Raw genomic sequence first — 144,179 nt, forward strand, 5'->3', positions numbered from 1 at the left:
GGGAGGACGAACTCCTCTGGAAGAATCATGGAATCATGGAATCATAGAATCATAGAATGGTTAGAGTTGGAAGCGACCTCAAAGATCATCTAGTTCCAACCCCCGTGCCATAGGCAGGGAAACCCTCCACTACACCAAGTTGCCCAAAGCCTCATCCAACCTGGCCTTGAAAACTTCCAGGGATGGGGCAGCCACAACTTCTCTGGGCAACCTGTTCCACTGCCTCACCACCCTCTGAGTGAAATATTTCTTCCTTATATCTAATCGAAATCTGCCCTCTTTCAGTTTAAAGCCATTGCCCCTTGTCCTGTCACTACACACCCTTGTAAAAAGTCCCTCTCCAGCTTTCCTGTAGGCCCCCTTTAAGTACTGGAAAGCTGCAATAAGATCACCCCGGAGCCTTCTCTTCTCCAGGCTGAACAGCCCCAACTCTTTCAGCCTGTCTTCATAGCAGAGGTGCTCCAGCCCTCTGATCATCTTCGTGGCCCTCCTCTGGACCCGCTCCAGCAGCAACATGTCCTTCTTGTGCTGGGGACTCCAGAGCTGAATGCAGTATTCCAGGTGGGGTCTGACGAGAGCAGAGTAGAGGGGCAGAATCACCTCCCTCAACCTGCTGGCCACGCTTCTTTGGATGCAGCCCAGGATACGGTTGGCTTTCTGGGCTGCCAGCGCACATTGCCGGCTCATGTTGAGCTTCTCATCCACCAGCACTCCCAAGTCCTTTTCCTCAGGGCTGCTCTCAATCCATTCTCCGCCCAGCCTGTACTTGTGCTTGGGATTGCCCTGACCCATGTGCAGGACCTTGCACTTGGCCTTGTTGAACTTCCTGAGGTTCACACAGGCCCAGAGCGACTAGGGCCAGCGGCAACGGTCCTGACATGCGGGAATGCACACGGCCCTAACGTTATAAAGAACGGCAGCATGCTTTCCCAGCTAAACGCAAGTCATTTGGTGGGCAGCGATCGGGGGCTCGGTCGCACTGGCTGTTCAGGTGTGGTTTTATTGCCATGTGGTGAGGGGCGATCCCGAGAGGGAGGTAAACAACCAGCAGCCACCACCAATGGCTGTGGATGAGCAGAAGTTAGGAAAAACTGAGGGAGAACAGAGAGAAGGGGGAAACAAACATTATTTTAAGAGGGTTTTCTCTGGGTCAGACTATTCAGCATTGCGCTGCTGCCCGTCAACAGCCAGAGCTGGTCTGGAGGGATGTCCCTTGTCCCCGCACCTGTATCCCATGCCGACCTTCCATTTTGACATTGGGAAAATGGCTTAAAAGCTGATTTGCAGCATTTTCTGCCGGTCAGGCAACAGGACGCTTTAATCCACTGACTTCATGTGACATGAACGGTCGGGCAGTTCCCAACTCCGCACCGTGGCGTACGCCGCCATTGCTCTCCACGGCCGGCGCGGAGGACGTTTGGTGTCACTGGGCCCGAGCGCCGTCACAGGGGAGGAGCAAAGCATGTGGTGGGACACAGGGGGACCCCGGGCTCCAGTCGACGGGGCGCACTGGGCGCTGCTTCGGTATTTGTTATTTCCCAGAACAAACAAAATTAAACCGAGGTGAGGTCAGACGCGAGACTGAGCATGGAGCCGCACGTGACTGTTACGACTGCACGTTTCCACTCCTACCCCTCGACGCCCTTCTCCCCCGGGCCGTAACCGCTCAGAATGACCGCAGAACGCATCAGTAAAACCCTTGTCCAAAGTTCACGTTTTCCTCCGTTATCTTCACCCGTCCGGACGCACACCGGACTCGCCAGGAGAGAGCGATTACTACGGTCTGACGTGAAACACAGGCAGGACGCGACGCGCGGCTGCGAGAGGAGCCCAGCAGCCCCGCCCGTCTGAAACCGCGAACCGCAGCCGGCTCGATGGGCCCCACGGGCCGTCCCTCGAGCCACCGTACGCCCCGGCGGACAACAGGGCCGCCCCGGCGGAGACGCCCCTTACACCAGGCCCGACCACACCCGCCCCTCACGGAGGGGGGGAGGGGGGGCATGACGTCAAGCGCCGCCGCGCGCCAGGCGCCCCGCCCACACCGCCCGAGTCCCCGGCCCCTGCGGCGAGAGGCGCACGCGGCGGCCCCGTTCTCCCGCCGCCGGACGCCGCGCCACCGGGAGCGCCCGCCGCGCGTTGCTGAGCGGTGACGTTACGGCTGCGCGCGCCCTCCGCGGCGGCAGCTGCCGGTCCCGGCTCGCGGCGGGAGCTTCGGAACGGGCCGGGTTTCGCGCGCCGGGCTCGCCGCGCGGCGCCGGCAGCCGCCGCTGGTGAGCCGCGCGCTCGGGGACGGCCGCCGCCGGCCGAGGCCCTCCCGCCGCCGCGCGCCGCGCCGCCGGGACGCGGGGGGCGGCTGCGAGCTGCCGCCCCGGCGCGGCGCGCGGCCTCCCGCCTCTCTCGGTGGGGCGGGCGGCTGGGCGGGCTGGTCCGGGCGCGACGCGGAACCGGTCGGTGCTGGGCCCGGGCGGGCGGCGGGGGCGGGCGCCGCGGGCCGCCGTGCCGGCGGGTGGGAGGGAGGGAGGGAGGGTAGGCCGGGGAGAGCGGCTTCAGCTCAGAGCGGGGCAGCGCCTGCTGGGGAAAGGAGCCCCGGAGTTGTAGCGCGGCGGCGGGGAGGGGGGGGAGCGGCTCCTCCTCACCGCGTGGGCTGCAGTTCTAGCTCCTGCGTGTCCGTGGGGGCTGCCCGGTGCGATTCCCGGCGCGGTTCCTGGGCAGCGCAGCGCGGCTTTTACGTTCATGTCATCTGTGCTGGCTTCCGTAGGCTGCCGAGGATAAGGCGGCTCACCTTTCCACTTTTCGTGGCGTCTGGCAGTGGCAAAAGGCTTTCTCAGAGTCAGAAGAAAACTGTTACCTGGTTCCAGGGAACTATTTCCTGGTTTCTCCCTGAAACAGTTTTCAGCCTGGGTAGAGCTGATGGGAAGGCATCACAAGAACATGAGGCATAAAGCTGTCAGAACTTGGTTTTTTTTTTGTAGGAAAAGGCAGGTATGGGGCCTTTGTTAAAAGTGATTATTTTCTTCCTGCAGGTTGAAGAATAGCAGTTGAAGTCTGACTGTAAAGCAAGTTCTTCCCTCGATCAAAGGCAGGGTCAGTGCAGCGACGGTGAGTTATTTCTCCGGTTTGTTGCCTTAGAAGATGACAACAACCCGTGTAAAATGTGAGAACGTGGCCCTAAATACAGTAGTGATACTGCTTCCAGCTGCTGCGTCTGTGTACCTTGCTTCCTGCGTCTCAGACATAAAGCGATGTCTGTGGTGTGTTTGCCGTGGCTTTCAAATTAGCACTCGCAACGGACCAGAACTGTCCCAGTCTTTGCAAATAGCGTGCTCCTTATGGGTTTTGGTTTCTTGAAACTTCGGTTTAACGCTTTCTTTTTTCCCATTGCTCTCTGCTTTTCTTCTCTCGTTCTTTCATTGTACCCTTCTGCAAAAAGGGCATACCATACATATCAGTGACATAATAAAGGTTTTTGTTTCCCAGGCTTTGCATGTAATATTTAAGAACTATATCATCAGAAGCAGGTTTAAATGGTGGTGAAACTGAAATGGTTTAAAGCCGTTTCAGAGCATGAGAACAGACTGAAGCTTGCTTTTCTGTTTCAGCTGTTGCACACTAGTTTGTTGTAGAGTGTTCTGTCGTGTCTTGTGGAAAATCTCTTAAATTGAGATGAGCTGGGAAGAAGTCATAGGAACAAGATTCGTCTTGTGAGATTGGCCATCCTGTAAGTTTACTATTAAATGTTAAAAATATTCTTCTGTTGTCTCTATGTATCCCTTCAGCTTTTTCTGTGTCATCAATACTGAACCCTGTGACAGGGTTTCTTATGGGTTATATCCAGGCAAATCTGTGGAATAATCCCACTATCGTTGTTTTACTGGCTGCTCTTTCTGTTAGGAGTTTTTGGTCAGTTTGGTACTTTCTGTTTAACCTGAAAGGCCATTCTTCTCTTCAGTATTTGTAATATCATCTGACTTACTTCCCTTAATGTAATGGTCACTGTTGCTTACTGGTGTCCTTTATTCCTGTGTTCCTCCTTGGTCTTTGTTCTTTTATCCTTTGTGTCTTTTGCATTCTGTTGTTTTTTTTCAGACCTTGGCTTTAGTTTCCATGTTACGTTTTTGTGAAAGTAAAATTTGTAGAAGTTCTATTCCTCTATTTCTGTCAGTAGCAGTATGGGGGGAAAAAAACCACAAACGTAACTTTCCTACTTAGATATTTCTATTTGTGTACTTTGATTTAAATAGGGCAAAGTGTAGACAGCCTTGTTCATTTACATAAAGAAATAATAATCTATTGTTTTGGAAAAATCTCAGTAATGACTAAGATTAATCATTGTAGTGATTGTATTCGTTAGTGGTTTTAAGTAGTACCTTGAATTGCCAGGATACTGGCTGTTCTTTTGTTTTTTCTGCTCGGTGGGAATACTAACATATGGCATGATTGATACAGGTACTACAGTGTTAGAAAAGAGACTCGCGGGAAAGTTCATAGAAGGCCGGAGAGAAATTGGTGTAATTACACTGTTCCTGAAATTGACACTATCTGTAAAAGCATTGCTAATATGTTGTACTGATACTGCCGTGAATGCTAACATTTGTGTTACTTGCTTCAGAAGGTGACCCATAAGTTGTTCTTGTGGCTTTTTGGAAAGGAAACTTTGTTTTTCATGTTTTCCTTAAAATAAATGTGCTGGAAAAGACAGTCTTTAAGTTTCTGCTTGGACCTCCCAAGCTGCAGTTTGTAGCTTTATAGTTATTTATTAGTTACATAATCTGCTGACAAGAAGTGTTTTTCTCTGTGTTCTCTTTGTAAGAGCCCTTCAGGAAGTTAGTTGTAAGTTCCTACTAAGTCTTCCTTCAGCTTCCGTTTTACTAATCAAGTCCTCAATCTCTCCTCAAAGGTGATTTGCTTTAGACCCCAGACCATCTTAGTAGCTGTGGCCTCTATCCAGTTTCTACACTTCTTTCTTGAACTGGGGAAAGGGAGTACTGTGATGACAAAATTGAAGATGGTGTTCTAAAAGCCGTCTCGGATACTGCCGAGTAAAGGAGGATAACAGCATCCCTAGAGCTGCTTGCCGCGTTCCACTTAAAGTAGCCCATTTTGTATTTGCGTTATCTGTGAGAACACACTGTGTTTTGGGTGATATATTTACCACTTTCTTTCCTTCTGAGTTCAGAGAATCTTAACTGAATGCATTCTTGCGCCTCGTTATAGTGGAAAGGAATTTATTGAAATCTTAACAAAAGATAAGAAAAATGTACAGAATTAGTGGCTTGGATATGAGTGAGGTGTTATTTTGCTTTCTTTGAAGTCCAGAAAAAGTAAAACGTGGAGGTGTTTACTGATGAAATCCTTTGTTTTGTTGCCTTGCAGATGTATGGCAGTCCTTGATTTGTTTTCATAACTGACATGTGATTCTAAAATTCGGATGTGTTTCAGTGTTACGGGAAAAGTACCTGGATACTCTTTTTGCCTCTGGCAAAAGGATCGACTACTGAGGAAAGGCGTTAACCTAGTATGGCAGAACATTTAAGAGACTGGAATGTTCTCTTTAAGTAAACTGTGTATGCAGATGCTCCCTTACAAAGGGAATTAAGGAATGAGTAGGACAGAAGTGAGTTTTGGATTTTTGCAAGCGAAAGAAGATACAGGAGTTGGGGAATGGGAATGTAAGTGCAGGACATTGAATGGTAACGATGAGGAGCTGGTACTGGTACTTGTGGTTTCTGAAGACACTGCCTCGTGGCATTTGATGTGTTGCTTATCTTCTAGGTATAGCTCATGAGTTTTTTCCCTGTCGACTGAGACTTGAGAATAAGCTGTTGTCTCAGTTGTGTGTATGTTTAGTGGGATTTTGGAGAGCAGCTTTTCCTTGTGTGTGATTAGGCTCTTTTGCCTCATACAAGAAGAAATTCTGGCCTGGAAATAAAGCCATGATTGAATTTGCAGCTGACAGCATTCAATGCTTTGTAATTGAAGGGATTTCTTTTCTGTCATCCTCCACCTGATGTGTGCTATGTAGTTATGATAGCAGTGGGTATGAACCGCAGAAAGCAAGAAACATTTCTGAAATTGCTTAATATTTATTGTGAAGACAGTCTGAAATTAGTAAGTAAAGATGGGAAATGCAAACTTTACCCAATGATCAAACTTGGAAATTCTGGCTGTTGTGATTCAAAGTGCAGGCTCTACCTTCCTTCTAGGAAAACGTTGCTTGTAAGGTTGACAAGCTCCACCAGCATTTCTATTCACACCTCATGGCTGTGAAAGTACCCAAAAAGATGGCAGCCGCTTAATACTCACCTCCTCTGTTTCATCTCTAGGACAGTCTTGTAGAACTTGTTCAACAGTGAGTTAAGCTCTAGAAGTACCCAACAGACTGTGGAGAAAATCCTTGTCCCTGTGATGGTAACCGATCTATGGTGTAACCCATGTCCCTCTGCTTTTGCTGTGCAACAGAAAAGCCTGATTTGTGAGAGATGAAAATTGTCTCTATCCCGCAATATTGGAGCTGATACTCATGAGCCTTTGCTGTTCTGTTGGGTTTAAGAGCACCTGCATGTCTTCTGTGTGAATTATGATTTGAAGAGGCCCTGACTCATCACTTTAAAAAAAAAAAAAAAGATAGGGTCACAACATGTTATTATTTGAGAAATCTGAGTTTAAACTCAAGTACAGCTGTGTTATATCTCCAGAAATTGATTTAAAAAGGCATCTGTACACAGCTGAAAGTAAAACTGTGCTTTGGGAGGATCCCATCAACTTGAGATATGAACTGATGCCCTCATTGAGTCAGTCATCTTACAGAGTGTGTGCAGAGGGTAGATTCCCAATACAAATCCTTTTGGTGAGAAGGGAGCATGAGGAGAGACTTCATCAGAATTGAAGTTGCCTGTTAGGAGCTGCACCTGTGTGGTTAGGAGTTGCCTGTTAGGAGCTCAGCCATGTTAGAAGTCATATATTCCTCTTTCCTCCCCTAGCCACTGCTGGTGTCTGTGGAACAGCATGCTCAGATGACTTGACTTTTTTGGCTTGTTTTTTTTCTCTCCCCCCCATCCCCTGCCACTTTTGGTGTTTTGGGCATGATTATTAAGTTGACTCTGTCATAGTATGTAAGTTTGCTTTAAGCTCACTTCACATTTTGATAAGACAGAGAAGCAAAGGATGATTGACATACAGGATTAGATCGCAGGAACTTGTAGTTTTGCTTTGCAGGAATTAGTTTTACTTGAATGTTCTCTAGCCAACAGGTGTGCTGAAGCTATCTTGAAGGCATGGTATTGTTTCATTTTTCTGTATTGAATCTGGTAATTGATGGGTTTTAATTTTTTAAGATTTAAGAAAAATACTGCTTTTTTCCCCTCTGGAGTTAAGATTGATTTTTGTGAGGAAAAGGGAGTTGCTAATACCACAGCACTGCATTTTGCTGCAAAGGGAGATCCTTTGAAGCAAAATGTGCACTGGCAGCCCAGAAAGCAAATCGTATCCTGGGCTGTATCAAAAGAAGTGTGGCCAGCAGGACAAGCAAAGTGATTCAGCCCCTCTAGTCAGCTCTTGTGAGACCCCACCTAGAATACTGTGTTCAGCTCTGGAGTCCCCAGCATAAGAAGGACATGGAGCTACTGGCATGAGTCCAGAGGAGGACCACAAAGATGATTCGAGGGCTGGAGCACCTCTGCTATGAAGACAGGCTGAAAGAGTTGGGGCTGTTCAGCCTGGAGAAGAGAAGGCTCCGGGGTGATCTTATAGCAGCTTTCCAGTACCTAAAGGGGGCCTACAGGAAAGCTGTAGAGGGACTTTTTACAAGGGTGTGTAGTGATAGGACAAGGGGCAATGGATTTAAACTGAAGGAGGGGAGATTTAGATTAAATATAAGGAAGAAATTTTTTTCATTGAGGGTGGTGAGGCAGTGGAACAGGTTGCCCAGAGAAGTTGTAGATGCCCCATCCCTGGAAGTGTTCAAGGCCAGGTTGGATGAGGCTTTGGGCAACCTGGTCTAGTGAAGGATTTCCCTGCCCATGGCAGGGCGGTTGGAACTAGATGATCTTTATGGTCCCTTCCAACCCTAACCATTCTATGATTCTATGATCCCTAAACATGGCTACTCGTTCACTCTTACAGTACTGCAAAGGACACTAATGTAAGGTCATGGATCTCCCAGTAGTAAGTGGGAGAAGTGGCAATACATCTGTGGCACAGCAAAGGAGCTGCTTGCGTCCCTTTTGCCTGCTTTTTTATGCCTAGCACATGGACCTGTTTTAACTGTGTGGCATGGAAATGACTGGGAGCTTGGTCCAAACAAAAACCCTTGCGTTTTCCCCGCTCCCTCCAGCTTCAGATATTTAAGGAGTGCAGGGACAAGCAGAGGGTCGTACTATTTATTTTGGTGACTATACCTCTTTCTGTCAGCTTAACTGATCTGTAGCTAGCTTAAACTGCAAATTCGAGTTTGGTGCAGTGAGTGACTTACAGAAGAAAGCAGAAACTGTTTAGAGGAATTTCTTAAACGTGAAAGCAGTGGGCATCATCTTGTTCTGTTCTGCGTGGGTTCTGATGTTACGTTTGCAATGGACTTTGCAAAATCCCAGCCGTAGTGAAGCATTTGTGCCGTTTGTGCATCTTGCCGTTTGGATTTGTTATACATCTATCAGAAGTCTTTCCAGCTAATTTTTTGCCATCCAAATCATACAGAATATACTGCTTCCTTAAACATTTTATGTTATTTATAAACTTTATCTAAAAGTTGCCCTGTCTTCAGAGAGATTAGTATTTTTATCTTCAATTTTGTTATTTTGCTTAGGACAGCCTCATCCAATGTTATTGTGTGAGGACTGTTTTTTTTATGAGTTCAAAAAGCAGCTGTGCAAATTCGTGGAAGACTAAATCTCTTGAGGGCTATTAAGTTTAAATTTCCTACCTCTTACTAGAAAATCCTTCAACCACAGTTTTCTGAAGGATGGAAGAGCATTCTTCTGAAATATCACTAGAAGGTTATCCTGTTCTGACTTGGGCATCTGCTGTGTTCTTTGACAGACAGAACATTGGGTTAAATGAATTTATGTTCTGACTGACTAAGGTTGGTTTGTTTTTTCTTGTTGATTGTAGGGTTTTTTCTGTTTTGTTTTTTTTTTTTTTTTGAGCAACTATCACTGCTCCAATTTTTAAATAAAAATACAAACCTTTTCAAGAATGAGAAATATTAATAAAAAAGATGCTTTGTGATTATTTCTCTTTGATTTTTTTGTTATTGTCTTTAGATCTGCCAGCTAATTATTTTGAAATAAGGAAAAAAATCTCATGGTTTTTGTGTTCGTACTGTACTAAATTCAATAAGTAAGTCTTCTGATGAGAACTATTCTAGGTGAAGTATAGTAGAATTTTTAGTAGAAGCACTGTTCTGGTGAGGGGGAAAGCCTCCTTTTCTGTGTCAGATTTGAATGTAACTGAGAAATAATTTAATTTAGCTGACCTGATCTTAGTTTTGTAGTGCAAAATCAATTGTTACATGAATGATCCATAGTCAAACGAATGTGTCCTTGCAATGAATCTTAAGCAAATACCTGGGCATGTGCTGCAAATTCACTGTTGCTACACATACAGTTTTCCTGTGGCAACTCATTATTTGAAAAACACTGTTCAGCAGAAGGCCTAAAATCATCTTCTCAGAAGTTATTTGCCATTTTGTTTACATACACGTACTCTGCCAGCTTCCTAACTTTCAGAAGTTCTCTCTTTGGTTTTCATCTGATAATGAAACTGATGGCCTGCCATTTTTTCAGTTGAGTAGGCACTTCAGAATTATACTTTCAGGTCTTGTTCACTCGTGTAAGATAAGACTATATGTCTTTTGAAAGTGTACGACTTTTTGAATGGAAATAAATGAAATCACTTCATAACATGAAGTGTCATTTTGATCATGCAGGAATTGAGCTGTGATTTCCTCCTTAGTGCAAACTCTACACCTACTTCTGTTATGATTTTTCTCATATCTTTCTTTTCCTCTCCCTTTCCTGCATTACTATTTTTAGGTGCTCTAAAATTCTGTTAGCTATGCTAGGTACTTCAATGCTACAGTGTTTATACCAGAAAAATCTGAATATATCTTTTATTGCTGCTTTTCTTGTGTACTCTTATTTTACTCAAGTTCTTTATGTTGTGAATACGGAGTTCATATTGTGAGCCTTACAAGTTAACCCAGTGTTTTCTGGTGTTGTCATTACATTCCTACTTCATGGCCAGTTTTGACTGTGCAGTGATGAAGGCAGACTAATGTACTTAAGATGTCAAAATATCTGAAAAAAAGAAGACGTTTAAAGATATTGAAACTAAAGACCTCTTTTTACTGCCTGTTCTGAGGTCCTTCACACAGGCTACATGTCTTCACGAACTGCCCCAGCATGGACCTTTTCCGCAGGGTGCAGTCCTTCAGGAGCAGACTGCTCTAGTGTGGGTCCCCTACGGGGTCACAAGTCCTGCCAGCAAACCTACTCCAGCATGAGCTTCTCTTTCCACAGGTCCTGCCAGAAACCTTCTCTATTGCAGGCTTCCCATGGGGTTACAGCATCCTTTGGGTGCATCCACCTGCTGTGGCATGGGGTCCTTTACAGGCTGCAGGTGGATCTCTGCTCCACCATGAAATTCCATGGGCTGCAGGGGCACAGCCTGCCTCACCATGATCTTCACCATGAGCTGCAAGGGAATCTCTGCTCCACACTGGGAGCATCTCGTCCCCCTCCTTCACTGACCTTGGTGTTGGCAAAGTTTTTTTCTCTCGCATATTCTCACTCCTTTTTCCTGGCTTTGGTTTCTGCAGCAGTTCTTTTTTTCTGCCTTCTTAAACACATTATCCCAGAGGTGCTACCAGTGTCGCTGATGGTCTTGCCCTCAGCCGTCAGCAGGTCCAGCTTGGAGCTGACTGGCATTGGCTCTGTTGGACATAGGGGAAGCTTCTGGAATCTTCTCACAGAAGCCACTCCTGTAGCCCCCTCACTACCAAAACTTGCAAACCCGATACACAGGACAGTCAAAGCAGAGAAATAAAAAAAAGCATCACATGGGAAGTATAAAGCAGAGGTTGAGTTACTTATTCTGTTCAATTATTGCTGTAAAAGAGATTTAATACTGTATTTTGTAGTCTTGAAAGTACATTTTTTTTTAACCTTAGGACCTTCAACTTTTAGTCTGTTTTTGTTGAGAATGATTGAAGACTTACAGGTTGTGAGTTCTTATATTTTTATGTATACTTTTTATTTTTTAAATTGTGCAAGGCTGTTAGTAGTATAAAAAGTCTTTCATATTGTTGCTAATTTTGTTATTAAGGTGGTGTTTTTTTCAAAATATCAAAACTTTAAGGCTATGCCAGAATAAGGTTTCATATCTCTAGCTTTCTTACCATCACTGTAACAATTTTACACATTTGTTTTGTTTTGTTTTTTTCCTTTCCCTGAAGGCTGGAAAAATAAACTTTTTTAGTGTTAAGCAAGAGCAAATCCTCAAGCCTGTTTGTTGAAGAGAAGCTCTGCTTGGTTATTTACTTAAATAGTTATATACTGAAGTTTTCTAACAGGTATCTAAATCACAAAAAGTTTACAGAGGTTATAAACAGACATTTTAATAAACGGAAAAACAATTTTAATTGTCAGACTTCATAGCTGCTTTTATGTATGTTTCTCTTTAATTTGTTGTAATGCTGTTTCTGCAGTTGTTATAAATGTAATCTCTGTGTCCTCTGGAGAGCAGTGTTTTGTTTTGCCTTTGTAGAGTACAAGGGTGTACTTACGTAGGCAATTAGGCAATTGGCATTCTTAGTTTAGATGATTAGCATTTTTTATGCTAAATAGATAATGAAGTAATACAGATATATTGAGGGAAGTTCAATTTCATTTAGGACTAATTGTGAAACCATAACTCATCCTCTTTTAATCGATATAAAATGTCTAGATCAATTTGAATTTTAAAATTCAACTATCTGAAATGGGTCATTTTCTCTTTTGGGGGAAAAACTATTTGGGAAATACAAAAATGTTAATACTCTGCATCTTTGCCTCTTTCAGACAGGCCCATGGTTTGCTCTGCCTACAGCTGAGGTCATCGCTAGTTGGGGTTTTGCTCTGTTTGCTGTGCTTTGCAGGGGAGGTAACTGGTTTATAATCAAAGTATTTCCTATAATTCCTCTAATCTAGTAAAATGTGCATGTAATCATAGGCTTAATGTTTACTTTTTCTGCTGAGAGATTTCTGAAAACAAAGTATTTTAATCACCATGCCTTAACACTACCTGTGAGTGGGTGTAATGCTATCTTACACAGTGTAGTCTAATGAACATTTGGTGTGGGGTGTTTAGATAATATGAATGGAGAATATCTGTCTTTGCTGTCTTTTTTTCTGAAGTGTTTTTCCTCCTTTTTGAATGTTCTCAGATTTTCATGGATCTCAATAGTGCTAGCACTATTGTTTTGCAAGTCTTGACCCAAGCTACTAGTCAAGATACTGCAGTGTTGAAGCCAGCTGAGGAACAACTGAAGCAGTGGGAGACACAGCCAGGTTTTTATTCAGTCTTGTTGGTAAGATACAGTGGAAAAGTGCTATTAACTAAACTTTGATTCCTATGTGTATGTTTATAATAGTCTTAAAAGCACAGATAAACTGCTTTTCCTACAAATGTTGGCTTCAGTGTATAGGGTGAATGACTCAGAGTTGTGGAGTAACATGTTCTGTTCTAGGCAGACCCTCTGTTTCATTTGTTTGGAAAGTTGAAGGCGAGTCAGGGGATTTAGAGAAAGAGGAGAAAAAAAATCTGACTTTCAAGCTGTCAAATTGTGTTTTAGCCACTGCTTTTGCCATAGTGTTTCTGTGATAGCAAATAATCTTCATAGAAAACAGCAGAAATTGCCACTGACTGGGCATTCTTTATTTTCAGGATGTCTGCTGTGAGAGCTTACAGATCGGGTTGTAGACAGATCAAGCACTCGCAGGTGTAACTGAAATTGATGTGAGTTAGTTTTAAATGTAAGGGCTGAAAATGCAGGGTTTAAAAGGATCAAAGGCTGTAAATTCTGATAATGTGGTTAAGTAGGTTGGTTTGGGGACACATCAGCCTTCTTCAAGCGTGAAATGTAAACAGGAATGTTCCAAACTAAATAGAAGAATAGAATCTGTACTACTTTGTCTAACTTGATTACTACAGGGGGACTGCCTGGGAGAGAAGATAGCTGGCACCTTGGTGGAGCAGAAAAGGGTGGGGGGCAGCAGGTGATTATAAATGGAGAGTTGGTAAGACAATCTCCATGGGATGTGGGAAGTAATATGATTACTTACTGTCAGATATGTTTTTCCCTGGAATGATTGGGATGGAGAAAATTGTAGTGAACCATGAAACATGCGTCTTTGAATCTACAATTTTTAATATGTAGTGGAGTTATTAAAGGTAGTTTCTGTGCCTCTCTCTGAAGAACAGAGCTGAAAAGTCAGCAATAGAGTGACTGTTTTTGAAAAGCAACCTCTGTCCTCTGCCAGTTGTAACAGTTTATGTATTGTTTAGCTTCATTCCCGTTATTTCCAGAATAGCGTTAGTGAGTTACATGAAATACTTTGTTTTGGGAAGTTCACCTACAGATACAGAGTATATAGGGAGGTTTCATTGGTTCTTGTGTAGATACCTTGGCCTTTTTTTGCCTTTCTTGTTCAGGCCCAGTCTAGTTTTATGGTATTTTCATCTAAGGAAGCTTTGTTTCTGATGAATACTTTAGCAAAGAGGGAAATGGTAATTTGAAAGCTTAATGGAAGTTTCAGAACAAGTAGTTTTCTTTTTCCATGTTTCATTTGTTTTGCAATACTTTTCATGGATACGAGGCTAAAGCAGTGTTTGAATTTTCCTCTTTGTATTGTAAAATGCTGAAGTTGTGTTTGGGAAGGGTCAAATCTTCCAGAGATTTAATCGCTCTTCCTAAATGAGCTTCAGGAAGGGAAGACTTACTGGACACAGATTGTTTTCATGTTGTGTGGTGTTTATCAGTGAGCTGAAGCTTTTTGATGTTTTTCTAAAGATTGCTAGTTTTGGAGTCGATACCTTTGTTGCTATGTAAGTCTGTTTGCTTCCTAATGATTGGAGTTTGTGAAGGCTTTTTTTGTGTTGGACATTATATCTGGAAAGCTGTTACTATTATAGAAACAGAGTTTGAGAGAAGGTTAAATTTTGAATTTATAGTGAAAAAGACTGATGAGGTCCCAGGTTTCTATCGTGCTGAGTTCTTTGAAGGGTTTATTTATAGTTCTTCAAACATGGCACCCAAAAGTAGCACGTGCTCTTGACTTGAATACCTGGATTTTTCTTGTCCCTTCATAGTGGCCTTCTAAAATCAATTGATACAAGTGGTATGCTCTCTTTCTACAGTGCACTGTGTAATGAAACCTCTGAGCTCACTCCTGTTTACTCCCTAAAGGAGGGAGTAACATCTCGCCCCCTCAAGAAGAATCCATCTGGTGCACTGGAAAACAGGAGGATAGCTGCTGTTCAGAGTAGTACCTGTATTAAAATTCAATAGCCTGCCATTATTTATCTTTTCCTGGTTGGTTAATTTTACAACATTACTTTATAAAATAATCCCTCTGTGTCTGTCTGTATATACTTGTAGGTACATAAAAGTGTATACAGATAGATACAGATATATCTGTGCATATAGATATATTGCTTTTCAGTAGTAGAAACTAATTTCCTAGAATAAGCGTAGGCAAGTTTGAGAGTTGCTGTCCTACCAGGTCACTGTTTTGTGGTCAACATTGGTAGTCAGGATGGTTCTTGGTACATGTCAACATAATGAAGATGTCACCCGAAAGGTCTCTGAAGCCTGTGACACTGCACAATACAAAATAATTTCTTATTCTAGTCAGAATCCAGCTGTGTCATTAAAGAGTGTGGTAACGGACTGGTGCTAGTAATCAGTATCGTTTTATTTCATGCTCAGCCAGCTGAGATTAGAAATAAATGTGCCCTATATGTTGGGTTTACGTTTTATAGATCAAGTATTAGGGCTAGTGATAAGCATGTTTGTAATCTTTAAAAATTGTTTAACGCATTGTTTCACTTGTGAAACAATTTTCCAGCTGCACAGCCCAAGCCACAGAAGGCAAAGGCAGGGACTGGGAGAATGAAAAAACGCCCACTGTAGGAGAAGATCAGATTCGAGACCATCTAAGGAACTTGGAGGTGGACAAGTCCATGGGACCTGATGAGGTGCATCCATGGGTCCTGAGGGAACTGGCAGATGAAGTTGCTAAGTCACCATCTATCATATTTCAGAAGTCGTGGCAGTCTGGTGAAGTTCCTACTGACTGGAAAAGGGGAAACATAGCCCCCATCTTTAAAAAGGGGAAAAAAGGAAGATCCAGGGAACTACAGGCCAGTCAGTCTCACCTCTGTGCCTGGCAAGATTATGGGGCAGATCCTCCTGGCGACTATGCTAAGGCACGTGGAAAATAAGGAGGTGATTGGTGACAGCCAACATGGCTTCACGAAGGGCAAATCATGTCTGACTAATTTGGTGGCCTTCTACAATGGGGTTACAGTGTTGGTGGATAAGGGAAGAGCAACTGATATCATCTACTTGGACTTGTCGAAAGCATTTGACCCTGTCCCACACGACATCCTTGTCTCTAAACTGGCAAGACATGGTTTTGATGGATGGACCACTCAGTGGATAAGGAATTGGCTGAATGGTTGCTCTCAAAGAGTTGTGGTCAACAGTTCAGTGTCCACGTGGAGGCCAGTGACGAGTGGTGTTCCTCAGGGGTCGGTACTGGGACCAGTGCTATTTAACATCTTTGTTGGTGACCTGGACAGTGGGATCGAGTGCACCCTCAGCAAGTTTGCAGATGACACCAAGTTGTGTGGTGTTGTGGACACGCTGGAGGGAAGGGATGCCACCCAGAGGGACCTTGAGAGGCTGGAGAGATGGGCCTGTGAGAACCTTATGAAGTTCAACAAGGCCAAGTGCAAGGTCCTGCACGTGGGTCAGGGCAATCCCAAGCACAAGTACAGGCTGGGCGGAGAATGGATTGAGAGCAGCCCTGAGGAAAAGGACTTGGGAGTGCTGGTGGATGAGAAGCTCAACATGAGCTGGCAATGTGCGCTGGCAGTTCAAAAAGCCAACCGTGTCCTGGACTGCATCCAAAGAAGTGTGGCCAGCAGGTCAAGGGAGGTGATTCTGCCCCTCTACTCTGCTCTCGTGAGACCCCACCTGGAATACTGTGTTCAGCTCTGTAGTCCCCAGCACAAGAAGGACATGGAGCTGCTGGAACGGGTCCAGAGGAGGGCCACGAAGATTATCTGAGGGCTGAAACACCTCTGCTATGAAGACAGGCTGAGAGAGTCGGGACTGTTCAGCCCAGAGAAGAGAAGGCTCTGGGATGATCTTATAGCAGCTTTCCAGTTCCTAAAGGGGGCCTACAGGAAAGCTGGAGAGGGACTTTTTACAAGGACGTGTAGTGATAGGACAAGGGGCAATGGATTTAAACTGAAAGAGGGCAGATTTCGATTAGATGTAAGGAAGAAATTTTTCACTGTGAGGGTAGCGAGGCAGTGGAACAGGTTGCCCAGAGGACTTGTGGCTGCCCCATCCCTGGAAGTTTTCAAGGCCAGGTTGGATGAGGCTTTGGGCAACTTGGTGTAGTGGAGGGTTTCCCTGCCCATGGCAGGGTGGTTGGAACTAGATGATCTTTGAGGTCCCTTCCAACTCTATCCATTCTATGATTCACTTGTCTGTTGAATGCTGACTAATGCATTTTGTTTATATACACCTGTACATACAGAGGTGTGTGTGTTTATACATATGCCTGTCTATATGTTTATATAATTCTGTCCTGCCTGTGGTGTGTTGAGCAGTTTTTAACTGTTATTTTTTTTTTTTTAAACAGAATATCTTTACGAATCATGCCTTGGATGTGAATGTAAGATGGTTAGCTGTGCTGTACTTCAAAAATGGAATTGATCGCTACTGGAGACGGGTTGCACCACAGTAAGTTCTGATTTTCTTCTGCTTATCTTTCTACAGTAGGTTTTGTAGGTTTTGTTACACTCTCCAAACTGGAAAACAGCAAGTTTCTTGGTTGATGGAAGTTCATGGTGAAACTGATAAAATGTCTCAACACTAGGACTCGCTAATGAACCAGTCTGTTTTGATATTACTTCTTACAACTCTGTTCATGTTTTACTTTTAAAAATTGGGTTAGAAGGCTATTTCATAGATACCAGATTTTGACATGACGGGATAAGCTCTATAAAGCTAACACCTGGACTTTCTGATAGTGGCAGATATGAAAGGTATGAAGTCTCTTGGAGAGACTATTAAGGAGACATTTCATTTGAGCTGACTAATAATTTGTATTGAATATAAACATGAGAAAGAAGAAGCAGCTGTCATGATGACAAGTTCTGGTCTTTGTTGTTTGTTGTTCCCATATGTGAGTTCTGATAATGCATGACAAAAAAATTCTCCAAAGCAGCTAAAAAAAATCTAACCAGCATTCTTGAGCACCAAATAATTCACTTAAAAGTTACAAATAGTGCCATTACAATTTGCAATACCTACAGAACTTCCATGAGGTTTTTTCTTTTTCCTTTAAAATGTAGGTGTAATTTAAAAAGCTTTCAATTTTCCTTCACTCTTTTCAGGAACTAAGACAGACCTGGAAGTGTTAAGTGTATCTCTTAAATGCTAGTAATATAAATAGGTGGGACATCACTGCCAGACTGTGTAGGGTGTAAATTGAAATTCCAGCTTGAGTTTTTATGGATCCTCAATCTAAGGCAGTTCAGAAAGTATGGCATGATTTTCATTATATTCTTTGTTTGAGGTAGTTTAATGTATTTTGCCTTACATCGTAAGTTTTTCTGAAGATCCCCCAAAAGAGGGAAAAGTGATGAAATTCTACGTAGAATCGTAGAGCGGTTTGCATTGGAAGAGACCTTAAAGATCATCTAGTTCCAGCATTACTGCAATGGGCAGAGACACCTGCCACTACACCAAGTTGCCCAAAACCTCATCCAACCTGGCCTTGAACACCTCCAGGGTTAGGGCATCCACAACTGCTCTGGGAAACCTGTTCTGGTGCCTCGCCACCCTCACAGTGAAAAATTTCTTCCTTATATCTAATGAAAATCTCCCTTCTTTCAGTTTAGAGCCATTGCCCCTTGTCTTATCATCATATACCATTGCAAAAAGTCCCTCTCCAACTTTCTTTGTAGGCCCTCTTCAGGTACTGGAAGACTGCTATAAGATCACCCCGGAGCCTTCTCTTCCCCAGGCTGAACAACCCCAAATCTGTCAGCCTGTCTTCATAGGAAAGGTGTTCCAGCCCTTGGATCATCTTTGTGGCCCTCTTCTGGACCTGCTCCAACAAGTCCATGTCCTTCTTGTGCTGCAGGCTCCAGAACTGAATGCAGTACTGCAAGTGGGGTCTGACGAGAGCAGAGTAGAGGGGCAGAATCACCTCCCTTGACCTGCTGGCCACACTTCTTTGGATGCAGTCCAGGACACGGTTGGCTTTCTGGGCTGCCAGCGCACATTGCCGGCTCATGTTGAGCTTCTCTTCAGCCAACACCCCCAAGTCCTTTTCCTCAGGGCTGCTCTCAATCCATTCTCTGCCCAGCCTGTACTTGTGCTTGGGATTGCCCCGACCCACGTGCAGGACCTTGCACTTGGCCTTGTTGAACTTCATGAGGTTATCATAGGCCCATCTCTCCAGCCTCTCAAGGTCCCTCTGGGTGGCATCCCTTCCCTCCAGCATGTCCACAACACCACACAACTTGGTGTCATCTGCAAACTTGCTGAAGGTGCACTCGACCCCACTGTCTGTGTCACTGACAAATGCATTAAACAATACTGACCCTTGAGGAACACCACTCATCACAGCTCTCCGCTCAGACATTGAACCATTGACCACAACTCTTTGAGAGCAACCATCCAGCCAATTCCACTGAGTGATCCATCTGTCAAATCCACGTGTCTCCAGTTTAGAGACAAGGATGTCATGCGGAACAGGGTCAAATGCTTTGGACAAGTCCAGGTAGACGATGTCAGTTGCTCTTCCCTTATCCACCAACACTGTAACCCCATTGTAGAAGGCCACCAAATTAGTCAGACATGATTTGCCCTTCGTGAAGCCATGTTGGCTGTCACCAATCACCTCCTTATTTTCCATATGCCTTAGCATAGTCGCCAGGAGGATCTGCCCCATAATCTTGCCAGGCACAGAGGTGAGACTGACTGGCTTGTAGTTCCCTGGATCTTCCTTTTTTTCCCTTTTTAAAAATGAGGTCTATGTTTCCCCTTTTCAGTTGGTGGGATCTTCACCGAACTGTCACGACTTCTGAAATATGATAGATGGTGGTTTAGCAACTTCATCTGCCAGTTCCCTCAGGACCCATGGATGCACCTCATCAGGTTCCATGGACTTGTCCACCTCCAGGTTCCTTAGATGGTCTTGAACCTGATCTTCTCCTGCAGTGGGAGGAGAAGAATGTTATTCATTCTTCCAGTTCCTGCCTAATTTAATTCTATCAGGGTTTTGCTCTCCCAACCTGATCTCTGGCTGCTTGGACGATTTCTCTGTGTTCTTCCCAGGCTACCTGTCCTTACTTCCACCCTCTGGAGGCTTCCTTTTTGTGTCTGAGTTGGTCCAGGACCTCCTTGTTCATCCATGCAGGCCTCCTGGTGTTCCTACCTGACTTTCTCTTTGTTGGGATGCACTGCTCCTGAGCTTGAAGGAGGTGAACCTTGAATATTAACCAGCTTTCTTGGGCCCTACTTCCCTCCAGGACTTCATCCCATTGTACTCTACCAAGTAGATCCCTGAAGAGGCCACAGTCTGCTCTCCTGAAATCCATGGTAGTGAGCTTGCTGAGCACCCTCCTCACTGCCCTAAGAATCTTGAACTCCACCATTTCATGGTCACTGCAGACAAGGCTGTCCTTGAGCTTTATGTTTCCCACCAGCCCCTCTTTGTTGCTGAGAAAAAGGTCCAGCAAAGCACCTCTCCTCGTTGGTTCCTCTGTCACTTGGAAGTTATCATCCCTGCATTCCAGGAACCTCCTGAATTGCTTATGCCTTGCTGTGTTGTCCCTCCAACAGATATCGGGGTGGTTGAAGTCCCCTATGAGGACAAGAGCTCATGAACGTGAACTCCTATCTGTCTGTAGAGGTCCTCATCCACTTGGTCTTCCTGGTCAGGTGGTCTGTAGCAGACTCCCACTCCCGCTACTATGTCCTCTGTCCCTGCCCTCCCTTTAATCCTGACCCATAAACTCTCAGTCAGGTCCTCATCCATCCTCAGGTGGAGCTCTGGTCATTGACATGGAGAGTGACACCTCTTCCTTGTCTCACCTGCCTGGCCTTCCTAAAGGACAGTCTGGAGGCTTCTGGAGGATGTTTTAAATAGTATAGTACTCCTTCATTGTTATTCAAAGCACTAGAGTCTTTGTATATGTGGATTAGTATACAATTGCAAAACACCTCCAACACCAAGGGCTGGGAGTCTCTTTTATGCGAGAGGTAGAAACGTCAAAGACATGGTGGTTTAAGTGATCAGGTAACGATGCCTTACTGGTACTTAGCAAGCATTGTTTGAAGCAATTAAAATATTTTATTCCAATTTGTTAATATTTTTAGATAGATATTAGTAGCTCTTCTGATGAAAAACACATTGTTTCCTGCAGAAATAGTGACTACAATTTTACTGTATGAACTGAGGTAAAAACTGAGTAAATCTTTCAATTTGCTGTTCCCATTGCAAATTTTAAGAGGGGGAAGCTCAGCAAGCTTGAAACCCTCGATTTCAGAAGAGCCAACTTTTGCCACTTCAGGAACCTCCCTGGTAGTGTGCCATGGGATAAAGCCCTGGAGGGACTGGGAGCCCAAGATTGCTGGTTGACTTTCAAGGATCATCTCCTCCAAGTTCAAAGGCATTGCATCCCTAAAAGGAAGAAATCGGGCAAAAACACCAGGAGACCTATATGGATAAACAAAGAACTCCTGGCTAAAATCAAATACAAAAGGGGAATACACAAAGCATGGAAGCAGGAACTGGTAACCTGGGATGATTACAAGGAAGTTGCTCGTGTACTCAGAGACCAGGTTAGAAAAGCGAAGGCCCTGACAGAGTCAAATCTGGCCAGTGATATTAGAAATAACAGAAAAGGATTTTGTAGGTATGTGAGAGAAAGAAGAACAACAAGAGAGAATGTGGGGCCTCTCCAGAAGGATACGGGTGACCTTGTTACTGAGGACATGGAGAAGGCTGAAATATTCCACAACTTTTTTTGCCTCAGTCTTCACTGGCAACCACTTGAACCACACCACCCAAATCACAGAGGATATTGGCTGGGTCTGGGAAAGTGAAGAACCACCCAGCGTAGGAGCAGATCAAGTCCGGGAAAATCTAGAGAACCTGAAAGTGCACAAGTCCATGAGACCTGATAAGATACATCCATGGGTCCTGAAGGAACTGGCGGCTGAAGTTGCTTGGCCACTAGCCATCATATTTGAGAGGTCCTGGCAGTCTGGTGGGGTTCCTACAGATTGGAAAAGGGCCCAGCATAACCCCCATCTTTAAAAAAGGGACCAAGGACAACCCGGGAAACTACAGACCAGTCAGCCTTGCTTCTGTGCCAGGTAAAATCATGGAACAGATTCTCCCGGTAGCTGTACTAAGGCACATAAAAAGTAACCAAGTGGTTGGTGACAGGCAACATGGCTTCACTAGGGGCAAGTCATGCCTGACTAATTTAGTGGCCTTCTACGACAAAGCTACAGCGCTGGTTGACATGAGTAAAGCAACGGATGTCATTTTCCTGGACTTGTGCAAGGTGTTTGACACTGTCCCACATGACATCCTTGTCTCTAAAATGAAGAGACACGGATTTGCCAGATGGACCACTCGATGGATAAAGAACTGGCTGGATGGTCGCACTCAAAGAGTTGTAGTCAATGGTGTGATGTCTACACGGAGACCAGTGTCAAGCGGTGTTCCTCAGGGGTCTGTTCTGGGTCCAGTGCTGTTCAACATCTTTGTCAGCGACATGGATGACGGCATTGAGTGCACCCTCCGTAAGTTTGCCAATGATACCAAGCTGTGTCGTGCCGTGGACTCTCTTGAGGGAAGAGATGCCATCCAGAGGGACCTGGATAGGCTTGAGAATTGGGCCAGTGCAAACTGCATGAGCTTCAACAAGTCAAAATGCAAGGTCCTTCACCTGGGTCGGGCCAATCCTAGGCACAAATACAAACTGGGCACAGAGTGGGTTGAGAGTAGCCCTGAAGAGAAGGATTTGGGAGTGTTTATAGATGAGAAGCTCAACTTGAGCCGGCAGTGCGCTCATGCGGCCCAGAAGGCCAATCGCATCCTGGGACGTATCAAGAGAAGCGTGGTCAGCAGGTCAAGAGAGGTGATTCTCCCCCTCTACTCTGCTCTTGTGAGACCCCACCTTGAATACTGCGTCCAGTTCTGGTGTTGCCACCATAAAAGAGACATAGATCTGTTGGAGTGTGTTCAGAGGAGGGCCACTAAGATGATCCAGGGGCTGGAGCACCTCTGCTACAAGGACAGGTTGCGGGAGCTGGGATTGTTCAGCCTTGAAAAGAGAAGACTTTGGGGGGACCTAATAGCTGCCGTCCGATACCTGAAGGGAACCTACAGGAAAGCTGGGGAGGGACTTTTTACAAGAGTGTCCACTGATAGGACAAGGGGAAATGGGTTTAAGTTGAAGGAGAAAAGATTTGGATTAGATCTTAGGAAGAAATTCTTCAGTATGAGGGTGGTGAGACTTTGGAATAGATTGCCCAGAGAGGTTGTGGCTGCCCCCTCTCTGGAGGTGTTCAAGGCCAGGCTGGACGGAGCCTTGAGTAGCCTGATCTAGTTGAGAGGTGTCCCTGCCCATGACATGGAGTTTGGATTAGATGATCTCTGAGGTCCCTTCCAGCCTATGCCATTCTATGATTCTATGATTAAAGATTCTGTGAGGTAAATCTTAAATGAAAATTAAATTTCCAGTACAAGTCAAATTTTTCCCCATTTTTAATTTTCCATTTGAAATTTAACACAATTGATGTATAAAATAACTTCTAAAAATTGTTTATTGCTTTTAAAAATTCCATGGGGTAAATATGTATCAAATTTGCACTCTATATCCATCTTTTTCTCCATTTCTAATTTTCTTTCTCAGTTTCTGAATGCGGCGTCTTGCCCGTATTTTGCACTTACCCAGATCACTTTTCTCTTAGCAGAATGCGTTGAGGGCAGTTTGAGTAGTGCTGCTTTTAAGCTATAATTTTTCTTTTGATTGTTTTGTAATTAGTTGTACAACTAACTTACAATGAGGGTTTCATTGTAGGCTGTATTTTTTTTGTCCTTGCAAAATCCTTGACTTTGATCTTGTCTCTCGCATCAGCAGTTGTCCCACATCCATCCATGGTAGTTCCTCAAAGCTTGTTTTGGTCTACCCAGCTTGTTTGATAAAGCAGATGTTGGATTTGGAGGTGACTGGTTTCTGCTGCTCCTCGAAGAAAAGGACTGATTTTATACCTGTGTTTTTTCTCAGGGGGATGCTAACTCAGGTCTTTCTGCTTTACTTAGCTGTTGATTTTCACAAAATCCGAGGAAAAAAATCATACCATTGACATATCTGCTCTTTGCCAAATGTAGTTGAAATTTGCCTGGTAGTTGGAAGAATTACAAGAGTTGGAGGAGAGCTCTTACAGACGGATAGTGTGTTCATAAAGCCGTAATTCCTTAGTAAATCAGTGCTGAAGATGGTTTCTTTTAGAACAATTTGTCTTGAAAGTTCTGCACAAGTACGTAAACTTTCAGTCTCCAAGAATTTTCTCAGTAAGTGAAATGCCTCTGTTGTTGTACAAGTGTGCTGAAGTTAGTTCCAGTTGAATCGAGCAGGACTAGCTTTACCTTTCTTCTGCTGAGCATTCATGGTTTCTCAGCTGCTTCTACTATAAAGCAGGAAGGTGGTGAGATCGTAAATTCTTTGGACAGTACAGTAGTTGAGTGTTTAATTCTGCTGATATATATAGCTACAGAACAGTGAATACAAACATCTTTTTTTTTCTTTCAAGAAAAAGTGAGCTTTCTGAAATATTTAGGTTTTTGCACACATTGACTGATGCTATCTGCCCTGTTCATGCTACTTATTCTCCATGTGCCTTGGACTTAAAGCACCGTTTTCCAGTGAGAGTGATTTTTAGAGATGAGCGTATGAACTTTCTCCCTCTTGCTTTCTCAGGCAACCTTCCAGATTGCTGTGGAGAAGAGCCTAGGATTGTCATAGACTCTTTTCAGGCACAGTTTGACCTTTTTTTTTTATTCTGAAAAGGTGGTCTCACTTTAAGATTTTGCACATGGCTTTGGTTTCTTCAGAAATGGCTTTTCTTTAATTCAAGTGTTATCCAGAGTTCCTTTTCTTGAACATGTTTTTGATTTTACGGAAAATTACTTTTAAATTTTGTCTTTTGTGGACTTTATTTTCTGATTTGATTACCATGTTGGCAACTTCAGTAGTACTTCCCAAATATGTGGTTTTAGTTGTTTTAATTATAATTGTAAATAACTCTTCAGGTTTGGATTTCTGGTTTTATGAAACCAATAGACTTATTCAGAAGAACTGTTTAAATATTTGGATATGTTTTTTCCCATATCACAAACTCCAAAAAATATAGTAAACTTTGAAATTGCAGATTGTGAAAGGCTACAACATAAATACTTAGAAGTTCATCTCTAGAAGAACTCGGTTTAAGTTTTGATTTCGTGTAATTCGGTGCTGGAGGGAAATTACTTGTTGAATGACACATGTTCTTCCTAACTTTTAGCCTGTCTATAATTTTTGTATGGAGTTGTGGACCTTTCTTGCAATATATTAAAGGAGGATAATGATCACCGCTGTCTGTGGCAGTCTCTGACTGCTGCAGGGGTGAGGGTGTCGCTGGGGATCCGGTCTCCAGCAGATGCCACTGTCGTATTATCTGAACGGAAAATTCCTCCATCCACTCTCTGGTGAACCGTTAGAGATTCTTCAATTTCTGTCACATCATGCAGTACACCACTTGCATCTGCGTTGGTTTCTTAGATTATTTCTTTTTTTCTTTACTCTTTGTCCATTTTGCTTATCATAAGCTTCTGCATTTGAGGTGTTCATCCACACGGGTCTATATCTTTTCCTTCTTTGGTTTGATTTGCAATGGCAAATGCTTAATGACTGCATTTTTATTTATTGTAAGTAACAAATTGAATGGTTGATGCTCTTAGAATATGTGTATGTTATGATTCATTAAAATTATGAAAAAACAATTAAGGCAAGGAGCCTCATGAGCTCACAAAGTAAATGAAATAAAACAGTGCAGCAGTTTCTTTTTTTCTTTACTAACCATTTTTCTTAGGTGCTTTCTGTTATCATTAAAGGTGAGCTGTTGTGCCAGTTACATTTAATGGAGATTAAATTTTTTAATTGTATTAGTGGTAGCTTGCAAGTTTTAGAAAAGCACTTAGAGTATGCCTGTATGTGTGGAAATTAGAGAATGCATTTCTGTGTTTTAAAGACAACAAAAAGAAAGGACTATAGAAATTTATTTTCCCAAAATGTCATCTAGTAACTTTGGGTTAATAACTGAAATAGTTTCTTGCACAAAACTTTTACTATTGCGAAATTGCTTTGTAAACTTTACCCAAATGCTTTCAGGCATAATCTGGTTTTATGTGAAAGTATCTTAAAGCCTAAGTCTGGATGAAAAGTCATTTGAATGTGGTTCCTGAGTGCTGTAAATTATCTTTGAAAATAAGATTTGGTGTGCAGTTCTGAGTCACCATTGAAGCAATAAATTGCCCTCCTTGTATGCTATACTTAGAATTATAGGTCTTTGATTTAGGAAATAGTGAGTATTTGTGGTACGTACAGAGGGGAAACAAAGTGAAAACTTTTGACTTATCGCAAATGTTTGATCCTAGGGTAAATCCTGCTTGTTATTATTTTGAGATGAAAATTTAGTAATTGTCTAGATTAACGTGAAAGCTGTGTTTTAGGGAGCTTTAGACATCATTTTCAATCTCACTATAGAAAATTAATAGGTTAGTGTCATGCCTGAGGTCACACAGCAGGAAGTGGTTGTGTTGATGTTTAATCTTCTTAATTTCTAGCCACTAGACTTCATTGAGATGTGATGATGGCATGCATGCTTCTAAACTATTGCAATGTTAGGTGAAAGTTTCATCTAAACAACCTTGAGTGGCAACATGAGTCTTCGTGTACAAGAAACAACCTTCTAGGTGCTATCAGTAAATGAAAGTGGATTCTTCTCTTCTAATTGTATAGTCTATAGATACCAACAAAGGATTTTTAAAAGCAGTTTGTTATATTTCTTGCTTAGAACTTCAAAGAAGATTAAATGGGTCATATAAAGCCTGAAGTAGTACAGGAGTGATATGATACTGTAACTTGTAGTGTTAAACTGATAGAGATCACTTAAAAGGAAGTATAAAGATAGCATAAAGCTTCACTTGAATGAAAATTAACTTTTGTGGCTTAGAATTTATTCCTACTAGTTTTCTTTGCAGTTTTGAAGACTATATCAATCTATTTTTCACTCAAAGGTGTAATTTTCAAAAGATCCATATTTTTACATGTAGCTATGTGACTTGCTTGTTAGTAAGTAGAGAAAGATTATTGCTTTTGCAAAAGAGCTGTCGTATGTTACCGTGATTGCCTTATACTGGGCACCTTTTTGTCATGATCCATTAGTATACATGACCAAAGTCAAGCTCAAGTCATCATTCATCACGGTAATAACTGTCTAATAACAATCAGTTTATAGTTTGTACAGTTTTCCCTTATTTTTCTAATGTCTCTGGGCACCTTACTCTGTGAACTTTATATTTTACCATTTGCATTTACAAAGGTCACATCAAAACCTGAGGTTACAAGGCCTCGGAAATATTTCTTTCTCTCTTCCTTCTGTTTTTAAATATCTTTGAAATAGTGGAAAAACAAGAGATATTCTCGTGATAGTTTATCAAACTGAAATGCATTAGTTTCAAGAAAATGGCGTATAAAAGTAATCTTTGTCCAGTCAAACACAGGTGCACAAATGGAAATGATCATTTAACTTATATGTCTAGTAATGGTGAGAAAATAATTGTAAATATGAATGATGTAGTTGGTTTTTATTGAAAACTAAATAATATTCAAATATATTCTGACAGTGCTCTCTCTGAAGAAGAAAAAACAACGTTGCGTGCTGGACTTATCACCAACTTTAATGAGCCAGTGAATCAGGTTAGTGATGAAAGATTAATTATTATTGTCCAAATGCTCGTATTGGTATAATTTGGTTTCTCTCTTTACAAAGTGTTTAGTAATAATGATACTAAAGTTGACAAGTTGGAATGTGCATGTTGCCTTTCAGACAGATCTTTTGTTGAAGTAAGATCTTTTTCCACAGACCATTATTCAATGCAGTTTGTCTCTCTGGTTTGTTTTGTATTGAAGTGGTGGTTAATGTTGTCCCTCACTGGTTATGCAACTGTTTGGTGAAATGGTTCAGGGAATGGATGTATCTCAAAAATAACCTTCTCTCCCTGCGTGATTTTTCTATTTTCAGCTGTGTCTGTTCTCTGATTCGACTCCCAGTATAGCCATACAAGGAAGTGTGGTGGTGGTGTAGCAGGAATGAGCTCTTGAGAATGCTGCTGCACAAACCCACCTAAGCAGTATTGCTGTCACATGTCTCGTTAACAGTGTTAATGAATTCAAATAGGCACAATAAAGCTTCAATATGATGTTGAACAAATATATGTCTTGTCTTACATAAAGTGACTAATTTTAAGCTACTGTTTTGATTAAGGACTTATTGTTAAATTGAGTGTAGACCTGATGTTAAGGGCTCAGGGTATGCATATGCTAGATGAATCAGTCTTCCTTCTGCCAACTTACTCTTGCTCATCTAAGTATGAGTTTCTGCAAGGAAGTATTTACTAATATTTTAAGATAGGTCTTAAAGAAGTTTTTGAAGAAAATGTAGAAATTGTTTATGTAAGGTAAAGCTTAAAAAGAACACGTACAGCAAACAAACTTCCACTCTGCAGAGAGTTCTGTTTCAACTTTTCAAGAATCCTTGATGGAATTAATGTTATTTTTAGGATTAGAGCAATGTAACAAAATCAGGGTAATTTAGTCTTTGTAGAAGATTTCTGTGCAATGACAATTTTGACTAGAATTTAAAGATTTTTATTTCAAATGCAATTTTTTAAAATGCAGGTGGACATGGGAAATATATCTAATTTGTAGCGCAGACATAGTCGCAGTGTAAAAAGTAGGGCTAAATATTACTTGTTTCAACCAAAAAGAACTGTGAAGTGTGTTATATTGGATCATAAAATGTGTGCCATTTATGCTACTACTCGGTAGTATAAAGTTTATCAAATACTTAATTTTGAAGTGATTGCATGATACTCACATTTCTAGAAAGTTAGTGTTAATGGCATTGTGCGTAAAACAAGTCAAAGTTTTTAGCAATAATTTTCCATACCTCTGTTAGGATTTAATCAGTTTGCTTGTTAAGACAATAGTATGGTATATTTTATAGTTATGAACTCCACTGCTGATGAGCAGTTCTACAGTTCTGAGACTATAGTTGCAGTCTGAGATGGAACCTTTTTAATTGACACTTTAAAGAATTAGTGGCTTTATGTATTTTGCTGTCTGTCCTTAGATATTTTTGGGATATAGTTTTTCAAGGTATGGAGGATTTTGTTTTGTTTTATGCCAGCAGCCTGCTACTAAATGATTGCCCAAACAATTGTTGTGATACTGAATTATGTTAGAGTCCATCTCCCCTTCTTTCTTCCCTTTTCTGCACTCACTGTTGTAGGTATATTTTTTCCTTTCAGAGGCACCTTTCATTTAGTCCCCAGTCTGCTTGTTACGCCTGAATTTTGATAGCTTGTGTTCCTGATTAGTGCTCTTTTCCAGTTGCAATACTTTGTAACACAGTTGCTATCTATTTTTGCTTTCTGTAGAAAAATTATGATCCTTGCATATACAAAAAGGAAAAAAAAAAAAAAAACAAACCAAAAATGTGAGAATTAAACATAGTATTGAGATGTAATGATACAAGCTGACTTCCAGGGGAGGGGGAGAAGAAAAACAGAACGTTCCGTATGTTGGGAGCATAATTTCAATGCCCTCTGAAGATATTTACCAAATGGAGGGAACAGAGGAAAAAAATGCTCCTTGAAATGTATGACAACAGATTTTTTTTCACTTAAAAAGACACTCCTCAAGGAAGAAGTACTCTTAGCATCCCTGGAGAGGCTGCTTCTTGTATCACATGTGGAGAAGAGTTTATTTGCTCCCTCCTGCCAATCAATATCTCTTGATCTGAAAATACATATTTCCAGTTCTTCCTTGTGAACCTTGATGTCAATTTTCTGAGGCGATTGTTCTTCCTAAGCAAGTGGGTAGGAATGAATGTTTTAGCAAGTTTTGTGGAGTGGTCAGATGTCAGATGAAACAACTAAGGAAGCAGTAAAAGGAGGCATGGCTATTCCCTCTTATGCCTGTAAGTTGCTTGGATTCCTTTTGATAGCATAAGAAGGCGACTTCTTCCCTAGGGTGGAAGTGTGGTGGTAGTTTTAAGAGTATGTTGAAGGTGAGAGCATTGGCTTTATTAAGGTTGTCCAATCAAGGACCTTTTCAATGCAAATGGAATAAGAACGGAGAAGCAAGAACATGAAGTTTTTGGAAGTTTTTGTGGGACTATACAAAGTTTATTAAGGAAAGTTTAGAGGAAGGGAGCTGAGGAGCAGCAAGTGGGAATAGACAGAAGGAGGGTATAAAAAGAGCCAGTCATGCGTAAACATGGCCGGTCCTGATCAGTACCGTCTCTGAACAAACCCTGTGCCTGATCACCATTAGTATGTCATGTTTTCTGACTGAATCCCTCCGCCGTCTTTCCATGTAATCTCACTGTTTGTCATGTGTGCGTGCTTCCAGGACGAGGTGCTGGCTGCTGGCAGTCTGGCTGTGCTGGGCCAACGTGGTGGGGTTTGGCAGCACGGGGAGGGGCTGTGGAAACGGCCCCGTAAGGGGCTTTGTCAGCTCCAAACCCAGTCAGACCGCCTCTGGCCGGGTCAGATCCTCTCCATCCCCTCCGGCCGGGGCTGAGCCAGTCAGCACCTCTGCTAAAGCCATGTTTAAGTCGGGGACAAAGGAGCCTGAACTGAGGCAGGACCTGCACTGAAGAGAGGAGGCAGGCGGGGGGCTTGTCCCAGAGTGCCGGGCGGGCGGCTGCCCACGCTGGGCTGCTGCTGCCCAGCTGGAGATGGCCGCAGCGGCGTGGCTGGGAGAGCTGCGAAGCGCCCCACTCCCGGGGTGCTGCTGGGTGGAGTTTGTCCTGCTGGGACTGCAGAGGTTCGTCGGACCCAGCACGGCTGCGGTGGAGAGAGGACTGAGATCTGAGAAACGGCCACACCGACACCAGGTCAGTGTAGGCGAAGCGGGAGTTGGTGCACTGGAGCCGGAATTGCCATGCAGCCCATGGTGAGGCAGCTGCGGCCCGCTGCAGCCAGGACAGACTCGGTGGGGCAGAGACCTGCTCGCAGCCCGTGGAGAGACGCATCCCAGAGCAGAGATGTCTGTGCCTGAAGGAAGGAGGTTATAGAGAATGGTCTCCATGAGTGGCTGGAGACTGACAACAAGGCGGAGAGGCATCTGCAGCCCATGGAGGACCCCATGCCAGAGCGGGTGGCAGCTCCCTAAGAAGCTGTGACTCTGTGGGGAAGCAGCCTGGACTGGAGCAATCTGATGGATAAGGATTGCATCCTCCGAGAAGGACTCACTATTAATAGAGAAGTCTGTGGACTGTCCCATGAGGAGGGGATCCACTGGAACAGGGGAAAAGAGTATAAGGAGACCACCACCTTTAAGAAAGGAGTGGCAGAAACAAAGTGTGATGAACTGACCTGCAAGTCCCCTGTTCTTTGTCCTCCTAGGCCTCTGGGGGAAGAAGTAGAGCTGGGAAGGAAGGTGGGGGTGGAGTGACGGCGTTTTTGAGATCTGGCTTTGTTTCTTGTTATCCTCTCTGAAGTAACTGTTAACTAATTAAATTGATTTGTCCCCAAGCTGTTTTGCCTGGGGCTGTGGTTGATGGGTGAGCCCTCACCTTTCTTATTCCAACCCTCAGTCCTTTTGTTACATTTTTCTTCTCTCCACCCCACCGAGGGGGACGAGTGAGCGAGCTGCTGTGTGGTAAATTAACTGCTGGCTAGACTAAACCAGGACACTGACATGAGTGGGATTTGATGCCTGAAACCAAAGTCAGATGGTGGGGGTGGTGCAGGTGCCTCTGGCCCATGGTGTGGGGATCTGGAGCAAGTCAGCCACTGGGATGGGACTGCGGCTTACAGGCACATATGCCTATGGGGAGGGATCGTCTCTGTGTAAAGTTTAAAACTCAGATATAGCAGAAAAAAGGCTAATATGTATGCAGCAGTCTATGTTTGTTTATGGAAAGCAATAGAAAAGATCACTTAGAGTAAAAAGTGGTTCCTAAATGTTTGTTTCTTCATTTGTGTAATTTCTAGAACAAATAAATTCAGTAGTCTTTATGTAAAATTTAAACATGGTAGCCAGCTTAGCATTTCATGTAGATGTTTACTATAAACATGAAATAGGAGGCATTTTTTTTCTCCATGTTTATTTGAATTCAGCAAACTTCAAAATAGTTTGAGAAAAACCACACAAGTCTAGCAATCCATACTAGTCTTTTTGAATTTCAGTTTTATTTGGCTGTTAATTTCTGCATTGTACATTTTATAAATGGTCTTTAAGTTTGTGGCATCTGTGTTTTGTTTTGTTTTGTTTTGCAGATAGCAACTCAGATCTCTGTACTCATTGCTAAAGTTGCCAGGGTGGACTGCCCAAGGCAATGGCCAGAACTTATACCAACTCTTCTAGAATCTGTGAAAGTCCAGGATGACCTGCGACAACACAGAGCACTACTTACCTTTTATCATGTTACAAAGACCCTGGCATCGAAACGACTTGCTGCGGATAGGAAACTTTTTTATGATGTAAGTAATGCGATGCAATATTGTAGAGGATGCAAACCATGTATTTCACGTGCTCGCCGCTACTTGTGGTTAGGTGATAGTGCATTAATGGCTGATGTGTTGACTTTAATGTCTGCCTTTGAAACAGAAATGCCCTTACTTTGGTGGGTATTTGTGCAGTATGAAATAACTGGAAGTCAGTTTCCAGGTGAAATGTTTTTGAAATCTTTATTAATTTTGCATGCAGGTTGAGTGTTGCTATGATAACTTGTATTAAGAAGCAGAGGAGCTTCATCTACAGAACAATACCTTCATATCAGCTTTGTGTTATTATGCCATACGGCAGATCTTGTTCTATATGAATTTGCAGTGTTTTTGGAAGTGTGCTCTGGATTCATTATTCAATATAGTCTTTAAAAAACCTACTTGTTTTTAGGTTTCCATACCACAGTATTTTTGGGTTTTCTCGTCAGTGGGAATGTGTTTGAGGTTTTTCCAGATGAACTTCTTTCTTCAGGTCAATTAAAAGGCAAGATGTGAATGCAAATGCCTAATCCTATCTCATGCAGTTTACATTCTCCATTGTAAGAATCCACTGATTAGAAGAGAGATTTTCCTTTGGCTGTAGACTATTGCATCTCCAATCCATCATTGCCAATAGAGTTAGGCGATGATGTAGTACAGTTAACTGAATTTAATGAGTTAAACATCTTTTCTGAACAGGTTGCTTTTGAATTTTCAAAATTTGATTTTATTACTTCATTTTAAAGGAAGGATTATAGCACAGATAATGAAGACTTAATGTTTCTTAAACTTTACTTATTCATCTATGTAGACAAACTTTCTTGATGCTTTCAGGTAACTAGTTATAATTTCAATACGTTTTTTTTTAGTACAGGTTTGGAAACACTTGATAAATTTTTCACGTGTTGCAATACTTGAAGATTACAAGGTCATGCTTACAGATAAAAGTCCCTCTCCAGCTTCTTTGTAGGCCCCCATTAGGTACTGGAAGGCTGGTAGAAGATCACCATGGAGCCTTGTCTTCTCTGGGCTGAATAACCCAAGCTCTTTCAGCCTGTCTTCATAGGAGAGGTGCTCAGCCCTCTCATCATCTTTGTGGGCCTCTTCTGGGCATGACCAAGAGCTCCATGTCCTTCTTGTGTTGGGGGCCCCAGAGCTGAACGCAGTATTCCAGGTGGGGTCTGACAAGAGCAGAGCAGAGGGGCAGAATCACCTCCCTCGACCTGCTGGCCACGCTTCTTTGGATGCAGCCCAGGACACGGTTGGCTTTCTGGGCTGCAAGCGCACGTTACCAGCTCATATTGAGCTTCTCATCCACCAGCACTCCCAAGTCCTTTTCCTCAGGGCTGCTCTCAATCTGTTCTCCACCCAGCCTGTACTTGTGCTTGGGATTGCCCAGACCCACGTGCAGGACCTTGCACTTGGCCTTGTTGAACTTCATGAGGTTGATACAGGCACTGCAAAATCAGTGAAAATATCGGTTACAGGTTTTTTCCCTAATTTATTTGACATTAAGCTTTTGAGTCTTCCTGTTGCTTCTTCATTCTGGTTCTGAAAGAATGCTGTTCTGTTTTTAAAGTTTATCCACATAATGTCTTTTTCCTGAAACTGTGAAGTTCTGCACAACTTCTATCTTAAACTAGAACTGCTCTTCTTTGCAGAAAGAAAAAGTTTCCAAGTTTTTTTTACCATGAAGTGCAAGAAGGTACTTGGGTGCCTTCTCTGCTAATGGATACACACCATTCAGTTTAGTGTCTTTGTTGAACTTCAGTGAGTGTTTTCATGATTGTTCTGATTTCCTTCCTGCTTTTGGAGATTGCTGAATCTTTGAAATATAGTCATAAATAGGAATCCTGAACAGGAATCCTGATGATTGTTGATAGCCTATGAAATCCGACATTGAAATATGTCTGCTGTCTTTGCTTTTACTGTTACTGTTCATCATGAAGAGCTTTCATTTTTGAAGGTGTTTCATATTTATTCTTTAGTTTGAGTATCTTTTTACCACCACAAACACGTATTGCCTGTTTTACTGACTAGAGGAACTTAAGGCAGCCTAGCCCCACTTGTATTAAAGACTTAGTCTTTAATACAAATCGTAATTGCTAGTTCAAATAATTGAAATGTAAGACTATGGTGGGTCCTCTTAATAGATAGTACGTTTATTTACAGGCTGAAAGAGTTGGGGCTGTTCAGCCTGGAGAAGAGGAGGCTCCGGGGTGACCTTATAGCGGTCTTCCAGTACCTCAAGGGGGCCTACAAGAAAGATGGGGAGAGGCTGTTCAGGAGGGCCTGTTGTGATAGGACAAGGGGTAATGGTTTTAAAATAGAGGGAGGTAGATTCAGGTTGGATATTAGGAAAAAATTTTTTTACCATGAGAGTTGTAGAACACTGGAACAGGTTGCCCAGAGAGGTGGTGGATGCTCCATCCCTGGAGACGTTCAAGGCCAGGTTGGACGAGGCCCTGAGCAACCTGATCTAGTTGGAGATATCCTTGTTTGTTGCAGGGGGGTTGGACTAGATGACCTTTGAAGGTCCCTTCCAGCCCTAACGATTCTATGATTCTATTTGTGGTTCTGTTCCCCCAATTTTTAATAAAGCCATTATTGTTTTTAAATTTTTTAGCATGAAGGTACAGTGATCTGATGACAAACAAATGGGTTTATCCAGAGTATATTCTACTGTTAGGACTATTATTGCTGCTTTGAATTGTTCAGGTTTTTTGTTTTTGTGTTGTTTTTTTCTTTTAATCCTCATCTGAGTTGTTACTCTTTACTATTATGGTTAGTGTATTCTATTTAAAAGGAATACTGCCTTCAATACCCAAAGTCAGCCCCTAAAACGTGAGTAGGTTGAAAAAGTTGATATTTATTCAATGATGTGTTTTTGCAACTCCGTGAACACATCATGGAATAATTATCAAGGGTTTCCACTGTCTCACCTTTAGTCAGTCGAAGGAACCAGGTAAACAGGTTGTATGTGCTTCAGATTCCATTGATATTATGTGTAGCGGACTTAGGGCACTTTCTTCCTTAGCTGTGTAGCTGTCAAGTACTGCCACAACTGAATGAGAAATTCTTTATCTTCTGTTTATACTTTAGCTATCTTTCATCAGGTACTGTTTGGAAACTGTAATGTGAACTAAGTGAGATTTGTTAAGTGCTAGCTGATTAGAAACTATTTGTCATTCAATATGTTAAATAATTTGAGGAAAAAAGTCAGTTTGCAGCTATCAAGAAAATAAAGTTTCAGTGTAGGTGTTGTTCAATACTATTTTTATTAGAGATAGGCGTGTAACTGCTGACTGTGTCCTAGAGTAAGCTGATTCAGATACTAACTATGCCGTAAGACAAGCAGTTTGTTTTGTGGGAGAGGAGGTGGTGAGGAGAGATGGTAGGTTTTTGAAGCCTCTTGCTGCGTTATAAACCTGTGGCTGTATTTAATGAAAATCAAGTAAGAAAGGAGGCCTGCATAGTTGTCTTTAAAGTGGTAGAGTTGTAGACCAAGTAGTCAGGGAAGCAAGTGAGTATATTATAGCATCTTCAAATCGAGACAACATATTTTTCTGAAAAACATCTTTGGATCAGTACAACTTGGTACAACAAAGAAGCAAGTGAAACATTGTGACCTATGACAGACCGGAAGATGGACTAAATAACTGAACATTCTGAACTGGTCTTTAAAGTACAGGAATTTATTATGCTATAGCTAAATGCAGGAAAACAAATACATTGTTGGTATTTCTTCGTTTTTGCAGCTTGCGTCAGGTATTTATAGCTTTGCCTGTTCCTTGTGGAATCATCATACCGATACGTTCCTGCAGCAAATTTATACGGGAGATGAAGCTGCTGCTGCGAATTCATTAGAAAGAACCTTGTTGTCATTGAAAGGTAATAATGTAGAATCATGTTAAATACAAGGAATTAAATAAGTTTCTTCACAGTGAATCATTAAGGCTTCTCTGGTCAAGAGTTAGCATTCACTAACAAAGCCATGTCCACTGAGAAAACCAGTAATGTTGGTTTATTTTACCTGTACCTTTAGCAACGCAGAAGGAGGATTGTTCAAATGGAAGGGAGACAAGGTGTGCTAGTTTCTCCGTATGTACTATTCTGATATGCATGTTGTAAGAACTCAAAGTGTAGGAGGTAGGCAAGTGGAGGGCATAACAGGATGCTTTATGTGTATTGTAATTTAGACTTGCATCTGTCTGTCTTTAGGCACTTAACTGAGGAAGCCAAGCCATGAATTTTGTTACGTTAAGTCCATCTCATGCTCAGCAAAGAGGTGGCCTTAGTAATCAATTTAGATTTTAGGCTGATGCTCAAGTACGTATCGGTGGGATGAATACATATCATTACTGTACTTTGCCACTTTGAAGAATCAAGATGTTTGTGTGTGGTGTTTGCAATGTAGATGATACCAGTTCTTGACTTGTTTGAGAAGGTGCAGTATGTGGCTTCTCTGGGTTATTGGCAGTGGTAAACCTGAGAAAATTCATAAGATGGCTTATGGGCCCTAGTTGACTGTACTTGGCCCTTTTCCTGCTGCAGAACCTTTCAGAGATGGAATACTTACAGGTTTTGCAGAATTTTTGTTGATAATTCAGTGATTCTTGGTGTTCTCTTCATCACTTTACACAAATTTTAAAGTAATTTCAACAAGATGAGATTCATGTTAGGTATGGTTGAAGCATCCAAAGGCCTAAAATTAAATGTATTTTTTGATAAGGAGAATTGGAAGAAAGGCACAGCAACTGTAATTGTAATTATGTTCTGAAATCTGTTGAAACAAGGGCTGAGAAATACACAAGTACCTTTTTTTCCTCTAGTGCTTCGTAAGTTGACAGTCCATGGGTTTGTTGAACCGCATTGGAGTGTAGAGGTGATGGTAAGTGACATATCTGTTTCTAGTTCTAGCTTAGAAATCTTTTGTGATGACTTCAGGTGTTGTTATAGCTATGTTTAATAATCGTTGAACAGCAAAGGTTTGTGTTATGTAAGGGAAGATCAAGTGACATGCTCTGAAAGTTGTCCTCCCATCAGGTGAGAACTGGATAGATCCTAAACATTGTGACGCCAGTGGCATAATGGTTTTTAAAAAAAAAGTACCCCTTCCAGTTTACATGTCACATGATAGTGATACTCCCGTTGCCTACTGGAAGATGTCTTATATATACTCTCGCCCATCATTTGAACAGGATGTTTTCATTTAGTTATGAATGTAATCGCATATTTGTCCTATCAAATTCTGTTGATAGAATTTGTCTGATTGAGGTGAAAGCCTGTGGTACGCAGCCCATCTGCTGAGGAATGGGAGAGAAAAAGAGAAGAAAGAAACCCAAGCATCACCCTTAACCCCATGCACTGCCTGCTTTGCTGGAGGAATTGGGTTCTTATGACCTACATCTTAAACTAGAAAGCTGGGAGTAGGAAAGAACTGGATAAGCAGATTGTAAAGCATATGTCTATATTTACCTATACTTCCTTCTGTTAGAGATGCCATGCTGTTTGTGTGGTACTAATGAAGTTGGTTTGGATCATCTGTGCAGTCTGCTAATCAGATAATTATTTGTTTCATGAGGAAAGTACTTGTGCAAGATCATCAACTAGTTCAGTTAAAAATGATAAGGTAATGTCTGAGCTAGTAACACATCTGAACTGACTTCAATTTGACTCAACTTTCTTCTCATAATACAAAATAAGCTTCATTCTTAAAAGATACATACTTTTATATTTTTCAGAGTTTTCTGAATGCAGCGTTTGAACGGCTAAAACAGTTTCTGGAGTGTAGTAAGTATCTGAATATTTTTTTTTATTATTATCGGTTGTTAAATATTAAAAGCTGGATGAAAACATAATACTGTTTAGTGCATCATCATTAATCATTTAGGTGTGAGGTATTTTTTTATAAATGCAAAGCTATTAATGTAAATGCTGCTGAAACTGTCTGAAAAGACTTTAGTAAAAACTTCCTTTTATATCAAGAGACTAAAATCACACGAAGTGATACTTGATATGATAATACCAATTAAAAAAATAATAATTGTAAGACATGGATTGACAAAATATCTGTATTCAAATATGTAGATGCTGCTAAAACCCAGATCATCTTGAGTTTTCTTGTTTGGGAGGGTTTCACGTTTTTCTTGGAGTTTACCCTGCGTTTTGATAGGTGTCAAATAGGAAATAAAGACCACATTTGGCTATATGTATTTTATAACTGGCAGAGTAGTAGTCTGAGACAGGCAACTACAGGTTAACACAGTCAACGGAAATGTAGGCGTAGTTGGCAGGTGTTAGTGCTTTTACAGGGAAGTTACCTGACACGAGATCTTTGGCAGTGTTGTGTCTGAACTCACTCCTCTTTTTTTTTTCTTCTGTGAAGCAAAGTTTGTACTAGACCTGGTGTAAGCCGTTCAGTCATTAGAAGCCTGTCAGGTCGTCCTTTTAGGATTCAGTAACACTTTTTCTGACGATAGATAGCTAAACTGAGTAGAAAGAATTTTTTTTAAGTAATTGAAGGTACTTACTTGACTAGGAGCCTGTGCTTAGATGAGAGAGGCTGATCTGATCAAGAAGAGAAGGCTCCGAGGTGATCTTATAGCAGCCTTCCAGTACTTAAAGGGGGCCTACAGGAAAGCTGGAGAGGCACTTTTTACAAGGGCATGTAGTGATAGGACAAGGGGCAATGGATTTAAACTGAAAGAGGGCAGATTTTGATTTGATATAAGGAAGAAATTTTTCACTGTGAGGATGGTGAGGCAATGGAACAGGTTGCCCAGAGAAGTTGTGGATGCCCCATCCCTGGAAGTGTTCAAGGCCAGGTTGGATGAGACTTTGGGCAACTTGGTGTAGTGGAGGGTTTCCCTGCCCGTGGAGGGTTTCCCTGCCCATGGCAGGGTGGTTGGAACTAGATGATCTTTGAGGTCCCTTCCAACCCTAACCATTCTATGATTCTATGATCTCTGAGCCTTGTTTCTGGGAAAGATGGAAACTACCACTATGTTCAATGCCAAAATAAAATACCTTTTTTTTCCTCTTCTAAAATGCAGGCTTCTTTACATGCAACTGTTTTCCCCTTCTACTATACTATAGTCATGCTCTTTTTGGCCCGTCTTCCATTTTTGGCAAGATAGTTTCGTAGGTTTTACAGACTGAATTGAAAACCATCTCTTCCCAAAGCTTGGTCATTGTCGTAGTCCTCTAGAATATGAGGACTGTGGGGTTTGAATGTCCTAAGATAAAAACTGAGCTGAATCTTCCCATTTCCACTTTTCTAATCAGTAAGTTGTTTCGTAAAAGCAGGCACGACTACCTTACAAGATTAGTATTTACATTTATATCATGATTTTCTGCCTATATGCCTTCATTATGGCTCTTTTTCCTTATGTCTTTTGTTATAAAAAAGGCTCTGTCTAGCTTTTGTAAATTCAGAATGTTTTCCAGTGTCCATAATCAATTATTTTTTAAGGTGGAGTTTCTAGAAAAGCATATACTATTATGCAGTAAGGATATACCATAGTTTTAATAAAAGGGCATTGTCATCTTTTCAGTGCTTTTTTTACTTCTTGTCTGTGCTAGCATTTGCTTCCATTATTTTAACTATCTTTTATCATTGAGTTGTCTGTAATGATGTCCTGATTATTCTGTTCTAATCAGTTACAGTGAATTTCACTGCAGCTGAGAGAAACGTTAAAGAATTTTTTTCCCCCCAGTACTCATTACTTTGAATTTAACTTCAAATTTATTCTGCCATAGAACCTTTTTCTGGCTTCCATAATCCCTGAACTACAGATAAACGAAATTGTTCTCCAGTGTTCATTTTTGAAAATTTAGCTATCCAGAATGAAAAGGAAAGTCTGAAAAAATGATAGTTGTTAAATATCTAATTTACCAGGTAGAAGTATAAGACCAGAAAGCATATGCAGAGATCGCCTAGAAAAGACTATTATTCTGTTCACTAAAGTGGTAAGTAAATTCTCCATTCAGTTACTGAATAGTTTACTGTTCTGGAGGAGCAGTCCCTGTTCAGGTATGTGTGTTCCTTAAAGCCAATAGGTTTCAGATCTTACAAAGAAATGGAGGCCACTGCAACTTAAAACTTCTTCGTTATGAAATATCTTTTTGAATTTTTTTAAAGAAAAGGGTGTATGTTTACTCATGCTGACATAAGTTGCCATGAAGAATACGTTTCCTTAGCGCAAACAAAATTAAATGCTTTCAATAAATAAATTATTTAGCTAGAATTTTGCTCAAAAAAGAATTCTGGAAGATTTGCTAAAACATTGGTATTAGCATTGATGGATAAAGATGATACAAACTTTTCATCCTGTCGTTTATATTATTTAGATTGCTATTTCTAAGAGCCTATTAGTTCTGTTGAATAAATGGCCACTTTTAGTTTATTGAAGGAAAATTTACAAAACGCTCTTACCTTCTGTGACTTGTGTTGTATAATACATTTGGAGTTGCCATCTAATTCTATACAACCATTAATTGCATATATTGTCAGAAGGTAATTTTTGCCTTGTCACTTGCTCCATTTTTAAAAAATATAAAACCTACAGAGTTCCCATTGTTTTCAGATTCTATTTTGGAGCCATGGATCTTATTTAAATATTCAGCTGAATTATCCGAACTAAGGGCCACCTGCCAGCTTCACAAGAATTGAACTGAAGGTGCTCTGACCCAACATTCTTAATCTTTGTCGTAGTAGTTCTTACTTGGAACTAACAAGCGAAGTATGTGAAGCATGTGCATCTATTTTCATAGACCTGAAGAGAAAATACACTTTATTAATAGATAACATATACCACCTGTGGAAATTCAGATGCGTTTTTCCAGTAGCAGAGGGATTAAAGGAATTGACCAGTGCGTTTTAGACCACTAGTTTGAAAAGCTAAGCTGAGGAAGGAAGTGCTTGTACTGCAGTGGAAGAGGAGAAAAAAAGAATAAAAAGTTATTTCCCCCATGCCTCTTTTACTTACCATAATTCTAATAGGGATCGGTTATCTGCTAAAATGTTTGGGGTTTTAAGTGTGGCTAATACGTTTTATGTGCTGTGTTACTAGCAAGCTGATCTAGTTGAAAATGGGTATTGTTCCTTAAAAAAAGGTAATTTTGAACATGACTCAAGAATTTCAGGACAAAATAATACTACTTTAACCATTGATACTGATCTCTTTCTGGTTTCCTGTATGTGTTCAGTTTTCTTTTCTATAATTTTGTATAAATAGACACTTGTTTTTGATAACAAGGTTATGAAAGTGTTTAATAAGACTTGCACAAGGAGTCATTTGATTTCTTTCTTGCTCTTCTGCTTCCTTTATTTTTAGCTTTTGGACTTCCTGGATCAACATCCTTTTTCATTCACCCCTTTGATTCAGAGGTCATTGGAGTTTGCTGTAAGCTACGTTTTCACAGAGGCCGGTGAAGGAATTGTATTTGAGCGGTTTATTGTACAGTGCATGAATCTCATTAAGATGATTGTAAAAAATTATGCTTACAAGCCATCCAAGAATATTGAAGGTACTGCTGCTATTTACTAAAAGCATTTTTTTTATATCTTGAGAAAATTTTGCTAGTTTTTCCCGACAGTAAAACATTCTTTTGGAAGATTTAAGACGTTCTTTTGAAAGACTTAATGCTTTAATAGTTAGTAGTATATGCTTCTGATTCTATATTGATAATTATTATTTTATTGGTTAAAATATTTTTTTATATATAGATAGACATTGACTTGCTAAAGTAATTTTAAATCCCCAAGGAGCATGAATATCTTTGTTGATTGTTTTAGGTTTTATTTAACTGATTTTAAAAAGAATTGAGGTATGGAATTTTGGTTTATTTTCATCAAATGGTTTGATGCATCTTTCCCTTGAGGAATGTTTGATAAAATGGGGTGTTTACTGTAATTAAATAATACCAGTGCTCTGTTTTGTTTTTTTTTAAATTTTCTCTGAGGATAAGAATTTCTTATCTAACTATTTTTTCTAGTTTTACTAGACTACTATTTGATCATTAAGCCACTTCACTGCAATTTGGAATTTGCTGTGTTTTATTTCAGATAGCAGTCCTGAAACTCTTGAAGCACATAAGATAAAGACAGCCTTTTTCACATATCCGACACTAATGGAAATATGTAGGAGATTAGTCACTCACTATTTCCTGCTGACAAAGGAAGAATTAACAATGTGGGAAGAGGACCCAGAAGGCTTCAGTAAGAGACATGTTGTATAGTTGGTTGCAGTTTATTTAGATATTGGTATAGGAGTTTCATATCCACATCACCTCTACAAATTGCGTACTGCTATATTGGCAGGGTATTTTTTTTTGCTGTCTTGTCACCTGGATAAATGTTCCTTCTAGGGGTTGTTTTTCTGACAAGAGATTTCTCAGTAGTCTATGGTATTCAGTTATCTAAATACTAAACTTTATTTGAACCGTAGTTGAAATGATTATTTTTCCTTTTTTTATGTGAAATAATAGCTGTAGAAGAGACAGGAGGAGATTCTTGGAAGTACAGTCTCAGAGTAAGTGTTTCAATTTGAAAGAAAACCATTCAGCATTTCTGGATGCATTTCTTGATAGTCTTGTAACCAAGAGAGATGATATTTGCTAGAAGATAAGCTCATGCTTTTCAAAAAAATCTTTAGTTAAAGAAATTTTATTACAATTAGTATTACTTACCTTTGTTCATTTATCAATGTTCAAACATGCTGAAGTAACACTGGAAAGTGTGTACTTCATGTTCTAGGAGGGAGGTAAAAGGAGTTTGCTACAGCATTTGTATTGTGTAGTATCTGATGGTTATTAAACCCAGCAGAAGTCATCTCTTCTTTAAACTGGTAACTGATATTATCACTTATGACTTTGTTAGTAGACATGATGAGTGAAGAAAGCTTCAGGTACATTTATATTAATGTTTCTGTTCTGATCAAAAATATGCTGTTGTTGTGAAGCTCCCAATGATTGGTGCTGTGATTTGCTTTGTAGAGAGATCTCAAAACTGAGTTACTTTCATTTTAAAACTGAAAAACCTGGCTCCATGTATCTAGTGTGTTCCAAGTGCAAATAGGTATGCAGTTCAGATGACTTGATGAGAGATAATCCAAAAAAAACCCCGTGACATACCTACAGGGTGGTCGCTGGCTCCTCTACACCAGCTGTTTCATCTCACAGATCCATTGTTCTACTGCAGAAACAGCTGATACAGACACAGCCATCAAAATCTTGCTGGAGTTAAGCATACTAAAGAGTGATATTTCATATAGTACTAGTTTCGCTACAGTGTATTACATTTTAAATGACCTTTGGTATGAGCTATTCAGCACTTAAAAATTTTAGCATAAAATGTACTTTGCCTATATTTCAATAGTTTCTAAACCAGATCCTTTTAATTTTTTCAGCCATGCACAGAAGTTCTTTTTATTGATATTTTCCATGAATATAATCAGACTCTTACCCCTGTGCTTTTAGAAATGGTTCACAGTCTACAAGGTAAGTTCTTTAAAAAATAAAGGAACTGTGAAACGTAGAATTCTTTATATTTGTTTTTGTCAACTGTTAAACAATTTACCTTGCGGTATCCAATTTTTATATAGTGCATTCACTCTATATTTTTGAAAGAACCTGTTAATATTTTAAAATTATTTCTAAACCTACCATAAGGAAAATACAATGTGTATATAGGAGGAGGAAATCCTAAGGATTCTTTCCTTTTCATCATAACTATTTTAGATGACTGACAAAGATTAGTGAATTTCTACTTTCATGAGGTTTAAGGCTTTCTTGTGAATGGCTGACAATAAATTAATAAAATTAATAAAATTAATAAAATTAATAAAATTAATAAAATTAATAAATTCTGTGGGTTTTTGTGATGTAATGCCCCTTGCGTCCTCCTTCTCTTCACTGCAGGTCTAACCTGGTTTGAGCGTCTTTGTCCCCTTCTTAAGTATGGCATTTGCAGAGATGCCAATTGGCTCATCCCTGGCTAGAGGGCAGAGGGGTCTGACCTGACCAGAGACAGGTCTGACTGGTTTTGGAGCCAGGGAAGCTTCTCGCAGCTCCTTACAGGGGCTATCTCTGCAGCCCTTCCCATGCTACCAAAACCCCACCACATAAACCCGGCACAGTTGTGTTTTACTGGGAGCTTCCTGCTCAAATGTTGAAAGGCAGTTTATGTTAATTCTGCCATGTCTCTGCAAAAATCTTGGGGAAAAAAACTTCGAAAGAAAAGTTCAGATTGTGCTGTTGTTTTGTAGAGTATAGAGGACTTTCCGAATCTGAAGAATCTGCTTTAAAAATTTAATGTTTTTTCTGTGTGAAGACCGAAGTCTTCAGAGATTGAGGAATGATTCGGGTTTTTTTTGCCCCCAGACAGAGTTTCATAGTGGCCTTAACAATTATGAATAGTAGCTGCCACTTTATTTTCCCTGTCATTTCAGCTTAGGTTGTTTCCCCAGATTGTATCTCCCCTGACTTACAACATTTTATGTTTGAACTTAACAGAATGGATCAGTGCATTCTATTAAATAGAAATAAATACTTATTTTCTGAGGATGGTTACTGACTTCACATGCAGAATCTCTTCATAAAATGCTTTGCGTATGTAAGTTTCAGGATGGCTTGCTGTGCTATGATACTGGGAATGGTAAAAGATTCCTTACAACAGAGTTGACAGTTATTTTGTTTCCAAGAATTATGGAAGTTAATACTTCCGTGCTAAAAGGTACATACACACAGTTTGTTTGCTTCTGAAGCCCCTAGTAACCATTTCTGGATATTTTCAATTTGAGAGTTACTGTTGAGTTACTAGATGATATTAAGAATTCATTAATTCTCAAGATTTTGGAAAATTTTTATTTACACATTATACGTACATGTGCACATGTATATCAAGTATATAGGAACTAGGTCAAGGATTCTGTTGTAAATAGTACCATGTGGTCAACAGTCTTCAGCAATTTGCAGATTTTGAGTCTGTTCATTTGAAGTACATGCTTCTGACTTATTTGCATGTTGCTATTAAAAGTGTTCGTCTCAGAAGTCAGTCAAAAATAAAATATGAAAGCAGAGATTTAATATGTTAGTATATTATTTTGTAGTATATTCCTGTATATAGTATATAGGATTTTAGTATATTCACTGAAGAAAGTATCGAAACTGAAAAAATGAACTTCTGAATAGAACAAAAATAGCAAAGCAGTCTTGATTCACAGCATACTTATTTAAAGGGTAAAAGTGCAAAATTGCTTGTGTTTGTTATGCTTTTTATTTCAACTTTTTGTCTTGTAGGATCAACCAACATGGAAGACACCAGTGCTATATTGATTAAAGATGCTGGTAAATCAAATTTTGCTCTAATTTTGAAGTAAAAGAGCTGCTTTTGTGTATGTGCTTGACTTCTTAAAAATTATGTGAAGAATTTGCCAGGTTTATTTTTAAGACATTTGGAAAGTAGATCCTTAATCTTATTTTTCCTTGTACTCGATGTCAGTCTTCACTTTTAGAACTGCTTATGTAAAAAGACTGTGCTTTTTCAGCTTTCCTGTGGAACAAGCATGTATACAATCTCCCTTACTGTCCTGTTCTTTCCTTTCTGCAAATAAATGTTACAGTGCTTCCATGGAGATACTTTGTCCATTTTGCAAGTAATGAGATTTTTATGGCAAAAGAAAAGAATTGTCTAAGATCTCTGATGGTTCCTTCATCTTGATGTTAGAGTAGGACCTTAACTGTTCTTGTGACTTTTAACTATCTTCAAGAGTCTTGAGTTTTTTTCTGTAATAATTTTTTTTTAACTAAAATTTCCTCCAGAGTTCTTTTCACCATGGTCTGACAGTAACTTTCACCAGTAAGATATGTGTTAGTTTTGGTTTAGTTTGTTCAGGTGTTAAAGAATATATTTTTTTTTACCTTAAATTAGTCTGATTATTTAGTATTAAAAATTAAACGTTGAGGCAAGCAATAAGCATAACTCTGTTGTCTTTCCCCAGTGTATAATGCGGTTGGACTGGCTGCTTATGAACTATTTGATAGTGTGGATTTTGATCAGTGGTTTAAAAATCAACTGTTAGCGGAACTACAGGTTTCTCATAGCAGGTAAACACCTTGATTTGTTATGGCTTCGTTATTTAAATATGAACTGTTGATACAAATCTGGTAAGCTATAATGTCTAATAATTGCAGACTTGAAAAGTACTCAATACTTAAACATATCCACTAAAGGGGCAGAGGTATGAGATACATATAGACAACTGATATAGTCATGGAAGTGGCAGTCTTCCTTACAGTTTCTGTTTGTGCTTAAATTACTGTGTGGGGTTCTGTAAAAATACTGCTTGTCCTCTTGCATATGTTTGTTGACCATACTTTCTCAGGACAACTACCTTTAGATGAATAAAGAACAATACTTAGGCCTCCGGAGACTTCAGAGCCCTTCAGGCAGGAAAGTCTGACAGAAGTCTGTGGAAACAATCTCTGTAAAACTGCAGCTCAGCCAAAATAGTGATACGTTCTACTCCACTAGTTTGAATATAGAATCATAGAATGGTTTGAGTTGGAAGGGACCTCAAAGATCATCTAGTTCTAACGCCCCTGCAGGGACACCTTCCACTAGATCAGATTGCTCAAAGCCTCATCCAACCTGGCCTTGAACACTTCCGGGGATGGGGCATCCACAGCTCCTCTGGGCAACCTGTTCCAGTGTTTCACCACCCTCATTGTAAAAAATTTCTTCCTTATCTCTAATCTATCTCTCCCCTCTTTCAGTTTCATCGCCCCTTGTCCTATCACTACACACCCTTGTAAAAAGTCCCTCTCCAGTTTTCCTGTAGGCCCTGGAAGACTGCTATAAGATCACCCTGGAGCCTTCTCTTCTCCAGGCTGAACAACCCCAACTCTGTTAATCTGTCTTCATAGCAGAGGTGCTCCAGCCCTGGGATCATCTTTGTAGCCCTTCTCTGGACTTGTTCCAACAACTCCATGTCCTTCTTATGTTGGGGGCTCCAGAGCTGAATGTGGTACTCCAGGTGTGGTCTGGTCTCACAAGAGCAGAATAGAGGGGCAGAGTCATCTCCCTTGACCTGCTGGTCACAATGTGGCCAGAATATGTCCTAATTTAGCCTAGCTGGCACCTAAGCTACCAAGCGGCTCTTCACTCACTCCTCTGCCCTGGTGTGGTGGAGAGGAGAAAATAGGTAATGAAAGGCCTGAGGGTCAAGATGAGAACAGGGAAGAATCACCCACTGACCAGGACCACGGCCTTGGGCAAAACAGACTCACCTTGGGGACAAAACAATTTAATTTGAGTTCATTCGGAGAGGATAATGAGAAACAAAGCCCGATCTTAAAAACACCTTCCCCCCACCCCCTCCCTTTTTCCTGCCTCTACTTTCTCTCTCCAACAGCACAGTGGGACAGGGAATGAAGGTTGCAGGTCAGTTCGTCTCACTCTGTTTCTGCTGCTCCTTCCTTACAAGAGGGACAACTCCTTATACTCTTCCCCTGCTCTGCTGTGGGGTCCCTTCCTTCAGGAGACAGCTCTCCGTGAACTTCTCCAACATGAGTCCTTCCTACAGGATACAGTCCTTACCCATCAGATTGCTTCAGCAATTTCAGCTTTTAGCATGGAGTCACGGCTTCTTAAGGTGCAGCCACCTGCCCCGGCGTGGAGTCCTCCATGGACTGCAGATGCATCTCTGCTCCACTGTCAGTCTCCAGCAGTGTGTATGGTATTTCCTATGGAGATAGTCCTCTACAAACTCCTTTGCCGCAGGCATCTCTGCTCCAGCATGGGGGTCTTCTCCCACGGGCTGCACGTGGATCTCTGCTCCACTATTTCTCTCATGGGCTGCAGGAGGACAGCCTACTGTCTCACCACAGGCTGCAGGGTGATCTGAGCTCTGGCACACCTCTTCCCGCTACCAAAAAGCCCACCACATAAACCCAGCACAGAATACAAGCCCTCTGCAGCATTCTTCAGTTAATTTTAATTGCCAGCAATAAAATGTCAAGGTAAGGATTTGGGTTGTTTTGTAAAGTGTTAAGGATTACATGCTGGTTCTACATAAGGTTATCGTATAGCCCAGCTGCTGTGGGTTCTCATTCTCACCAAGCTCCCCTTCAGCTCGGATAACCCTCACTTGAGTACCTCTGTTTCGTTCAGCGGATGTCATAGGGTGTTTTGAAGGATTGGTTTTGGCATCTCAGTACAGACCGAACTGTCCATATCTACAACTGACGAGAAGACACTGTTCCTCCCTGTTCCTCAAACTGTTGCTCTTCCCTTAGGGGAAGAACTTTACTATTTTTTTCTTCTACATTTCAAATTCATCTTATCAGACTTAATTTTTACCTGAAACATAAACTAATTTTTCTCTAATACTTTTAGGAGCGACTGTAAATTGTAAATGGTTTTCTATAATGAGTTGCTAGCAGGCTTTTTTATTTCCAGATGCCAGTTACAAACATTTTCATTACAACTACACTTCAATTTCATGTAGACTGGAAGATCCTGCTAAACTTACAAATATTAAAATCCTTTTTTTTTTTACAATATAAATATTTTAAAAATGAATTATTTACTTTTGAATGTATAACTTTTCTTCAAAGTCACAGAATAATTGCCACAGTTGTTTACCTGGCATGTCCTAATGTTTTTATTATTTTTATCTTTAGTCTTTTTTTTCCCCCCACATGATCTCAACTTCACTTGCTGTCTACCAGTGGCCAAGCACTCTAATGGCTAAATGTCAGAGGAGGAGGAAAAAATAAGATATCTGATACATATGATGGATCATTTGTTGTTATGCTGCACCAGCACTAATCTCTGAATAAAACTGCCTTGGTATTTGTAGCACATGCTGACTTTGCAATTTTTATGCTATCCACTCGTATAGCAAAAGGAAAACTGACAAAAGTCTTCTACAGTTGATATAGTTTTATTTGAGTGGAGAAGACACCTAATTTAACCGTTTAGCTGCCATTTGTTATATCCCAGGGTGAACTCCCTGGGGAGACAGAAGCTTGCAGTAGAAGTCATCCAGAAGTTGAAAACCTTGTTTGCTTGAACTGCTTCTACTGCCAGCATCATTGGAGACCACCATGGCAATAACAGAGACAGTATTAGTAGTTTGCTTTAATGACAGCTTCAGGCAGTTCAGATATGGAGGATATGATCTGCTGTGCTACAGAATCTGCTTATGCTTAGTGTGAGCTCTTAGCATAAGAACTAATGATGTTCTAAGAGGTGAGCTTTTTGGAGAAGTAGTGAATGTGGACAACGTAGGACCTAAAAAATGAGCACCTATGAGAAGAAGAATTTCTAGGAACTGAAGTCCTTTTAAAGCAAACAACAACAACAAAAAAACCCCACAAAAACCAAACACCTCCACCCCCTCCGAAGAAAGGGGGGTGAAAACTCCCAACAGCATGCCATGTTTTCTCTACCAAGGGGAGACAGAGAGAGAAAGAATATAAAGGTGAAGGTAGGAAGTATGGATTGTACAACAGATACCACCAGAGCTGAAAATTCTTGCAGTCAGCTGACGTTTATGTACTTAAGTCATGTCATTATGATAGTAGTTTGAATACCATACAACACCAGTCTCAAGAAAAACCTCATTTTTTTTTAAGATTCTGATTTTTACAAGGTTGTATATCAGGCACAAGCATTGTAGGAATAGAAGAAGTTGCATCATCAGAGAACTGAATTATTCGCAGAATCATATTATTCTTGAATAAACAGAAGGATATGTTTAGTAGGGCAGTGTCTTGTGTAAGTCGTGCTTCACTGCTGCTCAGTAAATCTCAGGCAACACTGATGTTATTCCTAATTAGCATTGTATTCCAGTCTAATGACTTACTGTATAACACACTACTTTCACAACTTTCATGTTCTCTGAAGGTGGGCTTTGTTATCTCATGGTTATAAGAATGTTTAATAAATCACATTTATTAAATGTAAAGAAGGCTTAATAACATCAGTTTAAATTGCTATCTTGATGGTTTACAAGACGGAAGTTCATGAAATGAAAAATACATTTAGGATAATGAGGCAAAATAATTTGTTACTTAAAATTCTGTGAATAGGGTTCAACTTGCCTAACTTTATGTGTCTGCAAGCTAAACATTCAAATCTGAACTATTCTGCCTGATTAGCTTTTATAACCAGTGGAGAAAAATAGCAGCTCTACAGAATGCTTTTCTCAATCATTATGTTAGGGAATTCAGCTTATTGTTGTTCTGGTTCTTCTTTCCTCCCATTGACTCTCAAGCTGTTTGTTTCGTGCCCTTGTTGCACAGTGGTGCAAGATCAGGTAATGTCAGATCTTTCTGAGAATAGTTTTAGACTGATGACATGAAGTACTCTGGCAGTTGCTGTAATGTAGTGCTTAACTTTGCGTTTTTCTTTGCTCTGAGGGTGATGGGGCACTGGAACAGGTTGCCCAGAGAAGTTGTGGATGCCCCATCCATGGAAGCGTTCAAGGCCAGGTTGGATGAGGCTTTGAGCAACCTGATCTAGTGGCAGGTGTCTCTGCCCATGGCAGGGGAGTTGGAACTAGATGATCTTTAAGGTCCCTTCCAGCGCAAACCATTTTGTGATTCTATGATTTTTAAACTGTATCTGACCTAAAATTTTGAACGTAAAAGGAATGTCAAGGAAATTGCTGGAAAGTATAGTGAAAACAGTATATGCCATGATGGCAGTAATGAATGTAAGACTTATTTTTAGTTTCTTTTATTGGTGTGCTATATGCAGAATAGACTGTATCTCCAGTGAGAGTTTCAAGATTTCTGTCATTTAGGCTGACAGTTATTTTTTTCAGATGAAGTTGGTGTTTCCAGAGCCTTCTAGTGACAAATTTTGTTGAAAAAGATTTCTGCATTGAAGTTCTGAAGTTGTTCTTGAGAAACTAAATGTTTTAATAATTATTTTGGGGAGAAATATTTTCGTAGTGATTCTTAGATTTCTTTTTCATCAAAGCATTCTAGAACAGCAAGTATGAGTTAATGAGTACATATTTCTTTTCCCCACCTGTAAAGATATAAACCAATACGCCGACGAGTAATTTGGCTGATTGGACAGTGGATTTCTGTAAAATTCAAATCAGACTTGAGGCCTATGTTATACGAGGCAATTCGTAACTTGCTTCAAGACCAGGACTTAGTGGTAAGTATAAATAAGTAATGGTTTTGGCTTACGCATTTGTTCTGTAAACAGTAGTTACAGTGGTGAAACGTACATACTGTACCTTTTGTAAACTTAATTGAGAACTTCATAACATTACACCTTAAAGTCTGTTGTGTCTTGCAAAAGATAATCTGTCGGGAGGTTGTGGGGGTGTTTAATTGTGGAGATGTTGAACAGTAAGGTGAAATACATGAAGTGAGCCCTTAAGGTGTTCATGAGTGATGGCTTTAGTGAGAAAACGAATGGCAACAGCAACAATCTGTTTTTTGTAAGAAAGAAGTTGTGAAGTGTCTCGATAAATAACTTACAACACTTTGCATAGATAAAACAGGGTTAATCTGTTACTAGTCCCTGCAGTATACAGTATTATTTGAGCATCAACATAGTTATCTGCTAGCAGAATCTGATAAATGGTATTAGTTGCTAGGCTTGTTGAGTGCAATTCTGGTTTTAAGCTATGATTTCAGTTTACCAGCAGGTGAGGTTGAGTCAAGAAGCTGAGTTTATTTGATTCTGTGCTTTTTTGGTGACAGCAAGATGTGAGATAATCTCAGGTTAAAGTCGTCCTCTCTTGGAAGATTTTTTTTTTGTCACAGGCTAGATATCTTATTAAATTCTTTCTTGACCTTCATGAAGTATTTGCCTGAGTAGTTTCTCCTGGTGATACTACTTTAACAATGCCAAATAAACTGTCAAGGATACTACAGTGAAAGGAAATAAAAATGTTTGGATTGAACTAAGTACGTTTCTTAGGATGACAGAACATGTAGAAGCATTCAGTTGCCAAACAGCAACTGGTTTGATGTTGTCAGGTACTATGTTGCTATTCAAAATGTTTAATGGACATATGCATGATGCTTCTTGACTTTTGTCTTTCAGGTCCGTATCGAGACAGCGACGACACTGAAGTTAAATATCCTTTTGTTGCAAAGATGTTCAATTAGTTTTTAATTCAGAGTTGCTGGAAAATAAATAATTTTAAACTGACACAAAATTATAATGTGAAGAATGTGGTAGTATCTGTGGAATATTTGCTTATCTGAGTCTTGTATCCATCTGCAATCTGTATTACTTTTCCTTAATGGTTGTTTACCTGTAGATGACTTCGAGTTCAGAACTGAACAGTTCTTACCAGTAAGAGCGTTTATATGAACATACTCTGTTGAGCGGATAAATCCATAGAGGAAAGCAGGAAAAAAATAATTTCTAATTTCATTTTAAACTGTGCTGTTTAGTAATCAGTGTGTGTGTGCGTGTGTATTTTTTATTTTTTTAGTTTTTGTAGGCGAAAACATGTAGAGACTCATACTGCTGCTTCTAAGGTTGCTAATGTGCAATATACAGACAGACAATTCAAAACCTTTTAGTATTACGACTGTTGCAACTTCCTAGCATTGCATTTAGTACTACATATCCTATGTGCTACCATATGTTAAGTTTCTTCACACTATGACTATACGAATACTTGTCTTTAACAAGTAAGTCTCCTCACCAATATGACTTTCCAGTATGCCTGTTTCACGCAGTGCTTTCCAACCTGCTGTTTCACACAAATCTTAAATTTGTTAGAATATGGTTAAATATGTTAAAATATGGTTAAAATAGCTCCTCAAAAACATGGTTTCCTGGTTTGCCTATATTTGTGTTCTTTAGAGTGGTTATTACTGTTGTCATTAGGTAAACAATTAAATGTTAGCTATAAATGCAAAAAGATTTATTTTGATCACTCAGATTTAGCAGGTGCTTTTTCTTCTTGTTTGATTATGACTTCCATGTTAATTGCTGCTCTCTTGGGAACAAACACAACCAAAATGCAGAGTGGATCTACACTGTAAATACTGGAATTGTTTAAGCTGTCTTTTTCAGTTCAATATCTAAATTATATCTGCTGACCCAAAAGCTGGAAGACTGTACCTTTGTTTTGACCCTAACAAAGGGCTCCTTGTGGAGAGATAGCCTTCAACTTTATAGTATTTTATCTGTGCAGTCACGTTTATACTTACCAAAGCATGAAAACTATCTGTACTCAAATTGATCACATTTGAACTATTACGTAAGAGTGTATCTGAATTTTTTAAATCTTGTTTAGGCAGTGATTGAGTGGGCATTTTTCCGAATGAGAGAGTAACGTTTACATTGTTTTTCAAAGTTTGTAGATGTCTTGGAGTTGAGAGTGTATGCAGAAATCACGAATACATGTCGCCAATTGTGTTTTTGATGGTCTAATCCGTAGTTGTTTGTTTTTTCTTTTAGTATCTGGAATCCATGTTTACACTGCTCTTTCAGCTACTTCAGGAAGTGACACAATGTGACACCAAAATGCATGTTCTTCACGTACTGTCTTGTGTGATTGAAAGAGTCAATATGCAGGTATTTTTTTGTAGGCTTCAGTGTTAGCTTTGTACTAAGAATACAAAGGAGGACTTGATATTTTTAGAAATAGTAGAAAAATATCATCGATTAATAGGCTGCTTATTGTTATGGTAGATGCCTGCATTATTTGCATTAATTGGTTCTCTTGTCACTTTTCATTTCTCATTTATCTTTTGTGTAAAATGTTCTTGCTCAGTTACTACTACTTTTCTTTATTTACTATATATTTTTCGTGTTGACTCATCTGTTAAGACTCACTGCTTATCTTAATGCATTTCTTACATTTTTTTTTTGTAATCTTGATTCTAATTGTGTCATCTTTATATCTGAACTGGTATTTTACTAAATCCTACGTACTAAAAGAGGCATTCTGGGAGTCAAAATGCTTCATGCTCCTTGAGACTGTGCAGTTAAATTTGTAATCTCTTATTGGGAGTGATACAGATTGCGATTGCCTATATTGCAGTCTCCTTAACGGCATGAAGAGTTTCAAGTTCATATTTTGAATTTTCAGTACTTCCTTCTTCGTGCTAAGGTATATTCTTCAGCTTAAAGAAATTGAGGATACTTTTGCAGAATTAAAAGATGATTTATTTACTGGTTTTGTCTCAGAGTTTTTTTCAGTATTACTTTATTAAGGCCAGCGATGATGCATAGCTTTGAGCTTATATCCTCTTTCTACAAGTAATCCTGCCTGAGAGCCAAATGTAGCTTTCCTAATTGTCCCTTGTCAGAAAAGTCAACATGACGGCAGATTTCCCTGCATTTTAGATCTGCTAGAGAAGCAGCAGAAAGAGCAAGTTGAGACAGAACCTTTGCATCCATTTACGTTAATTCGTAATTAAATACTTTAGAAGACAAATAAATCAACCTTTTAGTATTGTAAAGCATCAAAGAAAAAATATAGATTGGAACAAACCTCTGGAGGTTGTGCAGTGCAACCCTTGCTCAAAGCATGGGTAACTTCAGTGGTTATTCAGCATTGGGACTGTTTCTGTTCTTAAAGGATACTGCTGTTTAGCAATCCTGTCTAAGTGAAGAACGTATCAATATGAAAATATCTCTGACTATCAAGTTAAGTATTGTTTGTGTTCTGTTTTCTACTTAAGCCTGATTGCCATGCACAAGGGTTACCATAGGTAATATGTTCTTTTCAAACTACTGTGCAGTCAGAAGTGACTTCAGTCACAGGGTATGGAATGTGGTATTTTAGGAAAAGAAAAGAGAAGTAAATTAAAGTAAACTCTATTTTTATTGTGACAAAACCAGGTCTTAAATATTTCAGAAATTATGCTTGTGATAAATTAATGGCCTTGGTTCATACATTAATAAACAAATTTGTGTTCTGAACTTCAGATACGACCATATGTAGAATGTTTGGTTCAGTATTTGCCACTCCTTTGGAAGCAGAGTGAGGAGCACAATATGCTACGATGTGCCATTCTAACCACTCTAATCCATCTTGTCCAGGTAAGGGATCAGAATGACATAAATGCTGTCAATATCTCCTATGGTTCTTTCTCAGACATGCCTACGTGTTCTCTGTGTGTGTGTGTGTGTATATGTAGAGAGAGAGGTAAAATTAAGGTACGCTGAGTGTGCACTTGATCCCCATGTCCAGATCGTTGATAAAGATACTAAACAGAACTGGCCCCAATACTGACCTGTGAGGAACACCACTTGTGACTGGCCGCCAGCTGGATTTAACTCCATTCACCACAACTCTTTGGAGTCCAGCCAGTTTTTTTTTACCCAGAGAACAGTGTGCCTATCCAAGCCTTGAGCAGACAGTTTCTCCAGGAGAATGCTGTGGCAAACGGTGTCAAAGGCTTAAGGAAAGTCCAGGTGAAAAACATCCACAGCCTTTCCCTCATCCACTAAGTGGGCCACCATGTCGTAGAAGGAGACCAGGTTAGTCAAGGAGGCCTGCCTTTCAGAAACCCATGCTGTCTGGGTCTGATCACCTGTTTGTCTTTTATGTGCTGTGTGATGGCACTTGAGATGATCTGCTTAGATAGTTTTGATTCTTGATGGTAATCTGCCTCTCTTCCTGTTTTTTCTATACATGAAATGATAAATTCCCTAATTCCTCCTAATTCCTGTAATACCTTGGCAGAGAATTTTGAAAGTCTATAGGTAAAGTATCTGCTTGCTTTATCCAGAGATAATAGTTAAAATTAAGTGAATTTCTTATCAGTGAAAGAATAGATCTTGGTATAACTAAACAATCCTTAAACTTTAAACATCTAGAAATATCTGTGCTGTTGGCAGTAAAAATGCGAATAAAATGTAGTACATTCCTGAGAAAAGATTGATAAATAAAACTATACATGGTTATACTGCTTGCAGAATCTATGCTATTCAGCACTTCTTTAATATGGACTGTATGCCGCCCCAACTTCTCCAACCCTTACAACATCTCAAAAAAGATGTAGTAAGACTAGCAAAGATCAAGAGAAGTGCTCCTAGGATGTAGAGCAATGTCCATGTAGGAACAGGCTGAACATGTGGGTGATCTTGAACTTGCGGAAAGTTATGGCTAAGGGGATAAGGGGATAAGAAAGAGGTTAACACTAGAGACAAAGTGGAAGTGGAATGATTGCACATTACAACTAAAGGAAAACAGGTTTCTTTTAAAAGTGGAGTTAGTTCAGACAAAGAGAAAATATACTGTTACAACAAAATAATTGTGGAACTTCTTGTTACTGGCCCCTGTGGAGGCCGAAGGTACAGGTGGATACAAAGTGATTAGACAAATTTATGAAAGATTCTTTTTTTAAGACAAGTTTGTTTAAATAAATAATTCCACAAAGAAGCCTTAACTGAGAAACATGAAACAATTTTAAATTTAACAGTTTCTAAATGTAATAGTTGTGCAAAAGCAGCATTCAACTAGCCTCAGTTCTCTTAAGTAGCAATGTTACAAAATACCCAGTAGTTTCCAATTTAAGAATTCTGTTCTTTTTAGGATTAGTTTTAGTTTATGAATAGTTTTGACAATAGTTATCTTAACCCAATTTTTAAAAATAAGCTGCTGTTCTTAAATGATTGTTGAAAAAATTTTTTACTCTACATTCTTGGGAAGACATCTTCACGTACGACTCATGGATCACTTAGAAAATAAATCACTGTTATCAGTTTGTGAATCTTTGTGTAGCAATGAAAACAAACCCTTCTCCTGATTCTTAGAATACATCAAAATATTTAGTATGTCGTAAGGTCCGAAGAGTAATTCTTTTCTTGAGCTTTAAAACATTTTATTCAGCATTTGGTTATTTACTATTTCTTAGAGCTGTGACTTCCCATGAAAAAGAATGACCAGTGAATGTTTTTAGGAATGTGCATTGTTTGTAACTTTTTCTTGCAAAACATTAATAAGCTGCTTGTTTTCGAAAAACTTAGACAATTTTCTTAATATATGTTGAGAGAAAGCTCAGGAGTATCAGACTAAGTATTTTGTTGTATGAAATGCATGCAAGTTCAACCTTTGATTTCTTGAATGCATGTTTGCAGTATGTGAATAGAACAGCATTATAGATCTTTTTCACTCTTGAAATGCTTGATTTGAGATTTTTCAAGCATTTTGTATTTTTTATTTACTTTTATAGGGACTGGGAGCAGACAGCAAAAATCTCTATCCTTTTCTGCTTCCAGTTATTCAGCTAAGTACGGATGTTTCTCAGCCTCCACATGTCTATCTTCTGGAAGATGGTTTAGAGTTATGGTAAGAATGTTCTTTATCAGTTTCTAATTTTTAAAATTTTATTCTTGTATCCCCAGAAGAAAAAAAAAATAGATGATTCAACAAAAGCTTTGACTGTATTAAGAATTTATATGTTCTTGTTATCTTACCTTGACATCATCTGTATCATATCTTTTCTCAGAAGAGGTGAGGTTAGGAGGTTCATAAAAGAAACACAATTAAAAATAACTGAGTAGGTAATCCATTTTCAGGCAGTGATAGTGAGATGCAGTTTTGTTGTGATATTGAACAGCAAGACAGAAAATCTAGGCTCACTATAATGTGCATTCTAAATTAACAATTTGACATGCTTGTCTTTGAGAACAAAATAACTCAGGGATTCTCAAAGCTGGTTGCTGGAAAAGATGGCAAGTTTATGAGGATAAAGGTATAGAAGGTATCTGCCTTCTATATGGTATCTGCAGCTATTTGGTGATTGAACATAAAACAAGGAATGGCACTGTGATCAGTTTGCAATGAGGCTAATTTGTTTGTTCCTGATGCAGCTGACACTCTAGGAGGAGGAAACTGTTACCACGACCAAATTCAGCACATCTTTCCTGCAAAATAGGAATATATTGAGTTTGTCTTGAAATAGTGAGGGTTTCCTTTGATCTAAATTGTAGATGGCCGTTAGAATTGCAGATACTTAACCTACAAATAATCTGTTCTATGTGCAGCAAAACTAGATTAGTTTGTTGGTTTTGTTTGTTTTTTTTTTTTTAATCAGGAGAATTCTCAAGGAAAATGGTTTATAACTTAGATGTAGTTTTGAGTCATTTTTAAAAATATCTTACACCATGTTGTTAATGCCATTTCAAACTACTGCTTTGTAAGGGCATAAACTAGGAATGAATTTGTAAGGAGGAGAAATATATGGGTGAATAATACTTTTTTGCTCTATTTTATCTTTGCTTTACATTGATTCTTAGCACCTCATTTTCAAAAAGCCGGGACTGTTGCAGCTGCCACTGACAACTGCTTATCTAATTGGCCATGCAATCGAATTGCATGCAATTTAACTTTTCTAATCTAAAATCTAGTCAAAATACAAGATCTTCACAAAATTCAAGACGGGCCATTTTAACGTATCGGTTAATAACTTTCATATCTTCTTCATAATACTGGTCTTGAGGTTGTTATTCTGATGCCTGTGCAGAAGAAGATATATATGATATTTTAAGATGTTCTAGAGCATCAGAGGAATCTAGAAGGAGCTGGCAGACGGTTGGGACCCTAAAAGCTTCCTGAACCAAGAGCAGAACAGCTGAGATACTTTACGTAATCAGAAATGTTATTTAAATACCGTAATCCCACATGTAAGATCTAGGAACAAACTGGAATGTGTTGCTGTGGCTTTAAGTGTGAACTTAATTTGTAACTACTGTTTTCAAACCTCAGGAATTTTAAGTTGATACAAACAATGCTGAGCATATAGGTAGGCTTTTAGGTATGGCAATCAATGCATTGTTTACAGTCCTTAAAAAAAAAAAAAAAAGGAAAAAAGTTTGAACTGGTTGCCACTACAGCTGCTCCTTTGAGGTGGGTGTACAGCACTACGCACATTGTCCTTAAACCATGAATATTCCTCTCTTCCCACCTTCTTTAAGTTCCCAAGTTGGATACTTAGACATTCTCCCTGCTGCATTTGGGAGGTTATATTGTCTTTAAAAAAAGACAGTAGTATGGTTTTCTTTCTTTTTCTACCTTAGCAAAACCCATGCCTATACTGATGGATGTGTTATAAAGACTAATGCTGCACTTGGAGTATGTTATGTAAAGGTCATATAGGTGTTTACTAGAAGTTACATACGATATTTTACGTTTGTCAGAATGATTGCTCAATGTTAATCATAGATCATCTAAAATATTTTGCTTAATCTATTCTTAGGTTAGTGACATTGGAGAATAGTCCATGTCTTACACCTGAGCTCCTGAGAATATTTCAGAACATGTCTGCCCTTCTTGGTAAGTCTGTCACTAATAAAATTTCTGGTGTTTTTTTTCTACTACTTGTGTGGTTCATGCATTAAGTAATGCTGCTGTGACTGAAAGAACTAAGGAGGCTTAATCACACGTGGTTGTGATTTTCATAGTTGTATCACACTGATCTGCTTGAGTTAAACTCAGAAATGTTCTGTATTTGTGGCTTGCTTATGTTTGCTACTGCTATTTCCTCTCTACCTTGTCTTCCTTAGTCCGCATGCAATGCTTACCAGGGTAGTGATGAGTATGAATGGAAACCTTGGCATACTCTTCTAAGAAAAGTTGGAGGTATTGAAGAATATTTTACACTTGTAAAAATTTTCTTATTTTATGAATGAATGCTGGAGACTAGTAATACTCTTCTTTGGAAAAATATATCCTCAAGAGAACGTTCCTTTTCTGAAAAATGAAAACAGTTGTATGATGCTGATATAGCAAGTAGTGCAGTTAAGGTAGGTAGATTTTCCTTAAGGTGAGGCTTCAAACATGCTTACATTAAATTTATTTTTTTATCAAGGATGGGGGCAAGTTTCAAGAACACAGCAGCTGATATGTAATCATAGACTGAATTCCTCGTACAGACTTCTGATACTACTTTACACCTTGAGTATTTTTCTGAGAAACTTTTCTTTTCTGAGTGTCATGTCAGTCAAAGATTTTGATTGCTATGAGTCAAAATGGTGCACATTTTCCCAGAAAGTAGAAACCATTCTGGTATGCTCTTGGCCTGCAATTCTCTTCTGTTTGCATCAGGAGACTGTGGCTGGACAGCATCTACACAACATAGCCCTGGCACTGTGATGCTGAAATTGTGCTTAAGTCTTGGATTAGTGCTAACCTGGTCTTAAAACTTAGTAGTTACGAAAACAGTACCAATACTGCCATCCACTACCCCTTAGGCAGCTGCTTCATTCATACTTGACTGGCTGGAGAGGTGGGCCTGTACGAACCACATGAAGCTCAACAAGGTCAAGTGCAAGGTCCTGTGTGTGGGTTGGGGCAATCCCAAGCACAAGTACAGGCTGGATGGAGAAGGAATTGAGACCAGCCCTGCAGAGAAGGACTTGGGGGTGCTGGTTGATGAGAAGCCAACATGAGCCAACAGTGTGCACTGGCAGCCCAGAAAGCCAACCTTATCCTGGGCTGCATCAAAAGAAGCATGGCCAGCAGGTTGAAGGAAGTGATTCTGCCCCTCTGCTCTGCTCTCATGAGACCACACCTGGAGTACTGCTTTCAGCTCTGGAGTGCTCAACACAAGAAGGACATGGAGCTGTTGAAACAAGTCCAGAGGGCCACAAAGATGATCTGAGGGCTGGAGCATCTCTCCTGTGAAGACAAGCTGAGAGAGTTGAGGTTGTTCAGCTCAGAGAAGAGACAGTACTAAGGAGACCTTCTAGCAGCCTTCCAATACCTAAAGGGGGCCTTTAAAGGAAAGGTGGAGAGAGACTTTTTACAAGAGTGTGTAGTGATAGAACAAGGGGCAATGGCTTTAAACTGAAAGGGCAGATGTAGATTGGATATAAGGAAGAATTTCTTCAGTCTGAGGGTGGTGAGGCAGTCTGAGCTGGGGCTGCCCCATCCCTGGAGGTATTCAGGGCCAGGTAGTATGGGACTTTGAGCAACGTGATCTAGTGGAAGGTGTCCTTGCCCAAAGCAGGGGGTTGGAACTAGATGATCTTTAAGGTCCTTTCCAACCCAAACCATTCTATGATTCTGTGATTCATTCAGTACGTTTGAAGGGGTACTGCACTAAAATCCAGTGCAAAAGCACGGTTTAAGCTGCAGCCCCTTGCAGAAGAAAATGTATTGATCAACTGTGCAAGCTAATTAACTGTTCAGTCTTAGTTCTATAGTACAGTTTCTCCAGTATAAAAGTGGCAGTATTCATGTGAAACTTCCAACACTTAAGAGCAAACACTTCTATCCTCCACACCACAGTGACATAGCTCTCAGGACAAGGAGTTTTAATTAGGACGTCTGCTGTTTCCAGTTGGACAAATGCAGAAATCCATTCAAATTTAGAGATCCTTGAATTCAATGTTTCAAAACTGCAAAGTCTTACATGACTTAACTATCGGAGATAAGGCAAACTAGAAAATCTCCCTGAGACTGGTTCTCAATTCAGTCCTAAGTTATCAAAGGGAAAGCCAAAGGGCAGATCTGGTGAAGTTCTGAGCAGATGATTGCCTTGCTTATATCCTTCAGAGCAGTGTGGAGAACTAGCAACAAGGCGCTGCAAGATGTGATTTTATTGAAAATGCAGTGTAAGAAATATGAACCTCCTGACCATTAGTTTCTGAATTTGTTCTTAGTGAACCGAATAACTGTAATGTACAGGTAATATAACTATTTTCTGTTGTGTTTAACTGCTCCATCAGCATTTAAGTCCTTCAGAAAAGTGTCCCATTAGAGGTCAGTGTCATTGAACTAGAAGAGCTAGAAGGGAGCGAGAGAAGCTCATTCATGAGATTTTTGGACATTAGAGCTGTATAGCAGACCTTGTCCTGCTGAAGAGGAGGAAATAGATGTTGCAAGAAGTCATCAAACTGCAGCAGAAAAGAAGATATTTTGTATTCTTCCTGGCCAGATTGTAGCATTTTTAAGTCTTTCGTAAATGATACTTCTTAGATGTATTCATATGCAATAATAGGGGACAAACTTCTATGGGAATTGGATTTGGGAGTTCAGCTTAACCATCAAAGTACAAAACTTGATTTAATATTTCTGTGTTATAACAGTATGTTTTCCTCAGATAAGTGATGTAAAACTGAATGAGATATGCTGTGTGCAAATTATGTCTGCTAGTTTTTGAAGTGTGCTATGGATATCACTTAATAGAAAGGTGTTGCTGTGGGGTTTTTTTCCTGTTGATGAATGCGTGTTTAGAAGACTGCAAATTAATACATCATCTGCTGCCCAATTTAATTTAAGTGCTCTTGAGGTGCTTGCCAACGCTACGTACTGCACAAGCACTTGCTTGTCTGTCATCGCTTCCTGGCCAGCCAATGATACCTTAGAAACCTCAACTTTGAAGGCCTCTGTGCTGCCTCCTCTCGTGCTCTCTCCACTGGAGCCTATTGTCTTACTGACAAGAATAAACCTTCAGCATTCTTTGACTTTCATTCTTAACTTCAGTTTACAGCCTAGGGAAGTAATTGCTTGCCACTGCTTCTCCTGCATCTTTTAGGAGATTATTTTAAAACACGCTTATCTGTTGGCAAGTGATTTCAAAGTATGATGCTTAAAGAAATTGTTTTGAGATTTAGTTAATGATTTTTATTTTTTGTGTAGTTATTCGTTCATACACGCTGTGGTTTTCATTATCTTGACCATACCTTTGTCATGGCCATGTAACAAGCCTGTGGCGTATATCACCATAGGTATATGTCAGTGCAGTGACATCTCTTCAATTTTTAACAGTCAACTGAAAGGGTAAAAATACAGAAATGCTTTTGATTTTTGTCTTTTAACTAGTCCGAATGTAATATATAGTTGTTCCTTTCCAGATATATTTGTTTTCCTGAAAAGTTTTCCATACCCATTTCAGGGTATTGCTACTGTTGGAACTGAATGTCAAAGGAGTTGTACAAATCAGATTTGCTTACTGAAATAATCAATGCTATCCTTAAATCTTAAAGATACAGGAGTAGAATGTTGCATTTGATATGATGGCTTGATTTCACTTACATAATTGACCTTCCTTCAAAGATTGTGTTGCTATCACTGATGTACAGTAATAGTTCACAGCGTAATTGTCATACTTGGTTTTCGTGTCAGCACTGCTAATGTTTAAATTCTGTTGAAACATAATTGCCCTATAACAGGGCTTGCAGAGGTACTTTAATCCCTATCTTGGTGCAGCAGATTCTATAATGTGGAATGGAGGAGTTCACTAATTCTCTATGGATGGATACATTTCTGCACTGAGAATGCTTAAAATGACAGCTGAATTGGATACAGTTGCAGATTGGGAATGTGGTCAAAGTCAAGACATACCTGTTTCAAGAAGCTTCAGGTTTAATATGCCTGTGCTGTACTTTTAAAAGTAATGGCGAAAAGCAGCTTACTGGAACTGGAATAATTCCTCTGATCCCCAACAAAAGCTAGAGGAGAACATTAAGTAATTCAGAAAAAGATATGTTTGATTTAGGAAAACCTGACAAGAGAATTGATGTGTAATTGTTTTTTAACTATAATCAATTGAAGGTAATATCTTTCTAGAAACATGCTTTTACTAAACATTGAGCTTCATGCATAGATGGGTGACTGAAATTCTGTTGGTTTTGTGACATCTGTCTTACCTATTTTTTCTTTCTGGCCTGAAATAGCTAACTTCCTGCAATTTTGCTATTCATACTTTATTACCTTTGTATCAGTTGTCACAGACTCACAGATTGGAAAGTAATTGAAAGCTTAGTAGCACTTCATTTGTATATGGCCATTTATTTCCAATTTGTCTCCTGCATTAGTGACTGAAACTTAAAATCTGTTTGCGTTCAGTAAGAAAAAAAACCTGCAGACCTCTAAGGAGAATGCAGTAACTTCAAGAAATGTGTAACACTAGTAATATGCTACTAAGGCTAGCTTAAAAATGTATTGGAACATGTTTATAAGGATGTTGGACAAATAGGTGAAAATTCATCTGTTTGCAAGCCAAGATATGTAAATATTCAAAATAAGTGATAACAAGATATGACCTGTCCAAGCACTGAGATAGGGATTAGTCATACATTCAAAGCTGTACAATGGCCGTGTCAGGTAACAGAAGCAACAATGCTCCTTCTAATGAGAGGGAGAAGAAAAACTGCTAAATCTGCCCAGAACTTTTCAGATACTATAATGGAAAAACAGCTATAGTTTCTGTCATGGGATACTTTTTGTGAAAGTTTTTCTGTATCAGCATCACTAAGTGTAAGCCAGACTTTCATACAGACTGTGTTCATAGAAGCCATGGAAGACATACCGGGTCTTAGCCAGCTGCTGGTGTTTGTTTAGTCTGGTAAGGAATTTTATTTAAAACTTAAACAAAAAATATTTTCCCATTGGCTCTCCATGGTGATCATATTGGAATATTAATTAAAGATGGTGGAGCAGAAGTCCACTTACTTAGCAAAAATAGTCTCTTCCAAAATGGTTTTAAGAAGGTTACAGCAAACCATTTGAGGTTTTTTGGTCTTCTGTTTTGTTTTTGCACAATGAGAGCTGTTGGCTTTCTGCACTAGTATGAACCTCCATGTGAAACTTTGAAACATATTGTATTGTATAGATGTTTTGGCATGAAGGGATGCCATCCAGAGGGACCTTGAGAGGCTGGAGAGGTAGGCCTGCGAGAACCTCATGAAGTTCAACAAGGCCAAGTGCAAGGTCCTGCATGTGGGTTGGGGCAATCCCAAGCACAAGTACAGGCTGGGCGGAGAATGGATTGAGAGCATCCTGAGGACAAGGACTTGAGGGTGTTGGTTGATGAGAAGCTCAACATGAGCCAGCAATGTGCACTGGCAGCCCAGAAAGCCAACTCTATCCTGGGCTGCATCAAAAGAAGCGTGACCAGCAGGTTGAGGGAGGTGATTTCTGCCCCTCTACTCTGCTCTCATGACACCCCACCTGGAATACGGCTTTCAGCTGTGGAGTCCCCAACACAAGAAGGACATGGAGCTGCTGGAGAGAGTCCAGAGGAGGGCCACAAAGATGATTCGAGGGCTGGAACACCTCTGCTATGAAGACAGGCTGACAGAGTTGGGTTTATTCAGCCTGGAGAAGAGAAGGCTTCAGGATGATCTTATAGCAGCTTTCCAGTACTTAAAGGGGGCCTACAAGAAAGCTAGAAAGGGACTTTTTACAAGAGCGTGCAGTGATAGGACAAGGGGCAATGGATTTAAGCTGAAAGAGGGCAGATTTCGATTAGATATAAGCAAGAAATTTTTTACATTGAGGGTGGTGAAACACTGGAACAGGTTGCCCAGAGGAGTTGTGGATACCCCATCCCTGGAAGTGTTCAAGGCCAGGTTGGATGAGGCTTTGAGCAACCTGGTGTAGTGGTTGGGCATGGGCAGGGGATGTGTAACTAGATGATCTTTGAGGTCCCTTCCAACATTAACCATTCTATGATTGTATGATTTATTTTTTTTTTTTAAAAGCAGCCTTTGATGTAGTACCTGAGGACATGTATTTTTTCTTTCTTCAAACTGCTGCTGTATACCATCTCTTGTGTGTGTCTGTCTCTTAAATGGGCGTGCATTCCTTACTGAAATATTCAAGGTGTGGCCTAAAGCTCAGAGCATTTCATTCCAAAAGGTCAATGCCATTTCATATGGCACCTGGATCAGGGTAGCAGAACTGCAATCTTTACTTCATTCTTTCTACTCAGTGTTTAGTGACTCAAATGCGAGAAAGACCTTTTATCAGTAATTGCAAATCTCTTAAGTGTGTTTTTCATTTATTTTGTTTTTAATATCTTCTTAGACCACTGTCACATCCAAAACTTTGCGCTTTTTTTGTTGTTGTTTAACATTGACTTTTGAGGTCATAGGATTTCTTGTCCTTCCATTTGAGAGCTGTTGTCATCCCTCCTTTGTTAATGTCTCTGGCAGGGAGGCAGAACCTGATTGGTACTGAATCTAAGGTAACTTTTTTCTATTTGTAGGCACCTAGCACTTAAAACCTGTGTGAGGAAAAAGACTTTAGAAGTGAATAACTTTAGTTGTACTTCAGTTTGGTGATGAGGTTCTGAATTGTGATTTCTTTTTTTTTCTAGAGCTGAGTTCAGAAAACGTCAAAAATTGCTTCAAGATCATCAATGCTTATATTTTCTTATCATCATCTGAATTTTTACAGGTATGTTACTACATAAAGATTCATGTTAGCACCTTAGTTTCCTACTGGCAAGCTATTTTTTTCCTCACATTTGAAAATATCATACACACATTTATACTCTTATTCATTTTTGTGTATACAAGCATTTTGTTCTAATGTCAGCTCTTTATGGCACATGGTGGACAGTCAGTCAAATCAGATTTGAGAAATATTTTTATTTAGAATTAATGTTTTGCATATTTATTTACTATTTTGCTACCTGAAAAGATCTTATGCAGGGTAGTAATAGTTACTCTAGTTATCCTACCAGATTAAAATTATGATCATAAATTCTAGAAAGAAATTAACTAGAGATATTATGCCTTGTTTTCAATTTTCTTCATTAGAAAATTCATTGAGATTGATTGTTTAAAAAAACCTGCAATGTTAAAAAAAATAACAAAATGTTTAGATTAGATTTTAATTAGTCAAGAAAGACAAGCATTTTAGCAAATGTGATCTTTGAAGAGAAGCTGGCTCTTTAGACAACATGTAATCTTTAATGTGTTGAGTTTTGAAGTATATACATAGATATAAAACATGCTTGCATAAAACCTTCTTTTTAATTTAATTTCAGATGTATGCTTCTGACTTATGCCGGTCGTTTTGTGAACTTTTGAAGGACATAACTACTGAAGGTCAAGTTCAAGTTTTAAAGGTAGAGTGTAACAAAAGTAATACCCAGGTATTCAGCTCAACCGTTATTCTCTCTAGCTTTTTGTCAAGTTAGAGTAATGTTTTGAAGTATGATGAATGTAGAACATGTAGAACAAACCAGCTTATTGAGCACACATTGGCATTGGAGTCAGTGGTGTTTTAAACTACATATTTAAAGTGTGTGTGTCTTGAGAGTGCGTATACACACATGTATTTTTAAAAAATACTGCTGTTCCCAAAGGAAGGTTAGTACAGCCCTAATTAGAGCACCCTGAAAGATAATCCCCTAACACACTGTTCCTATACCCTCTCTGCAATGCTTTTGTTAACTCAAGTGATTCCAAAGAATTGTCCTTAGGTAAATGAGTTTTAGCTAGTTTGAGTCCTCTTTGTATAGATGGATTTAGTTTAAGAATCCCTCATATTTTATCCATCTGATTTTCTAGATTACTAAAGAAAGGAGGTTAGTGAGGGCTTGGATCCTTATGAAACTATTTTGTTCTACAGCCTGGCAACAGCACACTTAAGCAGCCAGGTGACTAATCACTGCACTGCAAAGGTAATGCTATATATAGAAAATCTTGAGAGCATTGAGTTGCATAGGATTTTATTTGGGTCAAAGAAACTTGATTTACTCTTTGGCTATCGTTGGACTCATGAAGGTTGTAGAAAGCTAATCAATGTTTATTTCTAATTGAATTTTAGAATGGAGAAGAGTACCGCAGTATAGCACAAAAGATACTTCTAATTAAGAAATAAAAGAGCAAAATCAATCTGATTAATGAGTTTTAAGAGTTGTCCTAATTCAGTGTTTGGCTTAGTTCAGAATTCAGAAAAAATATCTTTCATTATTGACATGAAAATGCAGCACTAAGAAATAATTCAACCCTAAAGTCAAAATCATACTTGTTTGTTAATAATCTAGGTTTATTTTGAGTGTTTCTAATCAAAATGTGTGAAGATAATGATGTAATTGCTTTATCTAGACCTCTGAGTTTTGTCTGTACCCACCAACTCTTGTTGATCTCTTTGGTAATACAAGCAACAATATTAGATCTAATATTTTTTTAAAATACTAGTTTTCATTTTCATTATTCAGTACCAATAAGAAAAATCATCATACAGTTTAATTTTTATAACTGCATATCTGAAAAACTGGGATGACAAAGGTTAAGTAATAAGTCTGCATAGATATGTGTATTATAAAAACTTTTTAGGTGATTTTTATGGTTGAATAAACACCACCTAACTGGTCTAGAGCCAATCTTTTCCAATATTCATTGAATGTTGGATGTACGTGCTCTCTATCACATTCGTTTGTGTAGCATGCTTGCATTTGAACCATGACATAGTGTTCAGACAGTCTTTGCTTTTGATATAAGTTGCTATTGTAATGGCAACAACAGCTTAAATAGAGTTGCTAGAGGTTTTTCAGAGTACTAAAAAAACCTATTTTCACACAAACTTCAAATGGTAGTATGAAAGAAATGCTATGAATCATAAGCTTTAAAATATTTGAATTATGAAGCATGATACTTTGAATAGGCCTTTTGAAGAATTTCAGGAAATAGAGTATGCACTGAAAAATAATTAAGTAGTAACTGTAGTGTATTACTACTTACGTTTCAGTGGCTCCACTAACTGAGAATTCTGCGTTGCCTCTAAACACTTGGACTTGAATTCAGTTCATTATCAATACAATGGAGGCAAAAAATTAGATCCCGCCTACCTCTTTGGCAGGTTGCAGAATTCCAGGACAGGAAGACAGCAGTCCTCCCCATTTGTAGTTCTTGCTGTGAGGAGCTTAAGGACTCTAGTTCTGGAGTTTAAAATGTCAGTTCCTCTCTATCAATACTATTCTTTACAGTCTATATTTGGACAAATATTGATGCAGCAGCTTTTAACCAAATCTCTAAAATGAAATGATGCTACTAATATAGCATCTGTTTATCCACTCGGCTTGCAATGTAGCCTTGCGTTAGGCTTGTCCAGTATACTTCGAACACCTTCCTAGTATGCCTACTTGTTTCCAGAAGGATAACTGAGATACAATCAGTGTAAGTATTTTTACAAAAGAGAAAGTGTTTTATCAGGTGTTATTATGCTGACTTGTTTAAAAAACCAAAACAAAACAAGATAAATATTTGGAAAGAAACACCCAGGAGTGTGCTCTGAAATATTTTCCTGTGAACAGCTTTGGCTGGATTGAAAATAGACTTTAGAACAGTAAATGAACAGATAAAGTTGAAAAGCAGTAGTTTGAACTGATAAGGCTGTTTATTGCGAGATTGCTGAGGCTTGATGTGACTCGATTTTCTAATTATCTGAGACAGATAATAAAAGATTTGAAAAGACTGTGCACAAGGAAGAATGACTTAGCGAAAACTTCCAGTACCTGGAAAAGATGAGTGGGAGAAAAGTTATGTTCATCTCCATATAGCAGTATATAAAAGGTCTACAAAATTAAGAGGCATTGAAAAGGGTCAACTGCTTAACATCTCTCTCAAGGCAAGAAACAGCAGGCATTAAATGAAGCTAGTAGGAACAAGGTTCAAAAAGAAAAAAAAGATTTAGGAGAGACTGAATAAGAGCACAGAAGAGTAGTTCCTTGAGGAAGTCCCTCTGAGCTGAAAGTAGGTGGAGACTGAGAAGAATGTCTAAGGGAGGTACTTTTACAGTACCTTTATATGCTTTATACAGATCAGAGTAAAGATGTGTGGTCTCTGTCTTTACTTAGCCATGGGATTGAATGGATATCAGCCTATTGTTCTCACAGTCTCTTCCTCTCTCTGTTTTGGTACAAGAGGAGAGCCAAAACAGCTGGAGAGAAGAAAGCCTGAAGAACACAGGAAAAATGAGCTGAAAAGCAAAGGGTAGAGAATGTAAAATCTGAGAACCAGAGTAGAATACCAAGAATAGCACATCTGAGAGCCCTTATGATTACTTGATCACTTGCAAAGAGATGGTAGGTCCTAATCAATGGTTCTTCGAATAAGTGACAAGACAGAAGTACGGAAATAAATCTTAAACTGCTGGCATTCCTCCCTGCCAACCCACCTCATCAAGCCGCTTTTCTTGGAGCCTTATCAAGGTCCTTCCTTCCTGCCCACCTCATCAGCTTTGCCAGGGCCAGGAGGAGGCTGAGGAGGAGGTGCTTGGCTAGGTGAGTTTCACTTGGCATGTCAATTTTCATCAAGTCTGTTATGCAGATCAGATTTACAGAGTACTTCACTAGAATATACGTTCAGCAGCCCTGAGGTTTGCTGGTATTTCATGGTAAGCACCCTACTAGAACTGTATATGGTGGAACTATGCTCTGCCCTCCCTGAGACAGGAAAAAAAACACCCACCATAAGAAAACAAAGATCAAGGGGATTCTGTATCCTCCCCGACCAAGCTGAAGGCAGTAGCTTAAAGGAAAGGGCTCAATAGAGGCAAGTCCACACTTAGGACGGCAGGAAAACCCCCTGCTTGCCCACCCCTCCTTCCCAGGTGCTTCTGTACAAGTATGAGGCTCTGGGTGTGGAAGGCCAGTCAACAGATGATGTGTATGACGATCCATCTATACCAGAGGTGTTGGCAGGGTCAGAAAGGCCTATCCCCCGTATCACGACCACCTCCATGAGGAAGAAAAGACAGGTTACAGTTATAGACGACTCCCTTCTGAGGGGACTTAGAGGGTCCAATATGCTGGACAGACCCTCCTCTTCAGGAAGTCTGCTGTCTCCCTGGGGCCCAGGGCATGATTCTGCCCTTCTACTCAACTCTCATGAGACCCCACTTCGAGTACTATGTTTAGCTCTGGGGCGTCCAACATAAGCAGGACGTGGAGCTGCTAGAGCGAGTCCAGAGGAGGGCCATGAAGATGATCAGAGGGCTGGAACACCTCTCCCCTGAAGACAGGCTGAGAGAGTTGGGGCTGTTCAGCCTGGAGAAGAGAAGGCTCCGGGGTGATCTTATTTCAGTCTTCCAGTACTTCAAGGGGGCCTACAGGAAGGCTGTAGAGGGACTTTTTACAAGGGCATGTAGTGATAGGACAACGGGAAATTACTTTAAACTGAAAGAGGGGAGGTTTCGATTAGATATAAGCAAGAAATTTTTTACATGTAGGGTGGTGAAACACTGGAACAGGTTGCCCAGAGGAGTTGTGGCTGCCCCATCCCTGGAAGTGTTCAAGGCCAGGTTGGATGAGGCTTTGGGCGACCTGATATAGTGGAAGGTATCCTTGCCCATGGCAGGGGCCTTGGAACTAGATGATCTTGAAGGTTTTTTTCAACCCAAACTGTTCAATGATTCTATATATAGACCAGTATATGTAGTTTTAAATCTTCAGTTAAGATTTTTTAAATGTACTTTACTAATTGTCTAATCTGCTTTTGTTCTTAAGGTCGTGGAAAATATCCTAAAAGTTAACCCTGTTTTGGGTCCTCAAATGTTTCAACCCCTTCTGCCATCAATATTCAGGGGGATTATAGATGGTGAGGTAAGAGTTACTCTAACTACTCTCTACTTATCTTTTTCAACAGGAAAGTACCTTTTTTTATCTGGCCCAGTTTTCTCATAATGATATTATACTTTCTCTTGTTTTAAGAGCATCTGACAGACCTTTGAAAGCTATTTTATGTCTGTAAATAGGAGCGCAAGAGTTAAAGCAACATATCCATCACTTATTTTGTTGTCTAGTGTTTATTTTAATAAAATAACAAATTTTGTTCTACTGTTCATCACTATTAACACTGGAACATTGGCATTTTCGTTGGTTTGTGTTTTTGGAGACATTTACACTACTCCTTTTTAAGTTGGCCTGCAGCAGAGAAACTGGACAAGAAGATTGACTTGACCTTCTTTTTCTAATTGACGTATCTGATATAAAGGGGTGAATGATGTGAGAATGCTTTGTGTGAGATAGAAGAGGCTTTAAGATTTTGCTTTCTTATATGTCTTGAGTTCTCCTTTTTCTGTCTTTGCCTTCAACAAATTTCCATGTTGGATAAAAAGGAGTAAAATCCAATATGCTGTGTTAAAACTTGCAGTATTAGCAGGAGAAAAATATTTTAATGAGCAGAATCAGTGTGTGAATTCTCTGTGCTTTTCACTTTCAATCAAAACCTCTGCTTTTTTCAGAGTTGAAGACTTTTGGATATCAATATTTGGCTCTCATTATTACTGAGTTAACTAAGATATTTCCAAGATTAATCCAAGTAATATTACTTAGTAATATACTTTTTGCTGTACAGAACACAAAAGACAGTTTGTTTGAACAGTTTGCATTTTAAGAAGACACGAAACTGGAGGGTGGATTATTAAAATGTCTTCTGATTTAAGACTAATAAATTCATTGCTCCCTATTCAAAAAGGTGTTAATCTGGGTTAACATTTTCAGGTAAACATTGGCATTTTGTTTTTCAAGTAGGCAATTCTAAAAAATACTTACTGTTACATTACTAGATGCTGGATCTAATACAAATACTTCTGTAGCTTCTTTCAAAATTAAACATAATAACAAAAGCTAATAAACTAGTAAGGTTATTACTGTATCCAGTTAATTTTGAGACACTTGCAAATTTACTTACTGGTAAATGTATTATAGTATCTCTCAGTGAAATTGGTAACAACAACTTCAGAAATACTAAGCACTTCATAATGTTACTAAAACTATGAACAGTAATTTTGAACCGTAATAAGCTCTGGAAGTAATTTTTTAAGAGCACAATATACTGTTTATTCCTTGGCAGGTTTTTAAAGTTAAAGCGAAATCACCTTACAAGTTGTCTTGGCTGTTTGGGAGAAACTGACTTTGAGATTGCCATAGTTTTCCTATTGTAAGAATCAAGAAACTCTAGTAATGATTACTCAGTCTTGTGTTCTTAGAGGCTTTTAAACTATGATTTATAATTTTTAATTTAACAAAATATGTAAAGAATGCATGCAAGTATTTTCCATGTATTTCATCTCTATATGTTGAGTATTTTTTTTCTTGATTAAACTAAGCCCCCTTTGCTTTGGTTTACTTCTGTTTCAGAGATACCCAGTGGTGATGTCTACTTATCTGGGGATCATGGGTAGAGTCCTACTACAAAATGCAAGTTTTTTTTCTTTACTTTTGAGCCAGATGGCGTGTGAATTGGGTCAGGAGGTAAGAATTTTTGTCTTGCTATTTCAGCTGGATTGCATGTGGACGTCTCGCATTCTTTTGACCTGAAAGAACTTTTCCATGCTTGTTTTTCATGCTAGTTCCTCTCCAGTCCGCCTTGAAAAGAGGCCCTATATCCTCTCCCTTGGTCCTTCCCCTGAACATCCTGTAACAAGTTTTACATATTTCCACAATTACCTTAACACAGCTCATAGAAAGATTTATACAATCTCTAAATTCTCTTCCCAGAATAAATCATATAAACCTCTTTAGTTTACATGGTATTGCACGATAAGAGTTGCTTTCCTTGTGCCATCTTGATGAGTCTTGCACCAGGGATAATGGTCTAATCATTCTCTGGTGAGAACTCTCACAGTTTCTAGAGTATTGGGATCAGGGTGCTCTGGTTTCACTGATGAGGTTACTGAGGATCTTTTGTGACAAGTGTTCTACTATGTTTTTAAGTGAAATTTAGTAATTCTTATCCCTAGATATGATACAGTTTTCAAATAAGTAAAGATAAATCTTTTTTTTTTTTTTATTTGTCACCAGTGAAGGTAAAACAGGTTCACATGCTTCATATGTACTAGATTGTTATAGGAAAACTGTTCTGAGTAATTCCATGTTCTGAATCAGTGCTCTGTCCATGAATTAAATGCATTTCTAATTTCTTGGTTATAATTAATGGTGAGAGGAGCTCAGGACCAGGAAGCACTGTCACAGAAAGTTTAAAATACCTGTTGCTCACTACTACTATCAGGTATTCATAACTCTATGGTGTCTTTCCCAGATTGAATAACGTATTTGATTGGTAGAAAAATTAAAATAAATTATTTTCTAAATATGCTGAAGTACTCATAAATGAAAAGGAGCATTCTGTTTCCCGTTGCAGTTGGACCAAATTCTTGGTAACATGATTGAAATGTGGGTTGATCGGATGGATAACATCACTCAGCCAGAAAGAAGAAAACTTTCTGCTTTGGCATTGCTTTCACTTCTGCCATCATTGAATAGGTGAGCAAACGTACATTACCTTAGATAAAAATGCTTCAAAGGCCCTTAAGATGGTTTTTAAGGTATTTCACAACTCTACAGATAAATCTTCCAGTATAAGTAGTGTTATTGCCTCTTTTTTTCCCAAGAGACACTTAAAAAGGTAGAGTTTTCATGCTACATTATATTAACTTTTTATTTGGCTGAATAGCAAATAGTAACCTGTCTTCTATTTCATGGAAAATGTCATTTATTTAAAATGAGGAAACAGCACTGTGTGTTTTAATGTCCATTCTCGTCTTAATATTGAAGTAGCTACTTCTCTCATCTGTGATTAAGTAGTTGCTTTAGTTGGCTTGTTAGTATTTTGATGTCTCTTCTAGGAACAATGTTTGTTCCTTTTTCTTTCATGTTACGGATAGATCTGAACTTTCATCCTGGTTTTACCCTTTATGGCACTAAATGGAATAGTTGCTGTGAAAGGCTGTGTAAAACTGGTTTTGCACTGTAGATTTCTGCAGCAAGCAGCATTTACTATTGTCCTTTCTCTAGCCATCACCATTGCTGAATAAACATACAAACTAAAAGTTTTTAGTGAAAATGGTGAGGAGTATTACACTGACTTCTAAATTGTCGCTACTAGAATTCATGTATAACCCATGTTTAGGTGAGAGTTTAGTCCATACTTACCTTCAGGTTATTCTTGTCTGTGTGAAAGTCAGGAAGAGGAGATTGCGTGAGTTTACATTTAGTCTGACGGATTTCCTGAGAAGTCTTGAGTGTTGTCTAATGGGAATTCAGATGTTGCTTACAAATCCTAAAGCTATGTTTGTATCTGTAAACCTGTAGAATATGTAGTCACTACCTGAAAAATCAGGGAATTCTTACATGTAAAACTTTATTGCTTTTAATGTGCACAGAAGCTTTCCTCTTTTGTCCCAGCTCAACAGGACAAACATTTAGCCAAAGATGAACCAATCACCTGATGTATGAGAAAGTATTTTGGTTTTGTTTTTTCGTTTGGTTATTTTCTTTCCTCCAGTAAATGTAAGGATGTTTTGTTACTTATGAGTATATTTGAAGTGTTCTTAAAGAGGTGTAGTTCAGCAACTTAAATTTTAGATAACATGTCTACCTTCCTATGAAGTTTTACCTTGTAGAGAGGAAGGAAAAAAAGACATTGCTTTAGATAACTGTGTTATTTTGAACTACATTCAGCTGCTCCAAATTTCCTGCTGTAAAAGCCAATTATTTCTGGCAGTCCTTAACATAATAAAACCTTCTGCAAATGACACCGTTATTTTTCAGATACTCAAATCATTTAAGAAACCTGCTTCTCAAATAAAAAGCATCTTTTTAGTGGACATATTTATGTCAAAGCTATGAAAATTTTACTGTAAAACTGATAGACTGCCAGGTCCAAATATACCTTCAGACAGAACGTGTGAAATTGATTCTGTCAAGTAATTGTTCCGTCTACTACTGAACAGTGTGAGTCACTCTGGTTTTACCATTTCATAGTGATTATATTACACATGCTTGCTGCATCTCACATCTGGAACGCATGTTAAAAATACAGTTTTTCAAAAGCAGACTTCTTGTGCAAGTCAATTTCCAAAGTTTAAGCAAAAATGTTTTAAATATAATACAGTAAACAAAATATTTTGATTACAGTGGTACCAGTAGCAAGCTCAGATTTTCAAGATTCTGCTAGAGGGAAAACAGGCATCTGCACTGTATATAGCAGTTCCTGAGGCTTTTGCTCTCTTTGCCGGTTGCTGCAGCTGGAGCTCTTCCAAGAGCATCAAGTTGTTTTGGAGAGGAAAGGGAGGGGATAGACAAAAGTACTGGGGGGAAAATGAAGATAATGTCTATTCTCCTTCTTCCCTCAGAGTTGCTTTATGGCTAAAAGGTTGGGGAAAATATTAAGGAGTGGCCTTTTTGTTCTCCCTCTAAACTGTAAAGGATTACTTCGTTGCTTTTTAGGTACTTTTCTAGTTAGTGGTCATGTTTATCACTGTACATATGTGGACTTGGGACTTTCTGCTTTTTAGGGGAAGCTAAGGCTTCCATCATTATTCATTTAAAACCCGTATGGCAAAAATAATTTCCTACTTCAAATATAGCACCTTTGACAGCGTCACGAGTGAAGGATTTTAGTGCGGAAAAGATGGGAATTGCTGCAGAGCAATTGTAGTTCACAGTGGTTCTTGGGCCAGTTAGTTGGACTAAGCTTTCTTGTCTGGGCAATATCATCCAGAGATCCATGCAACGACATGTCTTTAGTACCAGCAGTGTCATTGTATATTTGTCATGTATGCATATAATCCTTCGATCCTGCATCCTGTTTACCTTCCTACACACAGCTGCACATTGTGTTAGCCTTTAGAATTTCGTATTAAAATAAGAACAATAACTGCTTCTTTCCTGATTAGTGTGTTGCAGCACCTATTCCCTTAGCAGTAGTTTCCTGGTATTACTTGAAGTTTTTGCATAAACTAAATACCAGGTAATTATCTGCATTTGCTATCTGAGTCTGACCATTCAGTGTTAGCATTTTTTGTGTCTGACTGATGCATGCATCCATATTACTTTCCACATTATGTACTCTTACTGCCTGTTTGCCAGTCACATCTGTCCATGTGCATTTTCATTCATTTATTGAAAGCTGTCAGTACTTGAGATAAATTAAAGACCTTTGCCTTTGAATTGGTGTATGTAACAGTAGGGTCCAATAACAAGATTTAGGCAGTAAGGAGTAATGATGTCTCCATGCTCAGCACATGAGGGAAATGTACATAGACACACAATAGCTAGTACAGTGAGAGTTTTTTGAAAAACACAAAAGGACTTGAACGTTGGTAGAGGAGAATCATATCTGAGCTAGGTTGTGAGACATGAATGGTGCTACCAACCTGAATGAGTACCTTCACAAATGTCAGAATTTCCTGCTCTAGTTCAGTCGTGTTGCAGTTCGTCTACAATCCCAGTGACTTGTTTGTGAACCTACAGCTTTAAGAGTAGGCTTCTAGTGTAGTACAGTAGATGTAGTTGGGTTTTATTTTATGTGCCTTTGGTCCACAAAATAGCGCCTGGTCAACATGGTCAGGAGCAGGAGCCTAACTTTTCTTTAGGCCATTGTAGAAAGGATGGGGGGGGGGGGGGGGGGGGGGGGGCACCACTGTCTCAGGTGCTATATTTTGAGATATACATCTTCAGCATTCATTGTATTTCTTAAGACCAAAGTGGCTGAAATTGTACTACCTCTTCCCCTTCTCTTACCTGTTTATATCTGGGTTCTCTTACCTGTTTATATCTGGGTTCTCTTACCTGTTTATATCTGGGTTCTCTTACCTGTTTATATCTGGGAATAATCAGCTGGCTGCTGGGCTTTTGTCACTTGGTATAATGTCACCATTACAGTGTTTTGGAATGTCCTTATTTTGGGATATTGAAAGCTTTTAATGATTTGTTTAGCAAAGTAGATTTCTTTTTCATTTCTCCAGTTATTATTTGTGTATCTTGGTAGAACACAAACAATACTTAAAGGTGCTGCAGAGCAATAGGAATATTTTAGTTTCTAATATGAAATGTAAACAGAATTTGGAAAGATATTGTGTCAATGATTAACTTAGCTTGGTGTGGTACCTAACTGTAAGCACAAGTAGCATTTGACACTACGTTTAAAACCAAGCACTCCCCTTTTGCTGGTAGATATTATTAATGTTATGCCTATTATTCTTGAATGGGAGGTTGCCAAGTTTGCTGTTACTCAAAGTCATTGTTTTCTGAAACAGTTCACTAATTTTGGTGCTGGAGGATATGTTTATTCTTGGTGGACCTACCAGTGTAGAGTGGTACCACTCCAAAGTAGAGGAGGCTCTACTTTACTGAGCTTGAAATACAAAGCATTTTAATTGATATTGTCTTTTTCCTTTTTAATTTGTGGTACATGAGTAGTATTTCCAGATTTCATAGATTTCATAGATTTCTAGGTTGGAAAAGACCTTAGAGATCATCGAGTCCAACCATCCCTAATCCCCATTAAACCATATCCTCAAGTAGCTCATCCACCCTATTCTTAAACACATCCAGGGATGGGGACTCAACCACCTCCCTGGGCAGCTTATTCCAGTGGCTGACAACCCTTTCAGAGAAGAAATACTTCCTAACATCCAACCTGAATCTCCCCTGACTAAGCTTATGCCCATTTCCTCTTGTTCTATCACCCATCACTAATGTAAAGAGCCCCTCCCCTACCTCCCCACCATCTTTTCTCAAGTATTTATAGGCCGTAATCAGGTCTCCCCTCAGCCTCCTCTTCTCCAGGCTAAACAGCCCCAACTCCCTCAGCCGCTCCTCATAAGTTTTATTTTCCAGCCCCTTGACCAGTTTAGTTGCCCTTCTTTGGACCCGCTCCAGGAGCTCAATATCTCTCTTAAAGCGAGGGGCCCAAAACTGGACACAATATTCCAGGTGCGGCCTCACCAGTGCCGAGTACAGGGGCAGGATCACTTCCCTGCTCCTGCTGGTCACACTATTCTTGATACACGCCAGTATCCCATTGGCCTTTTTGGCCACCTGGGCACACTGCTGGCTCATATCAAGCCGGTAGTCAACCAACACCCCCAGGTCCTTCTCCGCCAGGCAGCTCTCCAGCCACTCCTCCCCGAGCCTATAGCGATGCTTGGGGTTTTTATACCCCAAGTGAAGGACCCTGCACTTGGCCTTATTAAAGCTCATGCCATTGGCCTCAGCCCAACGATCCAGTCTGTTCAAATCCCTCTGAAGGGCCTCCCTACCCTCGAGCAGATCGACACAGCCTCCCAGCTTGGTGTCGTCCGCAAATTTACTGAGGGTACATTCAATCCCCTCATCCAGGTCATTGATAAAGATGTTAAACAGAACTGGACCCAGCACTGAGCCCTGGGGAACCCCACTGGTGACCGGCCTCCAGCCGGATTTAGCCCCATTTACCACCACTCTTTGGGCCCGGCCATCCAGCCAGTTTTTAACCCAAAGGAGGGTGTGCCTATCCAGGCCAGCAGTTATCAGTTTCTCAACCAGAACACTATGAGAAACTGTATCAAAGGCTTTACTGAGGTCCAGGAAAACTACATCCACAGCCCTTCCCTCGTCAACCAGGCGGGTCACCCTGTCATAGAAGGTGATCAGGTTTGATTGGCAAGACCTGCCTTTCATAAACCCATGTTGACTGGGCCTGATCACCCGGTTAACCTGTATGTGCTCATTAATAGCACTCAAGATAACCTGTTCCATGACTTTGCCCGTCACCGAGGTCAGACTGACAGGCCTGTAGTTCCCCGGATCCTCCTTCCGCCCTTTTTTGTAAATGGGGGTAACATCCGCCAGCCTCCAGTCCAGCGGAACTTCCCCAGTGAGCCAAGACTGCCCAAAGATAATGGACAGGGGTTTGGCAATGACATCCGCCAGCTCTCTTAGGACTCTCGGGTGGATACCATCAGGCCCCATAGACTTGTGGGCATCCAGCCGAAGGAGCAGATCCTTGACCCGTTCCTCTTGGATCACAGGAGCTTCGATCTGCTCTCCCTCCCTGCTCTCAGACACCGAAGTCCAGCTCACCTGGGAACTGCTGACCTTATTATTAAAGACTGAGGCAAAGAAGGCATTAAGGACCTCAGCCTTGTCTTCATCCCTAGTGACTAACGTACCCCCTGAGTCCAGTAGGGGCTGGAGGTGATCTTTAGCCCTCCTTTTGTTATTAATATATTTATAGAAAGACTTTTTGTTGTCCCTTACGGAGCTGGCTAGTCTAAGTTCCAATTGGGCTTTTGCCTCCCTGATTATCTCCCTACATGCCCTAACTTCCTCCCTGTATTGATTCCTGGATGCCTGCCCATTCTTCCAAGACTTGTAGACATCCCTTTTTCTTTTGAGATGTTCCCAAATCTCCTTTGTTATCCAAGCTGGTTTTCTACCCCGGCGGCTCGACTTCCGGCACACAGGGACAGCTCGCTCCTGTGCCTCCAGAATTTCCTTTTTGAATAGTAACCATCCCTCCTGCGCCCCCTTACCCTTGAGAGCTGTCTCCCATTGGACTTTGTTAACCAGACTTCTAAACAGCCCAAAGTCAGCTCTCCCAAAGTCCAGCTTGGCCGTTTTAGTGTTCCCCCTCCTAACTTCCCCTAGAATTGAGAATTCTATTATCTCGTGGTCACTAAGCCCCAGGCGTCCTCCAACCTTCACATCTCCCACAAGACCTTCTCTGTTCACAAACAGCAGGTCTAGGGGAGCTCCTTCTCTAGTCGGTTCACTAACCAGTTGTGAGAGGAAGTTGTCCTCCACACTCTGCAGGAACCGCCTAGACTGTTTCCTGACTGCCATATTATACTTCCAACAGACATCAGGCAGGTTAAAGTCACCCATAAGGACAAGGGCTAGTGAGCGCGAGACTTCCCCCAGTTGTTTAAGAATAGCTCATCAGTCTCACTGTCCTGATAGGGTGGCCTGTAGCAGATACCCACTACAATATCCGCCTTCGTAGGCCCCTCTTTGATTTTCACCCACAGACATTCTACTAGGTCATCCCCAACATTTAACTCTAAACAGTTTAGATCTTCCCTTACATACAGGGCAACCCCACCACCCCTTCTACCTCTTCTATCCCTCCTGAAGAGCTTGTAGCCATCCATGGTAGCACTCCAGTTATACGAGTCATCCCACCATGTTTCAGTGATGGCAACTATGTCGTAGTTTCCCCGGATAGCAAGAGCTTCCAGTTCCTCTTGTTTATTGCCCATACTGCGTGCGTTCGTATAGAAGCACGTAAGTTGGGGTTTCGACCCCACAGCACCCCTAGGGGGGGATGTTTTATTACCTGAGCTGTTATTTTTGGGATTCTCTTTAACCTCTAGGCAACTTGTGTGTTGCTCTTGACTACACATATCACCCCCTACTATCACTGAGGCAGCAGGCCGAAGGCACCTGCCTACACTCCTTTCTTCAGACAATGGAGGGCCGTCCTCGGCTGTTAGTCCTCTAAGTCTGACAATACCCCCCACCCCCTTCACATCTAGTTTAAAGCCCTGTTGATGATCCCAGCTAGTTCTGTAGCGAGCAGCCTTTTCCCCCATGGAGACAAACCCGCCCCGTCCCTAGATAGAAGATCTGGCATTAAGGTCAGCCCGTGGTTAAAGAAGCCTAGGTTGTTTTCCTCACACCACTTTTGTAGCCAGTTATTTAAATCCTCGATCTTTGTTTTCCATCCTGTGTCATGTCCTGGAGTCGGTATGATAGAAGAGAATATTACTTGGGCCCCTGATCCCTTCAACATTCTTCCCAAAACCCTGAGATCTTTCTTAATAGTCCGGATGTTTCTTTTCCTAATGTCATCCCTACCAACTTGGAAAATAAGAAGAGGGTAGTAATCAGTGGGCCTGACTATAGATGGGAGTTTTTTTATTACATCCCTAATTGTTGCCCCAGGAAGGGAGCAGACCTCCCTGTGTAAAGGGTCAGGTCTACAAATCTGGCCCTCCACACCCCTCAAAAGGGAGTCTCCTAAAACAATCACCCGCCTTTCCTTCTTAACTGAGGCTGTCTTGATGATACGTGTGGTCCTAGGGAATTTCCAGATGCTGGTGTTAATTTTTCCCCCTTGATTCAAATGTATTTGTCTGGAAAATCTATTGTGAGAAAAGGTTAAGTAAGAGCCTAAGAGGTTCTCCAGGTTGCTCTGCTCATTTCTAATCATTATGTAAACGAATATCTGCTTTTTCTCACTGTATATCAAATCTGATATGTCAGCCAGTATGAGTTCTGCCAATTAGATAATTGGCATTCTGTGAATTTAAGTACTTAAAGTATGCAATTATAAATCTTAATTAGGTTATTACAGTTTTTCCTCTGTCATTTGTTAAAGTTACTTTGTTAGAAGTTTAATTTTTCTTTCAAGATGTTGTCTATATGCAATGTTAGGCAATGGCAAGAAAATGCCTAATAAAATGTCATATTCTCCTTCAGGGTAGTTATGTCCTCATTTATAAAGTCAGAATTTGTTTCTTAACTAACTTGTACATCCTCCTTTCTTTGTAGCAATGATATGCTGGCACTATTTCCCTATATTCCCCTCCTTTTCTTTTATTCCTCTAGTCAAAGGTGTGTTCACCCGTGCATCTAATAGACTATTAGTATTTAAAAGAGCTCTTTAAATTATGATTTTACCGTTGTCATCCGTGTTTGGCCTTGGATTTCTTTAGTTTGCCTGCCAGGTAGCAGTGCAATTTTAATTATATGAGTGCAGCTGGTTTTGTATCCGTTTCTAGAAGGTGAATTAGTTATTCTGGTGGAAATTTGGGAAATTACTTGGCTTTGAGTTCTTTAAACCTTCTGGTTTGAATTGCATTCATATTGAGTAAATTTCTTATTGCTTTTATAGTTTGAACAGAGTTTATTAAATATTGCAATGAATAGTAAAAACTAAAGCTATAAATATAGTTGTTCTCAGCATGTTACATCTGTGGATGTCATTAGTGGCCAACCTTTTTTGTTACTGTTTGTTCACAGACTTACTGATCACCCCGTAGAAGACTCTATTTTTTTTGTCAGTTTGCATGGCAAATGCAGTCTGTTTGTGCAATAACTATTTACTACTAGGTGAGAAATTTACTCTAACAATTTCTCAAAGTAAGCTAGTTTCATAAGAGCTTTCTGTCATATTGTTTTACTAGAGTAGGAAACATTTCTTTACTGAGGATGGTCAAACACTGGAACAGGATTCCTGGAAAGGTGGTCAATGCCCCAAGCCTGTCAGTGTTTAACAGGCATTTGGGCAATGCTCTTGTCATGGTTTAGTCCAGTCAGCAGCTATAAGCTACCATGCGGCTTCTTTCTCACTCCTCCCCACGCCCCCTACCTCCAGTACGATGGAGAAAACTGTAATGAAAGGTCTGAGGGTGGAGATAAGAACAGGGCGGGATCACCCACTGACCATGCCCGTAGGAAAAACAGACTCAGCTTGGGGACAAATCAACTTTAATTTGTTAACAGTTACTTCAGAGAAGATAACAAGAAACAAAACCAGATATTAAACATCTTCCTCCCCACCCCTCCCTTCTTGCTCGCTCTGCCTCCTCACCCAGGCAGTGCAGGAGGACAGGGAATGGGGTTTGCAGGTCAGTTCATCACACACTGTTTCTGCTTCTCTTTCCTCAAGAGGGAGGACTCCTTACACTCTCACTACTCCATGGGGACCTTCCCACAGGAGACAAATCTCCACAAACTTCTCCAACATGAGTCCTTCCTGCAGGATACAATCCTTACCTATCAGATGGCTCCAGTGTGGGCTTTTCTCATGGAGCCACAGCTTCTTAGGGCACAGTCACCTGCGCCAGCATGGAGTCCCCTCCCACACACTACAGATGCTCCACTCTCAGTCTCCAGTATCATGGGGTCCTTTCAGTCCTCTATGAACTTCAGGCACAGGCATCTCTGCAGCATGAGGTTTTCCAAAGGCTGTGGGTGGATCTCTGCTCCACTGTTAATCTCCATAGGCTTCAGGGGAACAGCCTGCTGTCTCACCACAGGCTGCAGGGGAATCTCAGCTCCAGCACACCTCCTCCCACTCCATCTTTGCTGACCTGGTGCCTGTGTAGCCATTTTTCTTGCATCTCAGTCCTCTCTCTGCTGCAGCCATGCCGGGCCCGACTGGCCTGATGAACCTCAGTGGTCCTGGCAGGATGAGCTATGCCCAGCAGGCGCCCTGGGAGAAGAGCACTTCGGAGCTCTCTCAGACACACTGCCATAGCCATCTCCAGTTGAGTGGTGATGGCCCAGCGTGGGCAGCTGCTTGCCCTGGAGGTGGGGGCGAGGCCCCCCGCCTCCACCCTCTCTTCACTGCGAGTCCCACCTGGTTCAGGTTCCTTTATCCCCTTCTTAAATATGGCATTTGCAGAGATGCTGATTGGCGTGGCCCTGGCCAGAGGCCAGTCCGACTGGTTTTGGACCAGGGAAGCTTCTCACTTCTCCTTACTGGGGCTGTCTGCAGCCCATCTCCTGCTACGAAAATCCCACCACATAAACTCAGCACAGCCCTTAACAACATCACTTAACTTGGTCAGCCCTGAATTGGTCAGGCAGTTGGACTAGATGGTTGTTGTAGGTCCCTTCCATCTGAAATAGTCTACTCTGTTCTAGCCTATGGGAAAATAAAAGCAGAAGGAAGGAAGACCTACAAGAGGAGCTACTTGTTCAATACACCATGAGAGGGCAACAGATAGTTTCACTCTTATAAGCTCAAGAGAGTAATTGCAGTGCTAAAAATGGGGGTTCTTCTGTTTTTTGAACTTTAAATTTTGTAGTGATTATGAGAATGAAAGTCCTCTTCAAAAATTGGCTTTAATTCACTTTAGAGATGGGTAGAACCTGTTTTTGAACTTTTTGCACGTTTTTCAGCTATACATAAATTAGAGTTGGATGACTCTTTTGTGCTAGCTAATAATTCATAATCTGAATTATATGGGCTTTAATGTAACATGAATCAGTGAGAAAATAGTGGTGGTTTGGAAAGGCTGCACTTGGTGCAGTGCTTCTAGATTCTTTCTATTATTTTGACCTGTCGTTCATAGTTTGACAAATGGCTGTTGTTCAGACTTCGTGCTTGTATTGAGAAGGAGTCGTTGTTGAGCTAGACTTTAATGTATTAAAAAGCAGTGGCATTAGTAACTTTATTACTATTAGCATATTAAGACAAAATTCACTTCAAGATTGAAAAATAATTTTCTCTGTTGCCATATGAAGCTGTATTCACATATAAACCTGGTGTTTCTATCATGGGGAAAAACAAAATCTGCAGTGGAAAAAATATACCACCGTTGAAGCTGCCTAAGCTTTCATTTCTTTGAAAGAAATGTTTGGGCGTTTCCTGTTTAAATGTTTTCCTTACAGTTTCAACCACTAATGAATTTTATTGTGTAAGTAAAAGCCCGTTTGAGAAATGCTGATCCAAGTTATATGTGTATCCCAGTCTTTTCTGTGTGTTTTCCTAAAATCATATCAGTTATGTGGCATGTTATTTTGCCTCTCATTCTTAACAGATGTTGCTTTCAGGTACTTTAACAGTGTGTACTATTAATGAAGCAATACCTGGAAATTACAGTCCAGTCGGATCGGGAGGCCTCCAGGTGCCATATTTACAAAGCGCGAGACAGGACTTTCTCCAGGTTTCCTACTGCAAATTGAAAGGAGCCGTGACCCGAATTAAGATTTTTCTTCCTCATTTTGTACATGGGATCTGAGAATCAGAAAGGTCAGCGATGCACTCAGAACCACAGTGACAGCCAGGGTTTGAGCAACATTTTTATTAATATTGATAAGATACCCTTAGTGCAAGACCACAGAGGCATTCAGCAACTTACTAGGCATCAGCTTTCATTTATCTGGCCGCTACTCTTATTGATTTCTCTAAATTTCCATGCTATCTCATATCCCATGGAGCTCCAGCAATTCCTTCAGTCTTTCTAAATATGTTAGTTCTGGCATTTTGCAAAAAGGGAGGTCTATTAACATTTTTCTTTTAAACCTGTTTTTAGATTGTGGATTGGTTCTCATAGCCCTGTGGGGTTGTTTCACACAGCACATCTTGGAAGAAATACTTTTACAGACTTTTTTTAGACAAGTAAATATCAGCATAGGCTATAGGTAGGGAAGTTTAGGTGGGACATAATTTCCTGTTTGAAGTAATTTTTAATATTTGGTCAATCTCTGTTCTTCCCTCACCTGACTATATTTGACCTGGATAATCTTTCTTAATTACTCTTACTGTATCCCCTGTATCCAGAATACTTCCTTAATCATCCTGGCAATGTTCAAAACTGTGCAGTGTTTTCCCTTTAAGGAAGTGATGTGCCATTTTATTTTACTTTCCTTGATATCAAATTATGTTAAATACTGTGAAAAATTAAAATGTTAAAATAGGTAAATCTAGAGAGCAATGAGTTTTCATATGGGTTGAATGGTTTTGAAAAAGAACCAAATGCATTTCAAATTCTGGGTTGCAGCTGATACAGGCTTTGTCTGAAGTAGCCCATGGACCAAATTTACTGGTCCCGCTGATTTCTTACTTTAGACTAGATATTGTAAGAGATACTGACTCTGATAGAATTGAAGGTCATTAATATTTGTCTTTTTTTTTAAACATTCCTCTCCATCAAGGTAATTTTACCCAGCTGAAGTTGAAAAACTGAAGGAAAATTTCTCTTGTTATTGAGTGTTTTACAGAAGGTCAAAAACATTATTTTAAAACAAAAAACGTGTCCGAAATGTAAGTTTCTTTTAGCAGAATTTAGAAGAAAGCATCTTCAGAAGTGTGTCATTGTCTATTCTGCTTCCTTTACTCACATGCTTCCTGCATTTCAGCTTGGATTATTATACAAAGATATTTGGGTGATGTTTCTCTCCGTACGTGAACTTGTGCTTCCTGTGTGAGACCATTGTGGCCAAAGTGACTTGATTCTTCTGCTGTCATATCTCTTCCTTGGCTATGGCTACTGATGGGCTTTGTTGTCTTCATTTTGCTGAGCGGAAGGTCTCATTACAGTATGAATAGTGATTTTATAGTTACATTGCTATTTGTGGGCTTATTGTCTAATTTACCATCTCATTTTGTGGTTCCCTCGTTCCCCCTTTGATGTGACTGGACTTTGCAGCTTTTCAGTCCGTGTGATGGATAAACTGAGGATGAAATCTCTGGTACTTAAGGGAGGGGGATATTTATAGCACACATGTTTGCACTAAGTGTTTGTTTGCACAAGGGACACTGCAGGAAACGAAAGCCTTGTACCAAAGGTGCAGCTGTCAGAATATCCATAGTCCTCTGGGGGTACGTTGTCTTTTTAAAAACATTGCCTAAAGTGAGACTTAAAGCACCCGGATCAAGTCTGCAATACAACAGATATGCAGCAGTTTAGTACCACGTCGTGCAGTTCTCACCGCCAAGATTTCCCGGGATTCCTGGGCGTGCCATCAGGATGTGCCTTGCAGGAGGCACCGGGGCTCCACCCCCCGACCTCCGCCTTCTCCCTCTCTTCTGGGCCATTGGAGTGTGTGCAGGGGTGGGGTGATGGCAGCAGTTTGGCTCAGCAGACAGAGATAGAACAGTGTAAGTGTTGCTGTTGATACAATAGAACGTTTTAGGTTCCAAGTGGAAGATAAAGGATTTGCAGATAATGCAATAGTACCGTGACAAGTAGGTATGCTTTATTCTGAAAGTTGTACCTCACTTAGATAAATCTCTTTGGAGCTCTGCCGGTTAAAAGCAGCAAAACCGCAACAGTTACAAACTAAGATAGTTCTTGGTTTTCTAGAAACGAATCACTGAAATTTCCTTTCCAACAATACTTCTGAAGCACAGATAAAATGGCTTCCTGTCCCAGGGTTTCCTGTATCCATGGCAACCTGACTTTAGCCACCTCTTTCTTAGTTTCCTGAGCGAACAGTTGCAATCCTGGGGCAAAGTGTGAGAGCTCTAGTATGCGGCAAGACTACCTTTACAAAGACTTCACAGATGAGTATAGTCAGTCAGCTTCTGACTTTGTCCAGTGAACTGCAAAATGGCAAAATAACAGAAATAATGAACTTCAGATTTGGGGTAAGGAATTGTTTTTATTTATTTCGAATGTAACTCAGATTTATAAAACTAAAAGTCAAATTATAAGTGAGCTGCCAGTGAAAGGAGACTTGTCTCCAGTTGACATTTCTGCTTCAATGCTATTGAAACATTTCCTCGTTACTTTTAACTGTAAAAAATAGTTAATAAGCAGTATTTTGAATTTATTAGAAGCTGTTATTTTGGCAGCTTACTTGCTTTTATGCTGCAACCAATTAAATATTCTCTGGCTAGGTTGGCAGTACATTTGTTTCATTGTTCATTTACTCTAAAAATTTTTTAGTGTAGTTCAAACTTGTTTTTACTAAGTTTTATTTTTAAACTGCTGATTTGGCATCAAAGGAGAATACATAAAATACCAATCTTGAAAGCAATGCTTATATTTTAAAAACTGTAAACATACAATCTGTAAACTTTCAGATTAATAATATTTATTTATAAACTTCTTTTTATCTCTACTAGCAAAGTCAGAGATGATTGAGAAGGCCAAAGACAGGGATATGTGTGGTCCACAAAGTTCTCCAGCCTCTCCGGGAGCATTCCGGTATATCCTTAACTGTTTTATTTTGTTGCTACTCCAGAAGGAGGCTCTTGGCTGTCCAGCTGCTTGCCAGCTCTGCACAGGGAAACAAGTTAGTTGTCGTAATTTAGGGCTTTCAAGCATCCCATGGAACTTTCCGAAAGCAAAAATGCTTGTGTACCTCAGTGGGAATAACATATCGCATGTCGCTCCAAATGAACTAAGAGGCCTTCAGAAGCTTGTTGCACTCTACATGGATAACTCCAGCATTTCATATGTACACCCAAAAGCTTTTGTGGAACTCTCCAAACTGTGCTACTTGCATCTAAATAACAATAATATTAAACGCCTGGATCCAGGAATCTTTGAAGGCCTTTCCAAACTTCGTTGTTTATACCTTCAGAATAACCAAATAGCTTTTGTTCCCAGGGGATTATTTAGTGATCTCCTTTCTGTTAGATATTTAACACTTCAAAGAAATCGTCTCAGTGTCCTTGGAAGTGGGACTTTCTTGGGAATGATAAATCTCCAAACACTTAACCTAGCCAATAATAAGATTTCACGGATATCAAATTCAGCATTTCATCATCTTGAAAACCTTGCGTATTTGTTCCTTGAAGGTAACAACCTAACACTTGTGCCATCAAATGCTATTGGAAAGCTCAGAAATCTTGAAAGACTTTCTTTATCTCACAACCCCATTGGATCAATACAGCCTTTTGCATTTAAAGGACTTAACAAGCTTAGATATCTGTCTTTAAAAAGCGTAAAGCTAAAATGTATTGCCATAAATGGATTTTTTGGATTAAACAACCTTAGCCAGTTAATCTTAAGTTATAATGATTTAGAATATATAAATTCCAGCACTTTTGCTTCATTGAACAATTTAATGTATCTGCAGCTAGACAGAAACAAAATAACAAGTATTGGTGATGATACCTTTGAAAAAATGGGACGGTCACTTAAAATACTCAGTTTAGCGTTCAATAATATTACAGAGTTGCAACCTGAAGTGCTCAAGCCCTTAGTATCTTTAACTCATCTACAGGTAAATTATAATCCTTGGAACTGCAGCTGCAAAATGCTTGGATTACTTAATTGGCTAGCATCGTCTCCTATTTCTGTAAAAATTCATTGCCAGCATCCACTGAGTATGCGTGGTAGACCTTTGCACTACATTAAGTGGGCTCAGTTTGCAAACTGCAGTAGCCCTACTGCCAGCCCGGAAACAACCTGGAGCCTAGGGTCCGCAGGTGTCCATCACAGCGCTACCACGCTGCTGATGGCGTGGCATAAGGGACACAGGCACAACACATTTGAACAGCTGGACCAGTTTGTTGATGAAGAAACCAAGTATGTTGCTTTTTGGGAAGGAGCTACAGCTACTTCTGCTAACCTGTTGCCTTATGAGGAAAATGCTGCTGAAAGTCCATCACGGGCAAACTACACTGTTATCAACACTACCACTGCAAATACCAGCAGAGATATACCTGTTAACAGAATGGTAGAGAAAGAAGATTTATTCCAACAAGTGCTACTCCTGTATCATTAAAAACGTCCTTACTTTGTACACAACAGGTTGAAAAGCTGAATCAGGCTTTTGATGTTTTACTAGCCTTTTTCATTCTGGCTTGTGGTGTGATCCTGTTCTTAACTTGTAAAATTATTCAGTTTAGGCAGAAACTAAAGGTGCTGGAAAACTCAGGGGAAAAGAGAATAGAATATTATGGGTTTTATCAGCCTGGCAGATATAACATAACTGACCCAGTGCAGTCTGTAACTCGGAATTCAGTGGGGCATTCAGAACTGGACCAAATTAGGCTGCTCAAGCGAACAGCATCTGAAAGTCAGGCACAGGTCATATTGTTTGAACATTCATCGTTGTAGTTTGATTTGATGTTAACTTTACTGTGATCTGAAATGTCAAGAAATCAAGAACTCCATTTTCTAAAAATACTTTCACTGATTAAAATCAGCTGGTTGATAGAATTGTGGAAAATGGTATCATTTGGGTTCTGCTGCATCGTTTGCTTCCTGCATGTTTTGAAGTTTATTGATTTTTATTAGATGTCATTTAGATCTGACATTGATAGGTATATTAACCTCAGTCTCTGTTATAGGAATCTTTCACCTACAACTCAAGTATACATGCAGTATAAAGTACACATATATTTGTTTTTATTTTGCTATACTTAATGGTGTAAGTTTCTATAGCAATTCCGTAGTTAAATTGAAGCTTGAAGCAAGCAGAATATCAGTTTTCAGTAGGATCATGAAGCCAGGAAATCTGGGGGAATAAGAAAAAGAGCAATGCTTCATTTATTTATTGTAATTCAGTTTCTACTCCGCCTCTATTAATCATCTCAGTGAGAAAAAAGTGAACCTAGTTATATCCAGCGTGTTCAGACTATCGAGGAAAAGAAAAATTTACTACAAGGATAAAAACTTATTCATACCTATGACATGTTTTAATATACAAAGTTGTGTATTCAGTCTGTATAACAAATGTATTAAAGGAAATTTTTTGTTAGTGTGTATCTGTATCATTTTATGATGATACCTGAAACTGGAGTTAGTAGGGAAACTAAATTTCTATTGGATCGAAAACTTGACCAAGTTTATTATGTCTGAGGTAATAGAGCTGGTTAATTACGGTCAATAAAGATATTTTGTCATATAGTAATAGTTTGAATGAATTTTTGGCTAGATAAGACGTATAAACTGAAGAAGTATACTCCACTTTAACTACATAGTTCTAGATTAATTGCTGAAGATATTATATACTTGTGGTGGATATTTTACTATATAGTTTGCATTTCTTTTCACTTTTCATTTCTGTTTGAATATTTGTGTTCTGTTTACATCATTGTCAGGTTATGTCTAGTGTGTTGTAGCTTTATTTTAACTTGAATTTCTGTGATTTCTTTTTTCTTGTTGTTATTCCAGTAATGCAACCTTTATTCAGGAAAAAGTCATAAAAATATGTTCCAAGTAGTCCAATCTTGTAAAATTAGTTAGGTGATTTGTAGGTACTGTTTGTCATCTACACACCATGCCCTAGAGTTTTCAACCACTGGTTTATAAGCAGCACAGTTTACAGTTAGATCACTTTGCAAGGAAGAATGGAGATCAGTGTTTTGGTGGTCTGTCCTCCATGGGGTCGATTTTAAATTGTGTAGAAGTATCTTGCGTTCCAGGAGACTGGGACATCCTCTAGATGAACCAGAACTGCCCTCAAGGTTCTTGTTCTAGCCTGCCTGCTTTTTGCTGATGTAACTCGCTTGTGGCCATGTTGAGCTGCTTCCTATTGTGCTGTTTTTCCATCTCCAGTTCATTTCCAGGAATGACACATATTATCTCCTACCAGTACATATGTAGACCTTGACTGCACTGTGAGGGTGTGAATGTGCAACTGTGCCTCTGTTGTTGCTTGTTACGTGTCTTTATTGAATGTAATGAAATATCAGTTTACTATATCATAATACTATATTTCACTGGAATTCACTGTGTCATAGATAAAATACTTCGTTTTATGGAACACAATTCAGCTACTTGGGCAAAACCTTGAACTGCTTTAGTAGAAGCTATTTATAATTTTCTACTTTATACCATGTTAAATGTGATGGGTTGATTCTAATTCATGCTTAATTGTTTTTTTAGGTGGCTAATCCATTATGGTCCCTTCCTCTTTAACCCATTTTGATACTTTCTGCCTCTCTTACGTAGTTCTTTTTGATAAGCGTTAAATTTTTGTCATTTAATAACAGCGACACATCAGTGGACTGCACAGTAGTAATAGGTTCTGTAGTTTATATGCTATATTTCAAAATTTCAATTTTGTATGGATGTCTTCAGAAATAATGGACATAAAATTCAGTGGAGATAGTGAACTAAGTTTGCATTGCTAAAAATGCTACCGTGCCTATTAGAGACGAGTTTGGGAGTAGGCAAAGGTTGAGACTGAACAAACCATAGTTCTCGAAGAAATCTGACGGGGGACAGCTCTTGTGTTAGTCTCCAGTTTCCACAGCTGCTCTCTACAGAAGAGCACAAGAGGTTCCCCCTGAAGGTGCGTCCTTTCCACTGACAACCTGCTGTAGGAGTTGTGTGCCAAGTAGGAGTCTCACCATCCGTAGTGATAGAGCAGGAGAGGAAATCAATGCAGTCAGCACTGTGCAAGCAAAGAGTTGGGGCATTTGGAAGCCATCCTTTGGAGTGGAGTCATCCTCTAATATCCATCTTGCCAACAAGTTGGATTAGACTTAACAAGGAATTGAGAGATTCTTTATGCAGTAGGGGAAGTGCCTTTCTTTTGCAATTAGTAGCTTTTTTATAAATGTTCACATGGGAAACAGATCCTTTCGTACATGTGTACTTACTATGTCTATTAAAATCATTAGACAATTCATTAGGTGAGACCACCTCATGCAGAAAAGTCTTGTTTATGGTCAGCCATAGGACTCACCAGGAGTCAGCAGGTCTCATGGGAGATGTGACAAGGCTGGGCATTGCCAGAGCAATCGTGGCAACCACACACCTACAAAAAGCAGCCTGGGGAGCGCCAGCGACCAGGAGCGCTGCCAACAAAGCAGGCAAACAGGGCATGGTGCATCAGCCAAGGCATGGTGCCGCACTTTGCGCGGCAGAGCGTGCAGGATGGGTGCAGTCACCCTGCCAGCTCAAGAGGAAGTGTAGTTGGCAGCCATCACGTCTCAAAAGTTACTTAGCTATGGCATCCACCTGGCAGAAAGTTATGTACTCTGCATCGGCAGAATGGATGTGGCAACCCAGACAGAGCTCCTGCAAAAACACGCAGCTGTCCAAGCTCAGGCTGCAGGGAGTGCCAGAGCCATTCACTGGTAAGGGACAGCAGTGATGAGAACAGCTGTGTGAGGTGACCAGGTGAAAGATCTGCTCGCATTGTGACTGAGCTGTGAGAGGAAGTAGAAAGGTTAAGAAGCATCAGGGGGTCTGAGAAAGACCTGACTGGTGGTGTCGTGCTCTGCCCAACCTGAGACAGGAACAGCCACCAGAAAAAAATAAAAGATAAAGGGGATTCTGGCAGTAGCTTAAAGGAGACGAGTGAATGGAGGCAAGTCCACACTTAGGACAGCAGGTGAACCCCCTGCTCTTGCCCACCTCCCCTTCCCAGGTGCTTCTGTTCAACAGGTATGAGGCTCTGGATGTGGAATGCCAGTCAATAGATGAGTGGATGACGGTCCATCTATACCAGAGATGTTGGCAGGGTCAGAAAGGCCTATCCCCTGTATCATGACCACTTCCACAAGGAAGAAAAGACAGGTTACAGTTTGTAGGTGACTCCCTTCCGAGGGGAACAGAGGGTCTGATATGCTGGACAGACCCCCTCTTAGGGAAGTCTGCTGTCTCCTGCCCCGGGTGAAGGACATCGCTGAGGAAACTTCCAAGCCTGGTACGGCCTTCAGACTATTACCCGTTACTGCTGTCTGTATGGGTGGTGATGAAGGCACAACACAAAGTCCAAGAGTGGTCAAAAGAGACTTCAGGGCCTTGGGACGGTTAGTAAGGGAATCTGGAGAACAGGTTACCTTTTCTCTCCCCTTCCAGTTGCAGGCAGCGACATTGGAAGAAATATGTGTGCCAGGCTTAATCGTGGCCCCCACCACAATTTTGGATTTTTCGATAATGGGATGGCCTACAGAGCACCAGGCTTGCCGGCACAGATGGATTTCACCTTTCTCAAAGGAGGACTAGGGTCCTTGCGCAACAGTAGCAGGGCTCGTTGACAGGGCTTTAAACTAGATTTGAAGCCTGACAGGCTGGAGAAGTGGGCCCGTGCGAAACCTCATGAAGTTCAACAAGGCCAAGTGCAAGGTCCTGCACATGGGTCAGGGCAATCCAAGGACAAGTATGAGTGGGCAGAGAATGGATTGAGAGCAGCCCTGAGGAAAAGGAGGACTGAGGGTGCTGGTGGATGAGAAGCTCAACGTGAGCCAGCAATGTGCACTGGCAGCCAGAAAGCCAAACCGTATCTGGGCTGCATCCAAAATGTGGCCAGCAGGTCAAGGGAGGTGATCTGCCCCTCTGCTCAGCTCTCATGAGACCCCACCTGGGAATACTATGTTCAAACTCTGGGGCCTCCAACATAAGGACATGAAGCTGTTGGTCCAGAGTGCCATGAAGATGATCCAAGGGCTGGAGCATGTCTTGTATGAAGACAGGCTGAGAGAGTTGGGGCTGTTCAATCTAGAGAAGGCACCAGGGAGACCTTCTAGTAGCCCCCAGTACTTAAGGGGGCCTACAGAAAGCTGGAGAGGGACTTTTTACAAGGGCATGTAGTGATAGGACAAGGGGCAAGGCTTTAACTGAAGAGGGCAGATTTAGATTAGAGATAAGAAGAAAATTCTTCCTGTGAGGGTGGTGAGGCACTGGAACATGTTGTCCAGAGAAGCTGTGGATCCCTGGAAGTTTAAGTCAGGGTTGGATGAGGCTTGAACAACATGATCTAGTGGAAGGTGTCCCTGCCCATGGCAGGGGCGTTGGAACTAGATGATTTTTAAGGTCCTTTCCAACCCAAACCATCTATGATTCAACGACTCCCCTGGAAATGTTAGCTGCTACATTACTGTTTCAGGATCTCCATTAGCAGGGTGCCACTCCTAAGGCAGGACATGTGTGGGAATGGTCATTTACATTTTTCAAAGTAGGTACAAAGTAATCTTCTTTTGTCCCACTCCACCTCTTTCCTGGCTAATAAGATAAGAACACGAGTAAAGATTAAGCTTTCCCTTTTTGATGTTACTACTTCAATCTGTAAGTGTAGAAAAGCAGAAAACATTTTCTCCTCTCCTCTTAATCTCTGAAAGGTGTATTTCTGAAAAGGTGTCCACTCCCCCCCCCCCCCACCCCCCCCCCCCCCCCCCCACCCCCCCCCCCCCCCCCCCCCCCCCCCCCCCCCCCCCCCCCCCCCCCCCCCCCGAATTAAATAAGTAATTAAATAAGTATCTCTAAAATTATGATTTATGTTTTACTAAGTTGATGATACAGCTTTATTTAGAGTGGCTATCTATGTAATTAAAATCCAAGTCTGAATTTTTGCATAAAACCTCAGGATAATAAAAATGGGTGGAGGGTGTCCCGCCATGGCAGGGGGCTTGGAACTAGATAATCTCTGAGGTCCCTTCCAACCCTAACTATTCTGATTCTAAAATGTTAAATAGCTATCTGAGTGTATTAGAAGGCATAAAATCAGAAAAAAAAAAAGAATTTTTTTTTCAGAACAGATTCGGTCTTTTTTTCCTTTGCAAAGTTTTCATTCTTTTATCTGACAAATTATGCAAACTTAAAATCAAAAGTTTAACATCATTCATGTACAAGCTGTCCTAAATGTTTGCTATATTTCGTTTTCATTATAGGCAAGGTGAATGTTATTTTCAGCAGCATGAAAGATCCTTCTGTATTTTATAAATAACGTTAATATAGTTAATTGCATTTTGAAAATGGGTTCTGGAGTGTTTTAGATCTAACAAGTTTATAGAAATTATAATCCTCTAATTCTGGTCCTGCCTTTTGATAATTTTGCTGCATACCAAGTGAGGTTTTGTCCCATCAATTTGGGGAAACTGGGTAGTTATAAAACCAGTTACAGCTTGATGCTGGTTGTTTGTTCCATTGCTGATCTGGATTGCATGCAATTCCAGGGGGGAACTGCAAATGATGCTTTCTCCAGAGTTAAGATTTTAGTATGGAGAGTATTAACTTTTCTCTTTTGAAAGTTCATTTAAACACAGTGTCCTGTCTTTTCGATATACTTGTATGACTTTCTAATGTATTCATTGAAACAAGCAGGCTAATTTTAGTTTCTTAAAATGATACTATGTGGATTTGCATGCTTTTTCTTTTCTATGAAAACAAGGCCTGTTGCGTTTTATGTTGCCATTGAACTGTGATGGAGGCTTCTTTTTTCCAAAGCACAATGAGCCTGTGCTGTCTTTATTTTTCACCAGCGTATCTCTTTGTATTCTAAAATAGTTGCATTGTTTAATCATTACATATTGGTAAACATTTCAGTGAGTCTTTGGTAGGAAGAAACTTCATGTCCCATTAAAGGGGAAAAAAAAGGGGGAGAAAAGAAGTTTTATCTTTACTGAAAGCTGCAGGCAACAGTTACCCCATTTTGAAAGATATTCTATATCTTTAGCTTTGCTTTCTACAAAAAAAAAAAAAAGAAAAATTACCATGAATTTTCTGTCTTTCACTGAAGAAAGAAGTAAAATGTCATTCTCCCTTACATCAAAAAAGTAAAAATATCCTCTCCAGGTAAAGAAATTAATGATTTCTCTATGTGCTTTGGAGCTAAGTATCAAGAACAGTATTTTGGATCTTCAACCCCTATCCTAACTTCTGGAAGTATGACAGATCCTGGAAACACAAGTTACTGAAATGGGCCTCCACATATGCTCCTCCTATCCATCCGCAAGCTTGGAAAAAAAACCCATAAAGTTAATGAGGACTATGCCTGTGGATTTATTTACATTAGTTAATTAAAGTAACCCCTGAATAGATTGACCTCCATAATCAGCCCTGCAGCTGCTGAAAAGGCTATGCCTTCGTTGCATCAAACACTTTCTCTTCTCTCCAGTTGTCCTGGTTTTAGCTGGGACAGAGTTAGCTCTCTTTTAGCAGCTGGAAGAGCTTCGTGTTTTGGTTTTACTCAGAAGTCGCTCTGAGAAGAACGTTGATAGCAAGCTGATGTTTGTGCTTAAACGTGAGACTCCAAAGATTTTCAGTGTGCCGTGTTCTGTCTGGAGTGCAGAAGCCCAGCGGGATAAGGGGGGAGCATAGCCGGGACAAGAGGGCCACGATTCCCTTTGTGATTTGTGGTGGAACTAAGATTGAGGGCCAAACTGGCCGATTAGTATTCCATATCATGCAGCGTCATGCGCAGTATAAAGATGAGGGTCAGACGGGAAGAAGGGCTTTTTGCGCTTTGGCTCTCTTGCCGCTTTTGCTCCTTTGCGCTTCTGCGCTTTTGTTCTATTGCATTTCCGCTTCCCCACCCCCCCCCAGTACTCCCACTCTCGGAGTACTCTCCTCTCTCTCTATTCGGGGCCTGCGTTCATCCGGGATTGCAGCTTCAGGACGAGACAAGCTTCGGATAAGAGGGGGTGGTGAGCATCTACACTGTGTAGTACTTCTCTGTATTAAATTGTTCTTATCTCAACCCACGGGTTTCACGTTTCTCCTTTAATTCTCTCCTTCATCCCTGGGGCTGGGGGTAGGGTTGAGTGAGCAACTGTGTAGGGTTTGGTTGCCGGAGCGGCCTAACCCATGACACCATTATAAATTTCTGTGGCAGTTAGGGGTTTTTTGTGCAGCTTGGAAGGAAGAAACATAACTACCAGATAATGGATAGCAACCTGGACGCGTTCTTGTGTGATCTGATCTAGGTGGTCCTGCTCCGACAGGTGAATGGAACTAGATGATCCTTTGAGGTCCTTTCCAATCCCTAACATTCTGTGATTCCGTGATTCTGTGAAATAACCGCATACATACTACATAACTTAGAGGGCAGAGTTTACTTCTCTAGGGTGCAAAGTGTTCTTGCTTGTTCTCAGCTGAATGCCCCTTGTACTCTGTTGACTATGAATCTGAGGACAGCCATTCCTTTCTCGTGTTGGGAAGGTCTTGACCTCATAACGACAATTTTCCTAGAGATGTGTTTCAAAAAAAAGTATGAGGCAGAAGGGCTTTAACGGGAGGTGTGCTAGGTAGGAGTCTTTGGCTGGAGTAAAGAAACCTGCTCCGTCTCCAAGGACTTGTTCTGCAGGCTGCTGAGTAGGCCGTGCTCGCTTTTCTCAGCAGTGCTTTGTGGTTGGGAGGCTGTTTGCTGTCTGCAGAACCCCACAGAGATCATTCTCACAACACGTAATGCTTTGCTGTTCTGGATGAGATGGGGAAGCTTTTTGGCAATGGAGGAAAGTTCTCTTTTAAAATAACATACTTGACAATGATAATAAGAATAAGCCAGGACGAATGAAAATTGTGTCCAGTTTTCATTTTGTGGAATTTAGGCATTTCAAGTTTTATTATACAAAATATATAATGTTCAGATCCTGGCACTCGACAGTATCTGAGTTAAAAAAGGAACAAAAATAATCCTTTGGAAACAAAATGAGCGTGAGTTGAATCACAATCTTATCAAAACAAATTTAAAACGAAATCTTTTGTATGCTCAGTATTCTAACTTGATAGGCATTTTTTTCCAAAGCATCCATTTTTATATAAAGTCTGTTTACTATACATGTAAAACTTTGTATATGTGTCTGACGAGTTTTTCAAATTCAGTAACTCATGTACAAGTAGCTACTGTTTATCCAGTTTTTCAGCTTTCATCCTAAATAAGAAAAGGAAATGAAAGAATATTAAGAAATAGATTTGTCTGCATTAAATGATAAAGAATTAAACTGCAGCACATGAACACCAGTATTCAGTATCTTTTAAACAAACATGGAATAGTGTTTTTCTGCCTTTTGGGGAAAATTAAGCCTGAAATTCAAATAGGGAGTAATAAAGCACTCTGGTTAATGGCAGTCCCAGGAAGAGGGTTGTAGTTACCATCACCACTTAGGCTATTTCTGTTTCTTTGCTGCTTGTAGCTGGAACTTTTGCAGTCTTTCCCGAGATGAACATCTTTTCACTTGCAGCATGTCTTCACACTTTTGTAGTTCCCAGAGTAGGAGTGTGTGCACCAAAATCCCACTCTAGCGCATCTCTGGCCCACAGTAGCAAGAAATTCAGCAGAAACAGAAGTCACAGCTGCTTTCTGTTAACTAGGAGCTGGTGACAAGTACTTATCCATCCTGATGGAGCATATTTCTGGGCCCTTCCCTACAGGCACATCAGTTCACAAGGTATGGGCCCGTGTCTAAACATAAGGTTTTGGTGTCGTTTGGGCCATTGTGGGGATATCCAGTCTGGCTTTCAGCTCATGCTGGGAAAGATGTTCCTCTCAATGTCCTGAGTGATACCCACCAGCCCTTCCTTTGCAGTTGTCTTAAATAGCCTAGTGTTTTCAAATGGCAGGAGGTGTCTGAGTTTAAGCAGAGAAATCCTATCTCATCTTTCTCTCTGTAGTCAGAGAAGTGGCGTTCATGCAGGACCGGGTACATATCGTTTTTCACCCTCTAAGGGGAGTCATTCAGCTGCCTACGAGGGTGAAGAAATACTCGTAAGGCTGGACAGAGAAAACACTAGGGGAGTGTACCGTCTGTACAAGCTGCCCTTTCTTTGCTCAAGGTGTTGTGTGTAGATTTTTGTGTTGAATAGTGACAGGAGAAAATACGGAAATGTGGTAGGAATACGAAGCCAGTACTCTGACCTCCCTGCTAGCAGGAGCGTGCTTTCTCCACTCAGTTATTGAGTCCTGTGCTAATATATATTTTCTCTTTTATTCCTTTCACAGTTATTACTAGGTTTTCAACAGTGGCACATGAGGTTTTATTCTATTTAAGAATAATGTTCTTGCATATTTTTGAAGCCTTTGTGTAACTAAAAAAATACTGAATTAGCTGCTTGACGGTATGAAAGTACTGCTAGCAAATGTGCTCTACAGTTATTGAGCAAATTTCCTGTTTAGTTCCTTTAGTAAGTCACTTTCCTGTTCTTTTCCAATGTTATCCAAGATAAATTTTGTTCTTTTCCCAGTGTTATCAAGATAAATTTGTGGTATCATCAACATTTCAGTGGAAGGGCTGCATGCTGTTATGACTGAAGATTCTTGAAACAGGAACATACCAAGAGTAAGTGGAAAATCTAATGCATTTTTGTGGGTTAACAGTAGTAGTTACTGATTTATGTGTAGTGTTTTGATTGGAAAAATTTGTAGGCAGTTAAGACATGCTCGTAAGAGTTCTGTTTCACCAAGAGCGAATGTTTTAGTAAGATAGGAAATTTTTGGTCTTGAGAAAAAATATTTGTAATGGAGGGACAGAGCTTAAAATGACAGTAGATAAAATTTTATATTGTTCACATAAGTATCTACTAAATGACATCTTAAAATGTTCATACGCTTAGATTTGGTTTTTTGCTTACTTTACGATTGTATCTAAAATTACAATCCAGCAAGCTTGTTTGTTGATAGAGTGGTGGCTTAGAGCTTCGAGTGTGACATCTAAAGTTTAAGCAAGATCTCTCCCTAAATGCCTTAGCCTCGTGGACGTGGACATAGTGTACAATACTTCACAGCCTGGAGAACTTGAAAACCTATCCCATCAGGACAGTTTCCCCCTTCAGTTGTTCCATTTAACACACCCGTTGCTACTGGGCATACCTAAAAAGGACAGTTTCCAGAGCCAGGAGCAAGAGTTTGTTTTATGACAGGGAAAGGAGTGTCCGGGGTGCTCAAGAGTGCACTGCCACCCCGCACTCATTCATCATCTGCTGACTCCCAGGTTACTGGTGGTATTTCATCAAAGCTGGAAAATTAAAAAAAAAAAAAAACACACTGAATAATAAGGATTTTTTTTTAGGACAGAGATCTTAGTGTTGTTTTTTCTCTCTAATGCTTACATAGTTTTGAATGATGGCGAGTTGTAAGACAGTAAGAACAGGTGTCTGCAAGATGTCCCTACAGACAGTATATTCCTAATAACAGTATTACCAGATGCTAAGAAGCAACATTTTCTAACTTTCAGGTAATTACCTGGTGATGGAACAGACTATCTGAACTAATAATTAATTGCTTAAGGTGAGTTTGCTGGCACTGAAGGCAGCTGGCACAGAACTGCCTGCATGTGATCTATAAGTTTTTCCTCCACTTAAAACAGGTGGTATGCTCACAAGTGTGCACTGAGAATGGTCCACATTCATGCTGAGCTGAACTGTGCCCAAGAATTGCTTGCAAAAGTACTTTTTTTCTGTTCACAGTGGGAGACAACGCTACAGAGTTCCCTTCTATTTCTGACATGTTGCTTTGCCAGTGGTTGTTGATAGAGTTCTCATAGAGGAATAAATAAAACTTTGCCCTAGATCATTTCATATTTTTAAGCTTGAAGGGCTGTAGAACTTGTCACTGTACTTTTCCAAACTCTGGACATGGATTTTTGCTGTGTAAAATATGAGAACACTGACCAAGGGCATATCTCTATTATATTGAATGGGCTGTTGAAAGATTGTGACATTTGTTGTTACACATTTTGAAATCATCTGAAGTAAATAAAGTGAGAGCGCTCATCTGTAATCATGTGCACTATTCGGAACCTCCAAGTGGCAAGAATGATTTAAGCCTGAACTGGTTCAGAAAAATAATTGTGTACTTCACCATCATAATACATAAGTACTGTTGTGCAGAGAGTAAAACAACAATGCATCTTCAGTGCACGAAAATCAAGGCTGAAGAAATACAGAACTGCAGCCACTCAAGCGTGAAGAGTGGGTAAACATGCACAGGAAAAAACTGTACGAGTTAAATGGCGGTGTTGGCTTAAGTATAAGCTGACCATGAATGCATTTTAACTGGAAATTGAAAAACTGTTGTAGTTAAAGGATTGAGATTTTATAGAATCATAGAATGGTTAGGGTTGGAAGGGACCTCAAAGATCATCTAGTTCCAACCCCCCTGCCATGGGCAGGGAAACCTCCACTACACCAGGTTGCCCAAAGCCTCATCCAACCTGGCCTTGAACACTTCCAGGGATGGGGCATCCACAACTCCTCTGAGCAACCTGTTCCATTTTGGAAGAGCCTTTCCAAATACAAATGCAGTGATAAGGTCTTACCAGTTTTTTAGATGGAATTTTGATCAGGTTGTGAAAATGATTACACAGTACCCTGGCTTACAGTACTAAGGGTTTACACTCAGCCAGGTTTCTTAGGCATTTATGTTTGCCTCACAGTGATAATTACAAGAAATTTTTACAGACCTCAGATTTTTCGGAAAGGGGAGCGTTCCATTGCTCTAGTCTTGTCTCACCAATATTCACATTTTCCCAATTTTATAATCATCTACCTTTTTTTTATTCCCTTTTCTCCAGGTTTTTTCAATATTCTTTGTGGTACCTAGAATTTATCAAGGTCTGGAAAAATTAATTCCATCTTGTATGTTTTGGCAATTGACGTGTTTTTGTCCCTTTTTCTTTAATAAACTAAGTTGCAAGAAATGCCGTTTATGAAGAGAGGAAACATGAGATTTTGTATTATTTTGAAATAAACTAATCCCTTCGTTGGAAACGGCTTCTGTGTAGCATTTGACCTTTCTGCCATGCTGCTTAGCCAGTGTTTCATACATCTCTAAACACATGTTAATAGAAAACTGCATATATACAACAGAGTAAGTCTGAACATTTTCACATAAAATCACAACTTTTTTTTTATTTTTAATAAATTTAAAGTAAATTATTCAGCTTAACTGCAAGAAGAGTTCACCTGCTAGTGGAATGCAGCAATTAAAAATGTACAGTAGTACAGTTCTTAAAATGAGCAATTAATGTGCTTCTGTCTTGGTACTTCGTAATATGAAGATTGTGTCTTTCCTGCCATAAAACATACCTAATACACAGTGGACAAGTTGTTGTCACTTGAGTGATTTTTTTAAATCCTTTTGATATTTAAAGCACACTTTCTAGGAAAAATTTGGTAAAGTGGTGGAATATTTGTGTGCACTTTCAACATAGAGAATGTAAAGAGAAAGAAAAGCATGTTTCCAGTAGGATAGCTTTCACCAATGTCTTTATAAAGTCCATTCAGACTCTTCAAGAGACATAAAAACCTCTGCATTTAAAACTGTTGGGTTTTTTTTCCTTTTCATATTTTTCTTATTTATATTTACTGCAAAAGTAATAGTTAAAATATGGCTGTTACTTGTGCGTATTGGTACCTACCAGTAAGGGTGGAGCAAACAAAAAATGAGGAGTTTAAAAGCTTTACTTTACCTGCCTAGAAAAGGACTGTTGACATAAATGACTTACAGAAGTGAAACCACTTCTGTCCATTTAAAACATTACTGTTCAGTTGTCTTACGAATTTTAGTGTCTAGAACCATAGGCAGTGACCATATTAGTTTTCAGGTCCTCTTGTTAAAGATCTCACAGGAAAACCTATATGCAAGGAGAAATCTTGCTAGTTTGCATCTGTGCCACTTTGATTTCACGTTGATGGGATATAGTGTGCTTGTATACTACTTCCTTGGAAAGATGAGGCATTCTAGTTTGGAACAGTAGGTTTTTCTGTATTAATTTTTATTTTTTAAACCCCAGTCTGTTTTCTATATGCAAAAAATGCAATTTTTTAAGCCAGAACTTGGGCTAAAATGTGGAGGATAACTGAGATTGTTACATGAGATTAGCTGACACAGAGCATGCATTCAGGCTTTCTTTAGGTTCACTGTTCTCAGAGAAAAATGACCTGCTAGCAGAGATTGCCTGACTTTCATCAAACTCCCTCATATCTGACCTGTGTTATTAAAAGTGCTTTAAAGTAATTTTTAATGATAGTGTATGTTAAAACTATTCTTATTCCCATTCCTTAGCTGCATGTTGATGTCTCATTTTGAAGAGCCCAAAATTACCGAAGATGAGGAACCTCCCACAGAACAAGACAAAAGGAAAAAAATGGTTAAGTTTTAGATCTGGTTTGAAATTATAGACCTGATTATGTGAATCACTTGTGTTAGACTAAATTATTTGCCTTTGAATTTGGTTCATCTATTGTTCCTGGAAAATTCATCACTTGAATCAAAAAAGGAAAATGCTTTGATGACAAACTTTGCAGCTACAACACTTATGCTTCTGCCTTCCTTTTGAATCTTGGAAAATGTTTGCCAGAATAAACATCATCTGTTCAGAAAATCTGGACAGTATAATACTAGGACACTATAAAAAGAATTTACTGAAAAACACAGGGAGCTAAAGCTTACTGAAATGTCATGGCAGGCCAAATTTCCCACATTTAAAACGATCTTATTACATTACGTGTTTTACTTGAACAGCTATTGACCCGTATGCTTGCATAGAACCTTTTCCTAGTGTAAAGAACTCTTAGTAAGGAACATTGATTTAGATGAAGATATCTGGATTAGCTACCATGCAAATGTGCTATTTTTGTCCAACTTAATCTGTGAATGTTCATAATTTAACTTATTTTTGTAAGAGTTCAGGGAAAGTGGTTCTTCACAGAAAACTGCAGTGTACAAATGCTTTGGAACAAATAGAGTATGAACTTCTTGTCATTGAATAACTGCAAAACGTGGAATTGTGTGATTGAGTACATTTGTGTAGCCCTGTCATGCATTTGCCTTTAACTGGCCTACATGTATCTAAAAGACTACTTGTAGACAGTCGTTTAGTACTTCATTTCTTCTTGTAGGAGCAGAAAAGAGTTTGGATGGCTTTTGATAGTCTAATTGGCGGGTGGGTTTTTTTAGGGCACTGGATGCTTTTTGGTTTGTTAGGAAGATTTTTTTTAAAAAGAAAAAATTACACAAAAAATCTTCCATATTCTTTTGCTATTAATAATGCCTTAAGAGAAATTTCTAGGGTCTTGCAATTCAGATTTAAACGGAACACAGAAATATTATTTTCTGATGTCCTTAAAAACATATTGGAGAGTTCTGTAATTCAGTTACTCTTAAAGCATCTGTAGACTCTGTTACATTTGGTTGGATTTTCTTCCAGCTTGCAGGCTTAAATTAAATTCTAGGTGTTTGTTGCAGAATGGTAATATTTATTCGTAGTGGTTTTGGATAATCTCTTGACATATATGGATAGATACGTACATATCTATCAATAGGGATCAAAATTCCAGTACTTAAAGGGGGCCTACAGGAAAACTGGAGAGGAACTTTTTACAAGGGCATGTATGATAGGACGAGGGGCAATGGATTTAAACTGAAAGAGGGGAGATTTAGATTGGATATAAAGAAGAAATTTTCACTCTGAGGGTGGTGAGGCAGTGGAACAGGTTGCCCAGAGAAGTTGTAGATGCCCCATCCCTGGAGGTGTTCAAGGCCAGGTTGGATGAGGCTTTGGGCAACCTGGTGTAGTGGAGCTAGGTCCTTGCACTTGGCCTTGTTGAACTTCATGAGGTTCTCACAGGCCCACCTCTCCAGCCTGTCAAGGTCCCTCGGATGGCATCCCTTCCCTCCAGCGTGTCCACAACACCACACACACTTGGTGTCATCTCGAAACTTGCTGAGGGTGCACTTGATCCCACTGGTCAATGTCGCCAACAAAGATGTTTAACAGCACTGGCCCCAGTACTGATCCTGAGAAACACCACTCATAAGTCATGCAGTTAACTAAATATGTAGATTAACTGGTTTATGAGTTAAAAGGCTGCTAAACAATGGCTTTTTGGCAGTACTTTCCAAGATGTCTTTGTAACCTGTCATTCATCTAGCTGATGCTGTGTCAGGGTCTCAAGGATGAGAAGACTTGTCTACAATAATTTTAATACCTGTTTTTTGATGCAGAATTCCTACAGTAATTTAATACTTACTGTTTAGAGCTATGAACTTAGTCCAGCTAACTATTTAGAAATGTGTTAAATGTCCCAAATTACAATTGTTGGTTAACAAATGCAAATTGTGAGAAACTGGTAAATTCTTCGCTTGGCAAGAGAGTTTTTGTTTTTTTTACCCTGTAGATTGTGCTAACACAGTTACAAAGTATGTCACTTACCTTGACAAATCTTGATTAGAGTATCCATGGTTTAGAAATTTTGTTAGAAAAGTCTGTTTATATTCTGGAGACCAGGTTGCACTTACGAAGAATTACAAATAATTATTACAGAATAGTAAACTATTATTGCAATTACTCCACTTTTCAAATGAGTGTGTGTTAGGAATAAGTAATGAAAAGATCGTATCTTACCTTTGAAATGTAGAATAGCTGGATAGTAGAACATGGTGAAGAATCAAAGTGCTAAAAGCCAATATTAGGAATACTGAAGGATGTTATGTTTAAGAGATTACAATATCAAAGGTGAGGTGACTATAATAAGAAAGAAGAACTTGCAAACACTGATGGAAGAGACTAAACAGCAGCCTGCTTTTGCACTGGAGTTGTTCATAAGAAATTAAGACTAACTTCTCTTTTGTGGTAATTACAATGGTTTTGGCGCTGGTTTACTCTTTCTCATATTTATGTGGCTGTATCAATCTATTTCCCCCTGTTTTAGGTATATTGTTTAATAAATAAGTAAATAATCTCAAGGTTAATTTCTTCCACTCCATATGAAGATTCAAGTATTCTTTTTTTTGTATCATGCCAAAAGACCAGTTGTGCAAGTTTGATATGCCTCATTTCTTTGGAAATAGCAGTAGAGCAGGGTACTATGAGCTCAGAAGTCTCCTGATTCAGTGGGCTTTGAGATCTAGCATATATTTGTTTCCTGAGCTTCCAGCATAAATGGTAGAGTTGTTTGGTTATGATACTAGGATGGACAGATCACAGGTCTGCAGCAATTGCCTGTTTATTTTGACAACTGAGCTCCAGGTGTCCCCCACCTCCCTTCCGTTTTCATCCAGCCTAGTGGACTGAGGGACAAATGCTGCCTAACTATCCATGCCTTTAGCCTGCCCACACCGGATACTAGTTACATAATTTCTGATACTGAAATTAAGAATAGGTTCTCTGTCAATGTAGCCCCTTCATTTACTGCTTTTCACTTTTATTAAGAAGCAGTCAACGTGTGGAAAATAGTGACAAATACTCTGTTTCTCCCTGCCCCAAAAAAATTGCATATTCCAGCTGGACTGATGAGGTTGTATAGGTACTACTACTGAAGAAGCCCGTCTATTCTTTACACACATGGACAGTTTATTTCCAGCTATTGTTGTCATATATTCTAAACTAGTTCAACCTTTTCAGTGTTTTGTTTCCTCACTAATGAAATGTAACTGACCATAGTTCATGCCACCTGTAAAGCACTTACCATGGTAACATCTGATGTGTTTTTAGGAGTTACAAGAAACTCATTTGGCAGTAATAACAAAGCAGCTTTGAAACTGTTTTATCTCGTGAAAGTGTGAAACCTTAGAGAAGAATGGAGCAGTAATTTGAGACTGTTTCAGATAGTTTAAAACTGATACTTGTTTTTTATAATTAATTTGATCTTACAGTATTTCCTCATGTTCCGCAATTAAGGACAAAGAAAAGCAGATTTCTTCTTGGGCTGAGGTTATAAAAGAGACGAGTAAGTCACAAGTGTGTTTTAGTGCATTATTATATATTTTTCTCTTACGTGTTTTCCACAGCTTGCACTGAAGGACCCTGTACACACTGTGTCATTGCAGCAGTTCATCTATGAGAAGCTAAAGGCACAGCAGGAATTACTGGGAGAACAAGGTTTTCAGGCACTTATGGAAACCGTGGATACAGAAGTAGTTGCACAGCTACAGGAATTTTTACAAGGCTTCTAAATAAGCAGAAACAAGATTTTGTATGTCCCCATTTCCCTTTCAAAAATATATGAAAGAACTCTAGCCCTCCATCTTGTATGGAAGAGCCTACTGAAAGCCGAAATAACTTGTGTTAAAAAATAAAAATAAGTTTCTGTGGTTGCTGTTAAAACTAACTTTGGTAATGCTTTATGTTATTTTTTTAACAATGTACTTAGGGTTTTATCATCAAAGTAAACACTTCCATGATTTCTAATGTGGTATGTGCTGTCCTAGATAGTACCATTTCTTTGGTACCGTTTTGGTTCACAAAGCTATGTCATGAACCGAGAGTTCTGAAGGAACTTACTAATGTGTATTAATGAGAAGCGTCTATTAATCCAGCAGTATAATTCAGTATCAGGAGCTGCTTGTTTTGGTATTGTATACCTATAACTTTCTTCCCTTCCTGTTACCACGTCTTGACTGTGCATTCAGCCATACAAGCAAAAAGAGTTAGGGAAACAGTAAGACTGAACAGAAGTATTCCTTCAGGAGAAAAAGATAATTCCAATTTGAATTGTCTCAGAGATAAAGAAACTTAGCTTGTAACGCTTGAATTGTATTTGAAGAGGTGTTAGGTAATATCAATTAATATCTCCATCCAAAGATGTGGGCTTTCATTCTTATCACCTATTCCTTTATTTCTATTATGAAAAATTTCTTGCTTTCTTGAGTTCCTTCTATCTTACTTTTAGCTGTCATAACACAGAGAAACTCACCGGAGGTAGATGAGTAATTAATTCCAGTTAATTCTTGACTGTACCTGAAACTGCTTGAAATTACTCTTCTTGAGTAATTCTCAGTTCTTTGCCTTTTTTCATCAAAGACATATGTTGTGGTTCAGCCCAGCGGCAGCTCAGTCACTCACCCCTCTCCCTCAGTGAGGTGGAGAGGAGAAAAATGTAACAGAAGGACTGAGGGTCAAGACAAGAACAGAGGGATCACCCACCGACCATAGGCCCTGGGTAAAACAGACTTGGCTCGGGACAAATCAATTCAGTTTATTAACAGTTACTTAAGAGGATAAAGAGAAACACCTCCCTGCTTCCTGCCTTTCCTCTCTTCCACTCTACCTCCTCCCCCAGTGGCGAAGGGGGACGGGGGATGAGGGGTCCCAGGTCAGGTCCTCACATGTTGTTACCGCCACTCCTTTTCTTAAAGGAGGTGGAGTCCTTACACCCTTTTTCCCTGCTGCAGTGGATCCCTTAGGGAGTCGCCATTCGCTCCGGCGTGGATAGTCCCACGGACTTTAGATGCGCCTCTATTTTGTCGTATGTCCCATTCTCCATGACCTTCCTCCAGCTCAAGCATCTCTGCTCCAGCATGGGCTTGTCCACGGTCTGCGAGCGGGTCTCTGCCCCACCGAGTCTGTCACAGCTGCAGGGGGCCGCCGTCGCCTCACCGTGGGCTGCAGGGCAATCCCCACTCCGTCTGCACTGACCCGGTGTCGGTGTGGCCGTTTCTCTTGGATCTCAGCCCTCTCTGGATGCACTCGGCTCCGAGGCACCCCGGGAGCGGGGCACTTCCCAGCTCTCCAAGCAGTGCCACCGCAGCCGTCTCCAGCTGGTGGCGCCGGCCCGCCCAGAGGCTGCGGAGGGGCAGCCCCCGCCTCCCCCCTGTCCTCACTGCAGGTCCAAAACCACATTTCGGACTCCTTTGTCCCGACCTTAAATAGGGCAGATGCACTGGTTGGCTCAACCCCGGCCCGAGGGGGATGGGAGTCCAATCTGGTGGCCAGAGCCAGGGCTGACCCATTTCTAAAACCCGGGATGTCACAGGGGGTGAATCCCCCTCTTCCACCACCAGAACCCCTCCACACAAACCCAGCACAACGTATCATCAGGATACTTGTGTAGTGGAGGGTTTCCCTGCCCATGGCAGGGGGGGTTGGAACTAGATGATCTTTGAGGTCCCTTCCAACCCTAACCATTCTATGATTCTACTTCATAATTGTTACTGAAAAGTTTGAGCCCAGAGGTCACAATTGAAATAGTTATTTGCAAACATGAGACTCACTTTGAATTTTAATTATTTGTTAGTTACCTGGACAGCTGCAGGAACAACAGGGTAAAGCTGCTCCCTTCTATGTGCCTTTGTCTTTTGTACCTTGCAGGTGGGAGGAGGAAAAGAAGGCTCTTTCCCTTTTGAGATTTTCCTTTTAAGTTCTGATCTTCCACCTTCAAAGTCGAAGTGAACGTTGTTTGCTTCACTAAGGGATGATTAATAAGACAGATTTTTTTTCTTTTTTCCCAGAGGAGAATAGCTGTTTAAAGATACATACATGCATTTGATAGTCTTACTAGATAACCAGATGCTTTTAAAAATCTGAGCCTTTTTCTTTACTAATCCTTTGGGGACAAATCATTTTGAAACCTTCCATTTGCCAGAGGAAGCCTGACCGTTCCCTTCTCCTTTGACTTTGGTGGCAGAGGCTGCTGCAGTTCTTGCACCTCTGAATGCAAAACGTCCCCTGTACGCAGCTGCCAGCATCTGTCTGCGGAACTTTTAAGAGTTTTGGCTGGTTATGCAAAGGAAAGGACTCAGTGTGCTAATGGTCCCTTTCAGTCGTGAACTACAGTTACCACAACTGTGGCAGCATTTGACTGAAATTGCATTTGTTGCATAGTTAATATCTGGAGACCCTCAGCTTTTGGCTCAGTGTAAAACTAGCACAGATCTGGTTGCCCTCATTAGCTTTGACCCTGCGTGGCATGACTGCACAGCGTACAGAAAAACCTCAGGTCTGGATGCAATCCTTTTCCATCACTGCTCAGTAAAATCGCTTGAGCAGTGTCAAATGGTGCTCCCTGATGCTTCAGAGGGTGGGAGGTCCTACCTACTCTAGTCCAGCCCTGCCCAAAAGGCTGCTCTCTGCATGTCTGCCATGTGGGTGGGCCTCCCAGCTCCCTGTCCAACATCTTGTGTTCAGGTCAAACTCGTCAGCATGGCTGCATGCAGCTGAGCCAAACCTGCCTGTCTGCATCCTCCTCTGAGATATTCAAGCCCCCGTTTCTTCACGTGGTGGAGCATTAACCGCTGTTTTATTTTAGAGCACAGTAACTAATGTTGGTACAGACTCTGTCAGGAATGATGGACATACACTTTCGGCTAATGATGGCACGGTAACATTGTGATTAACTTTCTGAGTAATGTCTCTGAATAAGTGCACATACTCATATATATTAGGGAACAAGTTAAATTTGTCGCTTGTTAGTGTTTAGGTGTTTAGCTTTTCGTCTTGTAAGATTTTTCTCCAAGGGCTCCAAATGAAAGCAATCGTCATCACCATAACTGCTTATATGACAAGCACTGTCAGCACACTGCTGTGCTCAGCAGTGGCCTAGTACTGAGAAAGGGGAGAAATTGCAGCTTGAAACAGCAGAAAAACTTATAATATCTTTATATATTAAATCCTTATCTATAGGATTAAATTTTCACTGGAAGGTTGTGGATTAGGACTGCAGGAAGCTTTAGCCCTTTTTGTTGTTGTTGAAATTTCCGACTTTAGCCTCTTGGGGAAGAAGGGAAACTGAATATAACAAATTGCCTGACACCAAAGCAGTGAAATATAGTTTCCGAAATCATCATGAGGAAAGATCTTTGATCCTGTTCCTCGTTGAGCTTTGTTTTTCATGGCAAAAAATATTTTAAATCCGGATTTTTTTTTTCTACAGCACAATTTAAACTCCTGAGGCTTACAAATTTATCACTTTACCTTTAAGAAGAGGCAATGACTCTGAGTTGAAGACAAACTTTCTGATAAGAGTTAAATGTCTTTGAAGGTGTGTGCTAAAAGAAATTGAAAGGACTAATTCTGCTGCTTCCATCCTCAAAAAATTAATCTTAGTGTATCAAGGTGTCGTGGGTTAGGCCGATCCGGCAACTAAACCCCACGCAGCTCTCCCAACCCAGTAAAATGGAGAGGAGAAAAATGTAATAAAAGAGCTGAGGATCGAGACAGGAACAGAGGAGCACCCACCAACCACGTTCCCAGGCAAAAGAGGCTGTTTTCTTAATGCAAAACTATTTATTAACAGCTACCTACAAAGAGAAAAGCAAACAAAAACGGTTACTTAAGAGAATAACAAGAAGACAAGGCCAGGTCTCAAAAACAACACCACTCCCCCCTTTTGTCTCTTCTTCCCGGCTCTACCTCCTCCGCCCAGCGGCGCCCGGGGGCAGGGAATGGGGGAGTGCAGGTCAGTTCATTCCAAGTTGTTACTGTCGCTTCTCTTAAAGGAAAAGGAGTCCTTACACCATTGTCCATTGCTCCACTGGATCCCCTACTCACGGCGAAAGCATGAATACTACCCGCTGGGGGGCAAATCCTTACCCTATCAGATTTGCCCACGTGCGGGCTTTACCAGTCCTGGACTTTTAAGGAGCCGTAGCCACTCGCGCTGGCGTGGGTCATCATACAGACTTGAAATGCGCTCCGGCGTGGGTCGTCATATCGACCCTAAATGCGCCTCCGTACAGGCTTAGATGCGTAAATGCACCTCGACCTGTGCCCGTGATTCACAATCGTCTCAGGCTCAGGCATCTCCTTTAACGAAGCACCTCCCCATCGGCGGGGGTCGTCCCACGGACTCTAGATGCGTACTGTACTCTGGCTCTGGCATCTCTTCTCAACGTGGGTCCACCACGGGCTGCGAGTGGGTCTCTGCTTGCTCCACCGAGGACTGGTTGCAAGGGGCCGCTCGCAAGGGGGACTCAGCCGCGGCACACGTTGTTCCGTTCCATCTTCACTGACCTCTTATCTGTGTCGCCGTTTCTTAGATTTCAGTCCTTTCTGGGTGAACTCGGCCCGGTGGACACCCCGGGAGCGGGGCTCTCCCCGAGTTCCCCAAGCGGCTGCGCCGCCGCCATCCTCGACAGGGCGGGCATCGGCACGGAGCGGGCACCAGCCCGGCCCAGCCCAGGCCGCCGGCCCGGCCGGGAGCGGGGGGCCGTGCCCCCCTTCCGTCTCCTTGCTCCTGGGCAAAGGCACACACCTTTCCGGTTCCTTTGTCTGTAAATAGGGCAATTCGCAGAGGCGACGATTGGCTCAAGCCCCGAGGGGGATGGGAGTCCGGTGTGATGGGCAGCTTCTGCCACCCGGACCTCCCCCCCCACTTCAAACCATAACACAATGAAATGACCGTTTTTAGGACTTTGGCCTAACTGAATTGTTAATAACCTGTCTAATCTCATTGCATTTTGTTGATTTTTTTTTTCCAGATTCTAAAGATAGTTTTATTCACGCTATAATTGAATACTATTAGATAGTCCAGGTGTTTGTCTCATACAAACAATTACTGGAATAATTTTACTTTTACGGGTGCTTCAGGTTAGATAACCATGAGTATGATAGATAAGTATGTCAAGTAAGCTCTAGATTTAAAAAGTAAAAAAAAAAAAATAATCGTGAAGGTACACGTCTAAAATACACATGTAGATGGACGTTTACCGTGTATATGTGGGACCAGGAGGTAACCGGCACTCGTGTTTCACCCTGACCGCCCTGTCCCAGTGGGACCAGTTGCACTGCCGCCCCGGCGGCCACCATCATGGCAGCGCTCCCTCAGACATCCCTGCTCGTGGCCCTCAACACTCCCGCCCATGCTAGAAGCAGGCAGGAAAAGCGGTCTCGTGCTGCCTCGGCATTCCCTGCCTTGCCACGAGAGAGGCTGCGGCCTCCTGCCTTGGCTTTAGTGAAGGAATGGAGGGTTTTCGCGTCGTTTGTGAGCAAGTTCAAGGGCCGGGCCGTTCCCCCATAACTCTGCCTGGTGGCACGGCGGGTTCCTGTAGGTGCTGCAACACAGTACACCATCCCAGAAGTCCTGCTGGGCAAAGCCATTGGAGAAAACTCGACTTCTTGTTGGGTAAGCGAGTGCCGGCAGCATCCCTGACGGATGGCGGGAGGTGTTCTGCTGACCATGCCTCGATTGGAAAGGGGTTTGGTGGTTCCAGAGAAGCCCTGGAGGGTTTGCAGGAGGGGAGCCCAGCTCTTCCAGTGCTCGAGTGCCTCACTGAGAAAGAGCTGTTGCAGTTGCTCTGCAGCTTGCGTTATTTAAGCAAATACCGCCCTGAAGAAAAGGATGTTAAAATGCTAAGATTTCATCCTTCCTCTCGTGAAGTTGTCTGTTTTCCAAAGTTTGAACCACAATTTTTGTTTGAAAGGGACCACTGTTTAGTGTGGTACCCCTTAGCAAATCTGCTCATGAAGATTCTCCTTGTTTTCTTGTTGGTCCCAACAAGATGTGTTCAGACATCTCTCATGCTACCAGCAGTGATGGCCAAAGTCTTAAACAGTCACAGCTCGTAACTGCAAATTGTAATGGATGGGCTCGTTTCTCTGATGGTTCAGCAATGATAAAATCACTTATATAGATCATATTAACACAGACACGCTATCACATTTATAGCCAATATTACTCAGTAATGTTTAGTATGCTTGACTTTTTTTTTTTTTATTTAGTTCCAAACTCTTGTGATGCTCCGAAATTGCAGTTCATGGTGTTCTTTGTACTGCTGAACATGCCACATCTTGGCAAAAGCAGCACCTTTGTAATTAAGGTACACATTTTGAAGCCTTTCCAGACTCATTTACTTGTCTTGCTTCAATGCTGCTGCTTCAGAAAATAAATTATTAATTACTAATTTTAAAAGGCTCACAATTTCCATCTCACTGCTAGCTATGATTAATAATGTTGACTAATTCATAGATTTCTAGGTTGGAAAAGACCTTAGAGATCATCGAGTCCAACCATCCCTAATCCCCATTAAACCATATCCTCAAGTAGCTCATCCACCCTATTCTTAAACACATCCAGGGATGGGGACTCAACCACCTCCCTGGGCAGCTTATTCCAGTGGCTGACAACCCTTTCAGAGAAGAAATACTTCCTAACATCCAACCTGAATCTCCCCTGACTAAGCTTATGCCCATTTCCTCTTGTTCTATCACCCATCACTAATGTAAAGAGCCCTTCCCCTACCTCCCCACCATCTTTTCTCAAGTATTTCATCAGATAAACAGATTTGACTGGTTCTGTAGAAACTTTTCGTAAGGTACAATAGCTTGTTTGTACCAGATTTTGCTGACTCTGGGGAAAATGAAGTCAAATTAACTACAGCCAATGGCCTTTAAAAATTTGTTGGGGATTCATAAAGAACACTTAAAAACGTTACTGTTCTCCGCACTGGCTGGGCACCATTTTGTTAGGCTGAGTGCATACTACTGCACTGACTAGTACATAGTATTTGCTTAAAAATACTGATCATGAAGGAATTTGTTTTCAAGTTTATGCAAAATGGATGATCAGTTTCCAGAGAGTGTTCTAAACTGAAGTGAGAAGGAGCGCAAGTGAATTTGCTGCAAACAAGCACATTCCAGCACCAGTGCACAAATGTAACTAAAGCATGCCCCTTGAAACTTGATTATACAGAATAAAATCTCATCCGACATTGAGGTATGTGTCATTTCTGAAGTCAGCAGTGGCTGTCGGCAGGTGGCAAAGCATGTCTCCTGGGCTGGAGCTGTGCAAGTAATTGACTTTTTCATTCCTTTTCTGAAGAAGGGGAAAATGTCAGGTTGGCAAAAGTATTTTACTTGATCCAAGGTTTAATGTTGTATTTCTTTCTTTAGATGTCTTAACCTGCTTTTATTAAAATACAAACCAATTTTGAAGTCAAGCTGTCACTTCTGAACATGTCAAAAGCCTGGGACATTTACAACAAATAGGTAAAACAATTTGCTGAACTTGCATATTGTTTCAGGTGGTGAGAAACTAGTTTTCAGTTTCTGCATTTTATTAACCTCTGGAAAGCTTATCCAATTCTATTATGGAAAATGGTGCTAATAAAGGGACACACTGAGGTTCAAAAGAACCAAAATTGAGTCATGTTGACTGTGATTGTGGGTTGTCATCACTTCCCACAGCAATTTTAACTGCTTCCTAGCAAGAAAGATTGTTAACGCAGCATTTAGAAATAGACAGAAAATATTTAAATTAACCAGACATTTGACCCACAAGTTACATTTGTTTTTCCACTATTTGCACCAGCAAAATCTTTGGTGTTACTCAGGGAAAGTCACAGAATGCTGTGGGGCCAGTCTGGTGATTGGTGGTTGTGGTCTAAGCTAAGCATGTTTCGTAAATTATTCGGGAAACCCACTGTATCAGTCATACAGTGTAGACAAATATTGCCCATTAACTTACCAGCCTGAGGAAATTGGAATTGCTGATAGGTAAATTCTGAGCAGAGAAAGAGTAAATCTGCTTATTTTGCTGCATGACACTGTTCAAAAAATACAGCATGAATAATTTCTGAATTTGTTCTTCAAATATTTTAAGCCAAATAGTCTTTCTTTCAATTGGAAATATTTTATTTATTGTAGTTATAATTTGATTTTTTTTTTTTTTTAAACAAAATTGACAAAGAGATCTTGGACATATTTTCCTCCATTTTCCAGGATGAGAATACAGCAGGAATGTGGGAATTTGTACATGCATACAGAGCTTATGACTCCTGACTCATTAATTGAGCTTGCAAGGGAAACATTAGGGACCTAAAAACACCACCTTCACTGTGATGATTCACCCACCCAATCTTTAAATATCGGGCAGGTGTGAGGAAGCACACAAGCATAAACTGTACATGCAGCAAAACATTTTGTCTCGTTCAGCTGCCGAAATGCTCTGCCCTGTCTTTTCCCACTCTGTACTATCATAGTTGCTTTTTGTTTTACCACGTCTGTACCAAATGCCTGTTGGTTCACTACCACTCGTGGTACATACGTATATGAAATCCTTGTTGGCAGGCCACCGAGAACTCCTGTCAGCGATAAAACAGGCAGGAGGTTGACTAATCCAACAGTTGTGGATGTAGGACGCAGTGAGAGTCCTATATTCTCTTATCTGCCTTCAAGGCTACTTAACGCCCTTTATTCAATGATACTGTAATGCAGCACGTGTCGATAGTCCCTGGATCCCAAGAGTCCTCTTCTGTTTTTTTGCTGCTAGCAGTGCTCATTTGTTGGAGCGTTTTGATGTATTGCCTCGCTTTTGAAATCAGGCCCAGAGCCCTGTGGGCAGAATTGTTCTGCTCTGCGGCAGTTCCTTTCCCTCCCCCATCTCCTGAAATACCTGTGCAGAAATCAGCAAGTTTATTCATGCCTTTTCCTTGAGGTTCTGCCAGCACAATGTCAAAAGCATGGCTGAATGAGAGAAGCTGTACTTTCAGAAAGGTGTGGCACAGAGGTGGGTGAAGAGACTGGGTGGTTATGCAGTCAGAGTTGAAATTCTAACATCTAAATAGCAGAGGAATAAAGCAAGAAGGTGAATAAGCAATTTTCAGCCCAGCAAAAGGTTAATAGCAAGATGCCACAAGGTTCTGTATTAGGACTGATTCTTACCAAACTTTATTTATGGTTTGGAAGTGTTGATGAATAGTGAACTGGCAATAATTGCCAGTGAAATAGGAACTGCAAGGAGCATAACTGAGAAGGGTGGTGTAGCAACACGAAGGCAGATGAAGCTTCAGTGCTAGGAAATGCTGATCAGCTTTGGTTTTCGTTCAGCCAGCCCTCGTGTCACATTTTCCATGAGGCTGGTGGAATGGAAAACTATAGGGTCTAATTGCTGAGGGAGAGAGAGAATTTGAACAAACTCACGCAGCTGGAAATGAGATTACACAAATCGTTTTGGTTGGAAGGGTTCTCTTGAGATGATCTAGTCTGTTCCCCTCCTCAAGCAGGATCAGCTGCAGCAGGTTGCCCAGAAAATGTCCAATTGGGTTTTGAGTTGTCTCCACAGACAGACACTCCACAGCCTCTCTGAGCAATTTGTTGGACCACCTTCTCACATGGAATTCCATGTGTTTCAATTTGTGCCCACGGCCTCTGATCCTATCAGTGGGCACCACTGACAAAAATCCAGCTCCCTCTTCTTCATTCCCTCCTGTCAGGTATTTATACACACTGCTAAGATCCCTCAAGATTTTGAGAGTCTCTCTTGTTGTGGAGAGGTTTCAGGGGCAATTTGCAGAGTAAATGATGGGCTGGAAAAAACCTTCTGCTAAGGAAGGTGAAATGGTGAAACTCAGTGGATCTTAAGGTTACTTGGTGTGGAAAACAAATAGGGTTGTTTGTGGGTTAGAGCAGAGAACTTCTCAGTGTTAACATATGGAGACTGGATGGACCCATAGTAACAAGAGGATATGGACTTCCATAGACTGGGGAGGTCTTACAGAAATTCTGTAATGAGGAAGCAGAAATATCCGAACCTTGATAAAGATAGAATTTCAGGAACAAGACCAGAAGAAGGTAAGGACCTCTTCAGAAAAGGTGAAGTGGTATTTTATTTGGTTTCTTTATGAAGGGAGGACTTCTGATTTGGGGATAGGTGGAATGGGATTTGGAGAAGACTTTCTGCCTTGAGGCTGGCAGCTGACATTAATTGTGGAAGGAATGATTTGATCTCATAGTGTTTAAGTTGAATTTGTTCACAAAGTCTGTACTGAGGTTGAAGAATGAAACAAAGAATCATTTTGTCCTTTTTTCTTAGCTGAACTTGCAAATTGGAACCAGATGAACCCTGAATCTGTTCTTTAGGTTGGAGGCACCTCGTATACCCTCAGCCATGTGCATACTCGCATCACAATGCAAAACCAGCAGTGTTAGCTTGAACCATTTGTGAAAGAGTAAGGAAGATATTAACCTTAATTTGAGTTGGGGGTATTGACTTTATTTTTTCACGAGGCCATGGGCAGCCCTGTGGATCTCATTGTCTCTAGAGTTCAAGGCTTTAATTTGTAAGGATATAAGTGTGAGTTAAACACCAAAGACATACTGACATGTTTAATGTCTTATTGACCAGAGGCATTGCATAGAATAACCTGGTATATTTCGCACTTTGTGTTAAATCTGTTTGTAAATAGTAAAATAATGACATAAAACCAGCTTTAGAAACTTATCAATGTTATTCTGTTCTGTCACTTTCTCACTGCTATGAAGTGGTACCAAACACTTAAACCCAGCAGAACATATCAGAGGCTGTTCTATTTTTATATTTTATTTTGAGCATCTCTTATCATTTATTGTGAAGGATTCCAGTATGCTGCTTCTGATTGACCACTGTGTTAGATTGGTGTTTTCTTATTCTATTTACCTGATTCATAACGAGGGAAAAAAGGTTGTGGTTTTTTATTTTAACAGAGCTACCTTCAATACATATTTCTTAGGCCATTGTTAATACGCTTCATTAGCTTTACAGATACATAGAACAAGTGTAAGTTAGCAAAAAAAGCTACAACTAAATAAAAACCTGTGGCATTAGAGAGTCCTGCTGGCCCTAGATCTTGGGAGACTTTGATGGGCTGGTAGGTAGATATTGAGGAGAAGATTTTCTCAGGCTTTCAGAAATATTCTATGCTTGTTTCTATTGGCAATTGAGAATGATTCCAGGTGTGCCTTTCTATTTACTATATTTTTAAACTAGTTCTCTCTGGCCTGGAGACTGGGATGGTAGCATGGACTTCATGGTGTCACTCCTGCAGATCAATTTTTTCTGAATTGCACATTACTGCCAGACTCTTCAGCAGAGTTTGAACACAACCAGGTTGTGTTCTGTGCTACGTGGTTTTTCTGCATAGCTAGGGGTAGGACAATTTCAGCCACCTACTTACAGAAAGCCCGTGAGGACAAGATACCCTCAGTAGGATTTGAAGAGAAATGGACTGCCTTAGGGAGGAAGAGGACAGAAAAAGTGAATTCTGGAGGAAAAGTAGAGTGGGAAAGAAAAAGAAAGAAGGTGATGAGAGTTGACATAGGAACAAAGCCAAGATGTGAATGATGCCAAACTATGAAAATAATAAATATAAAAGGACAGACAACAGGAAAAACACAGACAACAGTGTCAGCGTAATAATGTTCTGTTCAGTACACGTATTAGTACATTTGCGTGCACTCGCCTGTGTTTCCATGACTGTTAGCAGGATTAGTATATTTTTCAGAGTTCCCTCTGTGAAGTAAGCCCTTGAAGCTTATGCCTGAGCACATTCAGAAGTTTGCCGGAACTTCCCCAGTTTTGGAGAAAGAAGCTATTTGGTGCTTAGACATATGTTCATACAGTAGCAATAGAAATCATGACATATTGAGTTGCCACTTGGCGAAGTTGGTATGCTCTATGTGTATGATTGACTCCTGTTTTAAATAGGGAGTACAATGCATTTGCTTAAACCACCATGAACTCAGACCAAAGGTGCATGGGGCTGTGGAGAGCCTAACAGCAGCAAATCAGTGGTAAGTCACCAAGTCACAATAACACAATTGTTCTTGACCGTTTTCGTACACCCCAAATACGGATGTAAAGCCTTACTGTAGGCATCACCCATGAAAAATGTGGCATTGAAGTGTGGGTTTGATCAAGGAAAAAAAAAAATCAAACAACCCCCAGTAGGATATTTGCCACCTCCTTCAGAGGGTGTTTTTTGTATGATCTTGTCTCTTGAATTGTCAGTCTACCAAATAGTAAATTCACTCAAAGTTACTTTAACGCTTCTTTCAGTAGAAATGAAATCTGAAATCTGTTATTTCCTCTTGCCCACAGTTATGTTTGCACTTCAAAGTCAATAAAATCTTACAGTAATAAAATACTAAGCAATCCTATGTCCAGGCAAGTACAAGGTAATTTTTGTGAAGCTTCCAGGTTAAATTGAAGTTCAAACTCATCTTTGTTTTGCAGTAAATTGTGATGAAATAATTAATACAAACTGCAGAGCCCATAAATAGGATAGATTTCAGTTGAGGCTTTACCCTAAATAGACACACAATTTAAAGAGAAAAAGCTGTAAGAGTAATAGGCTAGCAGACACTCACTGTAAGAAGTTGTTAAGAACTGTAGCAGAGGAAATGATACCTAACCCAGGGCATCCATTCCTCTCCAGTCTGCCTTTCATGACATGAAATTGCAAAGCATCGTCCAGAATAGGCAAATTATTAATTATTTGTGTTTGAGGTAAGCAATGAGAGGATTTTTTTTTTTCCCCATTGAGTTGTTTTGAGGCCCGTGCAGCCAAGTAATTGTAGGTTGCTGTGTGGATAATGTCAGTATTAGAGAACATAGTGAGAAATGGTGTGGAGATCTCGGTCATACCAAGTACATGGAGCCTTAGCAGGGTTTTAAGGCTCTGAGTTGGAGCTGGCTGTCCTTGCCCCTGCAGAGGTGCTTAGTGTCCCGTGCTTCCAGGACTTGAGTTCTGGGGTTATGCTACCTCTGTGCCAGTGCTGGACACAACCTGCTGCTTTGTTCTTTCCCAGAACCTCACTCATGTGTAACAGGCTCTGCAAGAACCAGCACAGCTCTACTGAAGTCCATGCTGAGCCAAAACTGGTAATCTTTGTTGCACCAGAGCTGACTTTACTACAGATATCCTTGCGCTATTGTATCTAGGATACCCAAGTCAAGAAAGGTGTCCAGAAACACCATGTTTTGATCTGCGTGTGTTAGGGTAGATTCAAACAAGGCCTGTTAGTTATGGCCCCCCCTCATAGCACTGCAGCAGCAGTAGTGCTTATCTGTCTTAATCAGCCTGGAATTTATAAATTATACTCAAATTAATTCATATCTGAGTTAATAGACATTGCCAGACCAAGCTCAATCTACAGCATGGCAATTTGGATGTTTCTATACCTGCTGCTTTGTTTACCTGCAGCCTAGATGTTCTAACGTATCACTGAAAATGGTGTATCATCAACACTAAAGCCCAGTTAAAAACCGCCTCTGTGGGTCTAACTTGTCCACAGTCAGCCTGCACTGGTAGAGGTGCAAAAGAAACAGCTCTAGATGACATGAAGTGTGATCTGTTCATTTGAAGCTTACCCAGTTCTGTTTGGGCTCATCTTGTTTGCAGAAAATGTACTGAAACTTAGAATTCCAGCCTCATACTACTGGCTGCTTGAGTGCATGTGAGCTGGATGGGAGGAGTGTGAAGAGCAACCATGATTCAGCTCGTAGGTAGGAGGCTCTTAACTCGAACAACGCAAGCCCCGTGGATTGGATGAAGAGTTGAAAAGAATTAGAAGACTGCTTCATGCTCACTCATACTGGCTCTGTGTGGAGCTCTGACTACACATATCATTTATATAGCTGCAGTCTGAGTATTTTACCTGTCGCTTCTGCTGCTTCTTCTCAAGGCAGGCAGGTGCTGGGCATTGCGGGCTCCTGCTGGGCAGCATCAAGGGCTTGATGTTGTAGCGCACCATGTGTTGCACTCTCATGGTGCTGACAGAGGTGGTGGTGAAGGCACTGCAGGCAGAAATGCTGCTCTTCTCATCTTTTTCTTTGGCTCTAGATTCTTCTTGGATCTCATTACTGTTCCTAGGCATAGTACATTGTGTTCCTCTGTGTGTCATACTTCGCCAGTAAGGGTTGTTACTGTTCTAGTAAAATAGCTCAGCTAAAACTATAAGACTTCTCTATTTGATGATGCTTCTTGCTTTATATCACATTAAAGTGATGAGCAAAAATGAACAGGTGTGTGCTAACTCAAGAGCTATTAAATGATGTGACACTAATGATCTCTACCAAAAACACTGGAAGTGCTGAGGCAAATTCCTCTGTTGGCTAAATTGCTATAATTTGGAGCAGACCGTAAATTACAGACAGTGTGTCTGAGTTAAGGGGTGACATATGCATTAGTCCTGGGTTTAGCTAGATGCTGTAAAATTTGCTGAAAGCAAATGTTTGCCTAGTGACACTGAGCATAAACTGAGAACAACCTCTCTGTAGTAGGAGAGACGCACTTGAACAAAGCTTCCTGCTTAGGGAGCTGAAGGAAGGAAGAACAAATGCAATATAAATGGGATAATGGCAATTTTTAATGGTATAACACAGCAGGAGGAGATATAATCCTGTATTGAGTGTAATTATTGTAGCAGATGATAGCACATCCTAACAGCATGATGCAGTTTTCAGTCCCTGTAACTGATGAATGGAAAGACACAACTAGCAGCTCTCTTTTGGGGTGGAATGTTTCTGAATATGGAATGACAATTATACCTGAGAGGTTATTGCTTTTGATGTGCAGGAAAGTTGAAAGGGCATAAATCTATTGGACCTGATTACATTAGCAGGCTTTACCAGAGCTCTTTATTCAACTCTACAGCTGACTAAGGGCAATGCCATTAATCCCAGGTATTGTCAAGCCATTGTATCACAGAATCACAGAATGTTAGGGATTGGAAGGGACCTCAAAGGATTATCTAGTCCAATGCCCTTGCCTGAGCAGGACCACCTAGATCAGATCACACAAGAACGTGTCCAGGCGGGTTTTGAACATCTCCATTAGAACATCTCCACAACCTCTCTGGGCAGCCTGTTCCAGTGTTCTGTTACCCTTACTGGGAAGAAGTTCTTCCTCATGTTTAAGCAGAATCTCCTGTGTTCCAGCTTATATCCATTTCCCCTTGTCCTATCATTGGATGCCACTGAGAAGAGCCTGGTTCCATCCTCATGACTGTCACCCTTTACATATTTATAAACATGCATGAGGTCCCTCCTCAGTCTCCTCTTCTCCAAGCTAAAGAGACCCAGCTCCCTCAGCCTTTCCTCATAAGGAAGATGCTCCACACCCTTAATCATCTTAATCATATCGTGTATTCCATTGCAGTGCTGCTGTGATGCTTCTGTAATAATGCATAGAGGCTGTTAGGAGACCTGAAGTTCTGCTACTTAAACAAACACACATCACCAGTCCCTGTAAAACAGCAATGTAGAAACCTATGTGTGCTTTCCTCTAACACTTTGTTCCATAAATTAATAATTTTTTCTGTATACGGGAAAAGTATGTGATGGCAAATTGTCTTATGAAGATTTTATAGGTAGGAGTTTGGATTGGCTCTACTATTTATAAGTAATAAAACAACTGCTTCTCCTGAGATTAATTTTTTGAAATAGGCTAGTAGGATGCAGAATGTATGTACTTAGTTGTTTGGGGTTTTTTTCACTTTTGTTGAGAAAGTCAGGCATATTAGTTGCTACAACTTCAGCTATCTAGAATGTATATATTGGTTTTGTTTCAAAGTTTCTGCAAGTGGCTTTTAAGTCCTTTTATTTCTGTACTGATGCAACCACCTCAGAAATTGATATTTCAGGACAAACAGCAAGTTCTGTGTTTCTCATGAAGAACCATAGTTTGGATTTTTAATTCGAAACGAATTGCGAGGCACTGAATTTTAAAGTGGTCTCTGTCAAGACTAAATTGTGCATTTTTCGCATACATCCTTAGCCTCGAGTTATACACAATAACAAATGTCTGCTGTGAGCAATGAGAGAGGTGTTGCAGAGATATATAGCTATAACATACATGCTTACACCACCATTGTGTTACCTGAGGTAGGATAAGCCATGTAATCAGAGAAACACCAAATGCGAGTTAAGTTTCTCCGTTTAACACTACACTTGCTCCAGCCCTCCTCCAGTGTCTGAAGTTGATCCCAAATTACTGCAGGACCACCATGAATTCTAGAACTTTGGTCAGAATATACAGAGAATATGTGTTTTTTCTTGGTGGTAACTTTTGAAATCCTTGATATATTTAAAAATCTCCTTTTCAATCTTTCATTCCTGTCATCAGAGATTTCCTGTCTCATTGAGTTGCACAGCCTCTTGGCACACAGCATGGAAGAACAACCGATGAAAACTATGTAAAAGATACAAGGCTGTCTTCTCTACTGGTATGAGATGTTTCAGCACACAATGAGAACCCGGCTCTGAGTTTTTCATAGGAAGGTTTCAGCAATTTGCTTACTGGACTGCTTGCAAATGTCAGTCCTCTGAGGGTTAATGAGGCAACAAGCAGGTTGACAACAAAGCTTCTGATAGTTCTGGTGATATGTTAGAGGTAAACGTGAAGACCGTGATGGGTAAGAGTAGGAGACTTGTTTCTCTGGTGAAAATATTTGTGTCAGAAAAAGCATCAGGCAATGCAAACTAAGCCATTCTCCAGCTGCATGGGCTTTTGAGAAGCATGCTTAAAAACCATAACCTGAAGACAGAAGATAGTACCCACAGGATATGGTGGGTGTTTTGTGTGCCTCTGCCATGTTCAGGGGGAATCTGTTTTATGCCACCTCATTGATGAAGCCTAGATGAAGGCTGGATGCCTGTTAAGTCTACAGCCGTCGCAGATCAAGGAGATGGTGTTTATTGGGCAAAATATTTTAAAACAAGTTGTCGGGCTTTTTTTTTGTTTGTTTGTTTGTTTTTTTTAAGGAGAAGAGAAGGTTGTTGCAATGAAGAGTGAGTGCTGCATTTTTAGACAATCATTACACAGGAACCTGGTTCAATGTGTGTGTATTCCTACAGCTTTAGAACCAGTATGTGGCATGTCTGAAAATGGTTTTACTTTGCGTAGTATTTTTTTCCATCATGATCATAGCAGTATGCAGTATTCAGACAAGAACTGTCTTAGTTTACTTGATTTTTGGTGCACCTGGCCAGCCTTTTGAAATGCATGAATAGTTTTCATGTATCCAAATACCTGTGAAGTTTCATAATTCATAGTACAGGCACAAAGAGTGATGTGAGTTTTGTGAAGTATAAATACCCCAGAGCAGATGTGCACGCATCAGAGTTGGTCATCTGAGGTCCCTGGAAAGGGACAGTCTGAAATAATTCAGATAGATCAGATGCAAAAGTAGTTGTTTCTCTGCATTAGCGCTACAGCAGCTTAGGTGTGGATATGTTTGCTCCATGGCGGAATGAACTATTTGTACTTAGGGGAATGTGAACTAGCTTTTTGCACATTATAAAATATATTAAAAGGCTGCAATAGCCTCCTTTATAGTTTGTTGTTGCTGATATCTCTCCTGAAGCTGCTTAAACTCTTCTTTCATATTCCCCTATAGCTGGTGAACTCTCTGAAATGAAGGGTAAAGCCAGGCAGCTTCAGCCTCCACTGACTGTATTCCACTAATGAGCACTCTGGCCCTTAAAATATATGGATACAGTTTTTCATTCCCATTTTACTATTAATGCTAATTCTACATTTGCAAATCTGTTGTTGTTCTATAGACAGAAGTAGAACTTGCAATCAATTGTATCTGCCAGGCCTGAAACTGAAAATAAGGCCTCTAAACTGCTGTCAATAATCAACTTGTTCAATGTGTATCTTTTGCTATACAGTTTTCTTAAATCCTCCTTCGCTATGTATGAATCTTAGTGTTGTTCTTCGTAATTGTGTCATACCTCAGAACAGTTCAGTCAGTTTTGGGTTGACCTGCAGTTCTTACTGTCCAGAAACTGGGATTTCCTGGGGCCAGCACCTCTGAAACTTGTGCAAATCTCAAGGTACTGACATAGTATCAGTAGGCACTCACGCTGATGAAGTATATTCGACCATGGAGCCAAACATGAGGCTCAAATAAAACCATCTTCTGTTAGGATACAGACACTTCTGCAGCACCTTTGCTATACTTTGGCTGTTTCACCTTATTTTCTTTTTCTTTTCTGTTTCCTTTGCTTTAGGTCCTCTTCTTTGCAAGGCATTTTGCTGTAAAAAGGAGAGAAGTAATCTGTATGCTGGTGGCAGAGCTGATGACATGAAGGATTTTAGGAGGGTTTTGATCTTCTTCAGTGAACAAAAGCTGACCTTCGTGTGTAGTAACTGTTTTTTTCGATAGGCTTTTAGTGAGAATACAATAGTATTACAGAAGATTGTGTAATGATGACAAAGCTTAATATGAAGCGCTTATGGAGACGCAAAGATGATGCAATGCTTTGTTGAGAATGCTTCGGTTTGAGTATGCTTGTGAACAAAGTTGAGGCAGAAATAAAATGTCATTAAAAAAATAATCAATCTCCAATTAAATATCAGCTGAAAAACTCCACTTGAGATGGTGGAATTTGTCATCAGTCATTTATTTGGGCCACTGTATTAATATAATTCTTAAAAAAGGGTAAGCAGGAGAATTTTTGAAGGTTTGGAAGTTAGACTCTTGTGTTCCTCTAGAACCTCTTGATAGGATGATTCTTGTCAACAGCCAATCTTTCAAAAATAAAAAACAGTAAACACTTTGGCCTTCTTGCAGTTTTCAGCTTTTCTATAATAATTGCAGTGTGTGTATGTACATATGTTGAGTGGGAGGTTCATAACTGTTCCTCAGATACCTATTATGGACACTTCTATTTTTATATCATTGCACTGGTTTGCTGGAAATAGTTCTGCAAGTTTCTAAACCATTCTCAGTGCCTTCACTTTGTTCTGATGGTTTTTATGTTATGCAGGTTAGAACAGGAGGCAGAGAGCCTTAGTAAACTGGATCTTGGTCTCACTTTTGGTTATTTAAACCTCAGGAAAGTCCTATTCATCATATGCAGTGTCTAATGAATGGCAATAATGGCTGCATATCATGTTCTGAAGTTAATGCAGTTAGTGCTGATGATGTTGTTTAAAAAGATCACAATAACGTCATTTTGGCTAAAGGATTTCGGGAATCACTAAGTTTCAAAAGGCAATATAAGGTCTGAAGGAACCAGCTTTGTTGTTGTTGGACTTAATGTTCACACTGTGCAAAAATTGGGATGGGCTGATAAAATAGTAAAAGAGATGTACGGATAAAATAAGTACTGGTGCAGTTCATATTCCTTTTGTAGGGTGAGGTTTCTGAGTGAGAAAAAGGATGTTAAAATGGGGAGAGAAAAATATAAGTGTAATACTTTGGTCCAGTTAATGTGGGATAGGAGAAGGCAGAAATTTGTATGTTCTATCTGAGTCAAGACAGAAAAAGAACTTTTGTTACAGCGAATTCTGATGGGATTTCAGTCCTCTTTTACAAGCCAGTTCGGTTGTGTTGAGTTTTAGGTAAATATCCAAACTTTGGGATTTCTGTCTGGGTGCGTTTCCTAAACCACTTAAAGCTCACTGATTAAAACTTTGTGCTTTTTTGGAATATGGGAGCTGAGTGATGAACATGTGTTTCTTTGACAGAGCAGTTTAGGTGAGCAAGACTCGGGATTTAGCACAAAAACTTTCTGTGAAAGCCACCAAGGATGCAGAAGTGCTGTTTCTCGTATTTTTTTCTGAAGCAGGAAATACTTTCACAGCATCTTATCTCATGATGTGGGGTAACTTTCATTCATGGTTACTTCTACTCTCTGTAATGCTTCTGCTGTGGTAAGATTTTATTTTCTTACAATGGTTTCTCATACCAAATAATACCTTGAAGCTTAAAGCCACAATACAATAAATTGTTGTTATGCTCCCTAGAGCCAGAGCAAGAAACATTTCAGTTTGTTGATGTACATCTCTCTCTATATATAAATGTATGTACATAAATATATATATAAAACTTTCTTGATTTTATAAACAATGTTCCATGTGTCAAAGATATTTTTTTAAAAAGATCATTACAGAGATCAAAATTTTCTATACTACCTGGTTTATTTGAGATCAGAAGACCATATGAGAAGAATTTTAGGAACAAGTCTCATATGGGCCAATGGCGAATCCTCCACTTTTCCCTGTATTCATTTGGGCTGCTGGGCTCTTGCCACATTCAGTGAAACCCATTCTGGTTTGCAGCTGGCAAAGAACAGGTAGGTGTGAGGCTACTAAACTAAATCTAGATGTTACAGAAATCAGCACTGCAGATGGTGCACCTCCTTATGGATACTTTGGCTTCTTTATGTTGAAGTGGGGAGCTGTGCATGGGGGAATGGAGGTAGAAAGTGTGGGAGTGGCAATGCAGTTGTCTAGGAAACAGAGATCGTAAAGCTGGAAAGCGTAGGGAAAGAGTCACGATGATCCTGCCATGCTATCTGTGCCTTCATATTGTCATTCTGATTCAGCTGAAAGCTCACCACTTAACTGGTCTGTGATTTTGTTGGTGGTTTGTTTTGGTGGTTTTTGTTTTTTGTTTTTTGTTTTTTTGCAAATGGCTTTGCTCCTGCAGTGCTGCTGGAACAAGGGAGGGAGCAGTAAGGTGTGGGGTGGGACAGACCCCAGTGGGGGTTTTGTTGCCCCTGTGCTTTCAATCTCCCTTCTAAATTCTCCTTTCTGGATCAGTGTCACTTCTGGAGCAGTCCAGAAGTTTGGGAGACTTTCCAGCTCCTGCTGAGACGATTAACATCCCAGACTGACTGCCCTTCCTCGCAGTGCTGTATTGCCGTCCCTGGGAACAGTGAATGGGTTTGGTGCCAGGGAGAGCTCCCGGAGCAGCCCACCCAGAAGTGAGGAGGGTGACCAGCTTTTGGGTGGGAGCCTGTGGTCAGCACAGGAGCTTCCTCTCTGGGAGTCAGTGCTTGTCCAAAAATACAGACTAAATGGGACTTTTCCTGCTTTGTTATTACCATGAACAATTTTCCTAGTGCTTTAAGGTATGTGGGAGGCCAATGTGCTGGGTATGCAGAGAGATAAATACTTCTTACAGTTAGGTGTTTTGTTTCCTTCCTTACTTCTCAAAGGCAATTTCTATTGTGGGGCCACATCTGCCCCGTTCCTGTATCCCGGAGTCACTATCCCCACTTTTGCTCCCAAATACTGTCTGGTAGTGGGAAGTTGTCTGTTGCAAAGATTGGTGCTTTCTCTACACACATCTGACCATTGGCATGTCTAAAGCTTAGGTCATGCTTGAAGAATGTAGTTGCAGCAAAACTTCTTTTCCCCAAAAAATAAACCTGGAGAATACCAGCTCTTGTTCCTTCATATCATTGCTTTTGGAGAAAGCTAACCAGCAACTCTTGTTAGAGGTGAATGATTTTTATTGTTGTTAATGTGAAACTAGTAACATGTTTGTATTCAGCAGTTTGTTTGTGGGTTAGCTGATCCTATATTTCAACTCAGGAAGCAATAGTTCTTTGTTATACCCCTGGGTACCAATTCTAACTTTCTTGCTCTCAGAAATGAAGCATCTGCATTCATTAGGGATTTCAAGTGTTATGTTGACTTTTCAGAAGACTCTTTTGAAATGCAAAATTACACCTAGAATTGTGTCTTCGGTTTTCTCTGAGAATTGTGTCTTTGGTTTTTACAAGGATTGACTCAGATCCAAGCTAGAAATTTTCCACCAGGCTTTTCTTAATTTTGTGATGCTTGCCTTAAGAGCCTTCATTCAGTTTAATATTCTGTAATTTTAACATATCTGCACTATTTGAATAACAAGGTCACCAAGTCCCTTCATTTTGTAGGTACATACCTGCTGACATACACTACCACCTTATGTTTCCTATAATATCTATGCAGATTAAGTTATTAATAAGTGAAAAAAAGAGTAAATATATAAACCACAAACCTGAACAAAATAGAGAAAAATCAGAAGTGACTGAAGCAGTTAGGCCTCATCTCTTTTCCAAATGACTAGCTCAAAGGGCAGAAGAATTCAGTTGCACTCAAAGGAACTTTGGTTAATTTTTGTTGTTATTCAGCTCAGAAATAGAAACTGTAGCAATCATTTTATAAGGTGAAAATGTTTCAAGAAAATTAGCTGTCCTTTCCTTAACATTTTTCTGATAAACAGAGATTGTGATTATAAGAGAGAGCGGATAATTCTCTGCAGATAAAGACACAAATAGGTCTTACTGTGCCAAACCGTTTCTCCTCAGTCCGTTTCTGACCTTAAAAGTGAAGGAAAAAGCTCAACAATAAAAATAGTGAGAGGGAATCACTCAAAGCGCTGGCAAGGACATTGAGTTTTGAGAGGAATTAGCTGGGATGAATGAAGATGGCATTATAGCTCTAATCTCCATGATTGTGACATTCTGGCCGCTGTTGCTTTGCTAGCCGACTCTGGATGAGGTGTTTGGGTCAGAGGTCTAGCATTTTCTGACCGTTCGTTGCTCGCAGACAAATGTATTCTTCACCCACCTGTCTTGGCAGGATAAGAAAAGGTATATTAAATTGCTGTCTACAAGCACTGCAGATAGATTCCGCATTAGTGGTGACTCTAGACTGTGCTTGCAAAACCAGTATGGTTGGAAAGTATGAGTGCAGCAACTTTGGTTTGTTATCTAGCTATAAGGATTTGCACACCCATTTTTCAGATATACTGATGAGTTTGCAGTTTGGTTTGTGATGATCAGTTTTTAGTTGTGAGAACTAGACTACAATTAATTTTACATTTAATTAAACATGATTTGGTCACATTAATATCTAACTTCTTGCAAGTGCTAACTGGAATCAGTTTGTATCTCGACCATCTTTTACTGGCAATATGTATATATTTACAATGTTACCTGTGTGCATGTATGCACATACAGATTTCTTTGGTTTATGTGAGTTTTTTTACTTTTGGCCAATGATGATTTCAAAATGGATGTTACCCTTTATGGAATGAGTGGAAAACAGTCTTTTTCTTGGCAAAGTGAAGTAGAGGCGTGAGATTCTTTGGTTTATTTTCATTGTGCAATGACCTGAAACATCTCTGGTCAACAGTTTTGAATCACGTCATTCATTTGACTTTTTCATTTGGCCTGTAGATCTAGAAGAAGAATTACTACAAGCTTCAGAAACAGAACACTGAATTAAAAAAAAAATCAAATGGATATGATCCCTGCTGAATTTTGTATTCCCTTTGTGTTAGTGGTTTCTCCTATTTATTAGGTTCTAGGTTATTCTTTCCTACGTATGTCAGTACTCAATGATATCCAGCCTTCATTGTGGGGTGCTTTTTATGTTAGTGTTGGTCACGGATGGATTCACCGTACAAGGCAGAATCACTATTGCTTTGTCACCTGCAGCATGTTCTCTGACTTGCACAGTGAGGGAGGAGCAGTGCAGCTTTATCCAGCTGAGGGAGCAAAAGCACTGCTTGCCCTCTTCCAGGTGCATCCTTAGGCTGATGGTAGCATCACTGCTGCAGTGATCATCTTTACTGAGAGCATCAGAGCAGGCCCTGAGCACCTTGCTCTTGTTCTACTGCAACAGAAATGAGATGCTAGGATCTTCCAAGTAAATGTTATCCAAGAGACTGTCAGCACCTACCAGCGGGCTTCTGTGTTTCTGCTGGCTGCTCAGGAGCTGCTCATAAGGAAGATGCAGAGGAGTCCTGCAGACACAAGTATCATGCAAATCTGCTTTAGGGCTGCAGGGAATGACTGTATGTTTATGAATGGGTGACTTGGGGTCAGTTCAGTTAGAAGAGCAAGAATTGTTCACAGGTTTGTGATGGGGATTTTGTTCCAGTGAGTCTGTCTGTTGTCCTCATGTTACCCTCGACAAGAGTGTTGTTGACTCCATCAATACTTTCTTGCCATGCTGTCTTTCTCTCCATTAGTGAACTTGAGGTGAAAAGGAAAAAGGTTCACTTGTTAGTCTGCACTTTTAATAGTGCTCTTAAATTTAAAGTGCATCCTGGAACAGCAGGACAAGCAGCCCTCCTGAAGAGCTTGCCTCTGCGGTGAGGAACCCATTTCCCCAAACCATCCTACCAACAACCATGCTGTGGGCGTAAAGACTGCGATATATGTCACTGGGCAGCCCTTACTGGCGTAAGTTCTTTTCCATGAGTGGGATTGATTGTGTGTTTGCAACTGCAAAACTCAAATACAGCTCAGACTTGATGCAAGTGAACTAAAGTAGTTAATTAGGCTGAGAGGATGCTATGGTGGCTTATTAGCTAGAAATACTTCAGAAAGGTTTTATTTTTTTTAATTTGTAGTTATATAGTCAATTTTACTGATATGGGGAAAAAATTATAACCTAAGAAAATGGATAATGTACCTGAGAGTTAATCCATACTGTATATCTAAGGAGATAAACGTGTCCTGACAATTATCAGCATTACTTCAGCTGTGATGGGGAAAAAGGTACTTAAAAGTTCTCTCACCATTTACCAAAACTATTGATTCTTAATATTCCCATATAATTCTGGGGTTTTATTAGTAATACTTCATCATATTTCATTTGCATTTGGAGAGTTTTCTCCAAGGCTTGATCCAGCACTGTTACTTTCTTGCTTTAAGGCAAGACCCAGCTCAGGCTCTGCTTTGTTGGTAAAGAGCAATAAAGAAAGAGAGGAGCAGGTGGCACTGGGGACTAATTCACTACCTTGAGGGAGAAGACAGGGGGAGGTGGAAGGTATGAGAGCCGGAGAGAATGATGTTAGCTCCACTCTGGCTACTGCTGTTCTTGAAGTCCTGTGTCAGCCCCTTGAGGCCATGTAATATTCATGTAATAATTTAAAATTATGTGCATTCAGGCCAGGGTTAATGGAGTGTGCAAAAGAAAGTTCTTAATTAGCTGCTTACTAAGCTTTTTGCAGTTTACCCTCAAGTCTATCTGAAATGAACAATAGCATATTCCACACCATGTACTTAAATCCTTGGTATTACCAAAATATAAATGTTTTCCTTTGAGATTTTCTCTCCAAAGGCTGTGACGTCTGTGAATTGAGCAAGCTTATCTGAGGAAGAGAGAAAAAACCGAATATCTAATATGACACAACCCGGAGTTATTCAGCTGTAAGACATTAAACCCATTTCTAACACCATTCTTCAGAGATTCGTGGAATAAGCTCTATAGATATGTGAACTGTTATGCTGTTAACTTCTTAGATTTTGAGCTGCTTATTTGCATCTTTTGCAAATTGCATCTTCTGTGATGACTGTTATGGAAAGTCAGCTGGCTTCTGTTCTTCAGCTGATATTAAACCTACCAGTACTTTTTCTTCCTATTTGTAGCCTTTTGAAACTTAAAGATGTAGAATTAACACTTAGGAACAAATCAGTGTTTGGACATGTGGAGCAGAAGCTTATCTAATGTGTGATCACGAAACCAAAATGTAAAAAAATAATGCTTCCAAATGGAAGATCATAAATTGTGCAAATCTTCAGTAAGTATTATGGTGCGTGAACATTTGTTCTAGGCTTTAACATTTCTTAAAAAAAAAAAAAAAAAAGAGAAATAAAACCGGAAGGCTTTCAGACCAGTATAAGAGAATTTGTGCAGAAGGAGAAGTGAAAACAAGGCTTTCATCATGGGCTGAAGGTTACCCAGGTAGTCTGCCTGGGGTTCTGGTGGTAAGCTGCTGCAGTACCAGATGAAAATTTGGTCTGACAGTATTCTCATTTTTGAAGTGCCAGCTTTTATCTTTCTTCTACAGCCACTGAAAGGATGGCAGATTTACTGTTTCTCTTATTATCCTAATTGCTTGTCCCCCTTTTTGTTGTGTAAAACATACATATTATACTCCCATGTTATTGACCTCTTCCAATTGTAGATAACAAAAAAGGTGCTAGGAAGTGTTGGGCTAAGAGATGACTGAGCTTGACATCTCCCTCCATACAGCCAGTATAGGTCTTCTTCCTCAGCTTTCCTCTCACTTTCATAAAATGAATTCTTTTGTACAGCTGCTGCCAGAGCCATGACTGGCAACCAGCACAGCGATGTTCCTGAGATGCAGCAGCTGAAGTCTGCCCTTGGCATGGATAACCTCCCCATGGTGATCAAGGTGATTGTGTTCGTAGTTGTTATTGTGCTTAGAATAAATATTAAACAGTTTTGTAGGTCCACTTGTCTTGAGTTACTCTGCATAGGTGTCTTCATTGCAAATGCTTCTAATACAGACTGAGCAGCCTTCTATATCAAAACGATGCTGTGTGGAAACTGATCAAAAATGTCACTGCTTCATACATTTAACTTGAAGTTCTCGCTAATCATACTGGACCTTCACTATATATTGAATTTTTGAAATGCAGCACTTCTCTGTTCTGAACCTTCCATCAAACACACAATCTCTGGTATCAGTAGATTTATTAGCAGTTGTCGAGACTTCACCTTTAAAGGAGATAAAATTATCGGTAGGTAAATTAATTTTCATAGCCGCTGTCATTGATTTATTAGTAGTAAGACCTGTTGGCTTGGCAGAGCTTGCAAGACCATCTGTCTTTTTGTGCATATCTTCGGCTAAATGCTTTTCTGTAGTAAGAATTCAGAATGAGTCAAATAAGCCAGTTCTGCTGATACGTGTTTAGATATTTTTTTACTGCTAAATAGGGTATGTCAGTTGTAGGTGAACATCATCTCTGTCCACACTTTTGTAATAAGAAGAGGTGATATTAAACCTCTCTTCAGAAATCATTCACTGGTTGTGTGCTTGCTTACTCTATCTGTTGGCCAGATGTCCATGCCAGCAATGCCATCTCAAGCTATGTATGTGTTGAAAGTCAAGGCCAAGTTACTAGGTACAACTTAGGCACAAGCAACATTATTAACCTATAGCATTGTGAATCCGAGTGATGCCTACACGGGACAGAGGAATTTAGTGATAAATACTCCTTTTCTGATTTTAGATCCAGGAAAAGACTTAGTAGGGCCAGAATCAAGTGGGCCACTAAGAAGTGGATTGTATTGGAAGGTTTTCAACAGCAAATCAGTATAGATGATTTTTAAAATTTCCGTGTTTTATGTTCCATGTAAATTGCACCTGAAAAGAAAAAATAATATATATATAACATAATATAATAAACCCCTAGTAACTCAGTTCCTTTCACATTTGTCAGCTTTGAGCAAAAAGTTGTTTTTCACAGGAATTGAAACATCCCTAGTGATTGTTCCGTCAGTTATCGTCATGGCTGAAGATGTGCAAGAAGGCAGATGAGCTGACAAAACAAAGTAAATAAATGATCTATCTTTTGTACCTACACCTCCAGAGCCCTGCACAAAGTGACAGAGAAATTTAGATAAATTTATGTATACATGTAAAACTCTATATGAGGTAGTTATGAACAGTGCATTCAGTGCTTCAGTTTGGTATGGCAGCAGTGGCACTTGAAACGAAAACAGGTTCTAAAACTAAATGTCAATGAGACCTTGAAATAACAATCAAATCACAAGGGTGCCACTCAGTCACTTTGCTATTATTGGGGAACTTTACCTATGTGGAAACTCCAGATTTCATATACTTGTCTTAAAATAAAACCAGTTTACATGGCCTGATCCAAGCTGATGCCATAAAAATTCATTTTGCATGCAGACAGCTGGTCGAATGTCCCTAAATAATCAGAGCATAGGAACTTTTCTTAAAAGCCCTGTAAGAGCTCTCAGACAGGCAGGCATTATTACTACCTTGGGGTGACAAGGTGGACCCGACATTCCTGCCTGCAGTATTTTGTAAAACTGGTGATCCACGGTGCGTTACTGAGAACCATTTCACATTTAAAATGTGCCCCATCTTCTGACTGTGGAAATGAGCTGAGGCAGGGCAGATGCCACCCAGAAATCTTCATGTTTTTCATTTTTATCTGTTCATGAAAGCTGTAGGAGGAAAGAATCACAGGTAGGAGATGAAAATGATTTGACGATTTGTGAGGAAGGAGAACATCCATTCCCAACTATACAACAGCTTCTGTCTTCCAACAGGTGTTTAGCTGGTTAGTGATCTGTGACAGAGCATTCCATTGCAGTGTTTTCCCCACAGTGTCACAGTACTCAACATGTGATTAGTACATCTTTAATCACATGTATTTACTGGCTTATCCTTTCTTTGGTGGAGAAAGGATGCCAACTTGTGCTGAAGCAGTGCAGGGTAAGGTATGTCCAGGCTGTTCTGCTGCCCGTGCAGGGATGGGAAGAAGGCCAGGAGGGGCAGCAGTGGACATGGCTGCAGTGATTCCTGTCTCTGGATGACCGTGTGCATTTCTATTCTAGCAGAGTCGCCATGTGTCTGAAAACGTCCTCATACCTCATCCTGGTGACCATACATGTCGTGCTTCAGATGCCTTCCAGTTCTCCTAAGAGCACCTCTTGAAAGACGGGCATGACTTCTTTCCCCTCATGAGGCTTCAAAGCTGCAGTCCAGTCACTGAGAGGAGACAGCGACTGAGTGCTGGGACAAAGACCTGGATTCTGTGCGCTTCTTCTTGGGAGCACGGCAAGCCCCTATACCAACTCATTTTCTTCTTGCATTTGTAGTACATGTGATGCATAACTTGAAATGTTATACAATCAGTAGTTCAAAAGTAGCTTGTAAATGTGCTGTTTATTAGACTTGGGGTGCATTGCAGATAAAGACAAGACAGAGCCATAAAAATCAACTTTATTTCCTGCTTCGTAATACTTTTTTCTTTCATGTTGTGATAAACATTTACTAGCTTTCTTCCTAGTGGAAGTTTTTGTCAACCTGCTTTTCTTTTCCTGAACTAAACTCCTCTCTTTATCTACTTAAATTTTTTTTCATCAGGCTTTCAAGTTTAGCAAATCAGCGTGTCACTCTCTCTGGCACCTGGAAAATAGTGTTTTTCCTAGCCACTACGTTCTGACTCTTCTGAAGTTGTGAAACAGGTGTGTTACCTCTAGCAGTGGTTTGTTTTCTTTTTCTGTGGCTCTTCAGCATGTTTCTTGGATGCAGTCAAGTGGGATGGCATTGTACTGCTTATAGATAAAATACATTTTATAATCAAAAACATATAAAAAAATCTCCTATTTTCTCTATGTTTATCCTCTAATCAGAGTTTAAAATGCCAAGGGGAGAGGCTTGACCCTACTGAGTGGTGGTCCAAAGGCTGGAGCTCTGCAGAGTTAGAAAGTAAATATTTTTCTCTAAGTAATTTTGGTTTTGTTGTGGGTGTACCTTTGTACTACTGCTATTTTCCGTTAATGGGATTGAAAGAGTGAGTACCTACAGGTAGATTTATGACATTACAAATACCAGTTCCAGACCTATGTTGGCTGAACCTACCAACAAAACGTTGTAGGATCACTTACGAAAAACTCAGTGTGGGAGTTACAAGTAAAATACCTTCTTTGAAGGAGAATTAACTCTATAAATCAGTTAGTAGGCAGCAACTTTGGACTTGGCCACTTCTTCAAGGTGAGTCAAAGGAGAAAGCTATTTTTCTGTCTTGATGTGCGCACCAGCAGAAGACTAAAAATCAGAATAGAAAATAGTTTGAAAGTGCAAGTAATTTCCAATCAACCTTTCAGGATTAGAAACTACTGATGATATAAAATTCTCAAAAGCTGAAATTTCTAGACCCTTGAGAACTAGAGGAACATAGGAGAGGGCCAGCTTAAGGAACATTAGCTTCTCTGAAAAGACTTCCACACTGTTTGAAAGCCAGGTGTTTTAAGGGATTAGCACATCAGAAATCATCTTTAAACTAAGAGCTTGTCTTGTGGCATAGGGTATGTATTCCTGCATGTATTCCTCAACCTTTGCTGAGGAGCAGCTGACCTTTACATCTAAAACAGATTTTTAACTTGCCTGTTTGTAGATTTTTGTTGTTTATAATTTTAAACTACTTCAATTTTATATTTATTTTGTTCTGCTGCTTTGGTTTTCAGAACTGGAGCTGCTTTTATAATGTACTTGTTTCTCTTAGTTTTGCAAAACACATTTTTGTAGGAAAAGCTGCATTTTGGAGCTTATTTCCTTGTTTAAGATCTTTCTTACCAGAAATGTGTGTTGATGGTAAGTTTGTATGAAATAGTTATTCTTATTGTGTTGCTCTGTCCAGTACTATTTTTAATCTTAAGACAACCCTCTTGTTGCTGCAGAGCAATGCTGTAAACAGGGACCAGTTCCTACAGGCTTGTATTTTCAAAATACTTTTTTTTTTTTTTTTTGTAATAAAGCTTGAGTTTGAGATGAGCAGAGGACATGAGATGTCAGAAGTTTTTAAGAAATCCTCTGACATTTCCTTTTAAGAAATATTTTGAATTTTTTTTTTTTTGTCCACCTCATAACTTTATGTTACTGCTGAATTCTACTGAAAAGCTGATTCTAGATACAAGTGCTCTGGGAACTTTGCACCTAGATTTTTGAGCAACAGATGAGTGAATGGCAGGCAGGTAGAAGGACAGCTAGAGAAGTGTAGCTGGCTGAGACACAACAAAAGCAGCTTTTAGCGGAAGGAACCCTGAATCTGACCTTCCTCGCTGAAAAACTGAGATGACATGTTTTGCAAGGGGAAAGAAGACTGAAGGGAAAATTGAAGAGTAGAGAATTATTATTCAAATTCCTACTACAGATTTCATAAAGTCGATTAGATTATTACAAAACAAAACGAAAAAACTACACACCAAAAAAAACCCCAAACCAAAACCAAAACCCAAAACAAAACAGAGGGCGGAGCTATGACCTGGGATAAGTCATCTTACACCAATGGGTTACCTTTTTAATTTTAACATTAAGATTTAATTTAATTAAGATTTTTTACATGTTCAGCTTCTACAAGCAGACTACCACAAAGTGGTAGGTTTTTAGTTGAAAAGTTGCTGTGTCACTGGAAAAATGCAAATGTATCATTTTATACACAAGGTAAGTGCACTTTTTTCAAAGGCTCCTCTCCTGACTGCTCTTTGCATTTACATTATGGGCACCACCAGCCCCAGGTGTTCTCACCTGCTACGCCCTCCATTTCTAGTTGGTTTCTATGCCATGAAAGCTTACTGTCTTACTCCCAGCTTCCTCAATTCTAAAGACTTGTGTAAGAATTATAAAGAACTGTATTTTCCTTATATAAGACTTATGTAAAACTTATAAAGAGTTATAAAGAATTTATAGTCTTCTTGGAACAAAAAGGTTACAGAGGGAATTAGCTGTTACTGGGTCTTTGATGTAGTACTACTAGCCTGCAACACTGAGAAGTATGGGGGGATTATAGTTGTTTATTCTTAAGGCTAGATATAGATTGCTTGAAGCACTAGGATTTAGCTTTTTCTTTAGTGCTAATGCAAAGGCAAAGTCCATGGGCTCAAAGGCTACCATCAGAGAGAAACATGAAGATTTTGACATCTGATTTCCATTTACTGTTGCCCCAAGGTTGTCTTGTTCAAAATTATTTTTCACTTTCCCAGGGGAGGACTGTATCGCAGCCATTTGAATTTGGATACTGGTTACTAAATAATTTATTTCCACTTTCCTATTCATTCCCAGCCTCAGACTCTCCATTCCAGTCATGGTAGTGGGGAAAATTGTTTTTATTACAGATGGCTATACCATATGTCCAGGGAGTCAGCTGACAGTGGTTGGATTTTTATTGGAAATGAAATAAAATTACACAGCTGCTATTTATAAAGGCCTCTAAAAGTTTGGTCTCAGTAGAGGCTGTTCAGATGAAGTACAGATCTACAGAGATCTTTAACATAGTAAGGAGAGGTTGATGGCTGTTGAGATTGTGAACAAAGGGAAAGATTTATTACATCTGGTTTTGTGTTTTGTCAGAAATATAGATGCTTTTTCCAGAGATATTTCTCTAGATATTTGACCTCTCTGAATTTAAACAAAAAGACAGAGAAAGTAAGAAAACTTACAGTCCTGAAGAACTGAACTAAGCAATTCAAGATAAAAAGGCTGCTTGCCGAAGGGAACATTAAGTAACGTCACCATTCAGTATAAATGAAATATGTCAATGTTATGGTACTCAGTTGGAGCTGAAATGTTTTAATCATTGTTTAATTTCTAGATTGTAAATGCTCTAAATCAGCAAACAGAGGTTCACAGTTCACACTGAAGTAGTTCCCATCTTGGTTCTCATTCTTCTAGTTCTATCTAGTCGATCATGCTATCATTTTGATTCTTATTCTGGTAATTTTATTAGTAGAAAAAAAAAATTTTGGAACCATTCTAATCATTGTCAACTGTAACAGACTATGATGTATGCAATACTTCTTTGTGATGCTGTTTCATTTTCAGAGAGTTTGGGATATTTTTTCATGATTTGGAGTAGCAGTGTTTTTCTGTCTCATTCTACCTTCAAATGACTTTTCTTTATAACAAAAAAAAAAAAAAGAAAACAAATAATTAGTTACTTAGAGGGAAAAAATAGCAAGACACAGTTCTTTATCTATGGGAATATTAATTTTGTTCAGAAATTTACTTTTCCTCTTTAGTTAAGAAAATTTATTTGTAGAAAGAAGCTGATGATTTTTAGCTGAATGTCTAAAACAAAAGATTATCATTGATATAGACGTGGTGAAATTTTCTAAGATGTTCAGCAATCCATAAGCTTAATCAATAATGTCCAGTGAGTGCATAGGACTCTGATAATGAGTGTGTTTTATTTAAATTACTAAATAACATGTTTTAATGAGGAGTCTATATTTCATAGTGTGTTATAAAGCTTAATGTGACATGCTGCAGTGGGAGCATTTGGTAAATATCAGCTTTCTTGTGTATTTGCTTTCAGAGGAACATTGTAAGATGACTTATTTGAATACGTAGGTCTGTCAGTGTAAGCAGAAATTCATACTGTATATTGAAGTATCTACATACCTTGGCAGCACTTTTCTAAAAATGTTAGTAAAAATCTGGGGTTTGTGTCGCTGCTTGAGTTCTACAAGAGTGGACATGTGATGCTGCAGCTTATGTCACAACATCTGGCTGTGGTTCTTGGCCTTAACAATGCCACTGAGGATTTCTGTGGTGAGTGTTTTCCTTCCAGCAGTACCATGCAGACATTTGCCCATGTCCAGAAGAGCAAGACAGTGCTTATTAATTGCTCAAATCCCATTTGAGTCTTTCAGAGTGGATGTATTAGTAGGCTTGAAACACATACTGATTCTCTAAAATTTCTTGCAACCAGGCTTTGTCTCTGCTTAAGTAAAGTTGGCTTTATTTGAGTGCAAAATGAAATTGAATAGTGATATCTAAACCTGCATGGAACTGGGCCAGATGGCAGAGCTACTGCAGAGCCTATAATCCAGACTGTCCTTCTCCCATTTATTTAAATTGTGTAAATAGCTGATGTTTTTAAGAGAGGAAAGCTGTTCATCCCAAAATGTACCAAATAAAATGTAAAAATTTAGTTTGAGGACCAAGCGGTGTTCTGTGTGTAAAGTGTACCCTGGCAAAGGTCCACAGCAACCTTTGAGACAGTGTATAGTGAATGGTACAGCCACTTCGTCATGTGTTGTGCTGCTCAGCATTTCAAATGAGTGTCCAAGCCTTTCTGATTATTCTTTTGCATATAAGAGCAGGATAATGAAAACAAACTTGCAGCTAGGTAGCATTTTACAGGTTTAGAGTCATGTTTCTTCCCCACAGCTTATCTAAAGCATCTTTTCAGCTGCATGTTCTTCAAGCTTCCTCTTGAATAAAATGTACTAGCATGCATTTCTAGTGTGCATACCACAGCCCACAGCACATCATTCCTGGTTACATTTACATCCAGATGTAGGAAAGATGCATTCAGTAGAACTTGTTGTTGTTGTTGTTCATATGCCCTCCATGCTGGTGTGAAGACCTCTTTACACCTTTTCTCTATGTAAGCGAAACAAATCCACTTGACGTGCAGAGGTTGTTTAGGATGCTAAATATAATTTATTGACTGGACAACTCAGTACTCCATCAATATTTATTATTGATAAATTTGTATTAAACATATCACAACCACAGTTTTGGGCTGCATCATGCTATGAACAATGCAGATACACAGCTAAAAAAAAACCCCACCTCTATTTAAAAACATTTCCTTTTTAATAAGAAAGATTGAGTTCTAAATAGCTCATATGTGTGTTTTTTTTAATGGAGTGCTAAAGAAACCCAGGCCATGTCTGCTCTGTAGATGTGGCCAGTAATTATCTATATATCTATATATCTATATATATATAATACGCAGTTAAATTTTGCTTTCTGGAGGAGAATTTCAAAATTATTTCCCAAGAAAATTGTTACCCTGTATTGTAGAAGGAGAATGAAATGGACATAGTTAGAATCATCAAGTTTTCAAATCTCTGAAGAGGTCTTTAAATCTGTGGAAGTATCTTTTGGCAATGTGTGTTTCCCATTTATGGACAAGTAAAAGCTTAGGGTATAAAGTGCCCTGGACAGGACATGTAGATGGTAAAACTTGAATCAGTTTCTTTTTTCTTGCACTAGTGACACTGGGGTTTTGGACATGGCCTTTGTCTTTGACACTGCTGGCCTGCAGTGAAAATGGTGTAGTTGAGGGAAACACCTGGGAAATATGGTTTAACTGAGGATGGCAAAATCCCCCTCCAGAGATGTTCAGAAGAAACCCTGACAAGGATGTAAACTGATTCCAAATAGGTATCCACTTAAATTGAGGCCAGAGAGGTTTCTTTTCCAGATGGCATTGTGGTGGAGTAATTCGTTTATTGTCTGTGAGGGGGTACAAAACTCTGTGTTATTCTCACTGGCTTCCTGTCTTTGTTCAGACACTCAAGGAATGAACCCTTGCCATAGTAGTCTCATGAAAAAGTAAATCTTTTGTTGGAGGAGGTGTTTGGGGTTTTTTTTGTGTTCCTCGAAAATTGTTCCCCATCTTTTTCCTTTACAACCTTTTGACATGGCATGCTTTATTTGTGTCTTCCTCTTTTGGAAAACATGTTAAATTATATTTTAATTAATCCCAGCTTTCATGGCTAGTTAGTGCAAAGCTGGTGGTGTAAAAATACTCCAGAGGTTAGGAAAACATAAAGTAATTTTCAGTTGTGAGTGACTACTTATATATTGTATCTTCTTTGCAAACTAAGCATTTTTTAGTCATAGAGCAAGTTTGGGTCTCAAGGAACTGAGATGCCACTTGGGACCTGCAATCAAGTATGTTAGTGCCCAGTTGACACTATGTAATTGAAACAGTCAAGACCAACCTTTGAGATGAGAATGTCTGCTAAATATCAGTACAGAATATGCAATACCACATAAAAGGCAGTACATAATATCGCAGCTTAAAGGTAATTCTGAAATATGACAGTGACTCTATATCTGAAGATTATAGTGGCTAATGTTAATAAGAATGATACATGCAGTAAAGATGAAAGCTTTTTAAAAATGAATATGTTTTTTCCGTGTCGTTTTTGCATAAAAAGGATCCTCCATATCCAGTTCATCTATGAACATCAATGCTTTTAATTCATTACTGTTGCACTACAAAAGCTGTTAGCAGGAAACTGATAAGTCTATGGAAATGTATCAGCTCTGAGATGAACTCTCATTGCGTTTCAAGACAATAAGTACAACTGGTAAAGAAAATGCAATTATTCTAGGGTTTTATTTATCTGATTGTTTTTCTTTATCATGCCCTATCCTCCTTCATTTCAAGGATTATCTACAAAGGAAAAAGTAATTGGGTGATGCAATTTTCAGCTCCTTTGTGATTTGCAGATGAAAAATAAATGATATTGATAGTAAAAGTTTTGGGCTATTATCTGCTTGTTCTGAAATTCAGATTCTCTCTGACTGGAAGATGCAGGTACTTGTAGAATGCTTGAAACTATGACAAGAAGGAAATGAAACTTGAACAATTTCTAGGCTAGGGTAAAGCATCTAGTAGTTTCTTCATAAGTGAGACTATTTAATACTCCCATATAAAAAATGTCAAGAAGAAAGAAATATTAACTAAAAATATATAAAATCTCAGGCACTCCATATTTGTATAAAACCTCCTCACAAACATAACCAAAATGTTGTTCTGGGGAGGTTTCTAAGATTTAGATGCTCTTATTGAAATCAGTGGGCCAAGGTGCAAGTCAGTGCAAGAGAAGAGGTGTGGGCACAACTGAAAAATTCCTTGCAGATCATTTCAATATTTAAATGTTTTGTTATTGAAAAAAGGGCCCCATAACAATTGACTTCCAGTTCAGAAGGAAAGACAG

At 40.2% G+C, this 144,179-nt stretch overlaps 2 protein-coding genes across 2 annotated transcripts; both read left to right on the forward strand.

The window, feature by feature from the left end:
* The first annotated feature begins 3,043 nt into the window (after window positions 1-3,043).
* Window positions 3,044-107,675, forward strand: IPO11 (importin 11). Its single transcript, XM_086628948.1, is given in 33 exon segments — window positions 3,044-3,099; window positions 12,054-12,135; window positions 12,419-12,562; window positions 16,911-17,011; window positions 27,249-27,321; window positions 31,914-32,117; window positions 35,879-36,011; window positions 36,953-37,011; window positions 37,865-37,913; window positions 40,021-40,091; window positions 41,459-41,651; window positions 42,190-42,342; window positions 42,612-42,655; window positions 43,532-43,622; window positions 45,423-45,470; window positions 46,124-46,229; window positions 51,174-51,300; window positions 52,201-52,234; window positions 52,415-52,455; window positions 53,575-53,691; window positions 55,051-55,164; window positions 57,303-57,418; window positions 59,328-59,404; window positions 66,177-66,256; window positions 66,852-66,932; window positions 71,319-71,414; window positions 72,954-73,067; window positions 73,957-74,078; window positions 75,732-75,733; window positions 99,908-99,981; window positions 99,983-100,002; window positions 103,728-103,812; window positions 107,454-107,675. Coding segments are annotated over 31 exon segments (2,928 nt in total). The 5' UTR covers window positions 3,044-3,099; window positions 12,054-12,135; window positions 12,419-12,424; the 3' UTR covers window positions 107,619-107,675.
* On the forward strand, window positions 88,195-90,109 carry LRRC70 (leucine rich repeat containing 70). The gene is given in 2 exon segments (XM_009988498.2): window positions 88,195-89,745; window positions 89,748-90,109. Coding segments are annotated over 2 exon segments (1,905 nt in total). The 5' UTR covers window positions 88,195-88,202.
* Window positions 107,676-144,179: the final 36,504 nt, after the last annotated feature.

Source organism: Tauraco erythrolophus, chromosome Z (assembly GCF_009769465.1).
Source record: "Tauraco erythrolophus isolate bTauEry1 chromosome Z, bTauEry1.pri, whole genome shotgun sequence".
In the NCBI taxonomy this organism is placed as follows: domain Eukaryota; kingdom Metazoa; phylum Chordata; class Aves; order Musophagiformes; family Musophagidae; genus Tauraco; species Tauraco erythrolophus.